Source organism: Primulina eburnea, chromosome 4 (assembly GCF_022965805.1).
Source record: "Primulina eburnea isolate SZY01 chromosome 4, ASM2296580v1, whole genome shotgun sequence".
In the NCBI taxonomy this organism is placed as follows: domain Eukaryota; kingdom Viridiplantae; phylum Streptophyta; class Magnoliopsida; order Lamiales; family Gesneriaceae; genus Primulina; species Primulina eburnea.
The window spans coordinates 2,492,655-2,633,201 of NC_133104.1; the positions used below are offsets into that span (position 1 = coordinate 2,492,655).

A 140,547-nucleotide genomic window follows, 5' to 3' on the forward strand; every position below is an offset into this window, starting at 1 on the left:
AAATGGGATGGAACCGAAGAGTGGGAAAGCAAGAGGAAAGGAAGCACAGCCCAAGAATCTTCAAAAAGGAACACCAAAAAATGGAGTCCGGAGACAGCAAAATCTTTCTGTTCTTGCAGAAAACTAGAGAATTTTGCTGGTATATGAAAGCAGCAGTCTCAATGGGTTCAGAAAAAGAGAAGATTTTTAAAAGCTTCTTCTTCCTCTCTGCAGATTTGCTGGTGTTTACTTGTTTGCAATGGTCAAATACTAATGTTGTCCATCCCAAACGCCCTTTAATCCACTGTTCTTTATAACGTGAAACAAGTGGGGCCCCATCTATGATTTAGGCAACGACACTCAATCTACAAATTTTAATTACACCGTGACATCAAAAAACTAATTTTTTTTTTTTTTTACGACGAATTTATTCTTCTAATATTACTCCTTTTTTATTATTAGAATATGAATTTATTATTAAATCTATTAAAAAAAATGATATTTTGAACATGCCGATAATGTGGGGTTCCATGGAGACAAACACTTGTACTACGTTAGCCGGCAATTGCAAGTGACGACACTCTGGTGGGCCCGCAGGCAAATCTTACACGTGGAGTATCTTTTGCGATATAAAACGGCGGATTGTTTGAATTTGTGCGGGATACGACGTCGTATGTTCATTGGATTGCCTGGGACCCACTTCGCGTGGGGCCCAGAAAATCCCAGATTTTACGTACTTTTGAGTTAATTTCGGTGACTTGATGTCTATTCACTTGTGATTACGGACATAAACCTTACAATTAACAGTGGGTTTATGTTATCATATTGCATATAATTATTAGATAATGAAAATGAATTGAAATCAAGAAATGGGTTACTCGAAAATGTTAATTTATATCTTTTAAAACATAAATTGATATCGTTAGATGGACAGAAGAAAACAAATGAGAAACTAGAAAGGGAAAATGTTTAGAGCATATTATTCGAATGGAGAAGATTTTCATCACAAGATTGCATAAATCTGGAAAGATTATCAAATTTAAGAGAGAAACAACTAGTAGGTACAAGAAATAAGGTGGAAATGATGTCCGAGTTAGTGGAATAGGTGAACGCATGATCAATAATCAAGAATTCGATTTATCTGATCAGCTACTTCTCGGACGACCTTGTCACACAATGCTTGTCAAGTGTAGTTTACTTGACTAACATGGCTTGTAAGTTATTGTGTTAGTCTGTTGGTTTATCAAGTACATAATGAAAAATAGTGGTTATGAATTCTCGAGTCATAAAAAATAAGGTGGGCTTCGTCATAAATATTTTGCAATTATATCCAATTTCAACAAATTCTAACCCTAGTAAAAAGAAAAAAAAATTGATTTTATGTGGTTCTTACAACTATTAAGTTCTCATTATCTCTTTGTAAAAAAGTGAGACCTTAAGTTTGTAATCTAGAAATCTACTCAGAAGTCATAAATGCATTGCTTTTTTCATTGAATGATATGGTAAAGCTAGTTTATTATGTATTTATTAGTATTTTGATGTACAACTTACATGCTTGTACAATGTTTTTCTTTTTTCAATTTTTTTGTAGTTTAATAATTTTGTTGTAATTAGCTTAATTTATGTTATAAAATAGGATAATATTATAATTATCAAAGTTATATACAGATTAATTCATATATATATATACATATCATTTTTTTGTAAGCCCAAGTATTATATATAGTAGAAGAGAACAATTATTCAATCTTTTTTATTCGAATGAATTCAATTGGCTCTATTTTTGAAAGTTTAGTTTAACTAATAACCGAAGCTAACGAATAGGGATTTGGATCCTCTACTGTGTTAAAAACACATCACCGAGTGATATGCACTTTTCATACGAGATGATCACATGATTATCTCGTATAATCTGACAACTTTTTAAATTTATCACATATGGTATTATGTCCACAAGATGATCACGTGATCATCTCGTGTAAAAAATACACATCACCAAATGTTGCATTTTCAACACAGTAAAGGATCCAAATCCAACGAATAGTCATCCCTAGCTACAATTGCTATGGGAATATCATAACTTGACCTACACTGAGATAGTTATCAATAAACATCTCAAGTATCTCAGTAATGACTTTAAGAGTAGGTCTATTATGAGACGGTCTTACGAATCTTTATTTGTGAGACAGATCAATCCTACCGATATTCACAATAAAAGTAATACTCTTAGCATAAAAAGTAATATTTTTTTCATGGATGACCCAAATAAGAGTTCCGTATCACAAAATACGATCAATAAGACCGTCTCACACAAGTTTTTGCCTGACTTTAAATAACAATAAGCACTATTTGGCATTTAGGATGTGATGATAAAAAATATATAATATATAGATGATAAATTCATATATAAGGATAATATAATGATTCTTCTAATCCGTATATAAGAACGACATAATAAATAAGAATGTGTAATCAGTTAATGTCTTATTTTTCGCAGCAAATGATGCTTTAACATGTTTGCGGAGCTACGAGTATGTCGGATGAAAGAGTTTATCCAAAACCATCAAGGCATGTTAAACAAAGACAAATCTCTAAAAACAACCCGGTGCACTTCAAAAAACGACTAGTTTATCAGCAACATGTTTCATAGTGACTTCAACTAGACTAACATATGGTCATAATCCAAATACACACGTCCATAGAGGAGTGATTCAATTTGGTATGATGAATTAGCAGAAAACTGTACAAACCTATTCTCTAACATTGTCCCGAATCATGTAACAAACCGTTTTTGGAACGAAAAACTGAAACAACGTTTGATACTTCTTCGGGTCACAAGACTGGCAGCGAATGCAACTGATTAACAGTGTTTTACTGAAGATGCTGCTTCTAAATTTTTTTTAAGGTGGCAAGTATGATTAAAACTTTATTTATTTTAATGTCCACTCTTAGATGCGCCATGGGAGTAGTGCCAAAGGTAAGATCACATTAACCAGGTATTAGACAATAAAACCAGATAACATATCATAAATGAGAGGGACAAGTAAAGCTCATACTTGGTACTCAACAGCAATGTGAGCAGGAATGGCATGAAAGACATGACAAACAAAAGCAACGTTTACTGGATGATGCCTTCACGGAGATTGGATATGCCATTTCAGAACCTGCCAAACTGCATTGAGAAACAAATAATTCAGCATGCCTATAAATAAGCAACAACATAAATGTAAGAACTGAAGTTGCATGTTTATGTAGCAAAATGCCCCAAGATATTTAGTGAAGCATACATGTAAGAAGAACCAAGACCTGGATGTTTTTGTTTTACATTTCCAACAGCAGCAGCACAACCAAGTGCTATCAAGACAGTGACATTTACCGCTAGGCCAAGAAGGGCAGTTATAGCAGCAGCTTGGCCATGATGAACACTTACAACAGCAGCTTGACAAGATTGGAAACTTGCAGTGACAAATTGGGCAAGAGGGACGCTTGCAAATTCGGCTCGGCCAGCACAATCTCCGGTGGAAAGTTGGCCAGCACGACTTCCAGTAGCAGTCTGGCCATTTACAACGGCATTTTGGGCACCTACAGCAGTAGCTTATGCAGTTTAAACAACTATTGGAGCATCTTGGACAGCCAAACGAACTACAAGAGCAACACGACCACCATTTGCAAATTAAATCTGACAATTTACGGCTACAGCTATAGGCCATTTACAGGACCAGAAGAGCCATCTACAATGGGAACAATGACACAAGGAACATGCAGACTTCTTCATTCTGTAAAACACAAAAGGGTATGATCTCGCAATCATAGAGAAATCTCGTATAAATTTTTTGTGTAATATTAGATATCTTAAACTTAATAATCCAGTGATATATATTTGTCTTTTGGAATTTCTTTGGCCTCTGTAAGATGCGGATTAAATTCTAATAAATGGGTTCATGTAACTTAACTTTATATTTAACTTTCCAAATCATGTAAATATAAGCTGGAATAGCTCAGTTGGTTAGAGCGTGTGGCTGTTAACCACAAGGTCGGAGGTTCAAGCCCTCCTTCTAGCGTATTTTTTCCATTCTTTTTTTATCCACACTAAAATCTCATCAATACTTTTAGCAAACAAATAATATAATTTTTTATATATAAATATTATGTTCACACAAATATTAGTATTTATTAATATAAAATACTTTATAACTTCGAGTTATTAATCTAATTTGAGGTAACAAAATAAAAAAAATATCATATCCTATGCATATTCAGCAAAGGTTTTCAAAAACCGATTTTTGTATTAATATTTACTTCTTTAATATCATGTTTTTTACTTACGAAAATATAAATTTCAAAAATAGAAAAAAATATTTTATAATAAAATAAGCAAAAACTATAAATCATTAATATATGAAAACTAATTTTTATTATTGCTGTTATTATATGGTTCAAAAGAAAATCAATATCATCTACATTTTTAGTAAAATAGTGAAATATTCTCTGCTGAACAATTTGCATATGACACAATTTAGGGCAAATAACACTTATGAGAAAACAACAAAAATCACATAATTCCTATAAATATCACATGATTTTTATGAAATAAATTGTATAACGGTTTTTTTTTTTTTTAAAATTTAAATGTAAAAATCCTGCGAATGAGAGAAACGAATCCTGCGAATGAGATAAACATGTTTGATTCGTTAAAACATAGAGTTGTAAACAATATGTTTCATTTTAAGCAAAAACTTGTGTGAGACGGTCTCACAGGTCGTATTTGTGAGATGAATCTCTTATTTGGGTTATCCATGAAAAAGTATTAATTTTATGCTAAGAGTATTACTTTTTATTGTGAATATGGGTAGGGTTGACTCGTCTCACGGATTAATATCCGTGAGACGGTCTCACATGAGACCCACTCTTCATTTTATATAATTCGATATATCGTTTATCAGTCATTAATCCGTGAGACGGTCTCACAAACACTCACTCTTCATTTTATATAATTCGATATATCATTTACCAATCGTATCTATTTTTGTTATTATTGTCGAGATAATATTTACCTATTGAACATATCATAATCGTATATTGATGATCATGGTGATTTATTAGAGTTATGAACCATATCAAAATAATTATATTATGGAAGGACTGAGTTGAAATAAACAAAATGAGGCAAAAATTTGTGTGAGACGGTCTCACGGGTCGTATTTGTGAGACGGATCTCTTATTTGGGTCATCCATAAAAAAATATTACTTTTTATGCTAAGAGTATTACTTTTTATTGTGAATATGGATAGTGTTGACCATCTCACGGATTATGACCCGTGAGGCTGTCTCACACAAAACTCACTGCCAAAATGAAGGGGACTTGTCGCAATTCTCGGGGAGAAAAGAACTGAGAAAAGCTCAGACGCTACGATGGAAGGAGAGACCAGTAAGACGAGGCTTCTCCGATCAGAAACGTCCGTTATCGAGGAATGGAACGGCACTGCTTCGACAAAGTTAGTGAAAACCGCCACCATCACGATTTCTGGAAACTCCGTTCAAAAATCTGCTCTCCGATTCAATCATGTTTCTCGTAGAATTCTCGACGCATTTGTTCCCGAGGTTCAGATTTCTCTATTTTCTCGATTTTTTTTTTCAGTTGGTACCAGAAATGTTGTGCGGGTGAGTTACGTTGGGTATAGGAATGGTTAGTGAATTAAATTACATTGCACGTCGAATCTCGTGACTTGAGTGCTATTGTGTGAGAATCAATTTCTAAACGAGTGATTTGATCGTGGTTCAGTAGCATTTATTTGCAGCCGTGCCTTTTTGCTGCTTGTTGGATGATCCATATCTGTCTGTCATACGGTCGTGCAATTTCTACATCATGGTTATATAGATGAACGATTAACGTGTTACGAAAATAAGCTTTTTTGAGTTATAAGTAGTTTTTCAGGTCATAGTTTGGTTACAATTAGTTCTGTGTGTTAGTGGTTACATTTGAGGAATAAGATGAAGGCCAAATAATTATAACTTCTCTGTTTTCCAAGCTCTCCTCCTTTTGTTCTGCATAACTTCCCCGCTTAAACCCCTTTAGTCTTCTCAATTACTGTGGTTTAGCACTTATACTCCTATTAATGTGTTAAACTTTTTTTTGATCTATTTTTTTTCCTGTTCCTTTGGGATCAAAACCTACTAATTCAACCTGGAATTGTCTTTTTCGGAGACAAAATGTTTTCTTTATGTGTTTTATATTGAAAAAATTGGATCTTTATCCAAGCAAATGTCAAAGAAGCTAATGCCAAGAACCATCTGAGTTTAAACTATATCATCCTTTCTTATCATGCCTGATTTCTTAAGAAAAAGAATTTGTTGGTTTAAAATCTTGTCAATGCAGGGATTCCCAAGCAGTGTGACTCCTGATTATGCCCCCTTTCAATTATGGGACTCTTTGCAGGTTGGAAATTAACTGACTTCCTTCTTTTCCAAGTTTGGTGACTTACCTTTCAAACTGCCAAGAGTTATTTATGGTTTGTTATTTTTTAGGGCCTTTCAACTTATATGAGAACAATGCTATCTACCCAGGTGAGATATGCAATGGATTGAGGTTAAGACTTAAAACTTATGTCGTGCCTTAACCCATTGGTTGCGCTTATCAACATTTGTTAATTACTTCAAGTGGTTTTAGGCTCTCTTAAGTGCTATTGGGGTTGGCGAGAAATCTGCTACTGTGATAGGGGCCACATTTCAGGTTTTTGGAAAGTTACGAATTTTATGTGGTAATGTATAAGTTCTTTTATTTTAATTAATGTATAATGTTCTCGGTTTTGAGTTTCAGTGGTTTCTGAGGGATTTGACTGGAATGCTTGGAGGTATCTTGTTTACATTTTATCAGGTATTTAATTGCTTTTTATTATATACTATACTACTTAAAGTTCTTGGATGTTGAAATGCATAAGCAGTTGATGGTCTGGTAAAAGTACAGCAGCTAAAATCTCGTAATCCCTTTCTCTAGGGGGCAAATCTGGATAGCAATGCTAAAATGTGGCGTCTTGTTGCGGATCTTATGAATGATCTTGGTAATAGTATCATCTGAATTTTATTTGGATTGCATGTTAATTTTTTGTAAATCTACTAGATTATTTTTTTGTTCTAGCCTCTAGGAATTATTTGCAAATTTTCATTGAATTGATTTTGACTGGTATTCTTTTCCTTCCAATTTTAAGGAGTAAAATATATTATGTTGTTCAGTTTTAAAATTTGAGTTGGAAACTCACCCTATCGCCGACATTGTACCTCAGCCTTGCACATGGAGAGAGTGTGACTTTTAACGTTATCATTGTCAACATTTTAATGCTTGAACATGAACTTTGTTGCAGGGATGTTAATGGACCTTGTTTCGCCTTTGTTCCCATCAGCAATTTTGTTTATTGTATGCTTAGGGAGCATATCGCGATCTTTTAGTAAGTTTGGAACTGGCACATGTATTGTTTTAGTTCATGACTATGCACGACAATTTTGTTTATATCACCTTAACACGGAAATTGTGCATTTGGAGTTATTTTTCTGTCTTTCTGTCATGGAAGTTTGATTTTACTCTACAAACAAAAACTCAAGTAAAGTTGTTTTCCTTTCTCTTTTTGTGTCATCCTGCTACTTAGCTGGCGTTGCCAGTGGTGCCACTAGAGCTGCTTTAACACAACATTTTGCACTTCAGAACAATGCAGCGGATATATCTGCAAAGGTACCATGCATTTTGATAAAGAAACGAATTCTCTGGACATCAATCTTAAGTGCAGCCATCCATGTGACTGTTTGCTTTATGTGATAGGAAGGAAGCCAAGAGACTGTTGCAACTATGATTGGAATGGCTTTAGGAATGCTCCTTGCTCATATTACTATGGGGCACTCACTTGCCATTTGGTTTTGTTTTCTCTCTCTCACCATCTTTCATATGTATGGTTAGTTTCCGTTGACAGTTTTCGTGCTCAGTTCTATCAAGCATCATTCCAGCTGCTTTCTCGTGGCTTAATTTAAAAACCTCATTTGCATTTATTCACTCATATATGTTATGTCGTTTTTTGTGTGGTTTACAGCAAACTATAAGGCTGTTCGCTGCCTCTCACTTTCTACTATAAATTGTGAAAGAAGCTCTATTCTTTTGTCACATTTCATGGAGACCGGTCAAGGTCAGATATTGAATCTTTGGAACTGATTTTTGGAAACACAATGTGTCTTTATCTTGCTTCTCTTGAAGTGCTCGTGAAATTCTCTAGATTTATGCGTGCACATTATGATTTATTTAGACTGTTATTACTCGTTCATTTTCAGAAAAAAAAATCTGTAATTTACTGCCGAAATGAATGAATTATATTGAACTAATAAACTTGTGTTTGCAAGGAAATTCATTCCTGCCTTCTCTGTTATAATAATTGATAATTTTTAGCTTTTGTCTCCAAAATGTTATGTGATGGATCCAAGTATTGAAATTTGTTACCGCGTTTATTTTTGTGCATTCAGTCACATTGACGTTAGATTTCTCTGTGCTGGATGCAAGTTCTTTCTCCCAAACAGGTCTCAGTGACGGAGCATGTTTTACCACTGTGGATGACCTCGTGGACAGAAAAAAGTAGGACTGAATATTTGCACCCACGGGTACGGTTAGGTGTTCGGCCATCATCACTTAACAGCAATGAAGTGTGAGTGCCAAAATCTCCTCTGGAAATGCATTTATGTTGTCTATTTAAATAAATTTATTTCCGTTGCAAACAGGGTGGAGCTCTCTCATTTGGCTGGCTCTTACTATAGTAAAGGTTAAAACTTCATATGGACCTTCCTTGGCATTGATGTTAAAACCAAGAATCTCGGCTTCTTAGCTATTTTTCTATGTGCAGGAAAGTATATACTACTTCAGAGAAATGATAAAATTAGTGTCATTATGCACAGAGATTCGATAGCAGCAGATGTCTTACAGGCTTTCATACATGCTCTTGTCTTGGTAAAACTTCTCGGCGAAAGTGGATCTGGGCATTTGGAAAGTCAATCGTGGATGTGTAAAAACTATGAAACCTTGATTGTGAAGGTATCTTTTAACTAAATTTATGGGGTGTTATCTCTCTGCAAATGGCCGGTACAAAGGGAAAAAAAGAATAAATGCCCCATTTGCTGATCAGGTTTCCGCTGGTTTATGCATATTTCAAAAGGCAAATAACATAAGATTTCTGTTTCTTCTTACCTAAATAATTTCCACCTCAAAGTAATTGTGTATCTAAAATGCTTCAGTAATTGATGTTTATCAATGGCTAAAAGCATGGAAATGTGTTGCTGCAGAGAGATTGAATTAGTTGTTAAATGACATATTTTAGCGCAAAGACCGAATATCCTACTGTTTTTGCATTACTTCAGCATACAGATATACCTTTTACACCACATTTATAAAAAAGATGTGTGCATTATCTCGAGTTATTTATGGTTAGCTTTAAACTTCATTCTGGCAGCTTCAATCATCTGGATGGAGAACAGAACGTCTTCTATCGCCCTCGGTTGTATGGAAGGCGAATTGGTTTTTCAGTTCTTCGGATGAAAAACTTGACTAGGTGATTTCAAGCATTGCCCGTAGAAGCTCGGTTCTCGTTTCTGATTTCTAATCACCAAACATGATTTTTTCCAGACGAAGAATGAAGATATGTTAAAGTAACACTCATAGCTACAAGCACTTCAGATGTATTACTATGTTTGCTAAATGGATACTCCTTACACATTCTTGGACGTGCTTCCTTATCATCATCCTTTTTATGTTTCAACGACAATTTAGCTGTAACACCGAGACTGGAAATGGTGCTAGGTTTGTTTTAAAAAAAGGAAAAGAAAATAAATTGTGTTCGGTTTAATTTTATTGTTTAGGGAAAATTTGTAGATGTAAAAATAATTTAAGAAAATAAGTTTGCTCGAAATATCTAATATCCTTAGTAGATACACTTAATTACACTTGCATACGATTGCTGGACGAAACTGCAACGATATCATGCTTGATTTAACCAAAAAATAGATATGGGTACTGAAATTGACCAAAAAACAGAGTACCTAAGCTGCCATAGATTTTCTTTCTTGTAATGAAACACAGTGTGCATCCAAACACTCAACATTTGGTCCCACATATGAAGCGCAATTTCAAAAGATTAAGACAATAATTACAGCCCATTCTCCACCAGAGTTTGAGTTCTTCGTTCATTGGTCAGACCAATGAGAATATCTAAACTTCCAAATTTCCGTTCTTTTCTAAGTCTTGTAAAAAGTTTCCGAGTAGTCTCTGACCTAGAACCATGTTCGGTATCTGTAACAAAACATTAGAAGCTTAAAGAAAGTAGAAACTTGTTTGACAGGGTACGAGAGAAGAAGTTCAAAGTCAAAAATAAGTGTCACTAACCTTGTTACCAAAGTATATTTTGGAGTTATTAGCAATTGCTTGGATGAATTTGAGTTCCAAAAACTGAGGAGTCAGCATCAACTTGTTTACTTCTGCTTCTCTCATCGTCCTTCAAGGTCCAACATAGCATTAAAAAGGTTCTTTTCGTTATTTTTAGTTAGAAAGATAACACTTGATTAAAAAAGGTCAACAAGAAAGTTTTGGTTCAAATATAATAGAAGTTGACACATGCAATGTCATTACTTAAGACCATGCACATTCTCAGGAAATTCCATTTTCCAGAAGTTTCAGAATACAAAATGGTAAGCGAGACTTTTTACCGGTAAAAGTTGGCATCGGCCAAGCTCTTTTCACGAGCTAAATATATTGCATTAGAAATTTCCTCTTGTCTCCTTATGCTATCTTTCTCCATCAACTTCTGTTCCATCTGAATCTTACTAACATGTGCATGTTTTTCAGCTTCGCTTACGGCAATTTTTTTCTGTGTCTCTGCTTCCTTCTCAGATACTCTCTGTTTCTCCATCGCAATCAAGACCTATTATTGCATATACGTTAGAACCAACTACAAGGTAAGGTTACTTGAGCTCCAATGTCCTACGGTTTAATCAAACAATGATTTTCTCGACATATGAGGGATAGGCTCCTGAACACTACTTGGTGCAATTTTATTTTGATGAAAAATAAAACAGAGAGTGTTCAAATTATTAAAAGACCAAAACATAGAGTGGATTAGGATGACCTTTCACATGAATCAATTGTTTCTGAACTTTGCACTTCATGAATATAAATCACCTAAAAATCTAAAAGATGCCCACCTTCCAACCATTGTTGGAGTTTTCATTTTCAACTAGAAATTAAAAGTTAATATTCAACCAAAATAAAAACCACAGATGGAAAAAATGGATAATAAACATGCATAAATACATACCTTGGTGCGCTCCTCTTCCATCTGTACGAAATTCCGCCTTATACTATCTGGAATGGTAGGTTTCGTGACCCGCACACTAATAATTTCAATACCAGGTGCATATCTTGTGCAGTCAGCCTGAAGAGCATCTTTCATTTTTTCATCGATCTGAAAAATTGAAACGATAGACAACTTAACCCCGCAAATTTAAGGTCTCAATAGCGCATTTTGACATTATCTAGTTAAATATAATTAGAAGGGAGAGACGAAGAAAATCATGAGTTTCTTTACTTTTATTTCTTCTGCACACCTTTGAATTACAAATGCGCGCTATTTTTTTTTTTTTTTTTTTGATAGGAAACTATTATATTAATATTAATAATTCAAGAATTACAGAGAAAGGTGGACCAGTGATCCACAATCAACGCCTGTAATCTAAAAAGAAAAAGTGAAACTCCTAGTACGCATTAACAAGAAATAAAACACCAATCCCTAACAAGATCTGAAAAAAATAAGTGCTTAAACGCCGGTATAGTCAGAGTCCATCTTGCCACGCGGATTCTAATTGTTTCCCATAGGTTAAGTGGCAGTTCTTCTTCATCATTGAATAATCTGTTGTTGCGTTCGAGCCAAACGGACCAATATAAGCAGTGAATAATAATGCACCAGAATTGTCGAAGATTCTTTCCTATAAGGTAGCCATGTTCCGTAAGGAACATGTCTCTTGAGTTGAGAGGAAATGTCCATTGAAATCCCAGATGTTGCGCGCTATTTACTTGAGCTCCTTCTACTAATTCTTCTGACATCTTTACATAAAATTTGTATTTCCACCCACCATAACAATTTTATCCAATAATACCCATCCACTAACTATGGCATCAATTTCATAACCCTCCCATTGAATGCGCATTTGACAACAAATCCGTCTCATTAGAACCTTAATATGAAAAGTCCATGTGGGCAAAGAATCTTAAAGAAGGAAAAAGTATACAAGAATTCTTGTTTAGTAATCACATTTGCCTCATTAAGATATATTCAACCTGTCAGGTCTTTAACATGCTACTGTATAGGCCATACAGAGAGAAATGAGCTAAGTACCAAATGCAGCTAGTTCAAGGAATGATCAAGCAAAATACCCTTCAAACATACATTCATAGGTATAACTAGGGTATGCGTTAAGGGAACATCAGAGTGAAAATCACCTAAAAATGCCTAATAATATGTGAAAAATAACCATCGACAAGTTCGCCTTATCAATCAATTTTTTTGGAAGGTAGTTCACCTGATCAAACATGTCGATGTAAACTTGCTGAAGGGAATGGCCACTGCAAAACTGATTGATCTCGTGATGGATCTTGTCATATATCCATGTGTTGTCGTATTGGACACCATAGTTGAGCAATGTTTCATACACATAGTCCTTATGAAGACGATTAACAACCTGAAGGGATTCTGAGTAATATTTATGTGTTCAAATCATAAGTGAGAGTTTTTAAAATAAGCAAGAAAATAGGATCACCTCTATCTTCTCAAAGTTAATCATCACGCCTCCTTTCGTTCCACAAGGAATATCCCTAACCTGCTCAGTATAATGAATATTTTATATCGAGAATCTACAGAACTTTAGAATCTCAGAAACTTTTGCCCATCAAAACACACACAAAGGAGATAGAGGGAGCAGCAAAGTTACCAAATCTGTCTGTAAGGTTACTTGAATAGGCTCAAAGTGAGTTATAATTGGCATTTTGAAATGAAAACCTTCATTCAAGAGATGCAAATTAGAAACAAGAAAGTAGAACGGAAAAAGCTTTTGTTTTGTGAGAGAACTGCATGCTAGCTAACATGAATGCATCACTTGGTGGTGGATGAAACCGCTACCTGGATTCGTAATGGTATTTTGAAGGGCACCTCCAATCCAATAAACCCCAACATGACCTTCTGGAACTTGATGCAAAATAGAGAGACTTTGCATTATTGTTGATTGTGATGGAACTATAATCTGCAAACAATTTGATGTCATATCATGTGTTTGGAAGCTCACGCTTAAATTATCAGCCTCATTTCTACAACTTTGAATCAGTAATCAGAAACCATCATAAGAAAATAATTTTTTACTCTTCTTTCACATACAATACACTTCATACTTGAATACCTGAGTTGAACTCTAAACTTACATATTGGAATAAGGGACGCTTCTCCACACTCTACAGTGGCACACAATGGTATCCACAATAGAATCTCAAAGCTACCGCCTACCAGTTTTTCTCATGACTAAAACAAGAATCATAGTGCAATACATCTTAAAGGGAACCCAACAGCCAACCCCCCGCTTTTAGTTTCATCATTTAAGGAAATGAAATATTAATATCACAATGAAGTTTCAATCCACTTAGCTGCTGCCAAACAGATTGACATTAACCTGGTCCTCAACCTTAAACCCTGTGCTAATTCCTAGCTACTCCACCAGAATAAAACTACTCAAATTTCGACAGCAGGGGTGGTTTAAGAAACCAGGTACATCAAACACCTTCTTCAAAACTGTTTTACATCCAAACAACTATCACATGCTTTTAACAACCAGATAATGTTGCCCATACCAGACACTGCTTCAGGTGATCCGATATAACAAATTTCCTGATATTGTATTAGCCGCTTTAGTAAGAAGCGGAAATTTACAATAAAAAAATTCAATTATCAATTATGGAATTTTTTATCTGAAAACAACGAGATAACCTAACAAAAGGCACCTTATATTCCTTTTAAGGAAAAAAAAAAAAGCAGTAATGAAATAACGTAAGCTAAGTAAGTTTGGTACCAGGCTGGAGATGCCGATGAAGGCCAGTAGAACAGTAATTATGGCGGTGAAATCTCCGCCTCCACCTGCACGTGCCGGAGGTCTCGGCGGTTGCTGTGAGTCCATTTTGGGAAAGGTAAAATAGGAAATGGTGTGCACGAAGGAACGGATGGGATTCCTGTAGGTGTTTAGATATCCTGTCCACGAGTCATTAATTTCTTGGAACAAAAGCAAGCATAATTTCCCATTGCCACTTTTGGCAAATACCTAATGTATATTAAAATTTTAATCCTTTTTATAAAATATACAATTGTACTGAAATACATTAATCTCAATTAAGCTTTTGTTTTATAATCTATACTTACCATAATTAAAGTTGATGAACGTAAGCAACTAATTTTTGTCAATATTGATATCTGGATCTAACTCAATTTCAAATGTTAGCTCAAATTAAAAAGATGATTGTTCAAGTCCATAAATGCAATACTCATGAACTCTATCTAATCGATACCCTTCAAGCTCAGAAATGAACAACTGGAGTGTGAAGATATTAACGGGTTGAGTAGTCCAACACATGACGATGAGTCTGAGCTCTGAAAGTTTGTTAAGACTAAGATTTGGACTTAACTCAATAAAAAAAAAACTAGCTCAAGGGTGAGGATTGTTCAAGTCCATATATACAACTCTCGGAAACTCTATCCAATCGATGTGAAACATCTTAACAATTTTGGTGTAGTAATATGTTTTTTAAAAAACAAAACAAATACTCATCTTTTTATAATATTTTATTTAATAAATTTGTAGCAAATCTATAATCAGGCTCAAACTTGAGCATAATTTAAACAAGTCATTGCTTTAGGTTCCATGTGACTTGGCGCAAAAAAAAAGAGGCATTAATATGTGTATATATTTTTTATTATTTAGCCTTTAGAACCCAAAATAAATCAAATTAAGCTCACTAAAACCTTGTTATAAATAATCTCTTATTCGCAAATTTCAACTGTCTTTTTCAAATTTCAATACTCAGAACTCTCCCTAGTTTGCACTTTGCCGTAGCCGATTTCGAAATATCAATGTTTGATTCAACATTCAAGTATAACTCTTCAACGGTCATCAAAATTTGAAGTTCGACACATTCTGCATGCATGGCTTGCACTGATATTTTAACAGATTTTTTTATCCAGTTTTTTGCTTATGAAAATTCTGTTGGATAAATGAATAATGAAGAGTGAGGAGTTGTAAAAGAAAGTGAGATGTCTTAATGTGACTTGTCCCACATTGAGAAATCACACGCGCGCTCGTCTCGTCTCGGGTCGGGTCGGCATGGTGCACGCACTCGGACAGAGCTAGGTGCGCCATATCCCACACGGATGCGCGCCTGTCGCTGGAACTGTTGCATGTTGGACATAAAAGGGCGTGCGGCTGCGCAGCTTCTCGTGCGGGCGCGCAGCGCATGCGACAGAATGCTGCGCGCGGCAGCGCTGATTCTGGAACAATGCGCGCAGCGCATGCAGACAGAATGCTGCGCGCGGCTGTGCGCGCAGCGCTGATTCTGGAACAATGCGCGTCCCTTGGTTCCAGATTTAAGTTGTTGTTTTTGTTCGTGAATCAAGACATCCAACATATCCAAAGTAATATCCACCTAACAAATTCTAGAATATTCTGGAGTGTTTTTTAATATTCTTACCATATAAATTGTTCGAATTGTTTTTGGGATTTTCCTATGGATGGATAGATGGATATCTTCGGAAAAATTAATATTATATTCTCGTATTAATTAATCATTAAAAACACTCGAATACATCTGGATATGGTTGTTTTTCAAAAACTTAGTTTGACCAAGATTATATTTTTTAAAATTTCCAAATTTCTACAGAGAAAAAATTTGGATGACTAGAAAACTTTGTTACGCTGTGCGCTGCGGAAAGGGTGAACTTAGAAAAACACAAACACACTTACTTCAGTAGCATTTGGAAATTTATTAGAGACAATTGTGCATTCATCAAGGCCCTATTAAATTATTAGTACGAGTATCTATCTATGTATATTTATAATAAAACGAGCCGTGTTTTGTGAGACAGATCTCTTATTTGGGTCATCCATGAAAAAATATTACTTTTTATGCTAAGAATATTAATTTTTATTGTGAATATCGGTGAGGTTGACCCGTCTCACAGATAAAGATTTGTGAGACCGTTTCACATGAGACTTACTCTTATATAAATTGAATAAAATAAAAATTTAATTATATTAAAAAAAATTCCTGAAATATATATAAATTACTAATCAAATATAATGTTTGCATTTTTTAATCATTTTTTGTTTTCATAAAAGGAGGAGTGTGAGTCTCATGTGAGACGGGTCAACCCTACCCATATTTACAATAAAATGTAATACTCTTAGCATAAAAAATAATACTTATTCATGGATGACCCAAATAAGATATTCGTCTCACAAATACGACCCGTGAGACCGTCTCACACAAGTTTTTGTCCAAGAAAGATATCATGGAGATGAATGTTCTTGGATAAAGACTTGGTCTATTTTTGAGATGGAGTATAATTACTCTAACAATATCACACTTAATAATATAAATAATAATAATAAATATACAAATCTGAAGATCTCATTAAATAATAAACAAATAATTTAAGACTTGGTCTATTTAATCTTCCCCAAGTCTTGCTTCCCCCTTTCCTCAATTTCTGAGGAATGCGATTAAACCCTCGTGCCAATGATATCATCTTGTCTTTCCTTAACATTTTCACATCAAGCCATAAAGGAAGAAAGTTGAAAAAAAGAATGGTAATAGCATAGAGGTCATAGTGCTTCGAGGCAGCTGTAGCGTTTTTCTAGCACTGCTGTCGAATCCGGAGCCACCTGGAGGCACTGTTAAGCCTGGAAACGTACCCGGGTTGGTGCCGTTGATAGTTGTAGGCGTTCCTCCGCCGCCGCCGGTGCTGCACAGGAATAGAGTAGAATCAAGATATATTGAATATCCAAAATGTCTGATTTAGTAAGCCTACTTTGTTAAAGAATAATAGAACCTACTTTGCACAAGAATAATACAAGTTGATATACTTTTAAAATATGGCATGTCATGAACAATGCCTAATAATCTGAGATGCAGAACATGTAGAATGGTGACAAATAAAGGGAAATATTAATCAATAAAGATCACATGTCTATTGATGTGTTTTATTTAGGTGTAGATCTGGAACCAAATGTATTTAAAACTCTCTTAAAATGGCAAATCGATCTTCCATTGCATACCTATAATGTCACGAACCAAACCTCAGAACCAGTGAGAAGTTTTCAAAATATTGGTACACAAGATTTTAACTTTCGGCATTGCCCATACAGTGGGCTAAACATCTATAGAGACGAGGACTCGGCTGGGATCAACGGTCTTGGACCACCATTGATATTCCAATGGTTGTGTTGCTCAGATCTTTACATTGGAATGAAGAATGACTTGTCCCAGTTTCACTGCATACTTTCCTTCTATTCCCATTCAACAACATTTCTTGATATAATGAAAAGAATATAACGACATACAACACTGCTATGTATAAAGAAAAGAACACCAAACCTTGGACTAGATTGATACACACATCCAGTAACAGCATCTGCAAATTATCAACAAAGCACAAACAATAGGACAAAAGTTGAGATTTTCTATGGTTTCAATGGCTAAAAAAGAAAGGACACTTTTGTGAGTGTATTGAGGCTTACTAGGGGCATTTGCAGTAACCGTGGCTGTGCCTGAAAAATCACAGCTCCCAGGAGTTTGGCCCTTCCTCTGGTAATAACTGTTAACAGCATAATTGCAGTGGTCCTTGACTGTGTTTGGGTTAAAACAAGCCCCATTTTGATGTATTCCTGAACAATCAGCTCCACTTCCACAAGCGTAATCTATATTTTTCTGGAGAATTGTATCATTCAACCCACTGTTGCAAACGCAATAAGCTGCATCTGTGAATCAAAAAGCTCACATTTTATCGGAAAATGCCAGGAAACTGTAGTAAAGGCCCAAGAAAATACATAAAGATTACATCTCTACAAACCCTTCAAGAAAGGCAAAAATGTATCAGTACAGATGACTAATAAATACACTACAAAAAAGCAAGATTCATACCTGAATGAATAGCCATGGCAAACAGAATCAATAAATACACTACAAAAACAGCCATTATTTTCAAGATCTTCAAGAATTTGAGAGAAAATCCGGTGAACAGAAAACTGTGCACTCAAGATGGACAACCTGCATTGGGACAGTATTATTATATGTTGGTTAATTAACATTGACAGTATGAGCTAATATTAAATAAAAATATATTTATTTATTTTATGTGTAATAAAAATCCAAAAGCTTTACGTGTACTCTCGACTTCATTGTCCTATGCATGTGTATGTGTGTTTCTCGAGCTTATTTTTATTCCCAACGGTCATAAACTCGTCGGCTTGATCAAATCATAACCCAGCTTGGTTAAGATGAAAGGGTTTAACTCTTCCATCTTGTTTAATTTGGATATACATAGTTATTTTTAATTGCTCTCTTCTTTAACTTCAACTATATGTTATTTTAGTGTTTCAAGACATCTTGCACCAAAAACATAACTAAAATACTGTATAATTTTTTTTTTTGGTTGATCGAAGACAGAAGAAAATTTAAAATTTGGGCCAGTGATCGTCTTCACCGCCGGTCACTGTTAATGCTACACGATACATGTATTGTTTATTTACTTATTGCGACATGAGACTTGATGCGAATGAGTCCATGATCGGCTCTGTGTGAATTTGAGATGGATGATTTTAAATGTTGTACCTTGTCTTGTATTTATCAATATTTAAGTTTGTTAAACATATCATAGAATTAGCTTTCTAAGAATTTTTGCAATATTTTTGTAAGTGAAACTGCCCACTGAATTATTGTATCAAAGAAGAGAGGCCCCCATCTAGGCAAGACTTTGCTCTTTGCAAAATTAATATCTGGTGTGGTTCAATGTATATTCAATGACCCACCAAATCCTGTCGTGAATATTAAATTTCGTCTTCAAGATTACATTTGGACTTTTACACAAAATATAAAATTTTCATTATTTTAGGGAAAAAATTAAGTAGGTGTTTATGTACTATTTGTTGAAAATTTGAATCAAATTAGAGTTTGAATAAAAATTATATTTCATGAATACGAGAGTGTTATTTAACTCTCTGCATTCTTGAGTTAGTTGTGGCTCATTATTGTAAAAGTGTCTTTTGATTTTAATTTCCACATTCTTGAGTTAATCGAAGACTTTTGGCTTTTCTTATTTTTGAGTTAATGGAAGATATTCAACTAATCTTCCATGACTATTGGTGTGCATTTTGGGGCTTATAAATATTGTATTCATTTCATCATTTCAGAGACATGTAAATGATTTTTACAAGCACTCAAGATCTATTTCAACCATTCTCGTGCATTTCATATTGTTAATTTACCATTTGGTCTCCGTTAAATTTCGGTGATAAAGTGAAGGTACGTTTTCAGTTCGCCGTAGTAGTGTCTCGTGCTAATTAAGTCACTGTCGGTTGTTTTGTTGTATCTTAGGAAACAGACGTCCAAGAAGATCCTCGAAGCACATACAAGAGGTGACGTGTCACGCCCCGAGCCCTGACCCGCGCCTGCGTGACTGCACAATGGGCCTCTATAGCAACTACTTCGTATTCGTCCTCACTTTACGAAAATTATTAACCCAAGTTGCTATAGAAGTCCATTGTAAGCTATTATAAACTCATTTTAAATCTTTGATTTTTTGATGTGGGACAAGGGTATCACAATCACCCCTCCTTCAGAACGCGACGTCCTCGTCGCGGCCTGACCACTCGATCCACCAGCACCGAGAATCTAGAGGTGGCTCCTACAGGTTCAAGAGGTGGCTCCCGTCATGTAGCACTTTACCCCGCAGGTTCAAGAGGTGGCTCCCATGCAAGTAGCACTTTGCCCCGCATAGCACTTATTTCTCGGTGTTCCATGCCGGTGACCGGCTCTGATACCATTCTGTCACGCCCCGAGTCCTAGCCCGCGCCTGCGTGACTGCACAATGGGCCTCTATAGCAACTACTTCGTATTCGTCCTCACTTTATGAAAATGATTAACCCAAGTTGCTATAGAAGCCCATTGTAAGCTATTATAAACTCATTTTAAATCTTTGATTTTTTTATGTGGGACAAGGGTATCACATGACGAATCTGTTTTAAAGACATTGTACTTCGTACATGTCTCGGTTTGGTTTACTTTAATCTTTGTTCTACTGTGTTTTTTTCACCATTTAGTTCACTGGTTTTTTACAAAAGTTTACTGTACTTTACCGTTCGATATAGTATACAACACTATTATGTCAATAATATATAAAAAGAACATTTGATAAACTGTTCTTTTAGTGGAGTTCGAGTTGGTATAATCACAGTCAATTTGAACTTAAAAAAGACCCTATTTGACTTAAAAACACGTGATATCTAACTCGTGATCATGCCTATTCTGACAACAGAATATGTCATTTTTTAAAAGTAAAACTGCAATAATATTTATGTTTATTTGTCTCTAGAATTTGGGTCTATATTGTCAAATTTCATTCTTGTTCCGCTATCTTTGTTATTTTTTACTTTAGTCTTTTTTCTACGTGACATTGTTGTGGCACCTACAAGACCCCAACATAACATTGATGTTTGAACATCTAACACATTTTTTTTGGTAGAAAATGATTAAATTGACAAAAAAATGAAAAAATACATAACTAAAATTGAAATTGAACGACATGAATAATCAAAATATCAAAAAAAAAATGCGTATCCGACTAAAATATCAGTTTGCCTTTTTTAAATTCAAGTTTGAACAAACCCGTGGAAAAGCCACAAGGATAATGGAATCTGGTGGCCTGATACAGACTGTGACGCACCAGCATTAAAAAATGGCTTCAAGGCTGTTGAAAACTGAATAAAGAACACAGTTAGTCTAAAGTACCATTCTTTTTCCCATGAGTATGTTTTTAAGTGTTATTGTACATTTCCTTTTCTTCTTCTTGGGAAACTTATTATCGATATAATGACGGAGAGCAATCAACAAAAGAAATCAAGAATTTAAAGGAAGAAGACATCATCGATTCTAAGTTGATCCGGACGCTAGTGCCTTGAAATACTAATACTAGGTTATAGGATGAAACTCACTGCACGTTTCGGTTAGCCCGACAGCCCTGCTTACCAGACAGTAAGAAACTCCAACTAGAAGATGAACGGCGGGAACAAAACTGCAAAAGAGGAAAAAATTTTGAACGGAGACCGTTAGGAAAATCTCTTAGCCAAGCACAACTTGGAAAATAATGTAGGGATTGAGAATCTCTTAATTTTAAGTATCATTTCTATAATTCATTGTTAAGTTGATTTGTGATTCAAACATTGCCCAACAACATTCTACTTATGATGACTTTCAATCACCAATCAATAGCTTACAGCTAGTTTTTCCCATGTTACCTTTTGGAGCTCAAGTCCATTAAGACTATTTAAGAGGTAAAGACCTGAAATTTTGCAACGGAAAGATCTTTATATGTCATGGGAAATTTCAGCTCATTTTGACACAACGTTTTCGAGTTTCATGCAATCATAATCTTGAAATTTTGAATAATGATCATTTTCTCCCTCATTATTGACAATTTATCATCATTTTTATGACTAATTTAAACCACAATAAATTAATCATTAAACTACTTATATTAAGAGCAAAATAATGATAATTAATATGAGGTTAATGGTCATGAATATGTGTCATTAAGATGAGGTTAATGACCATGAATATGTGTTTTAAATATAAGGTTAATGGTCATTAAGAGGATGTTAATGACCATGAATAATGACATTTAAGATGAAATAAATGACACTGAATAGGGTGATCATTTACCTTATCCTTGGAGGTCTATAAATAGGAGCTTTGGTTTAGTGTAAAATGGCACCAAAATCCTCACAAATCACTCATAAGTCTCAACCACTTCAAGCAAAGAGAAGAGGCTACATTCGGCCATTGTATTGCTGTCAAAGTGCTGCCCGTGTTTGACCCAAGTTTTACCCAAGTATCGGTTAAATTCGAATCGTACATTTGAACCAAGAGTAAGTGAGATTTTGCTATGTATTTCTTTGTAACTTAAACTTTGTATAAGTGTTTCATGACATGCGTCTATGTGTGTCAAATCATTTTCGGAAAATGCTATTATATATTTTATAAAATCTCGATCGATGTAAGATATGTTCTTCTATTTCCGATGTTCTTTGATTATGCTGAGTTCATTAAAAAATTCCGATAAGTGTTGTTTGATACATCTGATTCTGTGGTGCACTTTTATGATTCGAGTGAGATATGGAACAAAGATTGTAAATTAATATGGCCCCCATCAGTGTGTATAAAACTGTGTTGTGACCTCCATCAGTGGGTATAAAACCGTGTTCTGTGTGGCCCTCATCAGTGGGTATAAAACTGTGTTCTGGCCTTACCTCTTAGAGGATTAACATATGTGGGACAATTTGACCATGGAAAACGAGATGAATAACAGTGTTTTCGTTTGTTCTGATTCGTTCTGTTCTGAATTTCCTGATAATCTCTGTTTCGCATTTCGATTCCGATTCTGATATGATATGAGATACTACGTTTTGAAAATCAGTTTGCAATATGGGTTTTAAATTATATTTATATGTATTTGTGGTAATCGATCGGCCCCATTTGCTGAGTGTTTCCCAAAACACTCACCTCTTACATTTCTCCCTAGATAAAAATGAATATCAAATAGACGAGGATGAATAAGACATGCTTTGGAGTTGGTGATGAAGTTTCGAGATATGAAGATTTCTCGCTTATATTCTTCCTAAGTTTCAATTCAAGTTGTACAACCTTTCCACACATTTTATTTTGTTTTGGAATTTATCACTGTAAGACAAGATTATTTTGAGTTAATTATGAAATAAACTGGTTTTGGTTTATACTGAACTACGAGGCTTGTTGTTTGACGATTATGTGATTGTTGAATAACGCTGGTGTCGACTAACCCCAGTCTCGGGGCGTGACATTAAAGTGGTATCAGAGCCGCCAAGTTCATAATCCGGCTGGGGATTTCGATAGACAAAAGTTGGCAAAGTCAAATTTTGGCAAAAAATCGCGCCCTCCTATCCAAATCATTCTGATACTTCACACTCATCTCCGTTTGTTTAAATCATGAAATTCAAGATGTCGCCATAAGTTGGATGGTTTATTATTCCGTATAGAATCTCGAAACTCACTCTTGACACTGCTTTCAATATATGCAAAACTATCACTTCTTTTTAGGGAAAAATCCAACGTAAGATTTTGTTCGACCCATTTATTTTACTTGTCCGATGTTAATTTTTCTATTACTTTGATTCTAATCATTTCCATTCAATATGGCTACCCTCGTGCTTGTGCTCAAGCCGCTATTCGCATGAGTCAACTAACCATCGACAACCAAACTCGTGAGATTGTTACCCTAAAGGCTCAACTAGCTAGGGAGAAGCAAGAGAAACAAGAGCTCATAGAAACCAAAACACTACTTCTGGCTGATGTACATCACCTCACCCAGAAAGCAAGCTCACCCTTAACCCGCATAGTTCATCTCATGTGATACGACTAGTCGCCCTTAAATGCGAGTTGATGGAGAGACTGAGAAAGCACTTGCTGACTGTGTTCGTCACTAGCATGAAGGTAAAGACCTGAAATTTTGCAACGGAAAGACCTTTATATGTCATTGGAAATTTCAGCTCATTTTGGCACAACGTTTTCGAGTTCCATGCAATCATAATCTTGAAAATTTGAGTAATCATTTCTCCCATCATTATTGACAATTTATCATCATTTAATGACTAATTTAAACCACAATAAATTAATCATTAAACTACCTATATTAAGAGCAAAATAATGATAATTAATATGAGGTTAATGGTCATGAATATGTGTCATTAAGAGGAGGTTAATGACCATGAATATGTGTTTTAAATATACGGTTAATGGTCATTAAGAGTATGTTATTGACCATGAATAATGATATTTAAATGACATTGAATAGGGTGATCATTTATCTTATCCTTGGAGACCTATAAATAAGAGCTTGGTTTAGTGTAAAATGGCACCAAAATCCTCACAAATCACTCATAAATCTCAACCACTTCAAGCAAAGAGAAGAGGCTACATTCGACCATTGTATTGCTGTCAAAGTGCTGTCCGTGTTCGAACCAAGTTTTACCCAAGTATCGGTTAAGTTCGAATCGTACATTTGAACCAAGGGTAAGTGGGCTTTTGCTATGTATTTCTTTGTAACTTAAACTTTGTATAAGTGTTTCATGACATGTGTCTATGTGTGTCAAATCATTTTCGGAAAATGCTATTATATATTTTATAAAATCTCGATCGATGTACGATAAGTTCTTCTATTTCCGATGTTATTTGATTATGCTGAGTTCATTCAAAAATCCGATAAGTGTTGTTTGATACATCTGATTCTGTGATGAAATTTTACGATTCGAGTGGGATATGGAATGACGATTGTAAATTATATATGGCCCCCATCAGTGGGTATAAAACTGTGTTCTAGCCTCCATCAGTGTGTATAAAATTGTGTTCTATCTGGCTCCCATTAGTGAGTATAAAACTGTGTTTTGGCCTCACCCCTTAGAGGACTAACATATGAGAGACAATTTGATCATGGAAAACGAGATGAATAACAGTGTTTTCGTTTGTTCTGATTCGTTCTGTTCTGAATTTCCTGATAATCTCTGTTTCGCATTTCGATTCTGATTCTGATCTGATATGAGATACTACGTTTTGAAAATCAGTTTGCAATATGGGTTTTAAATTATATTTATAGGTATTTGTGGTAATCGGTCGGCCCCCACTTGCTGAGTGTTTCCCAGAACACTTACCCCTTACATTTCTCTCCAGATAAGAATGAAGATCAAGTAGACGATGATGAATAAGACATGCTTTGGAGTTGTGATGAAGTTTCGAGATATGAAGATTTCTCGCTTATGTTCTTCCTAAATTCTGATTCAAGTTGTACAGCGCTTCTGCAGTGAATATGATAATGCGGTTTAAATTCAATTTATTTTTTTTAGGAAATAAATTGTGTTTAAATAATGCCATGAAAAATGATTTTTTTAAAAAATAAATTGATTAGAAATTAAAGTAGAAATTCAAAAACCAAGAATTCTATTTTTATTAAATTTGTAAAAATAGTACTTGAGCCCAGTTCGGAATTCAGATACCGGCCCATCCATGCATCATTTCATGGCAGTCTCTTAACTGTGATCGCTCGACACACTGTAAAAACCCTAATTTAAACCTCGAAATCCCAAATTAAAACAAGTTCAAATCAACCAATCGACCTCACTCCAATGCAATCAAACGAAATCCTATCTGAGATTGAATTTTATTGTTGAAATCTTTTGTGGGGGTGGGGGATGGGGCAAATCACTAATGGCAGATCTAAGAAGGAAGTAAAGAAAGAAGAAGAGGTAGAGGTAGAGGTAGAGGAAGAGGAAGAAGAAGAGGAAGAGGGAGACGAAGGGGACGAGGAACAGGAAGAACAAGATGGGCTCTCCGTACATTCTCCTTGCAAAATTTCTAGCTCCGCACTTCGCAAGGTGACTGATATTTTCATTATCCGCGCGTAAAATCTAAAAATTTCAGTTCGTTATTGTGATCTATTTATTTTCAGGAGAATACAGAGGTAGAATTGGAGCTGAGATTATTAGAAGCTCTGGAAATCTATCCTCCCGCTAAACTTCGAGGTGTGTTTTAATTTCTTCTTTATTTTTTTTCGTTGCTTAAATTTTGCATTCTGTGTTACATATCTGTAAATTTTGATTCGATCGTGGATGATTGCTCTTCTATTTGTTCAGGCGATTGAGAACTTCTAGATGAAATGGCTGCTTGTCGTGAAATTTATTTTAGTTTAAATAGTGTTTCCCATTTGGGGTGAAATAATTTTCTGAAAGAGCTAAAACCCCGAAGTGTTTTTTTTATATCTGTAGGCTGTAGCTAGCTACGACCCCGTGTAATGAGCTAAAAATTTATATGTTGTGAAATTTACAGGTAAAAATCTCTGGACAACAATTTTTTTTGTCATCCACGGTAAGCACATATAGGTGAAATTATATGGAAAACTTTAGGGTTCAAAGTTGAAAACAATATTTGAAATTTTTAAGATGCTATAAACAAGGCAAAAAACCATTTATGTTTTTATTATGTTCAAAATACCGTTTTTGAATAGGGCACTTTCAGCATTATTTTATATATGACCGCTCAAAGGACGCGTTCACCACAGAAATTGTCGGCATGGGGGTTAAACTGCATTGAGGTTTTTTTTGCTTTTTAATTTTTTGAAGGATGGCTTTATCTACAAATTTAACAGCACTAGAGTATTTACATTGAGGGTTTTTAGCTTATTAATTTTTTGAAGGAAGGCTTTATCTACAAATTTAACAGTATTGGAGTATTTAGCTCATTATTTTTTCGTAGGGGGTTTCAGTTTCAAATTGGAAATAGAGGAAGTTTTAGCATATTGATGTTTCTTTCAAGGGGAGTTTTAGCAGATTTTAGAGAAGCACATTGGTTGTTTTTTCAAGTTACCCTATTTTTATCATCTCTTACAAGCTGGAATTAACCATTAGTGGTGTGCCATCTTGGTTTGCCAAAGATACTACATAGTTTAAACCTCCTAAATTAAATACATTTTGTAATTTGGTTGTTTATTCATATTGAATAAATTATTCGAATGTTATAATGAGAATAGTTTATACTTAGCGAATTTGGCCAATTTCCCCTCTTTGAGTTGGAAAAAAATCTTAGCATAAAAGCTGTGTAGATTTTGGAAGTAGATATTTTATTTAATAGTAGTTTCTGATGAAATATTTATTGTGTATAACAGGTGTGCATAGGCACTTCGTACTTTACGGTCTAACAGAGTATATGCGCCGAAGGTTATGTTATGCCATCTTGGCTTTCCTTTTGCTCTTACCTTGATCATCATGTTGAAGCTTTGATCTTACGACTTGCAGTTTCAATCGACCCTTTACTGCAGAAGATGTACTTAAGTTGCTTGATCGCTTTTACAACTTGGAAATGGTGGTATGTTCCTTCCTCCTCATCCTCTCTTCAACTATTTATGTACACAAAAAAAAGGATATACCGAAATAATTAAGTGCTGTTTTCAAAAAAATTTCTATAAAACTTTTCTGGGTTTTACTCGATGCTCAAACATGATAAAGCAGATGAGACACAAGAATGCAAATGAGTATGGAGTGCAAGAAGTTGAGATTGAAGAATTAGATTTATCTTTACCCAAATAGGATATCAGAATTATATATTTGCATCCTAGTAGCTTTAGAGCTAGTGGTGGGCAATCAGATCGGGTTACTCAAACTCGATCTGGTGCATTTTTCAGGTAAATCGAGTAATTCGTCGGGTTTGGGTAGAAAATGTCTACCCGAGAACCTGAATTATTTTTTTCTAATTTTTTTAATATCGATTTGTTTTTGAATGACACAGAAAGAGTGAATGTCTACTTTTTTTTTTATCGTAACTCGTAAGTAACCTTGCAACCCCATTGAACATAGATGACAAATGTCTCATGCCTCCTCCCTACAGACTATAACCGAATTGAAGCACTGGTCAAATAAACAAAACCTACAAAGCTAAATGCAGTTTAAATAGTGATTCAAATTAAGCAGGGCCGGAGAAATGTATATCTGTTTCTAATTAGTCTGTTCGATGTCTCGATTTACTTTTTTTTTCTGGAATAAATATTTGTTAATTATTACCACTTATTCTAAATAGTTTCAACTATGGATTTTTCTTGTTTAATTTGGTGTAGTCTAATTATTTTAATAAGCCTATTTTTTCTTGATAAGTTTTTCTATAGCCACAAAATAAGAAAAGCTAAGTTTTTTAAAAAAAATGAATACCTGAAACCAACACTGTTGGATACCCGACTAGTCGCGTAGTTACCAGAGTCGAGTCGAGTCGGGTAGTAAAAACAATCGGGTACCCGATCCGAACTACCCGAAACCTGAGCCCACCCCTATTTACAGCTACAGCTTTTTTTTTTCTTTTTTTTTTTGTATTATACAGCATGTAGATCATATAGTCGAGGGTGCTGTTTTACTCTAACCTCATGTCTGCTGAGCAATTGCATTTGTGAATAGGTAATAGATTTCAAATTGGTACACAATGTTAAACCACAGTTCATCCTTAAAGAAGTTCAGCATCAAGAATATAAATCATGGAAGTAAACACAAAATGTATGATTGTGTATATTTTTCCTTGACAGGGATAGTAACATCTTGAGTTATCAGAAATCACCATTCTTTTCCTTTAGTACTTTGGATGATTTATTATCGTTACATCTGGTTTCCTTATTGTCGCATTCAGAAACCAGATGATGAAGACACCGAGTTTCTGACTCAGGAAGAAGAGTTCCGCTTGCCGCAAAGTTATTTCGTAAAGGAAGAATCATGAATCTGATAAATTCGATTAACATCTTTTTTGTTGGGCTGTTGTTAATATATCATGCATTCGCTGTATGTGATCGGCATTTTAGTATGCACTAGCATTGTATTATCATCTGATGTTCAATGGTTACATTCGTGAAGTCTCACCAAAATTCACTATTTTTAGCTTCCACATTTGGGTCTTAATTCGGAAATTGGTTTTACGAAGTGAAGCAGAAAACATGTACATCAAAGTACGAATGCATGCACACTTCAAATGGAAGCTGAAGAGGCACATATATACGGGAGAGTCTATGCTCCTCCCGGAGCTTTACTCCCCCGTCTCATAAATTGACATGTATCTTTTTTTATATATTCTTCTTCTTCATTCCTCTCTCATTTTCTTTTTTCGTTTTTCCCCTGCTTAATCTTGATTTGTCATTTTTTTAAGACTCATTTCATTATTATTTATTTTATTAATATTTCATACTAGTAACCATAATATCCCTGATAATGATCTCAAAAAAAAATACATCATAATAAACTTTAAAAATTTCAATGAATTTACATTTACTAGAAAAAAAATTCTAACTCATCAAAAATTTTATGAGTTATAACTATCCACAAATAATGGTCATCGTTTCTTTCAAATTTTATAATTTGTTTATTAAAATTCAGAATTTTAGAATCAGATATTTTAAAATTAATATTGATAATATATTTGTATTCATTAATACTACACGAAATTACAAATTTATTTAATTTCAATTCTATTTAATTTTTCTGAGCGAAATTTATGTAAGTTTTCTTTTGTGTTTATATATGTTTTACTTTCATTTTTAAAATAAAATTTAATTTATTTAAAACATTCTTATTTGGAACAAAAACTAATTTTTGAGTATCAAAAAAATACTTAATTATGTGGGATCCAAAACTAGTCTAACTTCATCCAAAAAAAAAATTATCACTCCTAAATTATTCTTATTATTTTTAAACTTATCCTCTTATTTTAAAGGAGTAAAAATTAATATTGATTTTTAAAATTATTTAAAAAAATTCATAATTTTATTTTATTTCTTTAAATTATACCTTCTTAATAATAATTGTTTTCAATTTAGTTTAGATAATTAAAAATAAAAATATATGAAGAATTTCTTGGAATATTTAAATTCTAGCATTTAGATTTTGAAAATTTTAATTAATATATATAGTAATGTTAATGGTCAAAGAATGATAAAAAAAAATATGATTAGAAGTAAGAGTGAATAATAAAATTAGATTCTTAAAAAAACAAAATTATAAAAAGAGGAGAAAATGAGAAAAAACAAAAAGGTTAGGTGAAATAGATAAATAAGAAAAGAAAGAAAAAGAATATAGAATTACAACAGAAAGAAAATATAAAAAATAAAGAAAAATATAATAAAATAAGACACGTGTTCATTGTTAATGGAAGATGGAGTAAAGCTCCAGGAGGAACATAGACTCTCCCCATATATGCATACCATCCTACCCACGAGCGTAGAATGCGAGGACAATTTAAACTGAGCTAATTTTAAGTTTAACTACCGTGAAGGATTTCTATCCATGGGTTCATTAAATTGGCAAAAACTTGTGAGTCTTACAGGTCGTATTTTGTGAGACAGATCTCTTATCTGGATCATCCATGAAAAAGAATTAATTTTTATGCTAAGAATATTACTTTTTATTGTGAATATCGGTAAGGTTGATTCGTTTCACAGATAAAGATTCGAGAGACCATCTCACAAGAGACCTACTTCATTAAATTATAATTAATCTTGCATTTTAGCATAACTACATGCACAAGCCCTATAATGCAAGCCAAATAAGATCAAACCCTGGTTTAAGTGTATCTATTTTATTATTATATTATAAATATTTGCATCGTAATGCTAACTAAATCTTCAAACCAAATTTTTCGAAAATATAATTTTCCCAAATTACCTTATGTTTAAAAGAAAACAAGATATACAAAATTGAGATCCAAACATTAAGTTTGATTAGAAAACTTATTCTAGCATAATTTTATTTTCCAAAGATTTATTAAACATAAAATCATATTTTATATTCAAATTTAATCTACACAAATCGTGTGACATGAATTACAGGTAAAATTATACGTCAAGAGACATGAAAATTTGATGAATGCACAGCACAACGTTGCCAAAAAGCTTTCTAATTTAGTCTGGTTTAACTTAGAATATCATCTTTAAAACCACATAAAAAAATTCCTCCTTTTTAAAGGGAAAAACACTACATACAAACATTAAGCAATGTTCCCTTCTCTACTCTTTTAACAGGAGATACATACCAAGCCAATTGTAATAATATATATTTTCATAAACCAAAGGTCCTAAGGTATGAGAACAAATGAATAGCAACTGAAGAATTTACTATACTTTTGAGTTGTGGCCTTCACATAATCTCTCTCACTCTGTGACTTGCAGTTGCACCCACCAAATAGTCCAAAAACAGCAGAATTTTAGGAAAAATATAATTCAATTACAAAAATCAGTCAAATGATTATGAAAACCAAAAAGATCAAATGGTTCAAAGAATTGATACTCTTCACTTTTGGAAGTGGAAAATAAAATCTTCTTTTTCTTGAACAGGCTACTTCTTAGCGGACGTTCATCTAATCTACAATGTCCAAAATTTCTGAAGCCATCTTCTTAAAGACATAATTCGTGTAGGAAATAATGAGGTTGAATTTGTTACGAAAACTCTTGAGATTGAAATGCATAGAAAACTTATACACAGAACGATTGATCGGCCCTATATCCAACATGTGAAAGATTTACCAGATTTAAAAATACTGGACTGCCTTGCGGATGATGAGAACTGAGAACTTTTGAGACTTGGATCATTTTCTCAGAAATGGTTTCTGGCATACTAGTAACCTTTGGTCACTGCCGTTTTGAAGATCAATCACCCGAGCTTCCCAACTGAGTTGGGTAACAAGAATACGTGCACTCTCTATAGGACCAATCTTATCAGAAATAATAACCCATCCCTGCCAACAAGACCAGTCATGAATATCAAATTTGAGAGCAGAGACTATCTATAGAGCACCGATGGGCATTTCAAAAAACGATCATGAGCTTTAATCAAGAATACGATATGATCATGAAAACCAAGTTTAAAAGCCAGTGTCTTGGACAGTACCTCAGGCCGGAGAATACGGTCCATCTCGAAAATTAAATCAACCACACTGCACCTTTCTGAAGCAAGGTGGGAAAAGAGTCCATTGGCGTGAAGCATGTCATATGTTCTGGGGTAGGTAGGGAAAGGTTCACACCTGTATCGTAAGATATGTAACTGAACGCTCGATGAATATGATTGCAGAAAACAGAAAGTAGCTATACTTCAAGCAGAAAGAAAATTTAGGGGGAAGACAGGAAGCTCAATTGAAGTAATAATTTCCATTATAGACTTAGCATCTGACTTTAAGAGATTGAAAAACAAAGAAGAACATCACACTGAAATATAATTGGGTTAAGAATAGTTCCTGAGTGTAGTGACATTCAAACTGTCGCTTAGAGAATATTTTTCCTTAAAAGGAAGGAGCTTCTCAATTTGGGTTTATTGAAGTTATGGAGAATACACTGTGTATTTTACCAATTGTGAAGGGATTCGACATACCAAGTACCAAAATTCCCACCCCACCACGACTTCAAAAATCAACCTTGCTGAGCATTTACCAAATAGAGAAGAAGATGATGTTCTATAAAACTTCATTCGATAATAGGACATACAATTCCATGTTAAGACACATGATGTCAAAAGAAAATGCAAGACAGAAACATGAAATAAAGTTCAATAGGAATCCAATTATTTAATTTGTATTTCCAAAATAAAAAGCAGTGAAGGCAATTTCAGAACTAACATCATACCAGTTATGGAAGACACCGGTAAAACCTTGATCAAAAATCAAAGGAAGTGTATTAGGTTCGCCTATGGGCACAACATTCATCACCCACGCAGACTTCCTGGCTTCCACTAGGGCAGCATTGAAGCCTCCATAATGAGCACTCATGTCCATCACGTTCCTAACCATATTGTAAGGAGGCATTGGATCTTCATCACCAGGCCTCTTTGGATGGTCAGAGAAAATCAAGGGGGAAAGCAATGACCAATAATTTCTTAAGGTAGATCTCCAGAACTCCAAATTCTCAGAGAAATCTTCAGGAATAATTCCTATAAGCAGATAGAATGATAAACTGATTGTTTGAAAGAATAGGGTGATGAACTGAAACGAAACTAATATAGTCATGCACCCCATATGGAATTCAAATACTACCACTTACTGTGAACTTCAAGTTCAGCAGAGCTCAGAGATCCAGAAAATCTCTTCTTAATTGGGATCCAATGCTTGCTGGTAGTACCACTTATACACTGCGCAAGTGGTCTGTAATATGATTGGTCATCATCTCCATTACAAAGAGGAATGCTGTCCTGCTTCCTAAAATTAAGAACCAAAAGCATAAGAAGAGGAAATTTTGATAGAATGAGAGCAGGTGGAAAGATCAAGAAGAAGAAATGGATCTCACCTAGAAGTGTAGCATTGAGTATCTGAAGTTTTCTGCCAGATGAAAGTCTCCTCTTGCTCTGCCAAAAGATTCCAACAAAGTTTCTGGGTGAATTCTTCCAAAGGAGTTATATAACTTCCTTTCTTTGAGCCAACAGCACTTCCTTGATGCCTGCTTGTGGGCGATGTTAAAACAAAGTAACCTCCAGGTTTGAGTACTCTGTCAACTTCAATCAGAAACATCCCATCTACCAGACAAAACTCGTCATAAGTGGAAGAAGTCAAACAAAAAAATTAATTTTTTGAAACCATCTCTATAACTAAAGTATCACACCAACCGCTTTTACTCATAACTTGACCCCACAACCACCCCCCACAACCAACAAAAGAGGGAAAAACTACAGTAAAATAATATTAATAAGCGATTGCAATGCATAAATAAGATAACCAAGACCTTTGATTTTGGGGACTATTTGCCATGAACTTAGTTCAGGAAGCAAAAATTTAACTTTTTTAGTTTACTATATAGAACATGTATAGCTACAACAGAAAAAGATAAAGATTATTGCAAAATTTAGTCGTTAAAAAGACTAGATTTTATCTACACAAAAAGAATATCAAACATAAGCCCGCGATTTAGTAAGGTACGTTCAGACAAAGTAAACTGACTCCTATTTATTCGAAAAGGCTCGACAAAATCTTCATTATAGCATTCACTAAAGAGATGCTATGTAATTCAGATAACGTTAATCATCGACTTGTTATGAGATCATGAAACATCTGTTGATACCTCCCTAGAGACCAACATAACTAGTGAATGCATGTAACATGTAAATTTACCTTTTTGTATCCATGAGCCTATTAAATAAACTGATTATAGCAATCAGATTGAACTTGTATTAATGATTTATCAAGTTTAATCAGCATACATCTTTGCTATTAACTTTTATAAGAAAATATTTAAAATGTGGCTTGAAACAGCCCTCCATCAAAATTCAAAACTAAACCCCCAGTATTGTAACATAAATGATAATATCTTGATATTTTGGTTCACCCACAGAACTTTTTTTAAACAATCCTCACTTAAGTTGAGATTTACATTCTTTTAGAGTGTTAAATAGCTGAGAAAAGAATATTAAAAATAACCCAGATGGCAATCCTTAGCAAAAGTATAACTGAATAATGCATGATATAAAGAGGAATGATAGCATCAGTATACCAAACTATAAAAATACCTTTGTCATCCCAGATAATTCCACACTGAGTACAGTGGACCATGTCATATGACAAGGATGGAAATGGTAGTTGTTTTGAGATAAAGCTGCTGATGATTGCTGGGAGACCTCTCTCAAGAGCTAGCTGAACTTGGCTACCAGATGATTCATATGCTGCGATGCAAACAGCCATTAACTTAAGTGAGAGTAAATGAGCGTCCAAGCTACCAAACCCACAGCCAACATCTAGTACATTGTGCACCTGGAATTCAGTAGGACAAAGATGAATAACTGCAAATACTTCGTATGTAAAAGATGAATATATGCCAATTCTGCAAAGAACAACAAACTATAAACTAAATATACTTTCTGGTACAGTTCTAATAAAAAATACCTACATTTACGAAGAAAAAACCTGGTATAGTTTGATAACAAAATGGAAGCGAAAATAAAGCAATGCACAGTACAGTAAACTTACACCAGCTTCATGAAATTCACTATCACTCCCCAATCCTATCATCTCAGCAATCATGTGAGAATAATCTTTGACACCATCGACAATCACCTCATCATCAGAGTGAAAAGAAATCTGATTCTCTTCCAGCAACATCAGCCTATAGAAGTTTCAAAGGTAAATCATACTGAAATAAATTAAAACATTAGAGTTTACATCATAAGAGGTATTAACAAATGCCATATATTAATGCTCACTAAATAATCCAACATAACTTGAGAGTTGAATCCCGCATTTTCAGTTAAGATTAAACTACCTTTTTGTCATGCTTCCAGATGAGAGGAATTGGTCCTTCGTCAGCTTCACATTCCCGCTCCATATAACATCCCTACCACTTGGCCAAGTCAAGGGAATCTTATAATCCTTCGGGGGGCGAACCAGACACTGTTGTTGATCGCGAGATATTTCACAGTGACGGTCAAACTCCTCCCCACCGTTAAAACCAGCTAGTAAATTAGCAGAGACATTGTAGCAAGGCACATAATTCTCTTTATCCTTGCCACAAAAATCAACATCCTTTACATGGTTAGGTCCTAGATATTTTAATTCCAAATAGTCGCTCAATGCTTGTTCTTTCACTCTTCTATAATTCAAATAAATTTCTCGTCTCACAGAGGCAGTCACCGAGTCAAAAGTAGTAGAGGAAGAAGAAGATCCCAATAGTGCAATCAAAACAAAGACACCAACTACCGTCAAAAGCAACCAGTTGATAGGCGGTCTAGAGCCTAAAATCAAAGATAGTTTGCTGTACCAAGAGCTTCTCATGTCAAATTTCTGCAATCCTCTTCAAACTACACACGCAAAAGACAAGATCTGTAACAGCTATTGCTCCAACATCAATCTATCAGACTCCGAAAACCGTAGCCAATTGTCAGATAAAGTTTCTGTTGTGTATGACATGGTCCAGACTCCAAACTATCTCAGCTGGCACCAGACTAAATCCGCACCAAAGCATCCGCTGAACCACGCAACAAACCGTCTCCAAATCAAATCCCAGGTCAGGGCAACCAAATTAAGATCCCAAATAGCTGCCTTTCAAGCCAATACTAACACGTAGAAGCCGCCACACTGCATCATATATCCTCCACAATACTCTCCAACAACAAAGCCGAATCCAAATTATCAAAGCAAACTCCTTTCCTAAAATAAATCAATCGGCAAATGAAACAAACACGTCCACCAGATCAAATCAAACCTGCAAAACATCCGCGAGATGTAAGGAAAATCAACAGTAATACTCCAAAAAAATGCAAATCTCACGTACAAAAAAATAACTCAGAAGTCAGATCTCAAACTCAGATCAGATCCAAGACACATTACAACACCACACCCAGCAATATCACCAAACAGAAAAAATGTCATAATTAGGGCTTTTGCTTACCAGCAGTTGAAGTGTGTTGAGCGTAGATGGTTAAGCGGAGCTTGGATTCGCCATTGACGTTGAGAGGTAAAAAGGCTCAGCTTCTCGAAGCGTGGATTCTCTATAATTGGGAAGAAAACATATAATATATATATATATATATATATATATATATATATATATATATATTTATATTGCTTGGAATTATTTAGAGATGCGTGAATTGGATCCAATTGCGTTGGCTCGCACTTTGAGAAAAGAGAAAATCTTGTCTCTTTTATTTTTAAAGCTGGAATACTCTGTCGCCCTACAGTTATTATATTTAGTTTAATTAATCAAATATATCAAAATTATATATTCAATAATAAATATTATTTTATATAAAATAATACAAAATTCTAAAATCATAAGAAGGTCAAATTTCGAACTTTATGCACTTAAGCGAGTCTAGTATAGTCCGAGAATAAGGATGAAAAATATTTTAGTTTTTTATTATATCAAATAATTAATATATTAAATAATACATAAACATACAAATGTGAAGAATAAATCCATAAATTTTCAAGTTATAGATCCAATTATGAAAAATAAACGAAATTTAAAAATAAACCATGCAAGCCCTTATTCATGTACCGCAAACTATGATGCACTTGTAATTCGAAAATAATCATAAATTCTATTGGAAATTTTCTAAAAAAATTATAAACTGATGATAGTAGGATCGATACTAGTTATGTCAAAAAAGGTCATGCCGCCTCGTCCTGTCCAACCATTACGGTATGGGCCAGGGCGCTCTCCTATATTGACGGGTTGGAAAAACATCAATCTAATCCGTAACATATGTGGGTTAAGCGGACCAACCTGTCAAAATTTTAAAATATACGTAAATTATTATAGAAAATATAAATTTTTCGAAATTCAACCATAATGAATGCATAAATCATTATATATAACCAGCGTCTTTTTGTATATGTTGTGTGCTTGTACAGTTTTTTTTATTAATTTGATCTATCATAATTATAAAAATTAGTGACTAACCATACTCATTTTGAAATAATTACATATTAAAAGTTGATTTGATTATATTTACAAGATAGAGACATACCGTGATCGTGAAATTTAATTATAGAATGACCTGTAATTTCAAAATAATGAATTAAAAAACAGAGAACACAAAATATATTAAATGTAACATTTTGTTAAATAGATGCCCTATTCACTTAGCTATAGACATTTTGCATTAAAAATTTAAAATTTTATTAATATATTGATGTAAAGACAATTTAAAAATATTTAAAAAGTCTTAACAAAAGTATTCACTCCATCTCTTTATTGTATAATCATGTATCGTTCTATTTTTTCCTTTAAATTATTGTATGTCACCACCTTGGCACGTCGTTTTCCTGCGTCATAGCCTGCAAAGACAAGCAAAAGTTATATAGTATTATATTTATAATCTTCTTATACATTAATCTTTCTATATATTTTATACAAACTATTTTTTAAAGCAGTTTATTTATTTATTTTTAACTATGTCGTTTAATTTATTTCAGTTTTTTTATTAGAATAAAAAGCCCTAATTTTTTTTTTTATCTTCTATTAGAATTCTTGATTTTTCCCCAAGTCAAGTACAAAAACTGATCCAACAAAATCCATATCACCTGGAAATGGGCATTTATTCCCTCTCACGTTTTGATATTTGTAGTCCATATTATTAAAAATATTTTATGTTATTAAAATTGCTTTGCAGAATAAATTTTGCAATTTATCATAGTTGATAATATCTCAGATCAATTGTGTTTTAAATAACTAAATTACGTGGATTTTTTCAACGATGAATTAATAACCTCCACTTAGGTTGCAGATCAATTGAAGTATGCAAGAAAGAAAGAAAGAAAGAAAGGTACTTTTTGACGCAGAGAAGCTCGTATAAAACTTTGGCAAGAGCAACACCAAGTGGGAATTGGATAATTTCAAAATAGAACATTCCCATTTGTAGAGAGTGAAACCGTTGGATTCAAGAACAAGTTCTTGTTCTCCAATGGAAGGATCCCATCGATGGAAATCAAATAGCATACTGGAAGATTGTTGAGTACAGATGCAGCCCCGATGTCATTGTAAATACCAACAAAGAAGTAAGCAGTTACCTGGATAGTCTTCGGAAAATCTTGGAGTTTTGAGCATTTTAAGTTCCTCTTCAGTCCATTCACAGCTCGTTCCAACATGCAGATATGACCTTAATCTATATCTCAATCAATACAGACTTTTTGGTAACTTTTCATCCCATTCTTCTTTTTTTCAGATGGAAAATTTGGTAGTCTGCAAAGTTCGTCACAAGATAAGGCTTGAGAACGATCCAGAGGAGGAGGATGAAACTGAATCTTAGTTATACTTGTTCTCTTCTGTCCTGTTCTTTTTTCTTCTTTTTTATTGTACTCCGGATAGAAATTATATTTCTATTTGTCATAGTCACAATCAAAATGGTTATATGATCGTTTATTTTACCACTTAGTAGAAATGAAATGTAACGTCCCAGATTCGACGACTGTCCTCACTATATCAAGACGGGTTTTTCTAGCGTGTTTATGTCATCACTCACATGTACCTTAGAAAACTTCCCAGGAAGTCACCCATCCCAAAATTGCCCCAAGTCAAGCGCACTTAACTTTAGAGTTCTTATATGATGAGCTACCGAAAAGAAGATGCACCTTCGTGATATGAGTAGTACCAATCAAATCTTTTAAGCCCTCTTCAACTGTATAGTCCATTACATTGAACAGTTTCGGAATCCCTCTCCTTCCGGTGTAAGAACGGTTCATTCATGTTCCCTCCACCTAGAAGCCTGCCAAGAGCCGCTCATTGTCCGTGCCACCTCATGACACTAGCGATCACCCCCGCCCTCTTCGACCTCGGGCCTCACATGAAAAAAATAAATTCGATGATAAAATTCTTAAAAATATTACCGTGTGGAACTGAAATCACTTTCTTGATCATCATCATCATCAGTTTTCTTCATAACAGACCTAAAATCACCCTACTCAAGGAGGAAAAAAGGGAAATCAGCGTGAAAAATCAACAGAATAAATAACAAGAACCGAGACAGAGGTGATACCAATCAATAAATTCAAGATTCAAACACGGGCCTTGACCGAGAATGTTGGACACCAATTTATCGCACCAGCTTCAAAGGTGATCTTACTAAAAACGTGCTAGAAAATGCACAAGTCCATCTAAACCGCTTATCCCGAGTCGTATCAAATGCAGTTTATTCATTATTTACAAACACCTCAGGTTGAGAAGGGAGATATAGAGCACCATACACAACTCTGCGTCTAGGTCTAAGTACAGTATGAAATTTGAATGATATCGCACTGACACCTTGAAGACCAACTTGTAAAATAAATCTAAAAGATTATATGAATATCTTTAAAAATCTGTGACATTCTACGAAAGTCAATAGAAATTATCTTCTTACGAGAAATAAAAAATCTCTACAACTTATTACCTTTTAGTATTTAGGGAATTACTTTTTTATGAGTATGAATCGAAATTTTAAATTTTCTTTAGCCTTTATAAATACCCAATACTGAAAGCAAGTATTTTCATCATTCTGAAAAGTGACTTCACACAAGAAAAGTTATCCAACATGATATATTTACAGCCAGAGGGATTTATGCATGGGCTGTACTGGGCTGCAGCCCAGCCCACTTTTTTTTTAGCGACGGTTTCTGATTTGCGACGGGTTTAGTAAAACCGTCGCCGATGTGGATCGGCGACGGTTTTAATTAAAACAGTCGCTATTAGCGACTGTTTTTTGAAAAACCGTTGCTAATAGCGACGGTTGTTTCAAAAACCGTCGTACATCAATGTCTTAGTCCAATGAAGTCCCGTCCATTTACAAGGATGAGACCAAATTCATCCCATATCCTCTGATCCGCCCCACCTCAATTCTACAAAATTTTTCTCCCTAGTCTCAAGCCCTTTAGCGACAAAATAGAATTGCGGACTCCCGAAGAAATCGAATTGCTCATCGACAAGGCAACAATCCAGGTAAGAATCGGCTATACATTTTTTATTTTGTTTTTTATAGCTTCTCTGTGCATGATTTGTGGTTTCTTGATTGTTTGTTGTTGAGTTGTTGATTGAATATTACTTGTTTATTTGTTTAATAATTATTTTATTCTTGTTTAGGATTATAACTTGAACTTTTTCAAAATGGAACATTAATCTTGTTTTGACATTACCTCTGTTTACTGCCACTACTGAGCGGGCTTTTTCAGCAATGAAGCATGTGAAGACGACCTTTCGCAATTAAATGGAGGATGACTTTCTTGCCGATTGTTTGACACTCTATATTCAACGAGATTTACCTAAACATATTGATGTAAATTCTATTATTGATGAATTTTATGTTTTAAAATCTCGTAGAGCACAACTTCGTTGAACAATATAATGTAAATTTTTTTAATAATATATAACTTATCATATTGAGTTCAAGCCCCCTCCAACTTCTATTCCTGGATCCGTCCCTGTTTACAGCATCCTCAACATTAGTCTTAGTGAAAGTAAAATCTAGCGCATTAGCACACCATACTAAGTTCATGGTCTTACAACCAGATTGCTGTAAAGGCGAAACCAAATCATATGAGTGACCAACTGAATCGGACAAGGGTCACGATCTAATCTCTCGTCCGAGCCAATCCAAAGCAGGATATGCAAAATACAGCACCGAGAATGCCGGGAGTGCAAAGAATATCGTGATCACCAGGTATAACATTAGCATGGCGGCACTAGTAGGTAGTGCAAATAGGATTATCACAAGTAAGATAACCAATGGAAGCTTAGTTGTGATGTGGATGAAAAAGTCCAGGGATTTGTGAAAGGATATCTGGGGCCTCACGGGTGGTAGGCTATCGTTGTTGCGGTTGCTGTTGCTGCTAGAACTTGAACGACCAAGTCGATGCATCCTCCTATGGGCAAAGCTCGAAGAGTAGTTCCCAATTATTGACGTGCACCTTGGAGACCAAACTTGTTGACGGTCTCTGCTGATGGAGGAAGGAGACTTTACCCTGTCACCATTTCTGCTCTCAACCATCCAGAGAAGAAAGAAATTCTTGCTAGGAAATTTTAGACTACTCTTGTAAACCAAACGAAATGTCAACAAATTGCACCAAGGACAAGAAACGAATAGCGGAATCTGGATCTGTTGAGTGGAAAATTTCAGAGCAGCCCATCGAAGACCAAGGACACAATTCTTGCAGATTGTGTGGCCACACCACAAAACGTAGGGTACATTCTCGACAATGTTGAAAGATTCCCAGCATATGGGGCATTCCAGTCCTTCGTCAGTGCTCATCGTAGAAGCCGTCTCATCATCAGAAAAATCATGACAAGCTCTAACTAACTCAGCGCTGTTTCTCTTGGGTCCAAACCCTGTGATGGAACGTGATAAAGATCTCCACATAATGGCTTTTCAAGGAAACCTTCACGTTGTTCTGCTGTTTGAGCTATCGTGGACCAGACTCATCCAGATGATAACTTCCAAGCGACATAATCAGGAACCCGGAAGCTGATTTGTTGAAGTTCATGCATTAATCCGTAGAGGCCTTGTCTCCGAAACAAGATACAACACAAAAGTGCAGGAATAACTAATTTTTTAGCACATTGGCATTCAAAACCTTTGCAGCTCACAAATTAGTCACACCTTTAGCGGTGTAAACGTGACTTGAGCTACTTGATTCATGGACGGGCAGTATTTCTCTCGATGAGTTCAACATTCTATCAACAATTTCGCAAATTTCCCATACAGAATCATTCCAACTCACACTGCGAAGGATTGGAATAAATCTCAGAAACTATAAATGAAATCAACGGGATAGATAACTTAATCTAAAAGGGCATATCTGAACAGCAATCGGTTACATATGCCCGTGAAGAAAGTAGTATTTTAAATTCATCTATTGTTCCAAAAAGAAATTCAGATTTCTTTAGTTAGCACATGATATCACAATGCTTAGTGGCAGAGGCAACGAATCAGATGGTGGTCATCCTCCTTAGTATAAAACACATCAAATCCTTGTAATTTTCCTTACACCACCCACCGAACACCCAAACATTTGAGAATTTTGTCTCAAAGATGAATTTACAAATTTCAGATTTACAACGACCGCTAAACAATGTTAAGTTCCAAACTTTACAGCCAAACCAAACCAATTACAAATATACCCCAATTTCACAACCCTATAGCAAGATCACGAGCCAAATCAACAAATTCCATAATCCAACCATAATTATACATATAAAAAATAAAATTTTAAAAAGTCTGATTGACTGATTGGTGATTATTAAAATGCATGGCCATGATTAACGTCTTCATTCGGCCACAAAATACCAGAAAGCACAAACCTTTACGCAACAATCGATAAAAACAAACATATAACAACAAAATGCATCCACCAATACATCATGCAACCACAACCAAATCACCCAGAAAAAAAAAAGGAAGAAAAAAAACTCTGCGTTCAAACTTACTTAAAAATGGAACTTGCATGAAACGTGAAATTTTCGAGAAACTTACCAGAAACTTACCAGAATGGTGGCAGAAATTTGACGTCTCTCTCTCTCTCTCTCTCTCTCTCTCTCTCTCTCTCTCTCTCTCTCTCTCTCTCTCTCTCTCTCTCTCTCTCTCTCTCTCTCTCTCTCTCTCTCTCTCTCTCTCTCTCTCTCTCTCTCTCTCTCTCTCTCTCTCATTTGGAGAAATTACAAAGAATTGGGAGAATGCTGGAAAATACATTCTATTTTACCTCTTGACGACGTCGTTTAGCAGTTGCAGGGAGAGTTAACGGTGCGGTGCTTGATGACGTATTCCGTTACTTCCCCGTTAGAGATAACGGTAGAACATGGGAGTTGGGAGTAGCCGATACTTCTATTACCATATTCAACCCCCCAATTGTAATAAATTTATCTCCCAATTCGAAAAGAATAAACGTTATTTTGAATGATAATTACGTTATTTTAATCAAACATGTAGAAGATATTAAATTGGTCATGCTATTTACAGTTTTAAAAAAATTAATTATATTTCACCTCGTATTTTTTTCCTATTATTTGACAAAAACTACCCCAAATATTACTTTATAAACTAGTATCAATGGATTATTGCAACTTTAAAAGTACACCTAAAACCTAACACAAATTTTTTGCAAAATAGTCTCATGAATCAATTTTGTAATACAAATCTTTTATTTGGGTCACACATAAAAAATATTATTTTTTATATAAAAATTATTACTTATTATTGTAATATGAACATGATTGACTTGTCTTATAAATCAAAACATGTGAGAGCAAATAAATATTAATTAAAAACCTAAAGTTTTAAAAGAACGCTAGCTTTTAACTTCAAAAGTTAAAGACACTAATGATATCATTGATCATGCACAAAAAATTATTCATGTGATCGGGTAAAAATAGGTGCAAGATGCATGGACAATTTGACTGGGTCGGATTATGCAAATGATGAGAGATGAGAGTACAGCGAGATGCGTCCAAACCAGATATTTTTTTCCTGAGAAAAAGCAGATGTTTACTTGTAAACACGAAGATAACCACGTGAATGAGCGCTGAAGGGATATCCGATGTGGCCACTTCGATGCTAAAGTCAGCAGTTGAATAAAGAAAATTAATATAGCAAGGAGAAATGCTGCATTAATGGTGTCTTTTTCGGGAGAGTAAATGGTGGGGGTAGAATATATATGAGACAATGAATGAATAAATGTTTAAACAAACCAAATATTTATAGGAAAAAAAGTTAATGATGATCTTGTTTTCAGTTCACATTTACTAATTATGGCAAGATGGTTGCGCATACCCTGCTTTCTGACACCAACTTCTCTAACATGTCAAACTGTCACTTTCGCCTTGTCAAATCCATGAGATTCTGACACTAATGATTACCAAGATAAAGTATCACATACTTGTGCATTCGAGTGATGTGCTATTATCGAGGTAACCCGGATAGAGAACTATCACTCGAGAACTCTTCTAGAAGCCTGGCTTCTGGTCACTTGCCCAACTATTATCAAACCGGCCCAAAGCTTGTCAGGACCTAACCCATGACCCAGGATCATCAAGTACCTCCGACCCGAGCCTCCTGGGGGTATCAATTATAATCATATGTTTGGATGATGGATGGTAAAACTAATGGAGTTTATTCATTTTAACATAACACCCAATAATATTTTTATTAAGCAAATGTATATGAGAGCTTTAGAGAGAATGACATATTTGGGAAGTTTAATTTTCAGGATAATGGTTCAATATGAGAAACTATATTTTATAACAATCACATATGTTCATATTTAGCAATTACAGAAATGAAAAATTATAAATTTAGTCTTATAATTTGGTCTATTTTTTGTTATAGCTAGTCATATAATTTGTCAATATTTGGTTTTCATCCATTAACTTATATTTTTTTTCGCTTTAGCCATTTTTTATCCTAAACCAATAAATTTATAAAATATTATTTATTTGAAACTGATACTCTCATATATGACTTATACAGCGAGAATAAACAAATAGTATACACATTTAAATCTATTTAAGTAAAAATAATTTTGAAACGTCGAGCGTTGTTACACTTTATTTTTATCATTTGTTTTTGTTTATATTTATTTTGATATGTGTAACGTAAATTTATGCTTCATAAATGAGCTATGTAAAAAAAATCATGTCAGATAAACAATATTCGAATGAGTTAGTTTGACCAAAAAATACAAAAAAAAAATTAAATGAATAAAAACCAAACATTCACAAATTATGAGACTAAAATCCAGAAAACAAAATTTACAAATTTTCCAATACAAAAATTTTGGCCAAATATCCTCCTTTTTAAAGCATGTATTCATATAAAATAACTCCAATGACAGTTCTTACACAATATGTTATAATATAATTTTTTACAGCTTTGAAAGCCCAAAAACTATAGAAAAAGAACACCCCACTCATCTTTAGGTTTCGAATTAAGTTAAAAGGGTTAAACACGTGGAGACAACTACGCAACATGCACCGAAACATGGGCAACACATTATTAATACATGCACAAAGGGAGGGCTTATTTCTTAATGAAATCTCCGGCCAGCTTCATGAACCCCGAAGCGCCGCCTTCCTCGCCGCCGCCGCTAGAGGGCTTGTTCAAGAAATCTCCAGCCAAATTCATGAAGTCCGCAGATCCTCCGGTTTCTCCTTTGCCAGAAGGCTTGTTCAAGAAACCTTCCGCTTTCTTGATGTGGCTCCCCGCGTCGCTCTCCGTATAGTGCTTCACAGGTTCAGTGGTGACAGTAGTGGATGCGGCGACTGTAGTGGTCTTCTCTTCTCCGGAACCAGCGACGGTGGTAGTGGTTGTAGCCGTGGTGGTGCAGTGTGAAGTGCCGTACTGGCGGAGGTAATCCTCAGCCTGGTCAACGTACTTCCCAACCCCTTTGGTCTCATCCAGCTTCCCGTAATCCGATGCACCTCCAAGTAGATCTGCGGCGGCGGCGGCGACCTTTCCCTTGTCGTACTTCTCAGGTTCATTGCCTAACTGGGCTTGCGCCGCCTCCGCTACCAGCTTGGCGCTGTTGAAGAGGTCGAAGTTGGATGGTTTCTGGTGCTGATCGGGGTCGCTGGGCTTGGATTCATCGGATTTCGCTAAGCTGGAGAAGAAATCCATGGCGTGAATGTAAGAGTGAATGTGAAGAAAGTAGAAATCTTTGTGGGGAAGAGTTGGAAGGAGTGGGAGTGGATAAATAGGGATACATCGGATACTTTTTCAGTGTTGAAGATCCGCGGTCGGTAGGTTTTGTTTTAATATTAGTTTTTAGATAGATTATAACGGGAAATTTGTGTTCGGTCTCCGGTCGTCGTTTTTTTTTGTGTTCAGTTCCTAAGTATTTTTTTAATACCATATTTACACATGAAGTGTACCACATTTCCACATGAAATGTACAATATTTTGTATAACATAGTACCACAATTTTGTGGGTAAGAGTGAAGCCAAAGAAATGTTTTGATTAGAGATTTTTCACCTACTTCCCCTAGATTATACTTTTTTTATATTTAATATAATGTCAAAAATTTGTGTAAGACTGTCTCAGGGTCATATTTGTGAGACGGATCTCTTATTTGAGGCATCCATGAAAAAGTACTATTTTTTATGCTAATAGATTTACTTTTTATTGTGAATATAGGTAGAGTTGATCCGTCTCACAGATTAGGATCTGTGATACGATTTTACATGAAACCCACTCTAATATAATATATCATTATGTTGTTAAAAACTTGTGTGAGATTGTTTAAGAATCATATTTTGTGATACAAATATTTTATTTGAGTCATCTATGAAAAAATATTATTTTTTATGTTAAGAGTATTATTTTTTGTCGTGATAGAGTGACTCGTCTCACAGATAAAAATTCGTGAATATCTCAAAAAATAGTCTACTCCATCAACGTTTAAGTTTTCCATTCCCTCACTCTACTTTAAAAATAACAATTTAAAACTATAAAATACAGTTGTCATCCCTCACGTGTGCATTTATTAATCATAAACATGGTGCATTAGGCACGGAATTTAATTTTTTAGTTTACATATTACTCACTCGGTCTCAAATATATAAATTTGTTTATTTTTTTAACGCAAATAAAAATTCTACAAGCAAATTAGGTATATTAACAAAATAGAAGGAGAAGTACTAGTTAGCGTAGATAGTTGACTATACATTCAAAATAAACTGTAGGAACGAGTATTTGTCGATTTACCTTATCAAAAGTAATAGTTAGTGGTAATTGTGCAATTAAAATCTTTTAAACCATATAACATCTCAAGCACCACGGTTTTAATCGTTCTGTCAAAAAAAGACAATTATTACATATAACACAGACGAAAAATGTAGTTTATGTATTTGGGATGAGACTACTTTTTGAAATATAAATAATTAAATATAGAATAGTACTAAATAATCAATGGAGTGCATGTGGATGGATGGAAGGTGGGAAGCGTTGATATATCTTGTGAGCTATTATGGTTATTATCTTAAATGCCAAACGCCCTTAGATCTTTTAGTTCAAACTTTAAACAGTGAGGCTGCGTTTGGTTGGAAGGATAGGATAAACTAATGATTAGTACGTAAATGATAAAGAAAATGATTTTGGTAGGATTGTAATATATGGTGTAAAATAATATTATGTTTGGTAAGATTTTTAAGTGTAGGATAATTTTGAATTTTTGGATGAAAAGACGAAATTGCCCTTCCCCTTAGCGACGGCGGCGGCCGGTCGGAAATGGTGGCAGTTTCCGGAAAATTAGCGACGGATTTTAAAAACCGTCGCTATTAGCGACGGTTTCTGAGAAACCGTCGCCGATCTGGTTTTGAATTATTTTAGTTACTAAAAAATTTGACATTTAGCGACCGTTTGAAAACAAACCGTCGCTATTTGCGACGGTTTTTTACAAACCGTCGCTAAACAGCTGTCGGCCGGCGGTCCATCGCCTGTCGGCCGGTGCTCGGCCGCGGTTGGCGGTCCGTCGGCGGTCGACCGGTGGTCGGCCGACGGCGGTTGTGGGGGGCGGCAGTCGGTGGCGGGAAGTGGTGGTAAGTTTGATTTTAGGCGGGAAGTGGTGGTGAGTTTGAATTTAGGAGAAGGGTAAAATTGGAAAAATATGAGGTATTAAGAGTGGGATAAATAATCCTAGGGGGTGAGGAGGTATTATTTTAACCTACCTAATATAACATAATCATTCATAGGAGGGATTGACTTGGTTAAATAATCACCCCAACCAAACGCCGGATAGAGTAGGATAAAATTATCTATCCTACCCAATCACCCCAACCAAACGTTGCCTGAGTATTTTTTATTGCTGTCGGCAAGAAAATACGAGATATAATACTTAGGCACGAATATCCGAATTATATATAATATAATATTGGTGGCATAATGAGAAAGTATGCTATTAATTATTTATTGACAAATGGATACATTAATTATTTTTAAATATGTAATTTGATATTTTACTTATTGTAAATAGTTTAATTGGTAAATAATTTAATTAAAAATTCCATTTTATCATTTGTAATGCCCGAGATTTTAGTTTGATACTTTAGAGTTATCATGTATTATGAATAAGAGAATGAAAGAACAGACATGGAGAAACGACGTTGCAATTCGAGTTTTGGTGGCAAAGAGACACCACACCCGCACCAGAAACATGACCGCAACCGTGGTGTGGGGACAGTGAGGGTAGTGCACCTGCGGTACAAGAGCCAACGGACCCGCGGTCGTTTCTTCTGAATTGGTGGAAGTGATCCAGTATGCTCAGCGCACCCGCGGTGCAGAGCGAGCGCACCCGCGGTGCGACGTGTTGAACAAAGAATAAGCCATTTGCCCTCACCATGCAAGATATATTTATGAATTGTCTTCATTCCTTCATTTCAGCAGGAAAGCACCGAGAGAACTTCAGAAATTCCTTCAAACTTCAAGATGTATTAACAATTTGGTTGTGCAACATCTAACCATTCGATTTTGAATCCGAGCATAGATTCTTTCTCCTTGCATCATAGGCTTCTAAAGGATGTAAGTTTTGTTATGTTCTTGTTTGATTTGGCAATATGATGTTGGGGAAATCAGATTTTGAGCTATATGATGTGTTCTTGATATGTTGAAATAAGTAGAATTTAAACAGGATCGAAGTAATGATACCGTATGCGCTTATTGTGTTTTCCAGCATGTGTTGAATTGAGAATATGCAGATTTTGAGATTTTGATGTATAGATTGTGAGGATTATGAGTTATTGTTATTGATTACTGATGTTTGAGATGACCGGTATTGCGAGATTACGCCGTTATGTCGTGGAAATGTAACGAGATTGAATATTGATCCGTATGTGTATTGATTTGAGTTAGAGATTGATAGAATGCATCTCGAATATGTCATTTCAGATTTGTCTTGACAAGTTTCGACATCGACAAAGACTGAACAACGAAATGTATAATTCAATGTTGATTCGGGAAGAATAACTCGAATCAGATTCGAGTTGAGTTTCCCAAAACCACATACTTGTTATGTTTGTATTCTATATTGATTTATATACTTGTACTGAGATAAGAGAGTCATTGACAGATATGCCAAGTTTCTAGACGTTCGGTGGTATCGAGGCATAGGAGAAGACTGACTCCGATTGTAGATATTCGATACAGACAGGGCCGAAGTCTAGGAATAAGACGTACCGCCACCCCGATTGGGAGAATAGGTGGGAGACTTGTTACGTCTTATTCACACCGGGATCTCTAGACTTAGATATAAGTCGAGTCAAAGAATAAGAGTCGAAGAGTTTTATCTGTCTTCACTAATGTGTTATGATTACTGATTCATGTATACATGTTTATACTGGGATTTTTTCTCACTGGAGTATCCGGCTGTTGTTGTGCCTGTATGTGTGCATGACAACAGGTGGGACAGGATCAGAGTCGAGACAAATATGAGAGATCGAGATAGCGTGGAGATTACGGGTTGAGGAGAAGAACTAGTGGTTTATTACTAGACATGTCCTGAAATTCTAAACACTAGTAGAATACTTGTAATTGAACAAGTGAATGATATTTTAAATTAAATAATATGATATCATTTTGTATGGTGTTTTGTGTATGATTTATATACAATTGTTTTTTATATTAAAAGCAAAATTTTGACTCACATTTTCTAGCAAATATCCAATTAATCCAAAGACAATTGAGTTAGAGTCTGGGTCCCCACATCATTAAAATTCAGTTAGATTCAAAATTATTTAATTTTTAAAAAATACTATATTTATAATAAATGAGTATCATATATTAACCTATAACTATCGATTGTCGCAAATATTTCTCAAAATGTTACAACTCAATAACATATAATACAAACACAAAAAAATAATAATATATTAATAAAAAAATATGATTAATTAAATAGTGGTCTATTTTAAAACGGTCTCACGGATGTTTATTCGTGAGATATTCTGTTAATATTTACAAAAAAATTAATTTTGACTTTAAAAGTAAAATTTTTTTATCGATAACCTAAATAGATGGCTCGTCTCACAAAATTGATCCATGAAACCGTTTCACAAGAGTTTTTATGTTAAATAAATAAATAAATATATGTCACTAAAGCTATGAAGCACTGTGTTCGAACTGTTTTAACAAGTCTAATCATTATTTTATTGATACTGGTTGTTAAGGATTCTGAAAAATATTCGATATGAAGATTGTAGATCATGAAAAGATAACTTTTCGGGACGAAAACTGTTCGCATGTGGTGGCCAGATAATTGATACGACGGCGCGTGAAAAATCTCATATATTGTCTTGATTCACGTGATTCCGAGGACTGAAAGTTTTTACATTTGATTTATATTTTTTGATAAGTTCCATGGTTTTAAGACTTGGACTTTAATTTAAATATAAATGAAGATATATTAATTTTATTATCTCTTTGTTAATATATCAAAATATTTTAGTCGTATATTTTATTTTTATTTATTGATCAATTGTGATTTTATTAATAATATAATCATAATACTAGAATATAGATAGAGAAAAAAAATCATATATTTATAAATATATTAAATATATTACAATTTGAGTATGAATTGATATATATTTGTAATTAAATTGGCAAAAACTTGTGTGAGATGGTTTTATGGGTCGTATTTGTGAGACAGATTTACTATTTGGGTAATCAATGAAAAATTATTAATTTTTATGCTAAGAGTATTACTTTTTAGAGTGAGTCTCATGTGAGACCGTCTCACGGGTCAGAATCCGTGAGACGGGTCAACCCTACCTATATTTACAATAAAAAGTAATACTCTTAGTATAAAAAGTAATACTTTTTCATGGGTGACCCAAATAAGAGATCCGTCTCACAAATATGACCCGTGAGACCGTCTCACACAAGTTTTTGCCTACTTTTTATTGTGAATATCGGTAGAGTTGACCCGTCTCACAGATTAAGATTCGTGAGACGGTCTCACATGAGACCAACTCTTAATAATTTTATCATTTTAAACAAATATTATGAAAATATTTATTATAATATAATTTTTAAATGAATATAAATTTATAAATGAATATAACAGCAGTATTGGATTTAAAAACAATTTAGTTTTAAGAATAAAGGTAATTCTTTATTTGAATCAATTTGTTAATTTATCAATTGTTCGTATGTCAAAATGTTTTTTAATCCTTACTAATTTATCGGCCGTAAATTTTGGAATTTTTTTTATTTTATAACATCAATCATTTGGCCAACACATTTAATCTCATTCTAAGAATTGTTATTATAAAAAAAAATAAAGTTTAAACCCATATGCAAGAATATATTCTTTGTATTAAAACTAAATATAAAAGTAAAATATTTGTTGGGATATTAAGTTTGAAATAAAACGAGCATGTTTTAGAATCTGATCTTATGAGAGAAATAAACTCATATTTTTTTACAAAATAAAAAATCATAAATATATTAATAAAAGTACTCTTATCCAAACGTCCCAAATATCGTTTAGTTATGCTACCACTCATAACACGTTAGTTTTTTTTTTTTATATATAATTTGAGAAGTCAAACTCCACTATTTTTAAATGCAACAAAAATTTTAACAACTTGTTTCTATAAATATGTAAATCCAATGTAGTTTATCTGACGCTTTAGTTTTAAATTTGAGACGAGGATTCGAGTTCGAGACGTAATTATAATAATCTCTCCAACGGTCGAGAAATTGGAACCAGCTGAGAAAATGATTGAGGTAATTATTGTCCAAGAGAAAGGAGGTCGGATTGTCGGTAGGTCAAGATGAAGGGATGGACATGGGGATTTAATGATTGAGTTTAAGGAGTTTGTAATTTCGGGAAAGTTGAGCTCACAGTATGGATCGTTATGATCAGTAATAATTAGACATATCTAGTAACATTGTGAGACATCCTTGAGTTTGCTATTGTTTTCTGTCCCGGTTCAGGTGGTTGCCCTAATTCTCATCGTGGCATTTTTATGCACCTCGTCAAGAAAAGATCTAGGGAGATGTTTTAAATAGAATGTGCAAATTCTCTGAAGATAGAAATTTTGCAACCTCCCCTCACTAAATTTCGATCGAGGTTCTAACTTCTAATACAACAATAGAATCTCCTCTCCTCAAAAAATTACTGGAACAGACCAAATTAAACCAAGAAAAGTAAGCTTTCTTGGAATAAAACATAGCAGTTCTTGTATTTACATTTGTAAATTAGGTGAAGTAACTGGTTGTGCTAGATCAGACAAACATGCAAACCTTCATTATATTATTGCATGCATCTGAATGATACCATTCAACGAACAAATTTTAAAAAGATTTTGACCTGTATTTACTGAGATTAATGTTGGTAGTGATTCACGTAGAATTGCTATTTTCTCATTCATGTGAATTTTTTGGTATTCAATATCATGTGAATCTGAAATCACTCGGATGTATATTAAAATACTAACCGAATTAACGGTAGAACCGAATATATTTTGAAATTCGATTTTAATTTTAAAAAATATCAATTTGATTTCTATTTTTTATTTTGAAAAATCAGCTACAATAAAATTACAATATATAGTACTATATATGAAATTTCAAACATCTAAAAATCTATCGATGATGATCATTATAATCTCCAACAACATTAGAATAATATAATAACAAGCATAAGATAATCATGATAAATTCATATATGTTAACCAAAAACGAAGAATTCTCAAGCTATTTGTTCAATTTTTTTGTAAACCTGCGAGATCAAAAAAAATTAACGAAAGAAGACGATAAATGTGAGTTGAGTATAAAAAAAATACCTTCGGAAAAATGAAAGAAAATGAGAAATCAAGGGAGAAAAGATATAGTTGGAAAATGAAAGAAAGAAGAGGAAGATGGTTAAAAACAAAAATTGTAAGGAAATACATGCATTAAAGGGTGCAGGCTTTAAGAAAAGTTATAATCAGTAAAAAAAAAAAAGACAGAGAAGTAAATTTATTACATTTAATTAAAAAACCCATAATTCGTGAACATATTTAGTTATAATATATGATTAAAAAAGAGCTATAATAATAATAATAATAATAATAATAATAATAAAGAAATAATATGAGCTAGACATGATAACTAGGGTGCAAATGAGTCTAAGTCATGAGTAGTTTGAGTAGCTGGATCAAAACTCAGAATTGAGTTTGAGCAGCTCAAATATTTAATCGAGTACTCGAGTCGAGTGCAAGTTTTTTGTGTGTTTAATCGAGTCGCTCGTGAATTACTCGATTATATATATATATATATATATATGTATATATATATATATATGAGTAATTTAATATGTTATCGAATCCAGCTCGAATTCAAATATTTTTGGAGTGGACCGGACACCAATCACCCGACAGATCCAAGGGCAAATTTGTCAAAACTCATATAAAACGACAAAATTCCCCGAAATAATGGCCAAATCTATCATTCCATATTCCACCCACCCATACATTTTCCGCCCCGAGAAAAATTTCCGTCTAATCATTAGTTCTCATCTCTGAAGATCTTCCTTTCTGTGGATTTCGTTGCGCTGCTGCCACACAAATTCAAATTCATTCCCAGGTATGATGATTTTGAATTATTTTTCAAGATTTTTATTCATCTACGGGAAATCTTGTTATGTTTTTTGATTTTTGGGGTAGGGTTTTCGAATTTTCTATTATTTTATTGAATGGTTCTGTGAATGATGCTAGAGGTTTCAGAGCTGTTGAATTTTGTTGTAATGTTGATGATCTAGCTTTCATTGGGTGATATCGTCCGAGCATGGCATGTAAAGATTGGATTTTGATTGACACTTTGATGTTCTTGTGGTGGATTGAAAGAATAGGTGCAGGTTATCTGATAGTTTTGATGTTATAGGGGCTTGTGCTTTATTTTTTTATTATTCTATTTGGTTTTTTGTTTTGATTTTGCTGTGCGAGCCATTGTGGAAATTGAGGTTTCTGTTTGTTTTTGGCAATAGATATCGTGAAGGGGTTTAATTTAATGTTTGCTGGTGAGCGATGAAGGTGAAGCTTGGGACTTAAACTATGTATCGAGCTGGGGCTGTGACTACTAACAGAGGTGGCATGCCAACGGATAATGTCGATTCTGTGGTGACACTAGATCAAGTTCCACGCTGGAGTGATTCAGAGTATCGATACTCATATGAGAACGAAGATCCTGCTTTTTCTAATTCCTTTTTTCCAGACCCTTTGACATCTGCCTCCGAGGGAGAGAATGGTGGAAATGGGATGGTATCTAGGTTTCCTGTGGATCACGAAATCAACTCAAAGATATATCTCTGGAGGGGGAACCCTTGGAATCTCGAGGTGGATGCTGTAGTTAATTCAGCCAACGAGGTGAGTGGTTTATTCTTTATGACAGTAACTCTTTAGATCTGTCATTGGAACTTCATGGTGATGGCTCTTTCAGATGCTGATCCAAAACTTCTGTTTTTGAATATCTGATCCGTCCATTCTTGTTCGTCTAACTTTGGAAAGATGTTTATTTAATGTTTGCTCCACGTATATACATCTGTTTTAGTAATTATATTACCGGACTTGTAGTTATAGGATTGTCTCGTGATCTCATTTTTAGTCCTGTAGAATAACTGGTAGTGAATATGCTACCACTTGCCCTTTCCAAAAACATGACCCAATCTGTAACTGGAAAGTATCTTAATATGTGAAAACTTTCCTGCTTAATCCATAGGTATCTTGTGTTATTTTGGGTAAAAAGTTGTTGTGCTTCTTCTTCCAGATTTTTTTTAAAAACTGTTTCAAGCAAAACATATAAATTTGTGATCAATCACTGCTTACCCATATGTAATCCCTATCAAATCTTAAAAGTTGCGATATCCATTATATTTAGTGGATGTGGTACAGACATACAAGTTGTCTTCAGGATTACCTAAGTTGATTCCTTCTTATCTGTTTAAGTAGGTGTTTGAGACTTGAGACTTTTACACCTATGAAATTGTTTGTTTCTTTCTCAATTCCATTTCAGTTGGGTTTCCTCCCACCAACTACATGTTTTATGAATGTTATACAGAACCTAGATGAAGCACACAGCAGTCCTGGTTTGCATGCTGCTGCTGGACCCGGTCTCGCAGAAGAATGCGCTGGATTAGTAAGATATGCTGAATTATCTATAATTGCGCACTACATTTTGTGTTTTTGGTATCATAGAGAATTTTCCTCGACTAGATTACTTCTTCAAGCACACCTATGTTCCTGCACTAAATACAGGTGTTGGATGTTAGCATGAAATTAAATCCAAAACTTTTTGTTTTTTGGTCTAAGTTCTTGACATGGACATGTACAGGGGCCAACCATGTACCCTAATACTAGGAGGCCCAAAAGGTTTTGCATAACTTTGACAACTGTAAATTTTTAGACATGTCTAATCACTAGCAAGGTTATATTTTATGTTCTTGGAGGACCGCCCTTGCTTTCTTTATAGAATTTACTATTACCAATTTTTGTCTGGTGAGGATCATGGCAGTTTTGGAAATGCCATTGGGGTTTTGTCTTCTGAAATGGGCACATCTGGTAAAACTCAAGTTTCAGGTGATGCAAGACTTGGAAAATTTTATTATGTACAAATAAATATCCATAGTAATTATTTTTACCTTTGCAGGGAGGCTGCCGAACAGGGATGGCAAAAGTTACTAATGCATATGATCTTCCAGCAAGGTGATTATGTTGGAATATTTTTCTTAAATGCTATACCTTTGGTTAAGATTGAAATTAATCTTTTACAGTTTTCATTGAAAACGCTGTATACACTGCACTTGTACTTTGTGGCGATTGAACCTTCTGAATATGAAAGAAAATATTCCCAAGCATAGTGGTGATTCAAGATGGCATTTACTTTAAGTAATGAAGAAATTGGCTGTGCATCTCTATCAAAATATCATTGAGTGATTTTTTAGCAGTAGACATCTCCTTTTATTCTGGTGTATGGCTCACTGTATGCATAATTCAATAGGACGTTGGCCATACTTGAATCATTAGTTTATTATGTGTATAAAGTATAAACGCATACGATGGGGGAAGGAGTCCTTTTATATGTTATACTTCTCAGGCGCTCCTTTAGATTTCATCTTTAAAATTAATCGCCAACTTCTCACTCAATAGTGTAGTTGCACGTGATATGCAGGAGGGTGATACACACTGTTGGTCCCAAGTATGCTGTAAAATATCATACAGCTGCGGAAAATGCCTTGAGTCATTGCTACCGCTCGTGTCTTGAACTTCTCATTGATAATGGGCTTCAGAGGTATTTCAATCTCCAGACATTGCAATTAGTAATTTTGATTCCTTTTCTCACATAGTTAACTGGTAGTTCAATCTCAATACATTGCAATTTGTTATTCTTGATTTCTTATCTCATTTAGTCAACTGTAAATTTCCTGGATTAAGCTCTTTTATATTGTGAATATAGCATTGCAATGGGATGTATTTATACGGAGGCCAAAAGTTATCCTCGAGAACCAGCAGCTCATGTGGCTATACGTAAGTATCTTTTCTTTTCTTCCCAATATTTCATCACTTCAATTGAAATCTCTTTTCTAGGTGTGTTTTCTTCCTTGCTATTTTTGTTACGCTTACATATGTCCGGAGGTTCAATTTATGTTTGTTAGCATGCTTGTGACATGCTGTTTCCTTTTTATATGTCTTGCTATGGACTAATTTTTGTTCACTTTGACTAGGAACTGTGAGACGATTTATTGAGAAACAGAAGGATAAAATCCATGCAGTTGTATTTTGTACTACAACAGCATCCGATACAGAGATCTATAAGAGGTTAATAGATGGAACTCTCACTTTTTCAGCTATAGGGATATGTTATTTTTAGCTGATGCAAACGTTGTTTTTAGTTCAAGATTTCTTAATGCTTTGAATTTGGAATCCATTTGTTACTTCATATTGTAGATTGCTTCCGCTTTACTTTCCACGAGATAGACATGAGGAGGAAATCGCTATTTCAAAGCTTCCGGCAGATGTTGGAGATGAAAATGGTGAAACAATCATAGATGAACGCAAAATCAGAATCAAACCTTTACCAAAGTTGAGGAAGAGTGGTCCAGGTTCTGCGCAAATCTCAACTGATCTTCCAGTCAGTGATATTGGGTTGGCTAGAGAGTAAGTAACTTCTTCCGCTCCCTTTATTGTCTCATTAGTGTGCTCATGCAAAACAAAGCATGCTTGAGTTTTTAAAGCCATTTGTAGTTTGCTTAAAATGTTTTTTTAAAAAAACTATTTCTGGTCCTGTCTCAGCTTATTCATATTGCATTGAATTAAATGGAAACTTTCTTATTTCCTGCTTTTTTATTTTAAAGACACCCAGATGTCTTCGAAGTATAGAGTACTTTAGGTATTTATTATTGTGAGGCTTGTGAGCACATTATCATCATTCTTGTTTTGTAAAATCACTTTTTTTGGTCATTTCCCTGCTTGTTGATATTATCACAGACGTGTTGCAAGGATGCTATCTATCTAGCTTATGATCTTTGCAATAAGTTTCCCGAGATTCTATGATTTTAGGATCCTGCGTGACTGCATGTACATTAATTACATTATGTCTATTCCGTATTTGATTTGTATCTTTTATGCATCTTATGGAGAACTTTAACTATTGTATTCCAATTCTTCAGGAGCTAATTTTTATTCCTGCGGTTAATAGGCTTGGCTTTTGCTTTTTGATTCATGGATTATGCTAAAAGCTATTGTGAAAACAGGGACTCGTCATACTTGGATTCATATTTAGACCCTGCCTTTATGTCCTTAATAAAAGATCCAGATCAGAGACGCAGAGAACAGTGGCAAAAGACAGCACAGGCACGAAGTGGTTGGAATTTTGCCAAAATGCTTGGGTATGGTGATCTTGGGGGTCCTCCTTTGTCTGCAGCTGAAGAATATTCGCTTCATTCTAGATATCTGGCAAAAGCCAATTCACTTAATCTTTCTGAAATTGCCGAAATGAAAATTGTGTAAGTGATTGTAAACTTGACTTATGAGGTGTTGATATGCATATGTAATGTTTTCTTTGGCCTCCTTATCAGAGGCTGTCAGAGAGTTTCTGCATGCGGATTTTGAGTCTCGCATTTTTTCATTGTCTACCAGAGCAAATTATTTTAAAATTTAGGGAATATGCTAAAGTAGATGTATCATGTGCCTCTGTTCAATTTAGATTCTGCCTGTTTTTGGTTGTCAATACAGGCACCAGCTTGTGATGGATGCACATTACTTAACTGGACTTGCTTATTATGGGCTGATAGACAAACTCTGACTTCACTCTATCAACATCGTGACTTAATATGCCACTTTCAACTTTATTTCAGTTACCGAGGCGGCGTTGATTGCGACGGCCATCCAGTGATGGTGGTTGTTGGAGCACATTTTCTACTTAGATGTCTTGATCTAGAGCGGTTCGTGCTGTATGTAGTAAAGGTGAACAAGTATCAACTGTTTTTAGTTAGTTTTGTCATAACTTTGATGTATTATGTGCTCATGAAGTGTAATGTCTCAAAGCCTTGTTCCTATATTTCATTGAATTTATTGGCTCTATACTTATCACTTTTGCAGTTTTATAACGTATGCTGAATTTGCATTTTTAGGAGTTTGAGCCCTTGATACAGAAGCCTTACACCATAGTTTATTTCCACTCCGCGGCTTCCTTGCAGACGTGGGTACTTTCTCAACATATTTTGTTCTTGCCATAAGTTCATTGTAGCCTATTCCGAGTTGTTATTTCTTTAATTTAAAATCTATACGTTACTTTGATTCATTTATGCAATTTGAGAAACAACTCTAATTTGTTTTTTCAAATGGGAAAGGGGTTAATTTAGGCAGGATCTTACCTGCAACCTCTCTCATTTTGGAGAAGTGTTTGGTCAGTGGTCACTTAATAGGCAGAACAACTCTAACGTTAATGGAACCATTTCCCCAATTTTGATGGCCACTAAAAAAGTACTGTACATATGCTCCATCAAGGTTGGAACCACCGTGCCTAAAATCTTCTTGTTACGACTTTGCTTCAAACTTTTGTATCCCTTGGAATATACTAACTTGTCTATTGAGGTTGTTAGGAATTTGCAGAAATCTGTGGGTTACTAAACAAGTTTTCATCCAAATCCAATGTTATCGATTCTGGCTTCACTTCATGTTTTTCTGATTTGAGTTGCAGCCAACCGGATCTTGGATGGATGAAGAGATTAGAGCAAATACTTGGTCGGAAACACCAGCGTAATCTTCATGTATGTGGGATTAGTTTTATTTTTGTTTCTCTGCCAATTATAAAATTTATGTTAGGGGAACAAACATCATCTCTTATATCCTATGTAGGTTGTCTAGTAACCAAAACACGTAGTATTTGTGTTATCGTACGGTATGGGAAGATGTAAATTGCACTTTTACCATTACCTATAACAATCCTTTACTTCGTCATGCTGATATGACACACTTGTGAACTAATGTCTGCTTCTATCAATAGGCAATATACATCCTTCATCCAACCTTTGGGCTGAAAGCAGCTATATTTGGTTTGGAGTTAATGGTAGATAACGTGGTAGGGCCTGAATCAATCATTTTTCACTCTTTTACCTGTTCACATCTCATTGCAAATGTAGTGTACTCCTTTTGAAGCTCATGAAACTGTAATCTACTCTTTAGGTGTGGAAGAAGGTGGTCTACGTTGATCGTCTTCTGCAGCTATTCAGATACGTTCCACGTGAACAATTAACCATACCAGATTTCGTATTTCAGTGAGTTTAATGCCTTTAAGTAGATACCTTGTCGGGTTTCATTTAAGCAATTTATGTGACGACGAGCCACTACAGTTTTGCTGAGGGCCTGGGGGGCCATATATATGCAAACAGTGTAACACAAGTCAACCTGGCTCGTAATATATAAAATAAAATAAACATTAAAAAATTTACTACTGCTGACATCCGTAGTTCAAAATGTTCGATTAACCCGATCCCCAACTCTTGACTGTAATCTTTTTAACACCTGTCTCATGGATCATCGATTTGTTGCGTCCTGTCTGATGAAAATCATGACTCCTAGCAAGTTTTTACGTGTAAAATCTGATGCAGGCATGATTTGGAAGTAAATGGAGGAAAGGGAGTCATTGTGGATCCAAGAACCAACTATGTTTATCAACGGCCATAGATGCATGTTACATTATATCAGTGACACATAAATTCAGCTCGGGGAAGACGAAAAAAATCTGCAAGATTGTGTTTTTTTCCTTATTTCATTTGTACTTCAGGTTTGTATCATGTTTCAGCATTTTCTGTATCTATTTTAGGTATGCTTTTTTGTATATCGAATAATCTTTGTGCTGTCATTATATAACATCCCTGTTAATCTAATATTGTTTAAAATATTATTTCACGGTTCTGGGCAACAAGGCCCCATGCATTTTGTTTTCTAAATATTTTTTCCATTAATTGTCAGTTTCATAATAATTTACTTAAAAAAATATAAAAAGGGATTCAATTTAGGCAAAAACTTGTGTGAGATGGTCTCACGGGTCGTATTTTGTGAGACGAATATTTTTTTGAATCATCCATGAAAAATTATTATTTTTTATGGTAAGAGTATTATTTTTTATTGTGAAATATTGGTAGGGTTGATCCGTCTCACAGATAAAAATTCGTGAGACCGTCTCACAAGAGATCTACTTTTCAATTTATATAGTTAAAAATAATATTATTGCAATAAATTTTATTGGGTGTGAGTTACAATAATGTAATTTTATGTTTGATATATTAAAAAAGAACACTGTTTTCTTTTAAAAAATTGTATCCAATAATTGTTATTTAATTTTTTTTCAGATAATTTTGATTCGATTTAATTATGTGTGGCGATATAGGATCTTTCTATACAATTAATTAAACTGGACGATGTGTACTAATCAGTTTAAACCTTGATTGACACTAAACTATATTTATATTTATAGTTTTCTTACTTTAATTATATTAATGCAAATATTAATGAGAAAAACTAAAATAAGAGGAAAAACTTCTACTAATAGCTGAAAAAAATTATTTAAGTTTCAAAAATCGTTTTTCCAAAAACCAAAAAATATACATGACAGACATCGCGTATGCTCGATAACTAGTATTTGATAAAGCGTCGAATCATTTGAAAAGTTGTATTACGCGAGCTAGTTCAAATATTTTTCTTACCAAAACTAGTTTTTTTGTATTTGCTATTATTACTTTTTTAATTGATATTATTTTTGGTATGAAGAACCTCAGGACTCTTTCCCAGGTTGGCGATCGTGCTTGCTGGTAAAAGTGTTCAACTTTGGTTAAAACAGAAAATCGATCTACCAAAAATTTCGGTTTTTGCATTTAGGTCCATTTCGGTTTTTTGTATATAAAAATTTGGTTTTTATGATTCGGTTTTTGGTTTTCTGGGGAAAAAGATTGAAATAGCCAAAAAATTAATTTTTTTAAAAAAAAAAATCTTTATTTTGTATTGTATTATACAGTCAAACATGTCGTAAGGTCTATCTATACTAAATAAACAAATATTAGAATTTTGAAATTCCCCACATTTTCATTCTCTTTTTATCTTCATTTGTCTTTTCTACATTTTTCGATCAGGATTGAACCAAATGTGTTATTGCTAAAAAACAAACATTTTACTCTGTCTGTTTGAATTATTTTATTTTATTTTTCTTAAATCTTCTAAAAAAATTAAAATTTTGATTTTTGTAAAGGTTTTGAAGGATTTTTTAAGCTTTAGAAGCATTTCAATATTAATCAGTACTAGGGGTCAGAACTGACGTTTTGCATTTGTGTCGACTCGATCTATATTTGTAATGAAAAATAGCGCTTTTGATATAAAAACAATATTTTTTCATTAGTAAAATCTGATAGGATATCTGTCGCACAAAATTTACCCGTGAAATCATAGTTTCATAGAAGTTTCGTGAATTTTTCATATACAGTATCTTAGTTAATGTTAAATTTAGCTTTCAAATTCAAATTTTTTGTAGGTGGCTTCTACTATTTCCGAGTTTCCATTAAAACATGAAGAATGAAAATATTGAAATTGATTCTAAAACAATTGGATTTGTTATTCAATTTATTTATGTTCTAAAAACTCGCGAAAAAGGCTTGAAGAGAAAGGTTTCAATTTGGGCAAAAGCGTGAAAAATCATCTTGAAAAAGAACAAGTAGTCAGCAATCAAGAAAATGATCAACGGTGACATTTACAGGACAAACAACAACCTTAATCTTGAAATTATCGAAAACATGCCTTCAGTGGCCCCACTCCCCACCCCTGAGGATGTCTCCATAATCAAGAAACCAGGGTCTCTTCTCATTACAATGTTGATGCAATAGTAGGGGTATTGCCTGCCGGAAATCTCTGTCTACGGGGGCGTCTAGTAGTCTTTCCCCACCCGGCTAGGCTTCTATCCTCCAAACCAGATTTAATGTCATTCGGTTGGGGGATCAATGGAGCACAAACCGTGCTTGGAACGGTGGTAGTGACAGTTTCAACCACCACTCGTCGCCTACCTCGAGCACCACCACTGTTTCTGGTCCCATTTCTTCGTGCCAATCCTGAATTCCACTGATGGCCAGTGGCTTTCATTATCCCTCCAAAAGTTTGAAGATCCTCAGTTATTGCGTGCCTTGACAATGATGTTAGACCAGGAAGTATGTCCCGCTGGAAATCCTTTCGCTGCCTTCCTCGCCTCGAATGACCCCTTCGTGATCTAGTTGCTAACATGTTGGTGGTTCCCACGTTTTCCTCTATAGACACTTCGGGTATGAAGGGCTTAGGCATGAAGGCTTCTTTTTTAGTTTCCACTAGCTGCAACACCATTGCTTCAAAATCATCCGTCTCCTTGGAAAACTCTTGCTGCGGGAAGGCAATTCCAGCTCGTGATTCTTTACCGGATAAATGTTCGAGTTCAACTGAACATAATGACATGGCATTTACAAACCAGAGGAGCGACTCAGCCAAGGAATCTTCAGATATATTGACACGAGGACAAGATGATGATATGGCAAGCATTGCATCTGCTGCATTTTGAAGGACTTCATCATAAATGGGCTCAGCATTATTTTCTGATACAGGAAATGATACATCTTCTGGCACGTTTTTTTTGGCCTCTGCATCATCATCCTCGCTCTCAAGGAGAACGGGAGCTTCTAAATCTATCTCCAGAGTTACCTTGACATTTTTATTCTTGGTTTCAAAGGAGGGCACAGGAGGATCTTCACAATCACTAACACAGGAGTTCAAATCGATGAAGCACGTGTTTTTCGTTGGCTTTTCCACAGGCAGTTCCTCATCAGCTATCTGCTCATCTGGCTCACACTCTATATTAATATCAATTATTCTGTTCACCCTTTTGGCGCTGACAATTTTCTTCTCAGCAGCATAATCGACAATAGTAGATGAGGAAACAAGAAATGTTGGCTCCTCTTTTGGATCAACAGTTGCAAAAATGGGAAAACCGAGAATTTTCTGAACATTTCGAGTCTCGCCATTCAAGTTCTTCTCGATAACTCGACAATTATTTGGAGCCAACATATCTGTTGTTGTGATTGGTTGATTGAGATCTCCAACTGTCTCACGGCTATGACACAATTTATTAGAAAAATCCGGAACATAATTCGAGCATCTTTTATGGTCATTAGCTGGCTTAGGTCGAAGCCAAGGCAATGCTGGCAGATGATATTCCGGTTTAATCTTTTCATGAGCCATATTGAGATCTTCCACTATTACTAGCTCATTTGGTGAGGTTGAAACCACCTCATTCAAGTTAATATCTAGTGCAGGCTTTGAATCTTCATGACACGATTTGCGTTTTGCAAAAATTCCAAATCCATGATTAGTCGACGGGTCAGCTACTACTTCATCATCCTTACTATATTTGAGAAAATCAAAGCCAGCCGACGGCAAGAGAGCTTGTGTTTCTTTGGATCCTGAGGCAAACCCATCGTAAAATCCATTTACAACTTTTCCTTCACTTTCTAAACCTGGATACAATCTAGAACTCGAATCAACTCGCCACTTTCCTCCAAAAAAAGCCGCATCTCGAGTCTGAGAAAAGGGCTGAAAACTTCTGTCCACTGCCGCAGCTGAAATGAAAGGGGGTTCAAATGTTGTCGACTTTTGAGTAACGTCTTTTTTTGACTTCGCCAAAGATGAGGTGGAATGTGTCCGTGAACCGGTAAAAGAAGGGGAACTAAATAATGGGTGAGAAAGATCACGACTTTTTTCTAAAAACTCTGCACCATGGCGAGGATTGTCTCTCCAAAGGTCTTGTCTGCTACAAACAGATGGATATAATCCAGAAGGATGATTAACCTGGTTAAGCCTAGGAAACTTGTCTTGTCGCAGTGCTTGACTCATAGAATTGAGGTTGCTTTTATCATATCCTGAAAGATTAAAAAGGCAGTATCTTAATTAATATTAGCATAATTAATATGGCAATAGTTGCATGAAAAATCACGGACAAAGAAGGTTACTGTGACAGAGTTGTTTCATATGATTGATACACTAATTTCAAACGTTACTCACAATTTACTCGGGTAGTCCTGTAGGGAAGTAGCAAGTAAATAAACTTCTCCGATCAGCTTAAATAGATTCACACAATAATGGAGTTTAACTTACATAATTGACAAGGACAATGATTAATCATTTTGAAAAACAAAAAGAAACTTTATCGAACATTTACCTGCTTCATAGAAGGAGGAGAACCGGTCCCTCTCATTAACTTTACATCCAATAGGCGAGTTTAACAAAAATCCATCATGGATTGCTCCTAGATGTCCGGCATTTGATTTAGCAGACTGATTCATCTGTTTAGTGTCTCCATTAGTGGAATGACGACCGTGGAAATCAAAATGTGATGGAGTCGCTAATTCTTCATCCTGAAAGGGTTCATTTAAGTCAGCCAATCCAATCGAGCCCCTAAAACGACAATCGGAAGCTGATGCATTTATTGGAACCTTTACACCAGCTTGATTGTCAAGGATTAACTTCACGCTACTTTTAGGTGAAGTTGAATTGTCCTCGAAGTTTCCCCCTTCTTCAGTATCTACATACTCTTCAGCCGGGCGATGAAGATCAAAGAGCTTCTTTCTCACCTTCAAAGGTCTTGGATCCAAACCTTCACGATCCTTTGAAGAAGACCCGTTCTTGAGTGGAAACAGACTGGGCTGAGTATCATTACCAATAGTACAACTCATACGAGAATTAGCAACTTCGACCCCCAAAATAGTTGTTCTACCGTTAGTAGAATTTGTCGTAGGAAAGCCTCCCACATGCCATTTTCGAGCATCTTCTGATGGCTTTTGAGAACCTAGAAGGCTTGACGATGATGATGGCTCTATTGAAGCTCGTTGATACAATTCTTTCCTTTTCACTTCTTCCATCATGTCTCTTTGAATTCTATATAGTCGGTGGAGTTCATGTACCTGGATGTCAAATAAAAGCCAATTTAGAAAGGATAAAATGTGCCAAATTCACACAAAGAATTAAAGATAAAGGGATATAACATATAACCGTAATCTTGTTACCTGATTTCTAAAAACTGTCTCGTGTTCAAGCATTTTTTGCTTCATCGCATCCTTTTCATACCCTGAATGGTCATCTATTGTAGTCCTCGGAATGAATTCATTGAAATACGGCCCATTTGTTAGTGTATTGTCTCCGTAAAATAAAGGCCAACTACTACTGCTAGAATCCTCATTAAGGTCTCTCATGGAGTAATATCCTGGCAAGAAGCTTTTGCACTGTACTTTTGTTCCCATTCCTGCAATAAAACATTGTTTTCATTTCCACCTTGTATATGAAACCAGAAATAATGGCCGTTCATGTTCTAATTCATTGTCACTATCAACTGCTTAAAATGTAATTCACATATGAAACCAGAAATAAATGCCTTACAATTATTCTAAACAAGTAAAGCGGGATTGAAGCACTTGATGTACTAAGAACAAGACTAATTCGCCAGTGAAGATAAACAGAGCAAAATTTAAAATGGAGTGGAAAGGCAACTGGCTATCCAGCTATGAACTTTCAAACTTGATGAAATGACAGAGAATGATCAACATTCTTCAATTAATTAACTTCAATAAAAGCGGCTTTGCATGCTACAGTATCACAAACATGAAGCCAAGGATGTTAACCAAGAAAGAGAGTCTGTTTTCCCAATTAAGAGTTTTTTATTAAATGCATGAAGAAAAATTTCTTTACTTGAAGGCGACACCTCAAATATGACATTAACCAGAAAATCAAATACTCGGTAATCTATTTTCCCAGAAATTGAATCCCACCATACAAAAGGAGGAACTCTTTTCAGTCTCAGTTGGTTGACAATATATATAATTAGAACAACCAGAACAATGAAATCAAAACAAACACGAGCTTCCTATTTGGGCTTGTGACCTGCACCAAGATGGTGTTCAATCATCAACGGCTCATCAAGTTTTTGTAAATTGTGAGAAAAAACAAGTAAGCTGGGGAAAAAAATGAAACAAAAAGAAAATTATGTGGAGGGGAAGCCGCTAAGCTTATAGGTTGTAAACACAAATTGAGACAATCATGTGCTGTTTTTCAATTCGCAAAATAAAGTGAACAATGCGTACAATATCGACAGACATTCGATATTTGCATCGTCGTTGCCGTGATTATTAGTTCAGACGTGATAAAGGTCAATCAATGCAACTTAAGCCACATTGTATCAGGAATGAATTTATAGTGTGGAGAGTACAAATTCAGAATTTGTGTTCCTGAAATTCATTAAAGTTTGCATTGAATTAGTTGATTATACATGCAATATAAACAGATTGTGAAATAGTACAGGACAATCATAGAAGTATTACATTAAATATCTCACATAATTCAAACTCCAACTCAATCTATCAGGTTTTTTTTTTTTTGAGAGAAGATATGTTTGTGTCATGCAAGCATGAAACTTTGAGCATAGATGGCTACTTGCTTTAGGGAGATAAATATAAATCAAATGCAAGGGGGGGCGTCATGAATTTTAGGGAATCAAGACCATGCTATGAGTTCTCCCAAGAATACAAAAAGAATTTTACTTTCCTCGCTATTTGATCACTGACTCGTATATGGATAAAATAATGAAGATGCTAAAACTTTTTCTAGATTTAGCAATAAATACAAGAATCTTTGCATATATAAGCAAAGGGGTGCAATGCTGGGACAAGGTAGGCAAATGGGAAGCACCTAGCACGTACAAACTCAATTTTTCATTGGTTCAAGTAGCCTAGAAGAAATAATGGGATCTAAATGTGATCCTCTCACTTTAATGGATAGATAAGCTTAAACAGGCAAAGTAAGTTGTTTGTAAGCAAATGCCAATCATATGAACATATGTCCAGGATGCCTAAAATGAAGTCTAGGGTTCATGAGAATCATATTACAAAACATAAATGACTGCTTTAATCGACGTTACATTTATGAGATACTGGCTATAAAAATCCATGGACATTGGGTCACATCAATCTAATGGTTCTATGAGGTGAAGAAATACCTTTTAAAGAAAATCTCGCATAAAAAAATTGTGATTCTCCCAGGACAAATGTGGAGCAATATCTCACTGTTGGAGAAATCCCAATCAAAAAATTGATATTTCGCAAATTTGGCCAATCAAATATTGCCCAACAACTAAATAACAGTGTATCAAGCCTTAGAATTATACATGTGTATGAGGTCATTCTCCCACTAGGAGAACAGAATTATGCAGCACAAAAATCATACACGTGCTTAGCAATGCACGTCACGATGTAGCCTTCTTTGATGAAGTAAATTCAATTTGTACTTGGAAAAACCATGAAAATTGGAGCAATATACGAAACACAGCTGCATTTATGTCTTCACACACTTCACCAGAAATCAGGATAACCAACTAAGATTAATAAAGGGAAAATATTTGGAAGCCAAAATTGCACTGTCTATATTAACACATACAAACCAGATCCTAAACAAATAATCACACGTCAATACCAAGTACCACAAGAAGTATTCAACTCAACTTCGATGAACACCTCAAATACTTGAGCATCAATCCCTTGAAGTAACTCCACAAAATCCAATCATTCTCGCCAATGAAACCAATAATACATCATAACTCAGAATGAAATAAATATTCACTTCCTTTAAGCCATAGTCAGAACAAAGTAAATCTCTGCAAAAACACAGAAATTAAAACCAAAAAAGGGATAAATAATTACCTCAGACCCACATCCTGTACCTCCTCTCCTCAAGAACCCTTCATAAGAATCGAATCATCCAACAGTGTTTCCCATAATATAAGAACTCAAGATCATGCCCAATTCAGAGGCTTTTCCACTATATACACAACTCTAAAGAAGGCCAAACAGAAAGACGAAGAAAAAATATAGAAAAGCATGGAACAAAAGTATGCTGATATCTGTCAAATGGAACATTGAAGTGACTGGTTCGGTAACTCCATTGAGGAACCCCAGATCCTCATCAAACTTAACAAAAATATTTTAGATTTCGATCTGCTGGGCCACTGTCTCTCTCCTCTCTATTGAGGGGAACACAGAAAACAAGAAACTTTAGAGAGAGAGACAGAAAAAATACATACAAAAAAGGATTCTTGCAACTGTATATATTTACTACTATACAATCAAAATCCCCATATTATATATTTTTTATTATTCTAAAGAGAGAACTGGAGAGATCCCAGATAAGAAATATTCACACTAACAAACGACCTTCTGTGACATGAAATTTGTCAACATCCGTCTCTTTACATTCTCCGTGATTTTCCCCCACTCCTTTCTCAGACATAAAAGCTATGCAAGATTTCTTAATTGGTTTCGGTTAAATCAATTTCTGGGTTTTTTGGAAATGAAAAGAAGATGGGAATTTTTATTCTGTCCACCTTTTTAGCTTTTAGGTAAAGATTTAATTAATGAAAATTTAATATCATATGTTAAAAACTGCCCACCTGTATGAATCTATTTTATACCTGATAATATATAATGTCTCCACTATTTGAGATAAATGATAGACATTAATTAATTATATATTTTTGTCCATCGGATTATTTTTTACAAAGGATTACAATTATAAATAATTATGTTATTCATAAATATTGACTTGTTATATGTATATCATACATATTTCATCATCTCATCGTACAAACTAAAAATCGTCTCGTGTACGATGATTAGGAGATTGACAATTATTGATAAATTAGGTCTCTTATTAGCCGGTCTCAAAAACCGGCTCGTATCTACAATAAAAAATGATATTTGTATTAGAATCAAACACTTACCACTAGGTTAAAAGTTGCAACTGTTAGTCAAAACACAATTTTATTTCTTTATACTTGTAGCAACATAAAATGCACTAACTTGAGTGTTAATGGATGCGTGTATATCTGTTGGTGATGTTTCACGTCTCTTAGATATCAATCTTATCTTTTTTCTATTGTCATGTCCTTAGTAGAGATAGTATTACTCGTTAGGATCTGACGTTACTCTTTTATAGTCTACATAGCCAATCAGATTAAGCGACACAACGTGAGCAGGTTGATGCATGAGAACTTCCCAAAAGGTCACTCATTTCAACATTATTTTCACTTATGCACGCTTAACTTAACTTCACATAAAAAAATAATATTTTTTTTATAGGTCGGGTGGGGTCGGGTCGGGTCGGGTCGTATATCAGTCTGATAAAATTGAGTGCTGGAACAGTCTTATATAAATTTTTGCTTAAATTATAATAAGTTTGATTTGATGAATTAAATTGAAGATAAAATGATAAATTATAGTATTGTCTTTTGCAACAATTATTTAATATAAATAAAAGAAAAGATGTAAAGGGAAAAATTTTAATTTTTGTTTAATGATTTGATTGAGGTTAGATAAATAATTAATAATTAATTGTTGTGAGATTAATTAAAACACAAAATTGTAACCAAACATTTGACTGAATCGACATGGTGTATTCACAAGAAACATGGTTTTCAAAGAGGTGTTGCTACCTAATAGAGAATGATGAAGTGTAAGTAAGTCAATTCTCTTTATTGTAAATATTTTAAAAATACATTATGTACAAATATCTTTCACATATCGTTAAATACATGATATATGTTTCAATGTTAGAATTTGGGAGATGGTAATAAATTCAATTTATCTCTATCCATGTTTACTATCCATGCTTTTATCTCTATCCATGTTTATCTATTTCTCATCCTCTATCTTATCATGTCTCCCAAATAAAATTTTTTTACAATTTCTATATTTATTGAATCCATTTTAAAAAGTACTTGGTTCGTGTCTAAAGTAAGTATATTGTATTCCGATTTCTGAATACATACAGCTGTATTTTTTATTTTTACAATAACCATGTATCTTTTTTTGTCTCTCAATAGCGAATCGGACATCTTACATTGGTTATTTGTCTACATTGGAAGTTGTATGAATCATTTGAATTGATTGCTCGCAATTATCGACTTACTTTATTTTTCTTCTAGAAATGATAACAGTTGCCCATCTGTTGATTTAATGTTTCAAACTGGTGAAAACGCGTCCAACCATAAGGTAAGTGTGTACTTATCTTTCGTTGACTTTTATATATTGCACTTTATGTCCACTGAGAAATATATGTTTTGCAACATGGGCGGCAGTGAAGAAGGACCAGATTCTTGCCAAACAAGACTTGCCATGGGAATGAAGTTGACATTATGCACTTCTCGGTAGGCAATGCAATACCTGGAAGACTCTATGACAGCAATCCATTGGACAAAATAGAAAGAAATGGGGGTGATAGGTGATGTGGATGTATGAAATATTATCATGGTGATATTTACTTTGTGAGTTGAATAAAGTAACATTCTTTACATTTGTAGCCCACCTGAAGGACATATTATCCTTCTACAGTTAAAATTGTGGTTTCTTAATTCCAATTTTTTCACAAATTTTTTAGGCTATTCTAAACTGTAACTCTATTGGTGGAATGATTAACAATTAGCTTGGAAACCATATTTTGTTGGTTTGGGAGCAAAGACAATGTTTGTGCACAAATGGAGATCATTTTCCTTAGGTCATCACTACAGCTCAACAAATTGATTTATTTATTCACATCAGGTTTGCATATTGTCAAGCAATCTCATTATTACATTCTCCTTTATGTACTAATTCTTTCATTTTTTTTCTTTCTTTATCAATCCATATTAACTTACACAGTAACACATAAATATTCTTTTGGATTTTTACATGGAATTTTTTGTCCATTCATTGGTGAAGCTGAAAGAGATCAACTTCAGATTTTATTATGAGTTCTTTCGTTATAAATCCTCATTATTTATTCTGATCCCTATGGAATAGTGACCATAATTTTATCTCTATCCATGTTTAACAATTTTTCATCCTCTATCTTATCGTGTCTACCAGATAACCATTTTTGGCATGTATATTAGAATTTCTATATCTATTGAATCAATTTTAAAAAGTACTTGGTCAGTGTCTAATGGGTAAATATATTATTTAATATTTTTAAAAATAGCAATTTTTTATACCTCGCTTTAATAGATTGCTCTATTTCTTTTGTACATTTAGGTTGTATACTTGGGTATGATTCGATAAAATTAATATTTTTTTTATTAATACGCTATAACATAGATTGTTTAACTTATACATACATTGTATAAGGATGAATACAATTTTAATTGTTTTTGTTCAATTCATTGGCTGAATTTAGGAGACAAATTTGATGTTTTCATATTCAATAAATTTTAGTTCAACTATATTGAGATATTTTTTGGAAAATCATTTGACAAATTGTTTACTTCTTTTACGTTGAAATTTATCATTATTTCACATGAGATGATATTGCGACTTCTAAATAAATTTTATTTTTTTATATCAAAACATATATCATGTAAAGTAACAGATTGAGTTTGGCAGATTTATTTAAACGTTGAAATCCATTGCCTTCCAAAATGTTTCGGTGTCATGATGTTTTAATTTCATGAATATTTAATATATTAGCTCAATATATTCATGACACACGCAACGCCTGTGCCTCGGTGGCTAGTAATAATAATAACTCGTAGATACATTAAAATAACCATTACTTTGAAGAGTTGCACATTATAATGCTGACAGGATTAGTCCCTCTTTCCATATAAAATAACCATTACAAAATAATTTTATTTTACAAAGTTCCCATTTTCTCTTCTATGGCTTAACATATTATTTATTTTTTATATCACAAAACTCTCGTAAATCAATTTTGTGAGATGGGTCTTTTATTCTATCTAATTCATGAAAAAATATTAATTTGAATATCAAATTATTACTTTTCATTCTAGATATGGAACATGACGATTTCATGAATATATTTATAATAATTATCGGGAGTTGATTTTTCGAAATTATCACACCGTAATAATATTAAATCTTTCTACTTTAGGTGTGTTAATTAATTAATAATTAATCCCGGTGGCTAAATGACATTAAACGAACCATATGGGTCCCACCGACGATCGAGGATATACACACAAATATATATAAGGTCTTGTTCTTAGGGTTTAAATAATTACATTTAACCCCTGGGTTTCTCATAATTGCAAAAAAGGGAATCCGTTCTTGTGTTCAAATCTGATTGGTTGAGGATCTGTTCCTAGAAGCATATATCTCTACTAAATATCTAGCACCAAGTTTTTTAATATTCTTTCTATGAATCTTTATTAAAAAAATTCTAAACAAATAAATAAATATTGAAAATATAATAATTTTTATTGAAAATTTGAAAAGATAAAAATTATTTGATTAGATTAAATAACATCACAAAAATATTTTAAAATATTTTATAATGAAGTTATTGTTGCTTACAAAAATATCATGAAAATAAAAATAAGCATTTTGGGAAATATAAATTTATATAATGAAATTAAGATGGCCTTTTAATAATAATAATAATAATAATAATAATAATAATAATAATAATAATAATAATAATAATAATAATAATATTAGTAGCTAGTTTAAAAATGGGTGCTTCGGGTAATTAAATTTTGTACGTTCATTGAAAGACAAAATAATATTTGCAATATTCAATATGCTCTCTAAAAGACAATAATAATCTTTTGAAAATAATAAAGTTCTAATATGTATATTTCGACAAATAAAATTGGATATATTCTATAAAAGAACAAAATAATGTTCTAGGACCATCTTAGTGGCATTTGGTGATTGCCTATCGTCCGTTTTGAAAAGGGCAAAAACTTGTGTGAGACGGTCTCACGGGTCGTATTTTGTGAGACGGATCTTTATTTGGATAATCCATGCAAAAGTATTACTTTTTATGCTAAGAGTATTACTTTTTATTGTGGATATGGGTAGGGTTGACCCGTCTCACAGATTGTGATCCGTGAGACGGTCTCACATGAGACCTACTATTTGAAAAGTTATGTCTATGAGCGTTATTGAAAAAATCAGTCGCTTAATTTAATTTATAGATTTTTTTAAAAAAAAAAGATTGTTCTGCATATTTTTCAATTAATTTATATCGAATAAAGATGATGAATATATCATTAATTTTGATTTTGAATCCAATATAAAAGAATTATTAGAGAAAGGTAGAGATTAACACATAATAATATAGTAAGGCTCATTTCGTAGGACCGAATTTACATGCTTAATGCAATCGATTTTGTGTTTTCAACGATAATAAAGAAAAATTACATTTTTAGTTATGTTTTTTTTTTTTTGTAATTTTGGTCATCTATTTTGTTAGATTTATTCTTATTCCGTCATTTTAATTTTAATTTTTTAGAATTCTAATAGTTTTTTCGACATGCCGACGATGTAATGTCTTCGTCTCCAATTTTATTTTTTTCCCAAATAAAAAATGACTCAAATTTTCAAAAATAATATAATAAATAGATAATTATTACTGAAATTTGACAACACATACGACAAAAATAAAAAAATTCAAAATGCAGTTTTATTTGATAATAATAATCTCATACATGTTTATAAAGAAGACATTTTTTGAGGGGGTAAATGGAGTTTAAATATTATTTTTTTGAAAAAAAGTAAAAAATTTACAGCTTACTATTATTATATATGAGATAAGATCTTGTCGGATTTATTTTTTTTCGCATTGAGATTACTATTTTTTAATGTATGTGTGTCGATGTTCTCTAAAATAGTATCATACGACAAAAACAAATTTTTATATTAGTTTAATCTGTGAAAATTATTTGTGTTTTTAAAATAGTTTAATTACAAAAAATTTAAACATTTTTACAGATATTCTTACCGTTACATTGCTCAACCTGAACCCAACCCGAACCCGAGCCAACCAAAAAACTCTCAACCCGATCAACCCGTATAACTCGATTTTGAATTTTTTTAAAAGAAATTAAATAAAATTCAAAAAAAAAATATTTTAATTTAAACACATAATAACAAAAGTTCTCTCATATATATGATTTAAATTTGAAAGTCTAATCGTAAAAAAATAAAGTATATTTACTAAATCAAATAAACAATTATTTAAAAAATAAAAAATGTTCAAAATAAATATTAAATTATGAAAATTTATGATATAAATATATTTTTTCAGACATAAAATATATAAAAAAATATAGACAATATTTATTAATTATATATTTAAAAAAATTAAATTTTCGGGTCATCTCGACCCGATCATTTTTTCCGGATCAGCTATGAGGTCTAACCCGATCGAAACCCCAAATACAAATTTTATTTTTTTGAATTGAACCGTGTCGGGTTGGTGATCTCGTGTTAGATTTTGACACTCCTAAATCCTAATTCATGTCAATATTACATATATTAAAGGGAAAGTGAAATATACATATATTTTTTTAAAAAAAATTACCAAATTTAATGCTGGAACAAAGCATCAATTATTAGATCAAAATAAAGATGGCATAAATTTTTATATTAAATTTGTACTTTTTTGGTGAAAAATGGTACGATAAAGAGTTTTCCTTATCCTTCAAATTCCGAACAACTCGCCTGGTCAATTTTCGCTATAATAACCCTACAATACCTACTGATTCTGTACTTGTCAAAATTTCAAATTATTAATTTATTGTTTTCCCATAATCTTCGTTTAAATATATTCAAACCAAAAATCATTCCAATTGAAATTCTTGGAATCTTGTCGATACCCATGTTTTAGAAAATTCAAAATATGTATTTTCATTTTTAATCAATTAATTCAATTTTTTATATATATTTTTTTTTAAAATGAACAAAGGATCAATATATTTGTATATTTTATAGACTATCTAGTGGACATAATTGACATGACCTAACCTATTGATGGCAACTAACCCTATATATATATATATATATATATATATATATATATATATATATATATATATATATATAAAAGAGGGGATAAAATGGTATAATTTGGTATATCGAGAAGAGAGATTGATAAATAATCCTCTTTATCTCATGTTTGTTATTTTTTTAGAAATTACATGATAATATCATGTGTTCGTGATAAATAATTTTATACAAAGATAAAATATCACTTTTATGATATGTGATAATTTTAATTTAATGATAAAAAATACCACAAAATGACTTAATTGTCCTCAATATATAAAAATCATAAACCATATCAAATATTTTTATTTATTTTTATATATTATTAAAATAATGATATTTCGAACTCGAGATAATTATATACGTTAATGTATATTTTAATGTATACGCCGGGGACAACATGATTAACTGTCTTTATTGGAAGAATGATAGAAAATTAATAGAGTTATTGTCCAGTTTAAAATATCCAAGTTGTAAAATTAATCTAAACAATAACTTGATTCAATAATTAGCGTGTAAGTCGAAATCCCATGTTCGATTCCTTACAAATTGATCAACCATTTTCCAATATAGTCATACACTGTTGTTTTCTTGATTTATTGGTGGATTCACGTTGAATGAACAAGATGTATGCTATCCTTTGCAGCTTTATTCAGACAGCATGGTATAACAAGGGAAAGTTCAATTGTGAGAAAGTTAATGTTAGTCTACTCTTGGGATCGTTCGAACTTATCTGTGGGGCACTGATTTAGATGGTCCAAATTTGTGATTTTAAAAAAAATAGTGGATCTCATATACTTGTGGTTAAATCTGAACCATAGATCTGTACATGATGGCACTGTCCCCACATGTAGGGTCAAATATTCCCTACTCTTGAGACTATTTTATCGGAAGAATAACATTTTTAACCTCCGTTGATTGAGAATTAAAAAAAGCACATAACTTTCTATATAAAAGTAAATTATTTTTTCAAAACCCAGTGTTTTTTAAAATCAGATTTATGGATAAATATGTCTGGCTTTGAATGATTTTTAGATATTCTTTTTACAGAAACGACGAATACAATTTTTCTCAATTTTGTGTTGTATGATTCACATAATGCTAGCATTCTATAAATAATTAGACTTAAGCACCGGATTTTTCACTTGTAGTCTCGAACATTTTGGTTTTGTTCTTGCTGCTTATGTGAGTAAATGCTTTTATCCGTTCACCACATAATATGTGTGCTGACTGAATAAAGTACTATCACTCATTTAACTATGATGTATGGATGAATGGTCGTGATACATCACTCAACATATGGTTAATGTGCTGAGTGGACGGAGACACTACCTTTATGAGTATATAACAACCACAAATTTTTGCACATTAAGTTCATTTTTATAATATATATATATATATATATATATATATATATATATATATATATATATATATATATTTTTTTTTTTTTTGGTCTTTACAAGAATCGTAAATAAGTAAATAAATATATACATAACAAATTTCATGAATATATATATTTATATTACTTGTGACCTTAGACCACCGTGGTGGTTCCCACCATTGTTCATCAATAATCAATAAAATGAAAAGTGTGTGGATCTTTCCTACCCAACTTTGGGAACAAATTAAAATCCAATCTCAAGATTTTGTATTTTTAACTATCCCAAGAAACCCATTTACACTAATCAAAATGTGATCTGATGGTAAATTAAACCTATTGAAAAAAGACAAAAATTTGTGTGAGACGGTCTCTCGGGTCTTATTTGTGAGACGAATCTCTTATTTGGTTTATCCATGAAAAAATATTACCTTTTATGTCAAGAGTATTACTTTGTATTGTGAATATCAGTAACGTTGACATGTCTCATATATTAAGATCCGTGAGACGGTCTCACATAAAACTCACTCTTAAAAAAATTTGAATCATATAAATATAAAAGTTTGAAATTCAAAGTGGAGTGGAAAATAAAGATAAAAAGCATATATTAAAAAAAATGAAGGACTAATACATACATGTGCTTTTTGCCTTAAACTTGAAGTGGCCAAAAATTCTAAAAACACTCACGGATCAGAATCTGTGAGACGGGTCAATTCTACCCATATTTACAATAAAAAATAATACTCTTAGCATAAAAAGTAATACTTTTTCATGGATGATCCAAATAAGAGATCCGTCTCACAAATACGACCCGTGAGACCGTCTCACATAAGTTTTTGCAAAAAAAAAAATATTCATTGATTAAGACTTTTCTAGATTTATTTTGGATCGTCTCCTATGCTGACATATTGTTTGTTTAGCTAGTCACTGAAAATTTTCTTCCCAATTTCTCTTTTTCCCTACTGGTTTTCTTTACTTATCAATTTTATTTCATCCTTTATCAAATAAAATTAGATACTTTTTAATAAAATGGGGGAGACATGGAAGAAACTTCAATATTTTCACAAAATCAATATACTGTTGGATTATATACTGTTAATGTGCTTTCCATGTGTGAATGAAAATTGGAGAAATGATGTGTTTGTCTCACATAAAGAAATCAAGGTGCCATATAAGATATTATACTGTCTTACACTTTATAAAAGTGTAAGAATGATTGATAAATAGACTATCTCTCGCGTACGTCAGCATAAGATATGCAAATCACGGGCCTGATTTGAATTGGAAAAAGCTTGATTTGTGTGTAAGCATCCGAACACGACCTGTGTGCGTCGAATATCAGACCGATCAACGTTGTATCACAGGAAACAATCGTCTAATTAAATCCTCTATATTTATACTAAAACTAAATATCATATCACAAATTATATTGTAGTTTTTAAAAATCATGGATTAAGCTATAAATTGAAATTTTTTCACCATAATTTGAAAGTTTTACTCACCATATTTGTTCCATATAGTCTTATTTAGGACAATATTTTTTAAAAAAACAACATTACATTTTTTAACTTGGTACATATGACCTCAGTCACAATTTTTTTAAATAAAATTTGGAGAAATCGTCACTTAAAGATTTTCTTAATATATAAGCCCGGTTAACATGAAAGCCCGATATTTGGCCCGATATTATTTCCAAATACATGGATATATATAATTATATTATAATAAAAGAGGATAAATTTATATGGACACTTGTAGGTTTATTTTTCTAACTTAAATTAATAATTATATATAGAACGATATTGGTCCTATCCATGTGACATATTACACATGGTCCAATTTTAATTTACAAGTTAGTAAGACAAATTCCCATTTATCTTATCATTGATTATTATTATTTTTTTAATAAAAATAAATTTAGAATAACAAACTTTCTTGCATCTGGAAGAAATTTTGCAATGTTGATTTTGACATATTGGATTTTGACGAGGATGACACAAGATCTGTTTGTCTTTCCAATCTAGCACAATGCGACATATTGGTGACTCTTGTACCTAACGAGAGATATGATAAATGAATTATATATAATTAGAGCGACAAGAAAAAAAAAATATAGATAAAAAAAGACGACATGATAAGTTATATTGTATTTGATGCTGATTTTAAAATTACGGATTAATATTGTTTATTTTTTTATAATAATCAAAATATCTTCGATTCTATTTTCTTTCTCTGTATCTCTTTTAAAATCAAACAATAATACATATATATTTCCTTTTCAAAATAAAACCAAGTATTACTTAATATTTTGCCATTTATATTTCTTCATATCTATTTTTCACAAAATCCTTCTTCATTTTTTCTGATATTTCTTGTAAATAATGACATACATTGGTGTGGGGACCCGGACGCTAATCAATTTCTTAATCATTGTTGGGATTTAATTATCAGTTCTGATAAACAGGGTCTAAAAATTTTTCTTTTAAAATATAAGTACGGAAGGTAATGTCATCTAAATAATATACATATCTGTATAAAAGTACAATAATGTACAACAGTCATTCATAATCTAAGGTTCAACTACTAAAGTTCTAGTAATAAAACCTATCTATATCCAAGTTCGGAATCACCACGCTAAACTCATCTTCTCGCATCATCTTCTGACCCCGATCTTGTCCCACCTGTTGTCATGCACACATACAAAACAAGACAACAGCCGGATAACTCCGGTGAGAATAAATCTCAGTATAAAACATGGTAAACATGCATATACATAAAGTAAATCACGAAATATTCTATCATGAATAAACTTAAAACAATAGATTTCATAATCTATGAAATCAACTCAAAATAAGCATGCAACACAAATCAGTTAAACATGCTACTCAAATCAAATCATAAAAACATGCTATCATAACGGAAAGCAATAACAATGGGTTTCATAGTCTATGAAACCACATCCATAAACACATGCATTTCTAGTCAAATCATGTCTAGACTCGACTCAACTATAACTCTAGGGATCTCGGTGTGAATAAGACGTCACTGTCTGTCACCTACCCTCCCAATCGGGGTGACGTGCATCTTATTCCTAGACTTCGGTCATATCTGTATCGAATAATCTACAATAGGAGGGTGTCTGCTCCTATGTTACGATACACCGAACATCTAGAAGTCTGACTATCTGTCAAACTTTCCTATCTCAAATGCAATGTATAACAATCCTGTAAACAAAGCATGTTCATTTCATAAGATTTGAATATAAAATCTATAAACAAATCATAATCATATCAGAAGATAAACAATAATCAAGTATGTGATTTAGTTGAGAAACTCAAATGAGATCTGATTTGAGTTATATCTTCTCAGATATCACATGAATTATACATTTGTCGTCCCGGTCTGACGAAGACGATGACCTGTATTCAAATCTGTCCATCTCGAATCTGAAATGACAATATCGAATACATTGTATCAGTGAATAACTCAATATACAATATGTTCTGATCAACTCAATTCAGTATACAATCTGATCAATGTCTGAACAAGATATAATCTGAGTCATATCCATAATATCACAATCTAATCGAAATCATATCTGAATATGATCAATATCAATCTACTGATGTTTCGACGGCATAACAATACAATCTGAATAACCCCGTCAATCTGAACATCACAAATATAATACTGGAACTCATAATCTGTGTCAATACAATTCATAATCTGAATACTAACACAATTCTGATATAGAATCTCAGTCAATATCTTTCAAAAATCATAACAATTACAGAAACAGTATGTTCTTTAATCTGACTTCAATTCTATAATGTCTACGGTAGCAGAAACACCATATCTGAGTCATATTCAATTCTGACAATATCATAATTTCAAATCTTGTCTAAACGTAACAAAACTTACGTCCAGTTGTAGCCTGCGTTGATAGGAACACAGTACTGAAGTCGGATTTATAATCGAACGGGCGGATTCTTCGCAAATTGAATTCTAAGATCACAATTTAAAACTCTCCCCCAAACCTTCGATTTTCTTCTCAATTCTGAAGGTTATTCGCTTGCTTATATATATATATATATACACGTTGCATTTTCAAAAGACAAGTGGCTTATTTTTGTGTTGCATGCCACGCGCATATGCGCGCACAAAGCCGCGCATATGCGCCGGTAGTTCTGCCCGGCATCTTCCGCACTTCTACCACTCGCGCATATGCGCCATCTATATCGCGCATATGCGCCGATCACTCTGCCCTACCCGCGCATGTGCGCCATTTCCGTCGCGCATATGCGCCAATGCTACTGGATGTTCCGCGCATGTGCGCGCATTCAAGTCGCGCACATGGTTCTGCTTCCTCGCGCATGTGCGTCGGTACGTGTCGCGCATGTGCGCGGGGACTCTTCTTGGCACAATATGTCAATTCTTTTCTCGACTCTCCCGGTCTAATCTGTTCCGTCTATAACCGTCTCGATTAATCTATAAATCATTTCAGATTAATCTCGGATTACGATAATAAAATCTACAATTGGAAAAATACATTTTGAGTGATAAATAATATAATGCCATAAAATATATGGTATTTGATATGATTGTAATAATATTGATTTTATGTATTTTTAAAATGCCCCAAATATCCCTAATATCAATCTTCTCTTTTCTCATATTTTTTTCTTCGAAATTAAATTATCATTCTAGAGTAAAACTTAATCTCATAAATTGGATACGTTTTACAAATATATATCTTACATTCCAAATAAAACAAATTATTATTATTTTGACAAAAAAATATTCAATTATATTATAAAATCCAATCATTATAAATTTAATTATCTTTATTTTTGCTAAATAATATTATTAATAAAATATTTTACGATGTTTCTTATATTTAAAAAATTTGAACACAAAAACATTTCCAACTCTTAGAATTTAACAAAAAAAACCCAACAAAAGTAATCTTGAACAATAAATCTCAACTTTCTTTCTCTCCTTTTATTTCACAAATAATTTTGTTCTTATTATTATTTATTTTAAATGATATATCAGTACTTAAAATGATTTTGTTTGTTATAAATCTTAATTATTATAGTAAATATTATTAAATTATTTGTATAAATTTAATTCTTATTTGTTATTATTTAAAGGTTAAAACATGAATCGTGCTCTATTATCTTGAGTTGTATAAAGAATCACGACTCAAGGGTTGAATCGGAATTCCGGTAAAGTAAATAGGGGGACCCAGGTGGGGCCCATTTCCTCCCCGTTCCGTACATGACTTCCAACATTGCGGCGTATAGAATATCTACTGTTTCCTTTTCAAATCCCGAGGTCGATTCACATCCACAAATCTTGGGTTTCCGAAATTACCTAAATCTCCTTACTCTCTACTTGAATCCCCGGAAATGCCACCACACGAAGTCACCTGACAAATTTGCCCTACGAGGTCAAAATTGTAAAGTGATATGCAGAATGTCTCATGTTTTCGGTATTTCCAGAATCAGACCGAACTGACTAGTTCGACCGAAGATGGATCACATGTCCGGTCTGAACAACTCTAAAAAATTATTTTATCGGTCAACTCAGTCAAAATTGGTAAAGACTAGTCGGATCGATTCACATTTTTTAAAATTTATTTTTTATTATTATATATATATATAATTATTTTATATTATTTTATATAATATAATAGTATTTTAGTCCGATCAGTCGAAATGACTAGTTCGACCGAAGATTGATCACAAGTCCGGTCTGAACAACTCTAAAAAATTATTTTATCGGTTAACCCAGTCAAAATTGGTAAAGACTAGTCGGACCGATTCACATTTTTAAATTTTTTATTATATATATATATATATATAATTATTTTATATTATTTTATATAATATAATAGTATTTTAGTCCGATCGGTTGAACTACTATTTTAAGGTAAATCAATTTGATCACCAGTCTAATTATGAAAATATTTGGGTTATCGATTTAAAAATATTTTTTAATGCCAAAAAATAATAAATATATACATAATTGACAAATTTTACGAATAAAAATTTGTGATATCTTCTTATAAAATATCTATTATTTCTCAAATATAGTAACATGCATACTTTAGACTTTTCCCCCTTCGGAAATCATTTATGGCGTGTAATCGTTTGAAAGCGAAGTGATGTGATACCATGGAACAAATAAAATAAATGCACGATAGACAAATAAGTGGATAAGGTAAATAGATAATGGATGAATTCAAAATACTGTATGCCATTCATCATATTAAATAAAACATTTAAATTATTTTATAAGAGATATATGGCTTTTAATTTATCAGGTTATTCACTTAGGCATAGTTTGGTGTGTTTGATAACTAAGTGATTAATAATTTATCACTCTTCAACCTATGTTTGGTTCACTTTTTAAAAGCCCACAAAAATTAAATGGGCCCGTGATATTGGTGGTCCATCATGGACAAGACATCCCACCAAAGGTTAGTGATATCTCCATGATAAAAGAATAAATAATATGAAATGACATTATTAGCCCCCAAATTTTCCATCGGCAACAACCCATAATTTGGCTTTCTTGTTTGGTATCTATTTGTTTAAATATTTTAAATCATTTCAGTTAATTTTAAATGTTTATTAAATATATACATATATACAAATATATAGATACATATATATACACACAAAAATACACACACACGCATATATACTTCACTTTGGTTTTATTTTTTTTTAATATGCGATGGTTTTAATTTGGCTTTCTTGTTTGGTCTCTCTTTGTTTAAATATTTTAAATCATTTCCGTTAATTTTAAATATTTATTAAATACATACATATATACAAATATATAGATACATATATATACACACACACGCATATACATGTGTGTGTGTCAGTGTGTATTATATATTACATAGCATAATTTAAGAATTGAGACATGCAATTACAAGATCTTGATAAGAATGAAATATAAGTTTTTATAGTAGGGTTAATTTTATCATTACTATACAATATATAAATTTAATCACTCATGTTAAAATCATACCAAACATTCAACATATTATCTTATCATTATATTAATCCTTGATTTATCCTTATACTATATATCCCTTAGTCATCCTATCTTATGTACCAAAATATACCTTAATGTTATCATTAAAAATAGGGTTAATTATATTGAGTATATATCTTTTGAGACGGTCTCAGGAATCTTTATCTGTGTGACGGGTCAACTCTACCGATATTCACAATAAAAAGTAATACTCTTAGCATAAAAAGTAATACTTTTCATGGATGACCCAAATAAGATATCCGTCTCACAAAATACGACCCGTGACACCTTCTCACACAAGTTTTGTCCATTAGAGTATGTATCTTGTGAAACGGTCTCACGAATCTTGATCTGTGAGACGAGTCAATCATACAGATATTCGTAATAAAAAGTAATAATCTTATAATAAAAAGTAATAATTTTTATGGATGATCCAAATAAGAGATCTGTATCACAAAATACGACCCGTGAGACCATTTCATATAAGTTTTGTCAGAATAAATGTAGTTGGATTTTTTTTATATAACTATAACAAATTTTAGGAAAAGTAAATGTAATTGTCCCTGACAAATAAATTTCAGTTGAAAATGATAGTCAATAATGACGGTGATGAAATTTGTACTCCAAAATTGAAATTTTATTCAACAAATTCCGTTGAAGTTGTGTTTGATCAATGTATTCGAAATCATAATTTGTTTGGATGAGTAAAATTCAGTTGAATTTTCGAAATCCACTAAATACGAAATTAAATTTTTTAATAATATCTGAGGTGGATTTAAAATAATTAATTACAAGGGATTATTTGTAACTACAAATAAATTTGAGTTAAAAACCCATTTACATATATGAACACTTCTTTTTCATTAATGAAATTAATTTTTTTTTTTTTGATTATGTAATGTCAAATAATTTGTAGCAAAATTATAATGTTTTGAGATCTTTGCCATATATAATAAATATTCGTGTATTATGTTACACACACAACGATTGTGCATCAACTTCTAGTATAGGGATGTAATCGAGTCGAGCCGAGCCGAACTCTTGAATGTTTGAGCTTGGTTCGTTTATAATCGAGCCGATCTCGAGCTTTATTTAACGAATATATGCATGGCTCACGAGCTTATTCAAACTTTTATCGAGCCTAAACAAGCTTAATAAATATGAATTATACATTTAAATTTTCATTAAATTAATTAAAAAGTAAATTATATATTTAAAGAAAAATATATTATTCTTATTAAAATCTGCAAATTTATTATAATAAATAAATTTAATAGATTTTTCTATATATTTCACAAATAATATGCATAATAATCAATAAACCAAATATCAAAACTATTTTTTTTCATCTAAAAGATTACTCATGAACTTACCAACGAACATGTTCACGAGCTAACGAGCCGAATACTGTAAAGTTTAGGTTTGGTTTGTTTATCTTAACGAACCTCACTAAACGAGCTCAAACGAGCTTTTATCGAATCGAGTTTCGAATAGTTCACAAACGGTTTGGTTCGTTATATCCCTCGAAAAATAAAATTGGATTGTGAAACTCACGGACTGGATCCATTTGGATGGGGTCAACATTAAAATGGGCCTTAAAAATGATGTGTACAATTCGGCCCAAATTAAGCTTGCTTTTGCATAAGATTATCGGGCGGATGTTTAAGTAGAGAGAAAAGGGTAAACTAACTGGGCTTGTAAAGGAGAAGCCCACTGTTTCTGGATCCACCCTCACCTTTTGCCTAGTTAGGTTTGTAAATTTTCCATTGTGTTTTTGTTTATAGCAGTTGAAAATTTATTGAGTTTCATGTGAGACCGTCTCATGGATCTTAATCTGTGAGACGGATCAACCCTAACGATATTCATAATAAAAAGTAATATTTTTAGCATAAAAACTAATACTTTTTCATGGATGACCCAAATAATATATCCGTCTCACAAATACGACCCGTGAAACCGTTTCACACAAGTTTTTGCCTTGAAAATTTTAATGTACAAGCATCATGGAATCTAGTCAGTGTAATGGGGATTTAGCATTAGGAATGCAATTAATTCATGCTTTAATCTAAATTTATTTGATTGTCGCTATAACACGAAACTCGTGTGAGAGTGTGAGACGGACTCACTCAATTTTGTGGGATAAACATTTTACTTAGGTCACCCATATTTTTTATGTCAAAAATAATTTTTTTTAAAATTATAAATATGAGCATAGTTAACCAGTTTCACGAATAAAGATCTATGAGACCGTCTCATAAGAGATCAATTAATCTTATAAATACTTCACCATGTTCATGTAAAATAGTAAGTCTTGTTTTCTTTGAAAATGTAAAATTTAGGATCCAAGTTATTTTTTTTTTGTTTTATGCTATTAATATTCTAAGGAAATGAATCATGCCAACCAAATCTATATGTTTTCAATTTATATCCATTAAAATATGTATTTATCTAAATTATATTTCAGTATTTTATCTCTTCATGATATTCTTTTATTATTGGGTTTTTTTTTTTTTTTTTGTGAAAAAACATCCATGTTTAAAAATATGAGAAAGAAAAAATCCAACACAAGTCATGTATATAATATGGGCAAACAAATTCTAAATAAAACTTCCTCAATTCGAATCATTCATTTCACAGAGGCAGAAAAATGAATCTGCAGATCCTTATTTATCATATTCTTTGATTAACAATATTTTTTTCAAATTTACGAGAGAAAAGGAGAAAAGTGAAATATAAATTAGCAATCAAATGAGACTGCTCACGTGTTGGTTAAACATTTTTGTTTTTATATTAGTCTTTTTGTTTGGTTGAAAACTTCAATATTTATCAGTGATTTCTCGAGTACGTGCTCCGCTATTTCTACTTCTGAATGAATTGCTGTTTTGTATTTTTTTTTATTTTTTTTATAAAAAGCGACTAGCCTCCAAGACTTGCATTAACACTTTATTTCTTTATTATGTCTCATTTGAATTTTGTCTTGAATATTTTGCAAAAATAGCGGAACACAATCACTTATTTTTTAAATAAAATTTCCAAAACTATGTGCTCTAAATCAAATTTCACATCCTTCTACACAATTATTTAAATATGAGTGGAGCCGAATCCGATACCACATTCCCACAACAAGCTGAGAATTCCAATTCATTACAGGGAATCGTGTGCAGGGCTGTCTCCTATGTTATGCTACTTTTTGCGTCGCATAGAACATATGTCCTCGTTTTTCCACAGCTAATAAGGTTTTTGTTAATGGGTTTTCTTTAGGCTCATAAAGCACAACCCACTTTTCTACATTGGGTACCAAGGGCTTCAACCAAATTTCAAGAGCTTTGTGAGAACAGAGAGAGAAGAAAAAGAATGGAGAAGGCATTGGTCAAAGTGGGAAGTATTAAAGCTGGAAGCTTTTGGCTTTCAAAGAAAGCTAAAGAAGAGTTTAACAACATTTCTCAAGATCTCAGTGTATGCACTCTATTTGCTTTTAGTAATGTATCCGATCACTTGGTATTCTGAATGGAAATTGTGTTGTTGATTTATTTGTTCTTTGATAAATGTATTCTTGGTGGGTTTTTTTTTGTTTATTACCAGTTAGGGATGAACGATGCTGTTTCCTGTGGCATCGTGTAGGATTTAAAGACGGGGACAAACATTTTGTTGGTTTAATTGGTTACATTTGTGTGTGCGATAATTAATATGCTTGAGTTGAAATGATTAGTGATTCACCTTTATGTAAGGTGAAAATGGGTTAAATTTTTCCCTTTATTTGCTCTAGGTGTGTGTCCTTTTCTTTTCTTTCACCCCTTTCTTTTTTCTGGTCATGCGTGTTTAAAATGTGAAAACAGATGTGGAAAATAAAACAAAAGAAACAGGGGATAGCTTTGATTCTAAATGGAAAAAAATTGGCTGAATGATTTTGAGAATTGAGACTTGAGAGAGAGACCCTCACTTTATGAACATTTCATTATATTTGTCAATGAATTTAGTTAGCACAGCTTGGATATCAATTTCGTTTGCATTTCTGGTTTAGGCTTAGAAGATGGCGTGCGTGAAAATTTTTGTCCCGCTTGTTATTATAATACACTTTCCATCTGGTTTACACAAACTTTTTGACTGGCAAACTGGCATATTATTGCAGACAGTTTCAAATGTTGTTGAGGAGAAAGCAAAATGGATATTTAACAAGCTCAAAGGTCAGTGTACTGTATTATAAGCCATGCTGCTTTTGATTCTAAACCAGGTTTCACAAACTTGGTATATTCGTCCACTCCTGGTTTTCAGTAATGATACAGAGCTAATGAGGCCTGAGGGGATCCCAGATCTAAATGATAAAATATTTCAAACTTATTTACCATTTTACGTGTAACTCCAGTTATTTGTAGAGCTATGGCATCTATGTCATGTCCCACGTGGGTTTCACAAACAATCGTCGAGTGTCAAATAATTTCAGGACTCTTTTTCATGAAGGCAGTTTTTGGTTTGGGCTCCTCTCTGGGGCTTATGACTTGAGAAACTATTTATATTCAGGACATGCACTTTTAGTCCTCTCTCAATTGTATATATAGGTCACATTATTAACACCAACCACAATGGGAATCTTTCCACAGTTTATCCCTTATGCTACTCAGCTACTCCCATTATCAATCAGAGCACTGACAACATTAGCTTTAGAAAAGTGACTAGATACAAAAACTAGTGTGTCAATTAAAGGAGCCTCTTAAGTTTAGAGTCTTTAGACCCCTCTATAACTGTTTTTGCAGGCAATATGGTTGTGCATCACATTCTGTGTACACAAACATTGTTATGTACTGAGCCGCTGCAAGAATATGTACAGTTTCAAAGCAGGAGGTGATAGCATTATACGTGTATAACACAGAGTTTTTACAAATCGTGGGATATGAGCTTGATTCTTAGTATCCACTTGTTGTTCTTAAATTCGCTAGGTGCTAGGCGGACGTTAGACCAACTCCTAGGCCTCTTTGGTGGGGACTAGGCGCCGCTAGGTGAATTCCATGGTATCAACATAATAAGATGAAGTTTGGTGTGATAGGGCAAGCCAATATTTCTTGGCGGATTTTGGATTGGGGTCTTTTCATTTTTTTCAAATTCGAAATTAAAAGTCAAATAAAAATTTCAAAAAAAGAAGGCAAAAGAAAACCAAAAAACATAAAAGTAATTTTTTGGGTGCCTATGGCCGCTTAGCACTTTTTCGGTGCGGTATTAGTTTGAATCATTTCACTGTTGTCATGCAATTCTAAATTGATTAAACCCCTTTCCTCCATGAAGGTTAGCGTCTAATGCCGCCTAGGCTGAAGTTTAGAAACTCGTTGCAAGAGTTTTTAAAAGTTCAATTTTTGAATGGATTTGTTTCATCACTCTTAATTTCACTTTGGGACTCCTGTTTCTTATGCTAATATATATTATCGACTATCACTGAAAAATATGGAAAGTTGCGCATAAAAATTGGAAAAAATGCTCAACATATCCTTTCTATCATGCTGATGTTTTTCAGGGACGCCGCCAAGAACTTTGCCTGATCTTCTGCGAGAATTCAATTTGCCATCGGGCCTTTTCCCTCAAAACATTACATGCTATGAATTTGACGAGCCAAAATCAAGGCTAACTGTTCATTTACCGTTTCCTTGTGAAATAAACTTCAAGGACTCCTCTGTGGTAAGATACTCCCCACGTGTCAAATGCATTCTCCTAAAGGGTAAGCTCATCAGTGTAGAAGGCATGAAGACGAAGATCCTAGTATGGGTCAAGGTGACAAGTGTGGCCATTGAAGGCAACAAAGGGGAAAAAGTTTGCTTCACTGCTGGTGTCAAGAAATCGAGGCATAAGGATGCGTATTCCGTGCCTCAAGAAGGTATTAAAGTAGAAGAATTTTGAGTGATTCTGAGATAAAAACGACAATATTCTGCCAGATTATGTTTTTGAATTTGTATTGGTAGCTTACTGTTATTGATTTGCTAGCAAAGAATATGATTTGGAACATAATTGTAAGTTGCAAAAAGGAAAATGGTGTGTTTTCAGATTGAAGAATTGTCTTTCTTGAGAAATATTTTCGTTGGAGGGATTATCCCCATGTTAGCTCATGAATTACATCACCAAAAGATGAAGTTTGAGTGATGAAAAATACCAACAATGGCCGAGTCAAGAAAGTAATGGAAATAGACGAAACTAAAAGCCGAAATCAGAATCAACAAAACAGATTCACATTGAAGGCTTTTGTGGTTTAGGCCTCGACAATTACATATTGATCTCTTGGTATCTTATAAATTTATCACTAGTCGGTGGTGACATTTCACTTGTTGATCATGAAAACCTAGGGATGTAATCGAGTCGAGCCGAACTCTTGAATGTTTGAGCTTGGTTCGTTTATAATCGAGCCGAGCTCGAGCTTTATTTAACGAATATATGCATGACTTACGAGCTTATTCAAGTCTTTATCGAGTCTAAACAAGTTTAATAAATATGAATTATATATTTAAATTTTAATTAAATTAGTTAAAAAAATAAATTATATATTTAAAGAAAATATATTATTCTTATTAAAATTTGAAAATTTATTATAATAAATAAATTTAATAGATTTTTCTATATATTTCATAAATAATATGCAAAATCAATAGATAAAATATCAAAACTATTATTTTTTCATCTAAAAGATTACTCATGAACTTATCAACAAACATGTTTACGAGCTAACGAGCCGAATACTGTAAAGCTTGAGTTTGGTTTTTTTATCTTAACGATCCTCATTAAACGAGCTCAAACAAGCTTTTATCGAATCGAGCTTCGAATAGCTCATAAACAGTTTGGTTCGTTTAGATCCATGTGAAAACCTATAAGAAAAGGATAAGAAACCGACATAATTACAAAAGCCTCTTTTTTTCACCAGATGGTTCCTTGTAGTCGTTTGAAAAACTACGGATTTTGTGGGTTTTTTTTTAAAAAAAAAATTTGAAGTAGTTGTTTAACATTGCTGTAATGGAATATGATAAAGATAAGGAAACTAAAATCATAAAAACCGAAAATGAGTAAAAACAAAATGAACTATAATTAACAAAAATTGTAAATCTTTTTTTATATTGTTTTTGATGAATTGTTGTGAGTGCTTTCTTCTAATTCTTGCTGCTGGTTTTTGTTCAACTTCTCCGAGCAGTTTCAGTCACCTTCTACGATAATCAATCATGAATCATGGATCAACACCTTCGATCATGCAAACTAACTTGACTTTTTTACGGGCTTGTGAAATGAGGTTCTCACATTTTCTTACATTTAACGGACTTCTATTACTAGCGTGCTTTGCATAATTTGGGCCCAGTACTGTGTTACGAGATATATAGTCATAAATATTTATAAATTAATTTATCAAAATTATGTAATCAAACAATCAACTTGAATATATCTTTTCTATTATTTTGTAAATGGAAAAATTATAATTTTATTGATATATTTTATATTTTAGTCCCACAACTTGTTAATCTTTATTTTTCATTCAATAATTTAATTTTTTGATTTGATTTTTTTTTACCAAAAATAACTAACACCAGCGAATATTGTTCATTTGGCATGAATGCTTTACTACGTAGCTCATATAGGGAAAATAAACATATATTACACACTTCTAAATAAATTTAAACAAAAACAAAAGAGAAAATAAAGCAAAACGACATCCAATATTTCAAAATCGAGGAAAAAATTCTTTTTTTAGATAAATTTTAATTTGTATAATATATGTTTTATTTTTGCTACAAGAGTCATGTAGGAGAGTATTGATTCCAAATAAGTAATATTTTATAGATGAGTGGTTTCATACAAAAAAAAAAAATTAAATCAAAAGAAAATTCAAGTTATTGGATGAAAATAAAAAATTAACAAGTTTTATGACTAAAATTCAGAATATATATCAATTTTCATGATTAAAATTGTAGTTTTTTTAAAATGGTAAGAAGAAAATAGATGACTAAAAATTTAATTTGTTTTCAAAATACAGTGCTACTCCATCGCATAATGTGACCAACTTAACGGAAACGACGTCGTTTAAAGCACCCACGTCCACACCCACTAATGCACCTGAAATCCTCGGGCGAACCGTTTTAGGAAATATTTCTCCATAGAAGAGTGAGCTTGATTCAGAAATTGATAAGCTAATGGCGATTTCATGTGATATTAGGGTTTCTGCAGCTCTGAATTCTTGCAAGTCAAGTTCTCTGCGCGCTTCCAGGCATTACCCCCCTACCAAGGTTTGTTTTTAAGCTTTCCACCATCTTAAATATCACGCATTTCGATAAATATCTTTTCATCGAAGAAATTCTAGTTATCTCTGGCTAGGGGATAATAATGTTCTAAATGTAGTTTAGGGCTTTGTCTGGGGACTCGATGAGGGCAATAATTTGCCGAGAAACGTAGTTTTGTTCTTGTGTTCGCATTATTATTATACATTTGTTGAACGAGGTTGTGAGGCTTAATTGTAATCTTCGTTCTTGTGAAGAATTTGCTTTGGTACCGCTGGGGTTTAGTTATTAGTTGTGTTGGAGGATTTTTACCCGAAATCGAGCTAATTTCCTTTTTGTCTCATTTTTTTCTTCGCTGTTTGACGATATCCAAGCTTGAATCTGGGCTTCTGGATGCATATTTAGCTGTCTATGACCATTGGCTAATTGTTGTTGATGTTTGGGAACTATGCTTGTATTGGAATTTTCGTAGATGGTAATCAGCATTCAGATCTAGTTTAATACTAAATCAACAACATGTCGTGTATCAATACATATTTGAATCATAACAACATAAAATACACCTTTTATATAGAAGATATTATATCTGCACGGTGGGTTGTGGTGTGAAAATAAGGGATTTTTATTCTGCTGCTGAATGTTTTGCACTGAAAATGAGGTTGAATACTTGTATCATTATGGAAGTTGTCTTTCCATTTTGTGTTGGACGCAGACTTATTCTTTTTGAAGCGATATTCTGAATTTGAAGTGTGCGGTCTAATCTGGTTGCTGAGCATTGTGTTACATCGTTATCTGTATATTGAGCACATTTATCGTAAACGTACGTATTTGTGATATTGTAGGTCGATTGCGGCATGTTCTTACATTCCACATCCAATGTTTCTCCCTTAGCACTTGATGTCCATAGCCTTCGTTGTCATTCTAAACATCCGCTTGGAATTCTCCCAGAATACAAGATTTCCCAAAATCCCATCAGCGAGGAGTTGGAGAGCTTCCTCCTCAATGCTATTAATCTCAACTTCTTTGAGCGTATAAACTTGGCATGGAAGATTATATTTCCATCAACTACATCAAGAAAGAACTCAAATGCCAATATTGCTAAGCAACGCCTCAAGATGATTCTTTTCTCCGATAGATGTGACGTTAGTGAAGTGGCAAAACAGAAGATCGTGAGCAATGTTGTAACTGCACTATCTGATTTCGTCGAGATAGAATCACAGGACAAAGTTCAGCTCAGTGTGTCAACAGATCCAGATCATGGTACCATTTATTCAGTCACAGTGCCGGTTCGAAGGGTGAGATCGGAGTATCAAATGGATGATGAAACTGGAATGATAACTAATATTGAATACAAAGACACTGGAGAGAGCTCTGGTTCTGTTGATGTCAAATTTGATTTCTATATCCCGACTGACAAATTCCAAGATTTTAATGTGTAAAATTAGGTGATACCCTGATCTTCACTTGTCTGACACGAAGCTTCTTTTATCTAACAGGCATTTCAAATTCAAAAATGCTGGTAGCCCAATAGTTTCATCCCTGCCGGATTATCCACTTCTCCGGGTGATCCCCTCTCTGCATGTGTTGTAATAAAAAAAATTCAATCATTGAACATAATATCTCGATTCGAAGGCAAACTTGCACACAATTTTATTTTATTCTAATAATTTGTTACGTACATTATTAAGGAAAAAATCATGTACATTTATGATCTAGTTTTAATAATTTTATTTTCTTGAAGTTTTTAAAAACGTCTAATCTCTAATTAATTCTATAATTTCAAATATTTTAAATTAATATCAATAATAAATTACACAAAAATATGCATCCTCGTTTAACAGTATTTATATGTGGGAAATGCCATTTTTCCCGCATGCGGGTCCACCGTTACAATCCTGCACGAGTTCGCACCCTAAAAAACCTGCCGAATAAATAAAGTCGAACCAGGCGGCTTAAATAGATAAACTAAAATATCCCCTCGGAACACAGCGTCGTTTTGACGCGAGAGCCTAAAAAAGATCTCATTCGTCGATCCATGCACCCCAGAAATCAACGGCTCTGAATCCTCTCCCCTTCCAAAAAAGCCCTAATTTCTCAATCCCCTGCATTCCCAATCCTTATATAGTAACACCCCAGCTCTTTCGCCATAGGCCCGGCTCTCTGCTTTATCTCACCAACTCCTCTCTCTAAATTTCTACTAGCTCCTCCGATCGAACTTAGCCGCCGAGGATGTCGGACGAGGAGCATCATTTCGAGTCCAAGGCCGACGCCGGCGCATCGAAGACATATCCTCAGCAGGCTGGAACAATCCGTAAGAACGGTTACATAGTCATCAAGGGCCGCCCTTGCAAGGTTCCATTTTTTCTCTCTTTCATTCATTTTATGCATCTAAGCGTGCGAGTATTATATATTTTTTTTATGAATTTCACGTGTATAATCCTGCTGTGTGTTCATGCTTGTCATTTTTTTTTTATCTGAGTAATTGTGTTGTCGTCTACTGATGGCGATAATTATTTTGTTTGTTGGTCGATTGTCATGTTTGGGCTTTATGTTGTTTATTAATGTTGGTTTTCAATTTTCTGATTTATTTCCAACAACAAGTTTGGGCGAAGTTCTAATTTTGTTGGTGTTGTCGTTTGCATTACTGGGTTTGTGGCTTGTAGATCTGATTCGTGCGATCTTATGATTAGGCTGTGAGTTTTGCATCCTCACAGGATTGACATAAGAATTTAGAGAAGTGGGGATGTCGAAGATTGCATTTTTGGTAAAATCGCAAGTGAAGTTTGACTTTTTATTCCTCCTTCAAGGAGTGAGCCCATCTGCCCCTCGCCTGCGAGAGGGTTTTGGGGAAAGAAAATGTTCAATTTAGAAAATTGAGAGGCTATTTGTTGCGAGTACTCGCCCTAGAAAGGAGAGGTATGTACGATTTAGGACATGGAGTATAAAAATATTTGCTGTCCTATTTAACAAACCAAATAATACACTTGCTTGTACGGAATAACTTGGATTGAGATTGTGGTTAAGGTTACATATGATCTTGTTACGATTGCTCTTGCCACTTCTAATGTCTTTGCATTTGGTAATTATGTAGGAGACCTATTGAGTTCTTACTGTATGCTTATTTGTTGCAGGTTGTGGAAGTTTCAACCTCCAAAACTGGGAAGCACGGGCATGCAAAGTGTCACTTTGTTGCCATTGACATCTTTACTTCCAAGAAGCTTGAAGATATTGTTCCATCCTCCCATAACTGCGACGTAATCTTATCCTCTTTGCTATAATGCTTTTAATGCATTGCTGTTATTTGTTCTGGAGAAAGTATTGAAAATGATTTTTACTTAATTACAGGTTCCACATGTCAACCGTACTGACTACCAGCTTATTGATATCTCTGAGGATGGATTTGTACGTGATCACTTTTCTATTTTTTATATCACTTAATTTTTATAACACAGTGTGTAATAGCCTGATAAATTAATGGTGTAGGTGAGCTTGCTCACCGAGAATGGTAACACTAAGGATGACCTTAGGCTTCCAACTGATGATAGTCTCCTTCCCCAGGTTAGATTTATTTCATGTTGTTGTTAGAAATCTCCTTTTATCATTCATCATTTATTTGATACCTAATTCTTTAGTCGGGAGTCGTGACCATGGTTTTTTGCATTGCACTGACCTTCGATGGGATGGGTGATGAGTTAAATAAATTTTAACTTTGTTTTAAAATTTTCTAATATTACAAGCTTCACCTCCAAAATCCATTCAATTTTCACTTAACCCCCTTGTGATCCCTCCTTTACCAAATTTGTATATGTCCTTAGCTGTGATAAAACTATGTCTCCTGAATATTTTTGAACTATAGCTGTGCAGGTAAAAATATCTTTGTTAATCCCTTGTTAAGATTATCTGTTTATACTGATACACAGATTAAAGATGGGTTTGCTGAGGGGAAGGATCTTGTAGTGAGTGTTATGTCTGCCATGGGAGAGGAGCAGATCTGTGCCCTCAAGGACATCGGTCCCAAGTAGCTTGTTCGCTTGCCGGGATTGCTCCATGGTTTTTTAATCTACAATGAAATAGACGTTATATTACAGATTAGTAAATGATGGGAGGACTATCTCGCCATCATGTTTGGAATTATCAAGACTGAATAGATGGTGGTTTGTGCTCTCGACTATTAAGTTACTACCTTTTCGTACTCGGTTCGTCTTGTGACACTGCTTATCTTTTTATTTTATCTCTTGTTTTTTTCCCGGAGCTGTTTGAATTTCTTCTTGTTTATTATAATGTGGGGAGAATGAATTGGATTTGGCAGCAAATTTATTAGTTTTATTGCATTGCTCGTTAATTATTGCCGTGGTGTTACATTTGTGGTTCCTGTCATATTTTATTAACATATCGATGACATTCCCTGTGTTTCATTAAGTCAAGGTATTTGAGTCGTGGGAAAAGTACAGAGGAAATAAAAATAATGGACCCATGGTTTATTTTCTTTTAAAAGTAGCTCGTCTCAGATCATGTATAGAGTAGAAATATATAAGAGAGCTATTTTTTTCCAAAAAAAGAATGCATCAGGTAGGGTTTTTTTTAAAAAAAAATCCAAAATTTTATATGTTTTTCAATGGAATAATCGATTTGGATTGATTTTGCACTTGGTATTTTGAATAATGTATGTAACTATGAATTTATTTTTGGATTTTTTTCAAAAAAATTCTATAAATAAATCTTTTAATGTGTGAAGAAAATCATAATTGAGTAGAAAAATATTTTTATAAAGTTTGTAGTATAGTAAATTTTAAGAGTTTGAGATTTTTATTTTTTATCGTAAATTTTTATTTTTAACAACTTCAAGGACTTAGCCGTCTCTAAATACCAAAAATTGGCAGGGTTATAATCGTCCGTTCAATTAACAATATATATATATATTGATTTAATTATATTTTGACATTTATTGCGTATGTTTGTAATCAATTGTCAAAGCAGCCCCTGTCTATCTGTTGGGGTTTGAATTTAAAGAAGTAGACATGCCCAACCAGTATCGACTCCAAAAATATACACCCATTTGTTTTTTGTTTTTTTAAAGAGGAATAAAAAATAACAATACATTCCTTTTCAATATGCAAACAATGCCTTCCAATTCTTGAATATCATAATGGCAAAAACTAACGGAAGACTAAACTACAATTTGATTAATGAAATTAAAATGAAAATATCATACCATAATATTATTTTTGGTCTATACTATAAATATTTTTGATAAATGGTAACATAGACACCATACAAAAATCTAGCCAACACCAAGAAATGGAAAACTTCATATTAGTTCAATAAAGTTCTATCAAATTCCTTCAAAGCTAAGTTACAATTTGAAATTTGCTAAAAAGCTGAAAAGATTAGGTTGCACTTGAATTGAAATTTTTTATTTCGAGAGAAAGATTTGACAATGAATTTTAAATAACACATATTTTCGGTGTATTTCAAAAGCAACCATAGTTATTGTTGAAATTAGAATAAAATTAAGTTTCACCTCATTTTTGTCTATCCAACCTAATCAGTGAATTTGAAATCAATTATCTCGAGTTCATCGATCCAAGAACAATCACCTTAGGTCATGTTCAAATAAAAAATTTGGATTTATCGGAAGATTTTAAATAAAATTAAAAGATTTGAAATAGCTGTATTTCAAATGAATAGGTTGGAAATCAAATTAAAAATTGGATAAAAAAATGGCAAAAACTTGTGTTAGACGGTCTCATAGATCGTATTTTGTGTGACAAATATCTTATTTGGGTTATCCATGAAAAATTATTACTTTTTATGCTAAAAATATTACTTTTTATTGTGAATATCGGTTTGGTTGACCCGTCTCACAGATAAAATTCGTAAAACCGTCTCACAAGAGACCTACTCAAAAAAATATACTCGAAGAATACAAAAAAATTTCAAATCCGCTCAAAATCCTGAGTTTAACATTATGTTGATTCACATCTTAAGATGAAAGAAATATATGTAATAATATTGTGATTATAAATAATATTTTCTATCATTACATAAATAAGTGTATTATATTTATATCTAGTATATATAATATATATTATAGATAATAATAGTAGGGGCTAAAGTGTGATATGGGATATGTACAGGTCCTTGGATGCAATAATACAGATATTTAGGAAGACCGTAAAAATGGAAACTTGACAAATAAACAGAGGCGACGACTTTTTATCAAAGAACTCAAACGAAACACGAACTGCTTTTCTCTGTGTTCCTGCAAACTTTTTTTCTTGCACGATTGGAACACTAAAGTCAAAGTCAAACTGAATCAGGAATATGGAGGAGCGAAATCCGGCGCCGCCGTCATCCTCCAATATTCGGACCACATCTACGCGACCGATGATTTCCTTGCCCTCCACGAGGTCGATCGAGAATCTCTTTACTGGCGGGCTGGGGGTGAGCCCGGGCCCGATGACTTTGGTCTCCAGTTTCTTTGCTGAAAATGATCCTGACACCGACTGCCGCTCGTTTTCTCAGCTTCTCTCTGGTGCGGTGTCATCTCCTGCCGAGGTTCCTGATGTCAGGCAGGGCTTTTCTGTTAATCCGCAGCAGGCTGCGGAAGAGTCCAGTCGGGAATCTGGAGGTGGGAGTGGTGAATTCAGGTTTCAGCAGAGTCGGCCGGCAGGTTTGGCGGTCTCTCCTATGCCAGGAATATTTACGATACCTCCGGGTTTGAGCCCCGCGAGCTTGCTCGATTCACCGGGCTTCTCTTCGTATGCGCAGGTACTTCTTTAGGATTTTTTTTGGTACAACGTTATTTAATTTAATATGATATGCGTTTCCTGTGCTTGGCATGAATGTGATTAGAGTTTCGATATAAAAAAAGCTCTTTTTAATGGGTTATGTTATGGATTAGGGTGGACAGAAAATGGGTAATTCAAAGATTATTGTAGCAAATGATTGAATTTGCGAAGGAAAAAAAAATGAAATAATATACATGGAATGGAGATTTGGAGATTGGTCTTCTTGATGGTTTCCTTGTCGCTAAAGACTTGGTTTGACTTTTCTTAAGAGCTACAGAAAAATACTGTAAATGCGGAAGCATATTGAGCCGTGGGGTATTTGTTTGTAAAATATAGGGAAATATCTCGTGGACAAAGTTTCAAGATCGATATATTTTTTTAATCATCATTCGAAATTCTTATTGAATTACAAAAGTTTTGTGTGGAACATTTCAGAACATGCTTCATTTCGAAGCTGCGTCGTTGTTGTGACATTGGTGAGCCTTTTGGCACTAGAATATTTCGGAATTAAGGTTTATAAGTGGAGGGAGGGCTGCAGGGTGAAATTTGGATGCAATCTGTTGAGGGCGGTGCCTGTTAGGATTCTGTTCAAAGACTTTTTGTATCTTATTAGATACTTGTGACCGGTTGCTTCTCTTGAATGCTTTGTCACTCTGTCATCTATTGGTCGATGATTCTTTATCTCCATCGATGTGTAAATTGAACGTTTCTTGATGAATTACTGCCTAGGAGTGAGTTATACTTTGGTGCAGATATTGGAATTTGGGGGAGGGCGAAATGGGAGAAGGGGTGAGTGACTTGTGATTACTGAATTGAGCCTGAAACTTGTAGTTCAAGTTCAACCCCTCCTCGTAGGTATTTGTTACATAGGACAGTAAAAATTGAATTGTTTCTGGGATGATTTTTTATTAGTTTGTCTGTAGTAGGTAGAGCTGGTACTTGTGTTGATTTTTTGAGGATGTTATTAAATTGTTTTGCGTGGTCACATTTAGGGACTATTTGGATCATCGCATCAACAAATCCTGGCTCAGATTCCAGTTCAATCCCAGATGCACATCCAGCACCCATACCCATCTTTGTCCGCTGCTCCGGCTTCGTCACTTCTGCATTTGCAGCCGCCACTTTTGCAGCAGCAGATACCTCCTATTTCAGATCCTAACAATATAAAAGAGTCGTCTGATGTTTCTCAGTCTGATCAGAAACCTCAGCCTTTAAACATCACAGTGGATAAACCTTCAGATGATGGGTACAACTGGCGGAAATATGGACAAAAACAGGTTAAGGGTAGTGAATATCCTCGGAGCTATTATAAATGTACACATACAAATTGTCCAGTTAAGAAGAAAGTCGAACGATCCTTTGATGGCCAAATAACCGAAATTATATACAAAGGCCAACACAACCATTCCCCGCCCAGTAAGCGTGCCAGAGATACTGGAAACCCAAGTTCTGAAACAGGATTCGAGGTTCAAATCGGAAATAGTAGGCCTAGGCATGAAGATGAAGTTATTCCAGAAAATACATCTGCATCAAGTGATAGTGATGAAACGGGCGACGCTGAAAATAGGTTAGATGGAAGAAATGAAGATGAACCCGAATTCAAAAGAAGGTATACTGTTTTCCACAGGATTATAATCTTATACTCGATTGTTTTGCATATCCCCTGATAAGGATTGTCTGATTACGCTCGTGCAGGAATGTTGAGGTCCAGACATCAGAGCAAGCATCAAACCATCGCACGGTGACAGAGCCTAGAATCGTAGTGCAAACAACTAGCGAAGTTGATCTTTTAGATGATGGTTATAGGTGGCGAAAATATGGCCAGAAGGTTGTTAAAGGGAACCCTTATCCAAGGTGAAATATTTTTTCGTTCTTTACTTTTCATTTAAAAAACTCTAAATTCTTGTAAATGGATCGAGCTCAAGCTTGATGGAGCCCAACACAAAGAAACTTGTGCTTGGATCCACAAATTATTCTTAAATCCATGAACTGGCTCGCAAGCTCTTGAACTACTCTAATTGAGTTCGAGCTTGTCCAGTAAACTTTAGCTTAAAGAATCTTAATTTCGATTGAGCTTTTTAGTGTAACCTATTCAACTATTAGGACCCATTGAACCATATTTGAAATGTGTAAATATTAGGCCACCTTTTACTATGATTTCATCCACTTATACTGTGTTTGCAACAACTTGACATTGTTTGCTCATTTTTGCAGAAGTTACTACAAATGCACTAGTCCCGGATGCAATGTCCGTAAGCATGTTGAAAGAGCTGCAAGCGATCCAAAAGCTGTCATAACAACTTATGAAGGAAAGCACACTCACGATGTACCAGCCGCCAAAGCAAGCAGCCATAGCACCGCCTCCGCCTCTCATTTCAGATCACAGAATGTTTTGACCAATGGAGCAGCATCAAACAGGATTGAATTCGGGAGCAATGAACAACAGCCTGTAGCACGTCTGCAATTTAAAGAAGAACAGATAACGTAGCTTTATTGAAAAATAATTCAAAAATTGATTGAGGAACATGAAAAAGGTGATGCAGCGGTTGAATAGAATACTTTCTTGGAGGTCTGTTGTGCAATTTTTGCTGGGGTTTTTGTTCGGTATCGAGCATACAGAAGATACAGAAACTTAGTAATACAAATGGATTACACCACAGGATACAAAAGCATGAGTTGGATACGGTTTCTCGTATATCTATTGAATAGGAAACATTGGTGTTTGTGCTCTTGTATGTGCATTCTTTGTGTAAATTACAAATATTTTGTTGTGATATTGTTGCATTTGAAAAATAATAATGGATTTCTAAACACCCCTTTGGTTGTAAAGCCAGTTAATCTTCCCTTTTATTCTGTCTCGGAGATGAACAATTGAGCCTGAATCGCGCATGTCGCGAAAATGGCATGGGTGATCTAGAAGCAAATGTTGCACTACGCATGGTTGTCATCTAAATAGCCTTCCTATATGCATAATTGAAAGAAAACCAGGGTGACTTTGGAGCTCGATCCCATGGCATATGATGACACTGTGGAATTGGGAGCAATCAAAGCTCTTAAATCATATGATTATGCATCATAAGGTTGTGAACATTATCAAATAGACGCACTCGGGACCGTTGAATTGTGATTAGAAGAGAAATATCACAACTATGTTTATTTTCACCAAATGATGTTAGTCATATTAGACAGATCGGGTCCATCCGAATAGTTCTGATCACATCAAAAGGTTGTGATCCTACCAATAAAAACCATCATTCTGCCCGAGCATTCAAGTACTTGCATGTGTTTATATGCATGTTTCTCCCTTTTTCTCTCTTCATAAAGTGAGTTGGAAATTGATATCATTCAGAATATTTTGTAATCTGCAGTGCTACTATCACGATAAAAAAAATCGTATTTTCGGACCTATCAAAGTTTAATATGGAAGGCCAAAAAATACAAGGACTTTCTCTGCTAATATATGTGCCCAATACGCTCAAGCCCGTGTGTCAAGTGACATACAAAGTATACATCGTAAAATTAGCTTGAGGTTGAGATTCTGTCTCACAACTTATGGAAATACTTTAAGAAACAGTGACTCGAAAGATCACAAATTGAAGAATCTCGAGGCAATCAAGTTGTCGAAAATACGACTATAAGAAGTCAAGATTTGCTGAAACTCAACTCCTTTGATTTGGCTCAACATATTCTAGATGATTAATCTGCTTACAATTAGCAACAATATCTAGTTTCCCTTCAGCTTATTCATTTACAGAGAGCAGCTGCAAATGTTGGCATCTGTCCAAGATTTACAAAATCGATCTTGTTTAGTCTAACGCAACACAAAACTTTCTCAGGCAATTCCTCGCTGGTTTGTGCCTGCAGCCATCAATCTTGTTGATGAGAACAAATACGCAACTCAAGTCTTTAAATCTTATGGAAATATCATATTTTGACTATTGTACCACGCAGGCAACAAAACAAGATAGCTGACAGTTATTACTACCCTATAATTTCCTTCCAATAATTGCTCCAACTTGCACTTTATGATAAACAAACACGTGAAGTGGACACTTTCATTAGTATAAAACAATGTTCTGCAATAGGTAAGAGATCCTTGGAAGATATATACTCAACGAATCACCTGAATTGTCAGTCCAAGATCAAATATCCCATTTTTTAATCTTTCTCTAAATGCTTGAAGTCCTTTCCTACATATATAGCCGAACCGATGTACATCAAGGTCTATCTCAAAGTAATTAGCTCCCTGCAAAAATAGGAGTCAACATGATGTGACACTCGAAGCTAAAAACAAGAATCGTTATGATGTTACAATTCAAGCTAAAAGTTCAATAATATAATCACTTGAATCTTTGTTTGATCGCTTACTCTCAGGTTCGAAACGATGATCTATACTGTTAAAAAAATACCTTGTAGAAAGAATGTTGGGGACGTGAAAGCACCGGCTTATCCTTGTATGCCTGCACAAGCTTCCTTTCTGTAGAACTCAAGCCAAGTTCCTCAGGATTTACTGGATTGACCATTATCTTTAGTCTTTCTCTGTAAGGGACTACAGATTCCTTTGGAAACCCCGTCACCACTTCCATTTCATTTTTAACAAGTCTCTGTATAAATTTACCAAGTTAACACAGTCAGCAAAAGTTTTGCAACTGTCATAGATCATTCTTGCGCTATCATTTCCAAAAAACATTTTAACGAAGGCATAAAACTTGGACAAACCTGAGTGTTTAGAGCGACTGTCAAATAAAATAAGGTGACACGTAAATTTTTGGGTAGGAGTTGATCTTTAGTACCTTTATACTTTCCACAAATATAGGAGAAGTTTCTTTCTCAAAATTCTCCAACAATTTGAAATATATCACGAGGTTTGTCCCTTCCCCATCACTATCTCCAAACATGGCAGCAGGATAAGCAGGAAGCTGCCACAAGAAAACATCAAGTTACATGCATTTTCTTGGATTGAAAGTTGAAGAGATAATTATTTACCTGGATGTTGACGACGAGTATTGAAGGTATTTCACATTCTGATCCAACAAAGGGTAGTTCAATGTGCTGCGCAATGTGATGCATCTTCCGAGGGGAGGCAAACAAGTCCATGCCAATAGGTATATATGGGCTATGATTGGGAGCAGGATACTTCTTTTTATCTCTGCAGTCAAGAAAGCATACTCTAGTTACTAAGCCATTGAAAGAAAGCTAAAAACCATGATGCCATGGATGTTAATTGAAAACATACCTGCAATAATTCTCCCCACGTAGCTTAAAGGCAGAAGGTGGAACGGGGCACCAGCAGCCTTGATTCGGCTTCTCCTCCAGTGAGACTGGAATTAGGAAACCTGCTCTAGGATGATATAAACACCTTTTGGAGGAACCTGTAATTATACTCGTATAACTTTAATTCGGTCATCTAATTTGTCATTTAAATATACTGAATAACAATCATGCTATAGTTATTGTACAGTTACAGAGTTCTATCTGACCATCTCCATCACTAAACTTCCTCTTTACAGCAGTCACTATAAAAGTTGCCTTCTTTCCGATTGATGCTGATCCTGAAAATGCTGGAGTCTGATTTGAGTCCAACACGTTCTCTGAAGAATGAAACTGAGTTAATGAATGGTCCAGCTTTCTTTCTTCATGTTTATCTAAGAAATGCTCGAAATCCACTTTCATCCTCTTGGTGCAAGCTTCTTCAGCTTTTGCCAGGCATGAATTATCAACAGTTTGTTTCTTGTTAACATCGTATTCTACGTATTCTTCACTACTAGAAAGAACTTCTGTTTTACAGCAATCTTTCTTTTGTTGATTGCATCCGTAGTCAGTGAAGCATGAGTTGCTTTCATTTTGAGTCACGGGGCTATTTGATATCCTCATGGTCGCACTGTCTAATAATGTGAAACCATCTGCCATCAAAGGAAAAAAGATTACCAAATATGAACTAGCTTGGTGGCAAACTGTAAGAGAAATATAAATTTATTCAGAACAACCTCCATCAACGCTAACAAAATCATCATCAGTATCAGAATCAAGGGCACTTTGAGAGTCGAACCATTCTTCCTCTTGCCGCTTTTCTGCTAAAAGAAATCAATAAATATTCTGTCAGCTAACGAGATCTATGACTCTTTTCATCAAGTAGAAAGAACTTATAACCAAATTTTTCGACAACAATCACAATATAACTCATGCATTCATTCCTTGCAATCTCTTTTTTGTGCCTCACATTTCATAACTCAAATCTTGTATTAAGACACCGGAAATCATATAAATGAAAGCTTCAAGTGAATGCTAAATGCTCATCATATGCTAGTGTTCATTCAAGGTTAAAGTCTAAATCCAGAAAATCTCAGATATAGGATTGAGTTCAGGTACCATTTTCGCCAACTTCTTTATGGTTCCTTTGCCACTGATCAGGCAGATGGAAAGTGCAATTCGGCACCTGAGATCTCCGGAATCTCGTCATTTCCCGGTCATCAGTGTCATTCATAACAAAATCTCGGAAAGTAAAGACATCACTGCAAACTTCCCCATCCATATCGTGGCCTATCGAAACTGATGGGGCGACCTTTCTGCGGCGAAACTTGCATGACCTGTACAAGTACTTTGCCTTGGATTTCAGCTGTTTATGTGGCTTTGATGCACAGCCACCCATGACCGTGACTAAATTTCACAAAGCCAAGTAAGAAGGAATGCTTCCCTCATATCAGATACCAAGTTCAAGAATTCGGCTAAACCAAGAATTCCAGGCAACCCTGTAAGCAGACATGTAAGTAATATTTTCCATTGATGTAGGATGCCATACGAGAATCAAATACAATCTCTATAACTTTGTTTTTTTATCATCGTAACTCAAAAGAATGAGAAAATACTATTCAAACAGAAACGTTTACATAGCATCAAAACAGGACAAGAACTGATGTTTACAAGCCTGAATTGATCAAGTTCAACAAGAACCGATTATTTCAAACTTGAATTACCTTAAATATATCAAAGATGAAACATAATAAACTCAAGAAAACCGATCCTGCTTCAAAAGAAGTACAAAAGTGATCACTTCATTAACCTTGATGCATCAAATATAATATCTGCAGAAGAGCCCATAAAAGTTCTATTTGGTGTGTGTGTGTGTGTGTGTGTGTGTGGGGGGGGGGGGGGGGGGGGGGTTGGGGTCCTTTCTTATTAGAAAATTTTCTCAATAGGAAGAATAAGTTAATGAAAAAAAAATTGACCAACCCATAGGAATTACTTCCCAAGGAAATCTTGGTAATTAAAGTTTACCAAAAAAGTAAAAATATAAAATATTTAACATGTTTTGTAACTTGGCCCTTCTCCACCTGAATAATTTTTAGGAACAGGTGATATAGCATTTTCAAGAATTATACGTCAAACCTATGAATAAATAATAGCATAAATGTCAAGGAATGGAACTCCAATATTCTTCTTAATTAAAAGGGAAAGAAAGAAAGGAATTCCAACGATTAAGTTATGTAATGTGCTGTACTAATTTAATTACTAATATTGGGTCAAATAATTGTCCTTGTATTGCAATCATTGTACGATTTAAAATATTTAAGTTGCATCATTACCATCAACTATAATTTTTGATAAAGTGACAAACACTAGATCCTACAATTGGTACTAAAGACAATATCACGTCTGCCATTTTAATTGATCATGATTTGCTAGACAAAGTTATTGTAAGAAATCAGTTTGTTGTGAAAATGTAAGGTAGCAAGGACCTTCAAGATGCGTAATCAACCAATAATCTATGTTATTACACAAAATAAATAATTTTCTATTCCTAAATAGCAATTAATTTAGAGAAATTTTTTATTTATTATGATCATATGAAGACATTAAGTAGCTGACCACTAACTATTTGTCCCACTAGCATTTAATTTCTACCTACCTATCAATTAAAGAAAATTTGATTGAAATTAGGCCTCAAGTCTCTCATTTAATAATAATAATAATAATAATAATTTATAATAACAATAATAATAACCAGAGTATTCCCATGACTCTGTTACCATATGAAGGCTTGGAAATACAATTGATTATAGTATGTGACATTGTTAGATCTATCGAGCTTGTTCTTAAAGGCATATAACCTCAAGACATGCATCTACACAATGTTTCCAGCCGATATACCATATTCAAAGAAACTAAGCTAAGAAAATGATGTATTTAAATTTTAGAATAATAATGAATATAAGGTTTATTTATGAAATTTTTACAAAAATAAAAATAATTTACAAAGATATGCCAAAAAAATTAAACAACAAAGGATTTTACCGAGGTCCATCTCAGAAACATAAATTCATAAAAAATCAATAACAATAATAATAATAACAATAATAATAATAATAAGGCAACAGTTCAAGAAGAAATTTAATTAAGATTTTATGTATTCTAATGGAATTAATTAATATATGATGGTAAAAAGTAAGCTTAATCTTCGATTGTAAAAGATTTTAAAGGGTACACGATATAGTTATAGGCTTATAGCTTAACCTAATCTTTAAGACAACTCAGCACTTCAATTTGTTTAACATAAATTTAGGACAACTCATAAATTGCAAAAGAATTTCAAGAATTATGTGATGAAATATGGAGACGTCTAAAATCCCCACAACAAAACAAAGTGACAGAAAAAAAGAAAAAAATAATAAATTTTTTTTTGACATGACGATAAGTATAAATTTAGGTGTAAACAAGTCGATGAAACAGTAAGCATTATAAAAACGAATATTTAATTAACATAAGGCAACAAAAACTTGTGTTAGACGGTCTCACGAGTCGTATTTTGTGAGACATATCTCTTATTTGGGTCATCCATGAAAAATATTACTTTTTATGTTAAGAGTATTACTTTTTATTGTGAATATCGGTAGGGTTGACCTGTTTTAAAGATAAATATTTGTGAAACCGTCTCACAAGAGAACTACTCCTAACATAAAATGATACCTAGTATAGTTTTATTGCAATAAAACTATCTTGAATCTATTATCTTGAGCATATATGGTGTAGTGTTTTTTATAAGGAAATTGGGGTCTATAAAACTTATATTTTCATATAGAAATTGAATTGAAAAATATCTAAATAATTAAAAATGAGAAGCTGGAAGCATTTATTTTGGTTAATATCATTATTATGCTTTTATTACTAAATGTAATTTGTGGTGTGTTGATAATTTATCTCACTTAATTTATTAGACTAATAATCAAATAATTAATCATAAAATTATGTTTTAAACCGAGTCAAAATGATTATTAATATATCTTAAAATTTTAACCAAACATTAGATAAGTATGTGGTTATTTATCTATCCTTATTTAAACACATCAACCAAACACACCCTAAGATTATTTACTACACATTGTTGGGTGAAATAATTGTCTCTATTTGGTTGAATGATCGAACTATGGTGGTTGAGCTGTTGTGCGATTTAAAAGATTTGAGTTGCACCATTACCACCAGCTATAACTTTTGGTTCAACGACAATCGCTTGGTCCTATAATTGGTATCAGCGCCAAGGTCAATTTTTTTTTATATAAGAAAATAACATTCTCAAATGTATTCGAGAAGATAATTTTCTATGTATATATATATAAAAAAAAAGCGGACTAAGTTTATTTTACAAATTTTCTTGCTAGTTAAGGGGTATCATCTTTCTTCTATTTGTCGACATAACGTGTTTTATTGGTCAATGATATTCTCAAGCACGACGACTATAAACTATTCCACGGGAAAAGAACCACGAATCACAAATATAATTGAAGCATTTTAATTTTGGAAGTATATTTTCATATATTATAAAGTGTGTGTGTGTGTATATATATATATATATATATATATATATATCTTTATTTGTTGTACATCAACATCAACTAGCTAAATATTCCCCACAAACTTTGTGGATGCCACCAAAAATATTCAAAATAAGTAGTCGTATGAATTCCTCAATTTGAGACCACATCCAATTAAATAATATGTTTTGCATTTGTTTTTTGGCCTAATCGTGATATTGTCGTGGAGGTTGTATACACACCCAATTTTGGCGTTTATGTTCCGTATCAAGAACAAGAAGATAATTTTTTTTTTTTTATTTTAAAAAAAGGGGACATTGTGGTACCAAATCAATAATTAAGTTTGAGTAGGTCTTCTGTGAGACGGTCTCACGAATCTTTATCTATGAAACGAGTCAACCCTACCGATATTCACAATAAAAAGTAATAGTATTAGCATAAAAAATAATAATTTTTCATGGATGACCTAAATAAGATATATGTCTCACAAAATACGACCACTGAGACCGTCTCACGCAAGTTTTTGCCTATACATTTTACTTTATGTTGGAGGAACCTTTTAATCTCTGTTTCATATTTACAATAATAACTAATATTTTTGACATAAAAAATAATATTTTTTATGGTAATCCAAATAGAAGATCCGTCTCACAAATCTAGGAGATGCGTCTCACAAAATTGATTTGCGAGACATTCTCAATTTTTTTTTAAAATTATTATGTATCAAAGTAGTGAAAAGGAAAACCATGTCTTACAGTTAACCTAAAAATTTTAGAAATCTTTTCGAAATATATATTTGATTTTGGTCCATTATAATCGGGGCTATAATGGAATAGTGTAGGATTCGTGAGAAAATGGATTTGAGCAGATTTGGATTTTCAATCCACAGCTCACGTTCCTCCACCTGTTTGGCCCTCAAAATTAAATTGGCCTGATTTGGATCCTTTATCTGATTTGAGAGGAATATATGAAATTCAATCTTCTTTTTCATCCTTCCAAATCCTTCAAGTTCTTATACTTCAACTTCGATTCATATTTTTTCTAGGACTGAACGTTTACCGATTTATTAAAAAATATAACTTAGGATAACGGTACAACTCAAATTTTTTGAACGGTACAGACGTACAGCAGCTCAAACACCATATTTCGATTATTCTAATAAATATAGACAAATATTTTATTCCAACATTTTTTCTTCACATGTATACGTGCATCTTGCTGCTCTTGCTTCTTCGAACCGACGCACAACTTGCTCCTCCTCTTTTTATCAATCTCACCTGGGTTGACGAATACTGTTTGGTTTGTTACTTCTTATCCTTAACATTCTTGTGCTTAGATCTTGAAATTAAGTTTTTATCTTTAATAATTTTGTGGTGTGTATTTTTGCATTAGTCCGATAAGGGTGGTATACCATACCGTACCGTACCGAAAATCATATACCGTACCGAAAATTTCGGTACATATAATTAGCATACTGATTATACCGAAATTGTACAGTATACCGAGATTTCGTTACGGTATCGGTATATACCATTTGATACCGAAAAAAATCTTATATTTTAAATTTTTTTATAAATATATTGTTTTAAAATATTATATATTTTAAAAATTTTGTATATTTTTTCGGTATTTCGGTATTCCGGTATATACCAAAATTTTTAAATTGTATACCGTTACCGTACCGAAAAAATTCGGCATTGTTACCGTACCGTACCGAAATCTTCGGTATACCAAAAATTCGATAAATTCGGTATTTTTTCGGTACGGTAATCTCGGTATACCGAACAATTCTATATTTTTTCATACCCTTAACTCTTAAGTTTGATGGTGAAGACAAACTAATGTGGGCTATGGTTGGCTTTAGCCCAGTGTAGCTCCTGGGCTTTAATTTTTAATATATACTTAGCCCATTCTTTCTTTGGGCTTGTGAGTACACATATATATAGTAGTGGTTGTGTGCTTAATTCATATATATAAAGCTGATTGAAACAATTTTCTTTGAATATATGAATCTTGCACTCAAGAGTCAAGATTCATATGGAAGCACAAATCATGGTATTCATTCCCCAACACCAGAAAATAAAGGCAAAAAAAGGGAACTTATTCAAGAATGCAGCCAGAGGCGATCCCGCAGACGCTCTTCTCCGACACCAAACATCTCATCAACTCTTTCACCATCTCTGTAGAAATTAAAGGTGGGCGTGTACCGAATATGCTGAGTAGTTTCAGGGCACTCATCTATGTCAGCATACACAAAAGAAACCTTTGGAAATTTGCCGCTCAGTTCGCAAAATGTAGGCAGAATCTGACTGCACACTCCACACCTAAAAAACAGCAAACCCGAGTTACCAAGACGAATGAGTTTCTTCCATCTCAACATTTCAACAAACACCTGATGCGCATGTGTACCCGCTGTTCTATACTTCAATTCTAAAACACACGAAGACGTCGAAATAAATAAACAAAAGAGCGGTATCGACAAACCATGATGCACCGTAGTTGATTACTGCCTGAAAAATAGAATTTCCGACATAGAATTTAGCAACAAATTATAGCCAAAAATATATAATTGCCTGATTTATTGCTTACAGGGAGTTTTGAAGTTCTGACTTCGCGAAGGATTTCCTTGAGATTATCATCGCTAGTGGCACTAACAAGGTCACCTTGATAATTTTTCTTCGATTTCAAAGCTGAGTAGCTATCTTCTGCGCCTTCGTTTCCCTTTTCTTCTTCGCCATTTCCACCCAACTCAGCTCCTTTCTTCATATTTGGCCGATAAAATTTATTGATGACGTGAGTGCGTTAATTTTAGTATCCCTGTTTTTATTTGTAATTAATATGTTCTTCGAATTTACCTTTTATAAATATATATTTTTAAATAAATATTTTAATTATTTGACTTAATAAATAAATTTAAATAATAATTTTAAATATTTATTATTAATTATCGTCAATAAAAAAAAACAAATAACTTGAGTAAATTGCCCCCCTACTTCTAATTTTTAATTTTTGATCATTTATAAAATCCAATTTAAATTCAACAACAGCAATTGTTCTTGGAGTAAGTCTCATGTGAGACCGTCTCACGGATCTTAATCTGTGAGATGAGTCAACCCTACCGATATTCACAATAAAAATTATTACTCTTAGGGTATGTTTGGTATGTGTGATAAGCAAAAGATAGATTGTTAGACTCATATTTGTCTCATTTTTTTATTGGTCCAATTAATCAAGAAGGTCATGATAAAAAAAACCTATTTGGGTGAAAAGACATCACATTGTTTTGGGAGGATTGAGAATCCAATTATATATCCCTAACTTAAGTTTTGTCATCAATCCAATTATTTATCCTATCCTACACACCAAACATAACCTTAGCATAAAAAGTAGTATTTTTTCATAGATAACCCAAATAAGATATTCGTCTTACAAATACGACCCGTGAGACCGTGTCACACAAATTTTTACTTTGTTCTTGATTTGAATTGATAGTAGAAAAGAAGTGGAAAAGATAAACTAGGTGATGTAGAATGAATATCTCACACGTGAAAACTACAATCTAATATAAAAATGATATAAAAAGAAATATCAAAGATTCTCGAGAAAACGAGACCCAAAATTGAATACATAATCTCAAATCGTTACGGAGTAAACTAGTTCAAACTTTTAATTCACCTATTTCAGCACTGATAACTACTACCATATTCGTTGTTGGTCCTCTCCGAAAGATAGGTTCTTACGCGTTACTCATCCATCTGTCTCTGGAAACACCACTCCCGATTTACATGATATATAGATAGAAAGTGATGAATATATCATAGGTAGACAGTGTTAATTAATTTTAGTAAGAAGGAGAGCAATGGTAATGGAGCTGATACTATTATCTAGTTTGAGCATCTGTTGATCAACCAAATTGGCATAATGATGGAACAAATTGTCCAACATCAATGTCTCTCCAAAATGATTCACAAGCATTGATTCTTGAATGGATCTCACTGTTTTCGCCACCGCTGCTCCGTAGCTCGAACAATCTCCACAATCCTTGTCTGTTTCATACATTTCCACATTCTCCAGTTTGAATGACCCCTCTTTTCTTACTTCCTCTTCAAGTTCTTCCATCGATGGCGCGTAGAAGTGAACCTCATACGACTCCAGTTTTTCCTCCGAAACTTCACCCTGTCAAAAATCTGCAGTTTGAGTTTATATGTAAACCGATTTATAAATGAAAGCCGATGTATATAAATACCTGCGCAACTAGGATAGCCAAAGATTGGTAGAGAATTTCCCAAAAGATATCGTGGACATGGTTACGACCAACCCTCCCCAACAAAATGAGCACCATTTGTCCTCCATGTACGAGTTCTCGGAACCTTGACTTGAGAAACAATGAAAAATCTTGTTGGAATTGTTTGTGATACGCTTGTTGTACTTGTGGTGGGCTCTTGTCTGATATGTATATGCTCTTTTTGTTTATAGACATACCATGCTCATCATAAATACCTGAAGGAACCTGCAATTAATCAAATGAACGAAATTATAAATAAAAAAATGGAGTGCAAAACTAATTATTATGTAGCTAGTTAGGGGGAAGTAGCTAGCAGACCCTGGATAACCAATGCAAACTGTTCGAAGAATAGATGAAGTGCAAGCAACTATCCGGAAACAGCCTGCCATAAAACGAGCCCGGATAGGCAGCTACGTAAATACAACTAGGCGTCTTGAGCTCCCGATACCATTCGGGTAAGGCCTGGAAAATAGTGTTGAAATCATTGGTAGGAAGATCGTTGAGATACACCCTGAATTCGGGTACTTCTCTACCGGTGGCAGTTGCTGTGGTCTCCACAGATTCCACGATATCTTTGATGTTTAAGAGAGTGTTAGGCCCCGAAGAACACCCGAGATCGGCTATGCCTATGCTCTTGGGCCAGCTTGTTGCCACCAGCACTTTCTCTATGGCCTCTACCATTATGTGTTTTACCTTATCAGAGGCCTTTTTCTGCACGCATATATGTGTAACATCAGAATTTGTATATGACATGCAAGATGAGTAATCACAATTAGAAAGAAACCTGGAGTGAAGAATTCTTGGAATAGCTATTCTCTCCAAGCCCTCCATTCATGTGGAAAACATTCCCTAGATCCATGAGTTGGAGCAAAGTTAGCATCCAATGCCCCAACATGCAGCTAGTTTTCTTGGTTTATGCCACATTTTAAAGACACTAGCGTGCACGTATGTTATCAAATTAGATATTCATGAATTGATACCACAAAGTAAAAGCGTGCTGTTGACCAATTGAAAGTGGGGGGGACTCCCCCTATTGTAGGAAAACATATGGGCAATTTTTATTTTTTATTTTTATTAAATTAGAATCCACGTGAATTATATTTAGAATTTTTTATTATTTTTATGATGTAAGAATCCAATAATTTATCAATGCATATAGTTAATTCTCCGGATTAACCCAATATCTTATAAAGTACGCCAGCTAGGTAAATATATACTAAGAAAATCTTATGAGAAACTCGTCTGAAAAAATATTGATAAAAAAAATGGAATTCTTGATTATTGATCAAATATTCACTCACTTTACCGAATTATACAGCCTTACTAAAGCTATGTTTGATTAATTTTGGCAAGTGGAAGTGCAGCTTTGCTTTAATCATGACCAGCTAATAAAATTATTATTTCTTTTTGGTCAACTTTGGGCACTATCATATAAAAACTTTTTTAAATAACGCGATTATTTTCCCAACTTAGCTAGGATTCATTTCCTTTTCAGTATTTTGGAAGAATGAGGGCCTCTCTTTTTCGTCCACTTCCAAAATCACCACCCCGTTCGAATACTGTACTGACTTTGACAAGTGTCGGCCAAGGGGCACTAACTTCTTTACTTTTATCACATGAACCAATGACGATTTTGGAAAAAAATAAATTAGATTTTGACTGGGTACATTGTCTTTTCTTTCTTAGGTACAGAAATTTTGCGGAGTGAGTTTATGGAATATGAAACTAAAGTAGAGTTCATTTTGTGTCCTTCATCCAACCGTGTTCACGGTGGACGAGTCTACGTTACATCGTGAAATTTACTTTCGATTTTCGTTTTATATACGGGAAATTGGATTTCAGTTCTCAGTAATCATTTTTTTTTGTGTTCAATCCCTGAGTACTTTTTCAGTACCACATTTCCACATAAAGTGTACCACATTTCCACATGACATAATACCACAATTTTACGGATAGGGAGTGAACCCAAAAAAATATTTTGATTGGAGATTTTTCACCAACTTCCCCTATATAAGCAATCGACAGATCATCTTATTTGAAAATAAAAAATGTGGAGTCCGTTCATATTTTTATTTTACAGTGAAATGACATCAAGAGTAGCATGAACTCACCCTCCAAAGTGTATCATGGCAAGGGTCGGGAGCAAGACATTTTCTCTCGAGGCAAAATTCTTTTTTAAAAAAATTTAAACAATAAAATTTTAAAACAGAGATAATGATTTAAAAAATAATCACAAAATAATACTAGTATATTTATTATGTTTTGATATATATTTACAAGAAAATTGGTCCTAAAAAGAATTTTACTTAGATATATTAAAAATAAAAAGCTATTAATTCAAAAAATAAATCACTTTGAGAATTAGAAGAAACTAGAAGACAAAATTTTACAATCATGACTTACTAGATAAAATCATATTTTATTTTTTATTACTTTATTTTATTTTGTAAATATACTTTTTTGGAGGTGGCTTCAAGTCTTCAACCTAGCCATCCACCCCCCAAACGACCTGACGGACGCTTGTACCATGAATTTTGGAATATGCAACAACTAAAGAGTAGGAGGGAGCACAAATTTAAAAGCTGGTTTCAAATCCCCGGCTTGAGCTATAGTCTTGTGAATACTAAATGGAAAGTAACGCAATCAAGAATGACAGCAGAAAGGCCTTCAGGGATGGATACTGGATACATCTCGCGGCTCACACGAATATGGTAGGTAATATGGCCTAAGTCATGTGCTGAAGATTCATTGCTTGGACATCGATCAACAAACATGTAATTCACATGTGTATATATCTACTAACCTTTTTGAATGAACTAGTGATGCAATTTTTCTTGTATTCGCTTCCCTTGGATGTTTCGATCGATCGACGGACATACTCTACGGATACCGCACCAGGGACATAGTCTCCACGCATTTATGCACGATAACATACTGTCATGAAACACAATCCTGCTAATGAATCAACTATCAAGAAATAACTTTGTTGAAGTACACCATAACTTGGTTCAAGTACACTACAACATGATATAAAATCAGTAACTTTCAGTGATGATTGATTAATCACAAGGGTCTCTTTCTCAGCTCTAGGCAACATAAACAACACGAGGAACTTTCCCGTCATCAAATGGCAAGCAAACATACTCCCGCGAGAACTCTTGCGCAATCTCAAACGCCAATTCACCGTGCAACGCCTTGCAATACATGAACAAGACGACATTCGAAGCCGCGGCATAGAGCATCCATAGAGTCATAATACCCGCCTGAACTATACATATAAAGATGAGAAACGCCCTGTCAATCCACCCCGCACTATTCGGCACCAACCTAAAACACGAAAAGATATAAGGGACCAACATCAAACACGAAAAGGACATGAGCCCAAGACCCAAACCAAACAATACGATCATGGAAATTCCAACTTTCTTCATTCCCTTCATTAAATGAGAGCTCCTCTTCAATGGCGCAAACCCCCACTGTGATTCAACCACCGCAATCACATTCACCAGATGCCATTCAGCTAAAACGTAAACTACCAACCCAATAAGCAACACCGCGATCAATGTAGCACTAAGCATAACAAACAAGCCATCGTAGTCGATTTCAAACCCTAATAACAGGAGCCCATTAAACGACAACCACGCAATAAACCCAACGCCTAAGCAAACCACCCCCACAAAAAGGGCAGCTATACTAACAGTGACAAGAAGGGGGAGAAAAGAAAACAAAATTGACTTCATCGAGGAAACAAATTTCACAGGCCTACCGTAGAATCCATGAAAGGTGCTGTAGGTGATGGATGCAGAGGCGAAAAGGGAGAATACCAGAACAAAGAGCGCGTAAAGAACGGGGATAAATTTGTCGGCAGGAGGGACTTGTGCGAGAAGAACTCGGTTATAGCTGGACAGAATTGAAGTGGGATGAGAAAGAAAAGGGTAAACAATGATGGAAAAGGATAAGGGGAGGAGGAAGAGAACTGAGAGAGCTAAGAAGTGGCGGGAGTGGGCGTTGATTATGCATTTTGCTTCGGAGATGACTCCGCGGAGGTTTAGACTGTGGGTTGACATGGTCACAGATCGAAGAGAAGATGTCACGAGGGAGACGGAGATATGAAGAAACTAGACGACGGCGACGATGGAGAGTCGAAAGAATTACACTTTGATACTCCAATTTTTGTTAAATTGGAAATTTTGTCCTTCAATTAATAGTTATTTATTTTTAGTACATTCATGAGTAAACTTAATTCCTAAAATAAGATATCTAAAAATTTATAGTAAATTGAAATAAATTACCATATATAATTTTAATTTCTTAAATTTGGATTATTTCGAATAAACTATTGGTGAAGTTCTATCTTAGCTTCTTTCGAACTTCTTGTTTCAGAAGGTGAATCCATCAGATTTGATCAACCATCTTCGAGGCCTACCCCCTACCTTTTTACCTTTAAAGAATTGTTGAGCCCTTATGCAGCGTCCCGAGAAAACTAGGTGGATCCAGGTTTAGATTGAATCACATATTATTTTTTCTTAGGGTAAGCCCCTTCTGGCTTGGGCTGCTTTAATGGTAATCTTTACATTTTCCCTTTCACTCGTAGTGTGGGGAAGAAGTGGGCTCTAGAAGTACTACTAAATTGAGTTGAGGAATCAAACCACCCTTTTTTCTTGGAAAATGGCTCAGTGGGAGGAGCGTCGCAGACACATTCACCACTCAAGGAGCCCCAGCAGTTATATTCACTAAATTGTTTAAAATAATAAGAAAAAATCAAATATAAAAATTAACATTAAAGAAGAAATAAAAAAATAGTACAAACAATTTATCCTGGTATCATTATCCTACAAAAATAACATCAATTTTATACTAATAATTTTCTTAATTCCATTGAACTAATATTATTCAACAAAAGCGTATTAGAATTAACATCATATCTGAAAAATCATATATACATTAATATATATTAATTTAATCGGATATTCTAGTCGAGTATTAGTGAGATTCTTTAACACTCGCCTCCATTTCATACCAGAAAATTTTCATATCCGACTAACCATTTATTTAATCGAGTGAAAAAAATCTGCTCCTTGTTTTTTCTATTCGGATCGGATATCGGATGATCAGTCGAATTTAGAGGAAATTTACAACCATATTGTTCTCAAGGTGAATTCAGTAAATTTTAACAAAATTGTAGACGTCATCAAATTAAATTACGCCGTAGAAACAAGGGCGAACCTCCTGACCCAAATGTAATATAAAGTACAGAAACAGAATCAATTTTTTTAAATTTTATTTTTTGCCTTTCAAATAATTCAATGAAGTTTAGTTTGAGAAATTTCAAAGTCAATAAATTATATTATATTGGATACTAAATTATATTATAACTATAACTTAAATTATAATAATAAGTTTTACGAGTTATAAAAATTAAGAATAAATTAATTATTTCTCATGATATAAATTGATCGGTACTTATATCAATAAAAATAGACAAATAAACATCAATGTTAAGGAATGTAAATGAGCCGAGCCGAGCCGAACAGTATCAGGCTCGGGCTCGGCTCGTTAAACTATTTGCTCGGCTCGGGCTCGTTACGAGCCTTTGGTTTGAAGCTCAGGCTCGGCTCGTTCGGAAGTTATGAAGCTCAGGCTCGGCTCGAGCTCGGCTCGTTAATGGCTCGTTTATCTTGTTTAATGAGGCTGGCTCCGATTCGGCTCGTTAAACAAGCTCGTTAAACGAGCTCGTTTCTGCTCAGAAGACCTCGCGCATATGCGCGCTCTGTCTTGTTTGAAAAACCGTCGCTGATTAATTCAGCGAAGGTTTGTCGCTAAATGTTCAGTATAGTTTAGTTTCCTTTGTTAATCTGCGCGGTTCATCTTATTACTTCAGCATGAACTTATTTTTCTTATTTTTTTACTTCGTCAACATTGATATGCCGAAGTAAAATATAATAAAAAAAATATAGTGAAGCCCGTGTTTTTAAACATCCGAAGTAAAATATATTATTTTACTTCGTTTGTGTTATTACGGAAGTTATTGGTAATGTATTACTTCGTAATTTATTATTGCCGAAGTAAAGCCTGCCGAAGTAAAATCCGATTTTTCTACTAGTATTATAACATTGTAATTTCTGTAAGATATACTTTAGAATTTTGAATAAATGAATATTATATGTATATAAATATAACGAATTACTTGGGCCTATATAATTTTGGACCATATCATATTATAATATGATACTATATAATGTATCACGTACGTGACCTTGTATTTTTGGACCTCACAATGCTAAAGTTTCTTCTATACGGCAACATTAGATATCTAGTTGGTTGCCTTTGATGTCAGATATTCAGTTTATTATATTAAAATATTTTAATTTTTTTATATATTTACTTTAAAGTATAATTAATTTCAAACCATAATATTTTTAAATAATAAGATTATATACGTATAATCATATGTAAAATTAATTAAGAGTGAGAGTGCATACGCTAGATTCATTGCCGTAGCAGCAATAACAGATTGAAACTTTTGAACTTTTGTCTCTACATACGGTAGAATTAATTTCTACGGAGTGAGAGTGCATACGCTAGAATTAATTTATATCATTGCATTAACAGATATTTATATCATTGCATTAACAATCCACCAAATATGAGTTTCTTAAGTAGACTAAATTCATTGCCGTAGCAGCAATATTCAAACACACCTGAGAGGCTCAAACTTTTGAACTTTTGTCTCTAATTGTTTTGCCCACTGTATTTGGAGATGAAACCAAACCAGAATCAGAGCTAGGGTTCGCGACCTATACGATCTCCAAACTCTCGATTCACGGCTCAATCAAAGTCGACCCAGACGGTACAAGGATTTTCAGCCTTAGGCGCTGGCGGAAGAACGGAGAATCGTCGGAAACCGTACGCGGTTTAGAGGTGGACGGGAAAAGGGGTCTCGCTACCTATACACGCTCAAATCTACCGATTTCTGCTTCGATAATGGTCGACCGGACCTGGGCTACGACCGGAGACCCTCGGCGACGACGGGCGGAGGTCGGGAGGCGCGAATTCGGGGGGAATAGGTGAGGTTACGGGAATAGCCGAATAGGGTTTGGGATTTGGAATAGATGAGGATGAGGTTACGGGAATATGCCATTATTGCCATAACATTCACATTTTTAATATAATTTTTAATTTATTATTATTTATCATACATAATTATTTTAATATTATAACTCATTAATTATCTCAAATTCGAGCTCACGATCTACCTAAACGAGCTGAGCTCGAGCCCGAGCTCGTGAACCACTTAAACGAGCCGAGCTCGAGTTCGAGCTCACGAGCCAGCTAAACGAGTCGAGCTCAATTTTGAGCTCACGAACCTATTATCGAACATGTTCACGAGCTAACGAGCCGAACATCATTAATCTCAAGCTCGGCTCAACAAAATTGTCGAGCCCAAAATAAGGCTCGGGCTGGGCTCGATAAGCTTAACGAACGAGCTCGAACGAGCTTCTTAACGAGCCGAGATCCGAAAAGCTCGCGAACAGTTCGGTTAATTTACATCCCTATGACCATGTAATTGTTATTCAGATTAACTTTCAAATAGAGCTCATAATATTTGATATTAAGATAATAAATAAAATCCTTTATTTATTTATTTTTGATAATATATAGTGAATTACATGTAAAATAATTTAAAAAATATTAAACTTATATTATAAAATAATATAAATAGATCAAGAGTGAGTCTAATGTGAGACCGTCTCACGGATCATAATATGTGATATGGGTCAACTCTACCCATATTCACAATAAAAAGTAATATTTTTAGCATAAAAAGTAGTACTTTTTCATGGGTGACAAGTTTTTGACATAGATCAATTAGTTGAGTTGCTTAAAAAATAAAAATAAAATAAAAAGTCCATTCATCCGTGGCATGGTTAGTTTTTAAAACAGATTTACATGGTTGTCGCACCATGGACCTGTTTAAATAAGCCCAAAAGAACATTTCTTGGGCCTTTTGCCTGGAAGGCCCAGTTGTTTTTTTTTTAACATTTTCTTCCCGATAATTTCACCAAATGACAACTCGTTATTATAGGTGAATATGTGACTTTGACTATGATATTTATTACTAGTGAAATTGCGAAAGAAAGATGATAATGTCGTAAATAATGTAAACTATGATCCGATTATCAAATGAGACCCACTCTACTTTTTATTTTGAATATCGATAGAGTTGACACATCTCATAAATAAAAATCTTTAAAATTGTCTTATAAGGTACAGTTTGGTACATATGATATGATAAGTAAGGGATATACAGTATAAGGATAAATCAAGGATAAATATAATGATAAGATAATATGTTGAATGTTTGGTATGATTTTAATAAGAGTGATTAAATTTATATATTGACATGTAATGACAAAATTAACCCTATCACAAAAACTTATATTTCATTGTTATCAAGATCTTGTAATTGCATATCTCAATTCTTAAATTACGATATATATATATATATATATATATATATATATATATATATATATATATATATATATATATATATATATATATATATATATATATGGTCCTAAAGAATAGTTTTCGTTTCTTTTGTCTTATTTAGAAATTATTTAAACAATTTCTTTTTCTTTTTCAAAGGTGATCATCGGTCAAATTTGATTTTTGTCTTTTTCTTTATTTTTTTATAATCTTTTTCATATCGAAGGGACCTAGTAACTATTTGTGTGTGTATATATATGTATCTATATATTTGTATATATGTATGTATTTAATAAATATTTAACATTAACTTAAATGCATTTAAATAAATGAGGGTAATTGAGTAATTTGTAGTATATTTTATCATTAAATTAAAACTATCACACCTCTTACTAAGGATGTTTTATCCTTCTAAAAATGTATTTATCAAGGGCCCATTATATTATCATGGGCTTTTTAAAAACGTACCAAACATGGTATAAGACAGATTATTTATCAATCCCACCATTATTCTGGGTACCAAACAGTGCCTAAGAGACTAATCTATATCTTATTATTTGTATTTTGTTCATCTAAACAAAATAATAAAATTAAAATAAATAAAATTTTAAAATCATCGTTTCAGCCCTTTATAAGCTCGAAGACAACATATGACTGTATGAATCCAAAGACCTTGTCGATGTAGTATGATCGACTGTGAGTTGACTGTTGAACGGAGAGAAAAGATTCTCTACTCTACTTTGCAGCGTACGTAAAATGACATCTCCATCACGTACATGGGGCCCGTGAATAAAATCAGAGGCCCGAGATGCCAACTAACGGACTGGATTGAACACCTCTGAAGTTGATGTGATTAGCAAAAGGAGCTTCTGTTGGATTCTTTTCTTTTTTACTTACGGGTCCCCGTCACCTTTGCCAGAAATATAATCTATTTATCATACATTATCTCTCTAGTTCATTGTATCGGGAAATTTGAGTTCAGTCCTCAGTCGTTATTTTTTTTGTGTTCGGTCTTAGGTACTTTTTTAGTACCATATTTCCACATGAAGTGTACCACATTTTGAATGACATAGTATCACAATTTTGTGGGTAGGGAGTGAAGCCAAAGAAATGTTTTCATTGGAGATTTTTCACCAACTTCCCCTTCATGTATATGATTTGTATTCGAAATTATTGAACACAAACTTATTTTTGAACATTTACATCTAATTTACGAGTCGAACTTGAGTCTAATTATTTATTCATCTTCTCGTTATCCATATGAGTAAATATGGAATTAGGATATAAAAAATGGTTAGTTTTCGAGTTATATTTTGTTAAAAAAAAATGCTAACAACATCAGCGTATAACCGAACTTGTAAAGATAAAGCAGTAATCGAAACAAATGTGATGTTTATGATATGACTATTGTGTAAAAGATAACAAAACCAAACCGAGGCTTGTGGTGTGTACATTTTTCTTAAAACAGATTCGTCTCCTGCGGCATGTAGTACTTCGAGGTTTCATTGGACGTCTGTTTTCCAGGATACAACGGAACGACCAGCAGTGACTTAGCACGAGACACTACTACGGCGAACTGAAAACGTACTTTTACTTTATCACCGAGATTTAATGGACGCCAAATGAAAAGCTAACAATATGAAATGTAAGAGAATACTTGAAAGAGATAAGATTCTCATATATTTGAAATGAGGAAATATTCTCACTATTTATAAGCTCCAAAATGCACATATAGAATCATGCAAGATCGACTCAATTAATTTTTCCATTAACTCAATAATATGAAGAGCCAAAACTCTTCAATTAACTCAAGAATATGAGAGCCAAAAGACAATACCACATTCATTAGACATAATATTTATTCAAACTCTAAATCTAAATTTGATTCAAATTTCCAACATATTTTAATTATTTGTAATAAATTTATTGGAATCACACACATGCGCGCGCACATATATATACACATATATATATATATATATATTATGTATAAATATTTTTATGAGAAGTAATTACTGTGACACAAAAGTTAAAAAAAAATTAAAAATTTATTACGTAGCACTTTTTTTCCCAGTGGGGGGAGTCAGTGGTCTGCAGATGGAAAAAGGCTGGGAGAAATAATACTGCACGGCAAGGCAGAGGACGCCAACACATGCATGCACGTCTCATTTATTATTATCATAATTAATATTATATAGTCAGTAATATTATTATTTAAGAGAACAAATTTAAAAATGAAATATATTAATAATTGATGTAACTTGGGACAGACAAAATGTTGTATATTATATTAATTATATAGTAGGAAATTAGATGAGGAGACAGAAGAGGAATTGGAAGTCGGAAGCAGATTTTTTTATTATTATTGTTATTTCACTTGGAAAGTGTCGATTTTATTCGGCCTTTCTTTTGTTTCCACCTCTCTCTCTTTTCTCAATCACATTCATTATCATTCTGTCACATTCTGCTTGCACAGGTCCTACTTCAGTTTCCACACCTATATATACAATTTTATTATACACACACATATATATATATATATAAACACTAATGAATGTTTCTGTTTGTGTATATATATATATATATATTTTTTAATTAATTTTATTTATATCAAATAAGAATAATATTATAGTTATAAATTAATAAAAATATTATATTATCATATAAATGATAATATAAATTTAAAAATAAAAAAAAAATTAGAGCAAGATATATATATATAAATTTTTGCTTAATTTTGAAATTCGGAAAAAAAAATTAATTTTTACTTCAATATAATTATAAAAAAAGTTAAATTTTCAGATCAACTCAAATTTGTAAATTGGTGGCGGACCTTGTGTCATTGCCACAAAGAGTGAGTCTCATGTGAGACCGTCTCACGGATCATAATCTGTGAGACGGGTCAACCCTACCCATATTCACAATAAAAAGTAATACTCTTAGCATAAAAAGTGATATTTTTTCATAGGTGACCCAAATAAGAGACCCGTCTCACAAATAATACCCGTGAGACCGTCTCACACAAGTTTTTGTCTGCCACAAAAGTGGTTTTTATCTTGTGTTGAAATATATATAATTGAAAAATAGGTATTTTATGAAACAATCTCACATATTTTTATATGTGAGAAGGGTTTATTCAATTTATATTTAGATCAGTGTAAAATAATAATTTTGACATAAAATTCAATATTTTTTCATAAGCCGGATCTAGTTAGATATATATGAGACGTGTCTCACAAAATTAATATGTAAAACAAACTGTTAAGAATAGAACTTGGACTTAACTCAAACTCAAAAACTAGCTTAAGAGGGGAGGATTGTCCAAGCCCATAGATTTTCTATGTTATATCGAGAGATCTACGCCTTAATTGTTATGAGTAGGTCTCTTGTGATATAGTCTCACGAATATTTATCTGTGAGACAGGTCAACTCTATCGATATTCACAATAAAAAGTAATACTCTTATCATAAAAAATAATATTTTTTCATGAATGACTCAAATAAGAGATATGTCTCACAAAATATGATCAGTGAGACTGTCTCACAATATTTTTTTGTTAATTGTCATATTTAGTGACTATAAATGCACGAGGAGTAAATCTCCCGGTAAATACCAAAATTTAATCCTGTCATAAAAAGAGAAACGAGCTTTCTAGAGCATGGGGAAAGGCTCAGGTACAGGAAATATGAAAGGATATATAGGCGGATCATCTATGGACGTAACCTCAGAAACACGCTTTTAAGTATTCAGTCAGACTTTTGTTCTGCGTTTCCCGAAAATGGCCCTAGATTCTGCGCCTCTCTTTGTTCATTCTTAAATTGAGAATGCGACTATTCGTATTTGTAACAATGACACATTCTCAGGTTTCTCTCTCCTTTTTATATGTTACGACCCTTCATTCTCCCACTGCCAAAGGATGGTACTCTCAATACTTCCCCTGTACAAACCTACTCCTTTATTTTTATTAAATTTTAAATGTAGAGTTGGAGTTTTAAATCCTAAATATCGCTGGTTACTTGAAATTTTGATGTTAGATGAGTTATAGAGTGAGTCTCATATAAAACCGTCTCACGGTTCATAATCTGTGAGACGAGTCAATCCTACACATATTCACAATAAAAATTAATACTCTTAGCATAAAAAGTAATACTTTTTCATTGGTGACCCAAATAAGAGATCCGTCTCACAATTACGACCTGAGTGGGGGTTTTAAATCCGAAATATCGTCTGCTATGAAATTTTAAATTTTTAAATTGGGATTTGGTTCAAACTTGTATTTAGACCAGATAGGCAGATACCTCAATTTAAAAGTAAAAGCAAAAGAAAGAAAAATTAAAAGTTTGATATTTAACACAAGTAATCAAATAGAAAAAGAAAAACATAGTCCAATAAAATCAAGATTTTAATATAAAAAATCTAGTTGCTATGAAATAATTGACACGTATTATTTTATATTCTGTAAGAATTTTTGCATCCATCACTTAGTTTAAGTGAATGTACAATTTTTGAGCCATAAAAAACTTAATTATTCATTTATTGTATAATATCAATAATCTTTATGCTAGAAATGTTTCATCCTCATTAAAATGAAAGCCCAAGCTCCATTAATGTCAACTCAATATAGGTAGGTTTGAGTTCCATCACAAGTTCACAACACTTGATTATTAATCTGCACAAAATGTCACATGTGGTTCAGGATATGTGTCCAAATTTTTTTTTATGTATAGAATATATAATTTTATCCAACTGTCACCTGCATGTATGTACAAATTTTTTATCTCACAATCTGACAAATTTCTTGTATTACATGACAATTTTGCTATGATACTATTGTTTATATAACAGTGATGAATACCTTTATTTGTTTAATCAGGACTATGTCTGATTTTTGAAGCCATAAATATTTGATCATGTTAGTAGAAATGCAAACAAATTAGTATCCTGTTTAGCGCATTTTACGTTATCTCATCCTTCTCGTTCATGTTGGATAGATTGTTTTTATCCATCGTGGTTGATAGATGTAGCTGATGTTAATTTAATTAATGCATAATATCTGATTTCCCCTAAAAAAATGTGTCTTTCTTAGGATTAGTTCTTGTCCTTTTGTCATTGGGATGCAGTATTAGTCATTGTGTTCTGTCCTGTCGAGTGAGTCTCATGTGAGACCGTCTCACGGATCTTAATCTGTGAGACGGGTCAATCCTACTCATATTCACAATAAAAAGTAATACTCTTAGCATAAAAAGTAATACTTTTTCTGTAGGACCGAGTGCTTACCGCTTTACCAAAAGCTATAGCTAGTGGTAATGGTGCAACTCAAATCTTTTAAACCGTACAGAAGCACAAGCACCATGGTTCGATCGCTCTACCAAGCAAGGACAATTATTGCACCCAACAATCTCCCTCCTAATAATTGTACTCCTTGCAATCAATGGGAATAAAACCCATGACCTTGGCTCTGATACCAATTGTAGGACCGAGTGCTTACCGCTTTACCAAAAGCTTCTTGCTCCTACATTTTCATAGATAACCCAAATAAGAGACCCGTTTCACAAATATGACCCGTGAGACCGTCTCACACAAGTTTTTGTCCTGTCATTAAGCAAGATAATAACTAGTTGGAGGACCATTAAAATACCTATGGAGCAGGTCGACCTGATTGTTGGAGCCAAAATAATTAAATTTAGAAAAGATGGTAGGAGCAAAATCATATTCTTATTTTATTATTTATATAAAATATGAGGAAAAAAGTTGAAATGGAACTGGATTTAACATAGTTTAAAGGTATAATATTGGCCTAAACAAGTGAATTTTATCTCAGCAGTAAAACATTAGCTTCCTAATATTCTCAGCAAGTTTGGGCAAAGGTGTTGTCTTAGCCGGCGATGTCCTAGAAACAGTGGATGTTGGGGTTGAGGCATTTGAATCCGAGTGCTCAAGATATAACCGGCCTCTGTAGGCAGCAAGATGAGCATAATATGCAGGAGGGACCAAAGAAATAGGCTTGGTGCACCTCACAAACGTGTAGCAAAGATTGTAAACCAGCTTCTGCATCTCATCGGATGTGAACTCATTTTCATCCCACAAAATGTGGTAATGAATGGGCCGACTCGTACCCTTTACACCCCAGTGGCTACAGAGGTAGAAGTCGAATGCTTTTGGATGAGTTATCACTGTATCCACCACGGTTCCAGGATGTATATTTTCATCCGAGAAGTGATTCTCTGTGAAAGGTGGATCGGTTTGATCGTAAGGGAATAGCCTAGTATGGTGCCGTTTCTGCACTACTGCGAAAGTGATTGGAGGGTTATAACTAGGGAATCTTGAACAAGCATTTCGAATGGCTTCTAATTCTTCATGCAAAACTTTTTCGAATTGTGTTTCACTAACCCCATCTCGAAAAAAGATGATTCTTTGTGGAAGTTTTGAGAGTTCTTCGTAAAAATCATCTAATATTTCCCCTACCATTGTGCTAAGGTCTTGAATAATCTCTTGCCGATGTGTTTGGGACCTCATTCTTGAAACATACTTGTTTGCCGAAGGCCAATTGACGCTTCCAACAACAGCAGCAACTGAGGGACTAAAATCGTCTAATGGATGGGGATGTGTCACATCCGCGCCCATAAAGATCACCGGATTGTCTTGCCTGAAGAGCCTTGGGATTTGAGAAGGTAATGTGTTGTAAAGTGCAACAGTGCATCCCCCAACTTTGGCATTTATCTTAAGAGCCAAGTTCGCAAGAAACTGTGAACTTAGCTTGCCAATATTCGAGTATAAACAGCACTGGCTAACAACTCCTATACTTGTTTCAGCAATTCGCTTCAAATCAGCATATCCTTTGTGTTTCCTCTCCATAACACAGATAAGTAGTTGAAGATTGTTGAAGGCAGCTTTATGAATTTTCTTGAGTTTAGATTCCAAAAGCCTTGCATTTCCAAGGACGTGCATTGACTCGAAGATTGGACTCACAACTGTGTTTTTGTGGAGCAAAATGCCCAAATTTTCACATCTTTGAGACAGCTGGTTTATGAATTTTGGAATGCAAGACTTTTGATCTGAGGTGCCACCAAAACTTACAATCGCCCACCGCTCAACTCGAGTACCCTCAAAGACATGGCTATCCAAAAGATTCCACTGTCGATCATGACGTGAAGGAGTCAGGTTTCTTACATGACCACCGTTTCCAAGCCTAAGTTTGGGAGGTTGAAGAATTCTACCGGTCAATCGTGTCATTTCTTTCGAAACTTTGAGTTTAAATTCTTTTTCATGATCGCCACTGGAAAAATAAGAACAAATGGATTAATCACAAGCCAAAATACCATTCATAAAATGGCATATGTTAGTAATTTTACCTAGTTGGGCCGAATGATCCTTCCATAACACCGGTGATGATTTTCTTGCGTTCTCGAGGTTTTTGACAACCCATTTTAAGCACTTTCACGGTCTGATCATCAGAGAGTTTACCAAAAAACTTCTGCCCTTCACAAATCACACAAAGCTCCATGGGAAGATAACATGCTTTCCTCCTACTAATCTGCAAGCAAGGCAAATTTCGATACTGCACATCATAATCATAGTGATCCTTGAAATAGCTAACAATCCGTAGTTTCGTCCCATCTCTATCAAGAAAAGATAGATTTTCAGTAACTTCTTCGGTTAAGCTATAAACTCGGTATCTTTGAACGGTTTCTCTATGGCGAACAAAGACCCTAATGTTCTTCATTGTTTTCTCCACTTCTTTCCTCTCTTCGTTCGTCAAACTTTTGGCCTTGTTTTGAAAGATATCATGCATAAAATTGATGCGCTTTTGCAAATAAGGGATCACACCGATACTTTCATGAAAAGCTGTCACCGAGAAATCAACATTCAGAGCAAGGCCTTGTTGTGTTGGCCTTAAGCTCTGGAAGAATCCCCCAAGTGCAACGGCTCCACCCCCTATTTCTTTTTCCCCAACGATCAAACTCGTGTAAAATGACCTCCCTGCCGCTATACACTTTTCTGTTGGACTCTCCCGCAATGCGACATCCAATGCATGGATATACTCTTGGGGAAGGGGAGTGATATCATCTCCTTTACTCAAATAGCTACTTAAGGATTCACCATCAACCTTTGAGACGAGCTTCATACTAACTCGAAAAATCTTATGTCGCATATTTTCTTGCGGATTCATCGATTCTACACACATTAAAACCGGTTTACCATCAGATATAGGGAGGCTAACATAAAACTCAAGCCTGTCATCTTGGAATTCTACAGGGCTATAGATAGTCCTTCCACCATCATAGACCGGAAGAGCACCAGATAGTCTCGCTGAATTCTCCTCAACGAGTTTTCGCTTGATCATTCTCGAAATTTCCTTTGAGGGATTCGGAGATATTTCAACATCGTAATGAAAAATTTCTTGTGCTGGATCGAATTGGACTAAGAAATGATTAGCAAGGAGGCTAACAACCCTCCCTTCCACCCCGCCGGAATCCGGCCTTCTTGCAACAGCCAATGCTTTTGGCTTGGCGTCCGTAATCTTTCTTCCATTTCTCTTTTCAAAGGGCAGACAAATTTTCTTCTGGATCTCAATTTCAGCTGCAAAACTTCATGGAATTAGCGAAGCAACATAAACATCACTGACGCAATTCTTATCAACAAAAATCTTACAAACTCAGCAGAAAGAATAAACATGACCAATATCCTTAAAAATAATTAAAAAAATGTCGCACTTTTGACTGCAAAAACACTTTTTTTTTTATCCATTATGCACTCTTGGAACATTACTACGCATGATTGCAACACACCCATTTTATTGAAGTCCGGCACACAAAAGAGAATAAACTAAAACAAACAAACAAAATCGATCAACACAAGAAAAAGGGCATTCGACACCATGAAATTACCTTGAGAAACCGAGAACTCTCGAACATGGGAATCAGAAGAAGTGGCGATACGAGGATTATTTTCCTCCGACGAGGATTTCCGAAAGTGGGTTTTTGATTCAAAGCTGTGGTTTTGAAGAAAAGGAGGTGTTATTGTAAGATGAAGAGGTATAGCCGGAGGCAGAGGAAGCAAAGCCGGATAAGTTTGGTACATATTCTGATAACCAAAACCAAAGCCAAAGCCATAACCATAAGCAAGCCTGTTAGAACTCTGCAACAATTGGTGATGATAATGGTAGGCATGAGCACTTCGATTTCCTGAAAAACTCCTTGTGGTGCCATTTGACTCTTCGTCTTCCATAACTAAGCTCGGGAGATGAAACAGCAGCAAGAGTCAGCAAAAGGGACTATTTGCATGAAAGAGAAACGAAACTTATTCAAGCAAAAATTACAGTCAATGCCCCACAGAGAGGGAGAGTTCTTGGCTTTGTAGGTTGATTTTACTCCGGAAAAAACAGCAACAGCTTCTGTTCTTACTTCTTTATGAAGAGCTTTGTTCTATTTGTTCACTCAAATTCTGTGTTTCTTGTTCAATCTATGACTTTGCCTCATGTTACGATTTACATTTGATTCTCAATTTTTTTCTATTTTTTTTGTATGAAATAAGCAGTCTATGTATATATAATAATATTATTATTGTCGGTATAAAATATTGATCTATTTTATTTTATTTTGAAATCTTGACATTTTAAATTTAGGATGAATATTTTAGAAAGCTTGTTGTTGCAAGGGGAAGCTAAGTTTTGGGAGGGGTGAGCAAAACTAGATTCGCCGGGGGGTTTAGATTAAAAAAAGAGTATGTTTTTTTTTTTTTGAGATAGTCTCACAAATTTTTATCTGTGAAATGGATCAATCCTACCAATATTAACAATAAAAAGTAATACTCTTAGCATAAAAAGTAATATATTTTTTTATGGATGACCCAAATAAGAGATATGTCTCATAAAATACGACACATAACCATCTCATACAAGTTTTTGACTGAAAAAAAGAACCAAATCATATTTTATAAATTTTATTTGTACCAATAAATACCTCTAAAAAATAGTAAAATAATAATAAATAAATTTAAGAAACAAATAAAACCAATTACAATAAATTTATCACAATAATTATAATATAATACATCTACAATTCAAAATTTTAAAATATATTATTGAACCGAATCAATTTTTCGATTTGATTAATTTTAAAACCGAACTGAACCAATTCATGATTAATTAAAAATCAATTACCCCTGTATTAGGACTAGGTGAGAGGGAAGTGTTTGGAAAAGAAATATATCTATTGAATTAAGTATAAAGGTATAGCCGACAATGAATGTGGAATTAGAGTATTTTAAATTGTAAAATTTTTTATTGTTCTTCTACTATAATTATTGTTACACTAAACAAATTTTATCAAAATGCATAATGATATATGATATAGTATGAATATTTTCTTATTGATATTATTATTAATACTACCTAAACATATATTTGTCATATGCCATTGTTTTAGTGAACTATAATTAATTGCATAAGGTTTACACAAATATGTTCGCAAAATAGACAAATTATTTAATACTCGGTTTGACTCCAATATAGAGAAAGAATTGAGTAAGTCTCTTGTAAGAACGAGTTTATAATCGTGAGACGAGTTGAAATGATCCACAACTGTCATGTATAGTCATATTTTTATCCTAAAAAATAATGTGAATCGAATTTTTTATGAATAACTTAATAGCCGAGGATATTGTCCCTTTGTCTTCGATTATTCATACATTAATTATATAATGGGAAAGACATTGTTGTCTTGTTTAAAGTTAAGTAATATTACAAATAATCTTGATATTGATTGGACTCTCGATTTATCCATTCACCTAAAATGACAATTCTAAGCAACAATGTTTGCTTTCTAATCAACAAATTATTCCACGGAAATCGTAATGACCGTCGTTATCGTCATAATTGTTGTCGTTTCGAAGTTGATTTTTTGGTAATTGTGGAGTCATTTAATTAGTCATAGAACATTGATATTAGAATGTTTACAAGATTAGTTTGGATTTAGTGGACGCGAGGTAGGCAGATTCTAAATTAATAAATTTAATATATTGTTTTTAAATTTTTTCAAATAATTTACTAGAAACATCGTTTCTCATAATACGTCAAATTTTATTGAATATATCTCTTGTGAAACGGTCTTACGAAATTTTATCTGTAAGACGAGTCACCCTACCGATATTCACAATAAAAAGTGATACTCTTAGCATAAAAAGTAATATTTTTTCATGGATGACCCAAATAAAATATACGTCTAACAAACTACGATCCGTGAGACCGTCTCATACAAGTTTTTGCTAATTTTATTTATCATAATTTTCCACGAGTAAAAATATAAGCCGAATCAAATTTTTTTAAAAAAAAATCTAGGAGTGTGAACATTTTTACAGTGAAAGTGAGATTTTTTTTAAAGAGATACTTTTGTATTTTTCATAAATCATATTATTTTTTAAAAAATATATCATAGTTTTATAGGGGAAATTTCATAACGAAGTCATATGCATTGTGAGTTAAGCCGGTGAAAGTTCTGCAAAGAGCCACAAAATTTACGGTTGCTATTAACTTTAAGATAGTTTTTGACTTGCTTTATTGCTTGAAATCTGGCTTTTTTTTTTAGATTCTTTTTAAACCCTATTCAAATTGCAATTTAACATAAAAATTATAAGAATTATGTGCAATTATTAAAAAGACAAAAATTTGTGTAAGACGGTCTCACGGGTCTTATTTGTGAGACATATTTCTTATTTGGGTCATCCATAAAAAAATATTATTTTTTATGCTAAGAGCATTAATTTTTATTTTGAATATCGGTAGGATTGACCCGTCTCACAGATAAATGTTCGTGATGCTGTCTCAAGAAACATATTCTATTAAAAAAACACTAAGACGATTGTTTTATTTTTATAGAATTTTGAATTATATGGTGTTATATCCAAATCTAAAAATTAATTTGAAAAACTATATACCTTAAAAACTATTCTCATTTTTTAAACATATTACCATATTTTTTTTCTCACATTTTCTAAATATAATCATTATGTTAAATTTGACATTTATTATTCCCAATAATAAATCATGCATTGGTTAAACGCTCGAAAATCATGCATCCGTCCTCCACCTTAATTTAATATATTGTCTTGTCTAGTGAAAATCCAAGATAAGACGGACTAACCTTAAGAATTAACGGGGTAACTTATATATATTATTCAAACAGTTTTGATATACTGCACACCTACCATGCACATCTATGTGAGCACCGATGAGGTGTCACTCACCTATTGGATGTGATGAAATATAGAAAAATTGCGCATCCAATGGGTAAGTGACACTTCATCGATGTTCAATTAGATGTGTACGATAAGTGTGCAGCATATCAAAACTGATTATTCAAAGTATCTAAACTTTATTGTTGGTAAAATTCATATATTCTTCGGCACTATCGTTCTCATATTCGGGGTGCGCCGTTGGATCCATAGATGGGACATGACACACATCATATTCAAGTAAAAAGTGTCAAGTTTTGTTTTTAACCTTTATTATTTCATTTTTAAGCCATTCTTTTTAATTTGGGGAAGCAATTAAAGTCCACAGAATTTTATCTAGTTTAAATAAATTTTTTTAAAGAATTTACTTAAATTAATGAATGTGAAATGAGATTAAAACATTGTTATATTTAGCTATAATTATTTACTGACAATTTCAATAATTTTTCCTTGGAAAATCAATCATTTTTATTGGTGGCAGTGATATTAAAACCAATATATCGACATTCTTGAGGAAACTTATAATTCTCTTTAACTAATATTTTAAACATTTTTTTAGATCTGATCTGAGACGATTGATACACTCGACTCGACTCATATTATGTATGGTTCTATGTATAATATATTACTATGCATGAAATAGATTGGTTATTTTTGGACAAAATCAAGTAAATACATATTCAAATTAGATATAAAATATTTTTCAATATAAAGTTTCTCAACTTTCTACCAACACATTTTTTACATTATGGTTTTTATAATTGATTAATTGAGTGAATTTGGATCATTAAAAGCCCATAATTAATTTTTAAAAGATAGTTGATGTAGCACAAAACCAGGGGCAAAATGAGATCATGGGAAATGGGAATCACTCTACTCCATGTATGTTTGTGTGTGCTACCCCAATCCGTAACACCAAATATTCAAATTTATTCCAGGCCATTAAATAATAACTAGCTATCTTAGCACGCCTGCTTATTTCCTTTTTTTTAATGAATTTAATTTATATATGACGATCATATCATAATTGTAAAAAATATCGAAAAATCAATAAAATAAACTCGGAATTGAACTTACGACTTGTTGCTCATGAGGTAAACTCACTGCATTCACTATCGTATTTAGACTGATAAATTTTAAATCTATGTTTGTTGTTTTAAATAAACAAGAATATAAATTTGAAATTCATCGTGTATATATTTATATAATATTTCGTATTAATTAAGATGAATTTTAAGATCATTAAATAATGATGATATTTGAAATTCATTATATTTCGTGTAACTAAAATATAAATAAGTAAGATGGTTGTCGTTGTTAACCAAGCTAAATCATATTTGTGCACATGAAAACCGGAGAAAGATTGTTGTCAGCCATGAAAACAAAAGGCCTTGTTCATGTCCGAACTAGTCACTCCGCTGCTCTGGTTCACATGTATAGCAAGGCTGGTAATCCAAAACTAGCTCAAGATTCATTTGAAGAGATGAAATTATTCGATGTTCCATAACACAGAAACTAGAGAAATTCTGGCAGGAAAAGAAGTTTCGAAAGTATTGCTTGCTGAAATCATATTCCATGGCTGGTGATAGCCTTCAGCCTTGGAGTGTTGTTCCTCGAACTGCATCCATCAAATTTTCAATATTCATGTGTTATTCTAACTTTAATGATGTGTTATCTTGTCTGTAATTTTGATATTTAACAATACAGATTTTTAAACATGATTTAATAATAAGAATTTATTTATTGTAGCTTATATTAATAAAGTATTTTAAAAAATGATCCTTTTTTTAATTAAAAAATTATATAATATATATAGTTTTTCTTAGTTTAATTAATTAATAATACTTTTATATTTTTCTTCGATATCAATAAAATATTTCAACTTAGATAAACAAGGTCATTTTTTCACAAAAGTGGTAAATACACTGTTGAAAATGGTTATCTTAGGGAAAGAAGCAGATTGGCTACTCATCCTTTTCGATTTTCACATCCAAATCAATCTTGGTGGAACTTACTATGGAAGCTGCGTATCTAGCCCAAAATCCGCATTTTTCTGTGGCGCGCCTATCATGATTTACTGCCTACATCGATTAATTATATTTTCATACTTCTACGAGTCACTGCTTGTATTTTGTCCGGTTGTTCGAATTGTGTTGAAAAACACCCAATTTTGGCGGTGTTTAAAATTGCATTGAGAAGCCTCATTTCTAGATTGTGTTTTATTTCTTTTGGCTACCTTCAAGCAAGAGGATTTTGAATGTTTTGCTACTCTATGTTGGGCAATTTGGCATGAAATTTACAAGATCAACTATGAATTTGCAGGAATGAAATTTAAGATAAATGTGGACTAGGCTTATTCTATGATGGAAAATTTTCGAAAATATAGTTTGGTTGGTTCTTCTGGGAATAATGATGCTCGAATATTTATGAATGAGAAGTGGGTACCACCACTACCAAACTATTTTAGGTTGGATATTGATGCATGCTTTGATATTAGAAACAACAAATTTAGCGTTGAGACGGTGGTGCGTAATACCATGGGAAAAGTTTGTGGTGCGCAAGCTAGTCCTATCAGATGTCTAGGTTCAGTTACTTGTGCGGAGTTGTTGACAATCGGAAGCGGGATGGACTTATGTCTCCGGATTGATCTATCAAATGTTTGTATATTTTCTGACTCATTGAAAGTTGTTAGGATGATCCTTTCCCACGTAGAAGATCTTGGATCCGCTGGGGTTCTTGCCTTGGAAATCCAATTAATGTTAGAGCTTCCAAATTTTCATTTCATCCAACATGTGCGAAGAAAGGCCGTCAAGTGGCTCACATTTTAGCTCGCTAAACTTTGTCTTGTAATAGCTCCATTAGTTGTATTAATGACGGTCTACCCACGTGGCTTGTAAACATTGTATCTCGGGACTTCCCGAATTAATGTTATTATAATTCATTTTAAAAAAAAAGTTCACATTTTCAAAATAATTAAAATAAAACTATTTCATTAAGCATTAGTTTTTTTTAAGAAATAATTCATGACACTTATATGATAATAATACTACAAATAATAATAAATATAATGTGTTGTTGATTATTATCAACAATGATGAATTATTATCTTTATCAATTTTTATACGATAGTTTATGATTATTATTATTTTCATTTGTTATTAAATATTATTGAAAAAACAAAAAAAATTCGCCAAATTTGGTTGCTCAAATGCAAAAAGTTGTGTAAGATAGTCCCACGGGTCTTATTTTGTAAGACATATATCCTATTTGGGTCATCCATAAAAAAATATTACTTTTTATGATAAGAATATTACTTTTTATTGGGAATATCGGTAGGATTGATCCGTCTCACAGATAAAGATTCATGAGAGCGTCTCACGAGAGACCTACTCTTGGCCAAATGCGGTGGATTCAATTTTTTCAAAATTTGAAATGATATTTAGTTTAGTTTTTTTCAAAATCAATCTATAAATATACACTAATTCATGTAAAAAAAACTCAAATTCTATAAAACTTTTAGTTTCAATATGAATTAAATAAAGATTAAATAAATTTGAATATTAAACAAATGCAAGAAATTAAAGCCCAATTGCAATAAAAAAAGTCTAGTAATTCCATGATTATATTATTGTATTAACTCAATTTCATATACTATGTGTTAATGTAAAAATGATCTAAAAAATAAATTTGGGAATTAAAATTAATTTTAAAAATTAACTTTTATTAATATGATTATATGTATTTGTCGTCGAAAACTATTTTTAAAAAAGAGACTAAAAACAAAAACTATTAAATGTAAAAGTACAAAATATATTAAAATTAAACTACCAAAAGCAATGAGCGACAGTGGTGGAAGCTCGGGGTACTCGGCTACCGGAGATGAACATCCACCGCCGGAAGCTGGGGCTGCGGAGAGGGTGAAGAAGAAGGAGAAGGCTCGTGTGAGTCGGACGTCTCTGATTCTCTGGCACACGCACCAAAACGATGCCGCGGCGGTTAGAAAGCTTCTGAATGAGGATCTGTCTCTCGTGCACGCAAGAGACTATGACAATCGAACTCCACTCCATGTGGCGGCTACCCATGGTTGGATTGATATTGCCAAGTGTCTTTTAGAGCACGACGCTGATGTTAACGCCCAAGATCGATGGAAAAATACAGTGAGATTTTTTTTTTATCACATTTACTCATTTACACGCTTGTATGTGTGCGTAACTACCTGTTGATTTTATGGGTTAGCGGAGACGATTATATCTGTTGATTCTTTTTTTTTTTTTACTGTGATTATTTTTTCCGTTGGTTTTGTAATGCCTGTGGAGTTAATGCGCACGTTCTCTCTGCAAGAATTTGAGAAATCAGTCTTTTTTGTTTGGTGCAATTTTATGTTGGGATTGTGTGTATTCAGCTCTTCATCCATGAAATGTGGGTGTAGTTTGCTGAGATTTCCTTTTTCTTTGCTACTGTTTCAGCAAAAAAAGTTTGATTTTGATGATTAAATACAACTTTCGAACACTTATTCTTAAATTGCATTTCAGCTCAACATGGCTAGAAAACTAACTCATTCTGCTAACTTGTAGTAGCCAGCATAGTGGTTGTGTGAGTAAGATTTATGTTTTTTTCTAATCATGAATGGCTGACAAGGCTGTTGAAGCATAAGTTGATTTAAGTTAAAATTGGAGTTTATAGATATATTCGAAAGCACATGTAGCATTCCTGGTCTTTAACATGCTACAATCATGATTTCCTGTCCATAAACAATCCTTCAAATTATAATGGACATTAGCTATTTTTGTGCCACCTAGTGTGTCAGAAAAATCCATCTGGGTCTCAAAGTTCTTATCCAGGTCTTGAATTGCAAGGCAATCATGCAAAATTTGTGTGACGAGTTGTAGCATTAGATTATCTTCAATATTTAATAGCGGAATGCTGTAAAATATGGTTTCAAATTGTACTCACTGCTAGGGTGAAAGCTTCTATTTCCCAGGCATAAGGGACAAAGAATTAGCGCCATATCAAATAATTGGGAATAACTTTTTCAGAACTCATGCATGTTTGATGATGGCGCACATACAGATCTCCGGATGAAAAGTTCATTTATAATATTAATTTTAATTTGAAAATTAGAATATTATAAGTTTTTTAATTACCTATAATTTACATAGTCATAGTTAAAAACCTTGTGTCTAACACACATTTTTTTTCCTTAAGATCCAGATGTTTTATGAGAACACTTCACAAGTTAGGTGTTTGGAATTTTTCTGCATAACTATGAGTTTTAACTTTTGACTGTTAGTTTTACTTAAGTTGAACATTACAATTTATTGACGTATCTGAACAATGTAGATATATGAAGTGAAAATGAAAATTTCTACCGTATAAGTAACTTCTTTCCAGTTTTGCACAAGACATTGTCCCGCTCATTATTTCGTGTGCAATGTTCTGAAGCTTCAAGCAGAAAACGTGTTTTTAAAGTGTGGGGTTGAACCTAATCGTCGTGCACCAGGCCCGCACGATCACATTTAAATGTGCTCATTTACAACTACTATGTATTCGTCATCACTATGTAAAAATGATTAACCAAATTAATATAAGATTACATTGTATTCCATTATATACTATTTTAAACTTATATTTCTAACACGTGGTTTTTGATAATGCATGATATATTAATATTATATATGCATATGTTTTATATATCCCTATAAAATGTATATATATAAACATTAATATCTCCACATGTACATTTAATACATGTATTGACATATTAATTATTATTTAATTTATATAATCAACTCATTGGTTAATTAATTCAAGACCCCTGTAGAAGATTTTATGATAATTTGTGCATATTAATAGTCATCACTATTAGTGCTATCATTCAATTATATACTATTTTAAACTTATTTTTCTAACACGTGGGATAAGGAGTAATGCCATCACTCCTCCTTCAAAATTTGACGTATGTGTCTACCTGGCCTCTCAATTTACCAACACCGATAATCTAAAGGTGGCTCTTACTTGTTCTACCGGTTCAAGAGGTGGGTCTGTAGATGTAGCACTTTACTCGCAAATTCAAGAGTTGACTATCATACACGAGATAATCATCCAGTGTTCTTGCTGGTGATCATATCTGATACTATTCCGTCACAACCTAGACTCAGACCCAAGCAAGCGTGACTGCACAATAAGCTTTTGTAACAACTACTTCGTATTCGTCATCGCTTTACGGAAATGATTAATCTAAGTTGTTATTGGAGTACATTGTATTCCATTATATACCATTTTAAACTTTTTCTAACCAATGTGCGATAAGGGTACTACATTAATTGTGTAGTTCTTTTGAGATGATTTTAATCAAGTGTTTACTTTGTTGATAATATTTGCAGCGGATATTAATTAGTTCCATATTAACTGCTAATTTAGAAACTAAAGTACGCCATTAATTGGATAAATGTTCATTCAACGTATTGTTGTATGGAACTGGTATATGTTAAAATTATGTGATAATATGTGATGTAATTGTTAAGTTCATCTTGGAGACTTCCGTTCTTGCTAATGGAACTATATCTTGCCATCACGTGCGCGAGAATTTAAA

At 33.6% G+C, this 140,547-nt stretch overlaps 19 protein-coding genes, 1 long non-coding RNA gene, 1 other non-coding gene and 1 pseudogene across 31 annotated transcripts in view; 10 read left to right on the forward strand and 12 right to left on the reverse strand.

Moving 5' to 3' along the window:
• Positions 1-262, reverse strand: part of LOC140829685 (uncharacterized) — a 3,260-nt gene extending 2,998 nt beyond the window's left edge. The window contains exon 1 of the mRNA XM_073192991.1: positions 1-262. This exon is cut by the window's left edge and continues 2,998 nt beyond it. The gene's annotated coding sequence lies outside the window, so the exon portion shown is untranslated.
• Positions 263-3,966: 3,704 nt separating this feature from the next.
• Positions 3,967-4,040, forward strand: TRNAN-GUU (transfer RNA asparagine (anticodon GUU)). Its single transcript has one exon. It is a non-coding gene; the product is annotated as a tRNA-Asn (tRNA).
• Positions 4,041-5,331: 1,291 nt separating this feature from the next.
• On the forward strand, positions 5,332-9,720 carry LOC140830584 (protein root UVB sensitive 3). 2 transcript variants are annotated; one of them, XM_073193975.1, is made up of 14 exons: positions 5,332-5,580; positions 6,356-6,415; positions 6,505-6,543; positions 6,647-6,709; positions 6,797-6,853; positions 6,974-7,037; positions 7,338-7,421; positions 7,620-7,702; positions 7,790-7,919; positions 8,055-8,147; positions 8,516-8,657; positions 8,731-8,771; positions 8,853-9,040; positions 9,456-9,720. In XM_073193975.1, exons 1-14 carry the CDS (start codon positions 5,392-5,394, stop codon positions 9,552-9,554), a joined length of 1,332 nt encoding a protein of 443 aa, XP_073050076.1. In that variant the 5' UTR covers positions 5,332-5,391; the 3' UTR covers positions 9,555-9,720. The 2 variants fall into 2 exon arrangements, 1 of the variants encoding a protein (XP_073050076.1); XR_012117649.1 differs by lacking the exon at positions 9,456-9,720 and having other exon boundaries at positions 8,533-8,657; positions 8,853-8,978.
• Positions 9,721-9,929: 209 nt separating this feature from the next.
• Positions 9,930-14,319, reverse strand: LOC140830585 (uncharacterized). The gene is made up of 9 exons (XM_073193976.1): positions 14,107-14,319; positions 13,170-13,290; positions 12,982-13,049; positions 12,811-12,870; positions 12,574-12,732; positions 11,313-11,459; positions 10,705-10,919; positions 10,385-10,493; positions 9,930-10,291 (listed from the first exon to the last, which is right to left on the reverse strand). The coding sequence occupies exons 1-9, from the start codon at positions 14,209-14,211 to the stop codon at positions 10,211-10,213; spliced, it is 1,065 nt and encodes a 354-aa protein (XP_073050077.1). The 5' UTR covers positions 14,212-14,319; the 3' UTR covers positions 9,930-10,210.
• A 2,359-nt stretch (positions 14,320-16,678) lies between these two features.
• On the reverse strand, positions 16,679-103,858 carry LOC140830595 (PLASMODESMATA CALLOSE-BINDING PROTEIN 2-like). 2 transcript variants are annotated; one of them, XM_073193995.1, is made up of 5 exons: positions 103,849-103,858; positions 18,224-18,349; positions 17,821-18,060; positions 17,678-17,714; positions 16,688-17,045 (listed from the first exon to the last, which is right to left on the reverse strand). In XM_073193995.1, exons 2-5 carry the CDS (start codon positions 18,276-18,278, stop codon positions 16,850-16,852), a joined length of 528 nt encoding a protein of 175 aa, XP_073050096.1. In that variant the 5' UTR covers positions 18,279-18,349; positions 103,849-103,858; the 3' UTR covers positions 16,688-16,849. The 2 variants fall into 2 exon arrangements, with proteins under 2 accessions (XP_073050098.1, XP_073050096.1); XM_073193997.1 differs by lacking the exon at positions 103,849-103,858 and having other exon boundaries at positions 16,679-17,045; positions 18,224-18,326.
• On the forward strand, positions 25,376-28,796 carry LOC140830586 (uncharacterized). Of its 3 annotated transcripts, XM_073193978.1 has the most exons (7): positions 25,376-25,629; positions 25,666-25,758; positions 25,833-25,905; positions 26,210-26,248; positions 27,045-27,096; positions 27,175-27,244; positions 28,547-28,796. In XM_073193978.1, exons 1-7 carry the CDS (start codon positions 25,576-25,578, stop codon positions 28,631-28,633), a joined length of 468 nt encoding a protein of 155 aa, XP_073050079.1. In that variant the 5' UTR covers positions 25,376-25,575; the 3' UTR covers positions 28,634-28,796. The 3 variants fall into 3 exon arrangements, with proteins under 3 accessions (XP_073050079.1, XP_073050078.1, XP_073050081.1); XM_073193977.1 differs by having other exon boundaries at positions 25,379-25,758; XM_073193980.1 differs by lacking the exon at positions 26,210-26,248 and having other exon boundaries at positions 25,384-25,758.
• Positions 30,935-36,403, reverse strand: LOC140830587 (probable methyltransferase PMT5). The gene is made up of 9 exons (XM_073193981.1): positions 36,261-36,403; positions 35,136-36,074; positions 34,844-34,979; positions 34,387-34,627; positions 33,174-33,399; positions 32,931-33,085; positions 32,517-32,820; positions 31,789-31,921; positions 30,935-31,636 (listed from the first exon to the last, which is right to left on the reverse strand). Exons 2-9 carry the CDS (start codon positions 35,642-35,644, stop codon positions 31,487-31,489), a joined length of 1,854 nt encoding a protein of 617 aa, XP_073050082.1. The 5' UTR covers positions 35,645-36,074; positions 36,261-36,403; the 3' UTR covers positions 30,935-31,486.
• Positions 40,778-42,852, reverse strand: LOC140829686 (uncharacterized). 2 transcript variants are annotated; one of them, XM_073192992.1, is made up of 2 exons: positions 42,828-42,852; positions 40,778-41,808 (listed from the first exon to the last, which is right to left on the reverse strand). In XM_073192992.1, the coding sequence occupies exon 2, from the start codon at positions 41,701-41,703 to the stop codon at positions 40,912-40,914; it is 792 nt and encodes a 263-aa protein (XP_073049093.1). In that variant the 5' UTR covers positions 41,704-41,808; positions 42,828-42,852; the 3' UTR covers positions 40,778-40,911. The 2 variants fall into 2 exon arrangements, with proteins under 2 accessions (XP_073049093.1, XP_073049094.1); XM_073192993.1 differs by having other exon boundaries at positions 42,824-42,842.
• Positions 45,126-46,033, reverse strand: LOC140830594 (uncharacterized). The gene has a single exon (XM_073193994.1). The coding sequence runs from the start codon at positions 45,949-45,951 to the stop codon at positions 45,355-45,357; it is 597 nt and encodes a 198-aa protein (XP_073050095.1). The 5' UTR covers positions 45,952-46,033; the 3' UTR covers positions 45,126-45,354.
• Positions 53,746-60,726, forward strand: LOC140830588 (uncharacterized). Of its 3 annotated transcripts, none has more exons than XM_073193982.1 (15): positions 53,746-53,899; positions 54,300-54,678; positions 55,370-55,447; positions 55,958-56,013; positions 56,480-56,599; positions 56,765-56,835; positions 57,033-57,126; positions 57,256-57,465; positions 58,062-58,313; positions 58,665-58,773; positions 58,941-59,008; positions 59,510-59,579; positions 59,816-59,890; positions 59,995-60,086; positions 60,420-60,726. In XM_073193982.1, exons 2-15 carry the CDS (start codon positions 54,367-54,369, stop codon positions 60,493-60,495), a joined length of 1,683 nt encoding a protein of 560 aa, XP_073050083.1. In that variant the 5' UTR covers positions 53,746-53,899; positions 54,300-54,366; the 3' UTR covers positions 60,496-60,726. The 3 variants fall into 3 exon arrangements, with proteins under 3 accessions (XP_073050083.1, XP_073050085.1, XP_073050084.1); XM_073193983.1 differs by having other exon boundaries at positions 53,761-53,899; positions 54,346-54,678; XM_073193984.1 differs by lacking the exons at positions 59,816-59,890; positions 59,995-60,086; positions 60,420-60,726 and having other exon boundaries at positions 59,160-59,580.
• Positions 62,450-69,252, reverse strand: LOC140830589 (uncharacterized). Of its 2 annotated transcripts, none has more exons than XM_073193986.1 (4): positions 68,562-69,252; positions 65,880-66,115; positions 65,036-65,777; positions 62,450-64,736 (listed from the first exon to the last, which is right to left on the reverse strand). In XM_073193986.1, exons 2-4 carry the CDS (start codon positions 66,111-66,113, stop codon positions 62,665-62,667), a joined length of 3,048 nt encoding a protein of 1,015 aa, XP_073050087.1. In that variant the 5' UTR covers positions 66,114-66,115; positions 68,562-69,252; the 3' UTR covers positions 62,450-62,664. The 2 variants fall into 2 exon arrangements, with proteins under 2 accessions (XP_073050087.1, XP_073050086.1); XM_073193985.1 differs by lacking the exon at positions 68,562-69,252 and adding an exon at positions 66,751-68,536.
• Positions 70,379-71,348, forward strand: LOC140829687 (uncharacterized). Its single transcript, XR_012117498.1, has 2 exons — positions 70,379-70,907; positions 70,999-71,348. It is a non-coding gene; the product is annotated as an uncharacterized lncRNA (long non-coding RNA).
• On the forward strand, positions 87,164-90,180 carry LOC140830590 (uncharacterized protein At5g01610-like). The gene is made up of 3 exons (XM_073193987.1): positions 87,164-87,570; positions 88,244-88,298; positions 89,618-90,180. The coding sequence occupies exons 1-3, from the start codon at positions 87,469-87,471 to the stop codon at positions 89,995-89,997; spliced, it is 537 nt and encodes a 178-aa protein (XP_073050088.1). The 5' UTR covers positions 87,164-87,468; the 3' UTR covers positions 89,998-90,180.
• Positions 92,154-93,926, forward strand: LOC140829688 (cell division topological specificity factor homolog, chloroplastic-like). The gene is made up of 2 exons (XM_073192994.1): positions 92,154-92,357; positions 93,191-93,926. The coding sequence occupies exons 1-2, from the start codon at positions 92,265-92,267 to the stop codon at positions 93,785-93,787; spliced, it is 690 nt and encodes a 229-aa protein (XP_073049095.1). The 5' UTR covers positions 92,154-92,264; the 3' UTR covers positions 93,788-93,926.
• Positions 94,364-96,690, forward strand: LOC140830591 (eukaryotic translation initiation factor 5A-2). The gene is made up of 5 exons (XM_073193989.1): positions 94,364-94,700; positions 95,480-95,602; positions 95,694-95,750; positions 95,832-95,906; positions 96,269-96,690. Exons 1-5 carry the CDS (start codon positions 94,578-94,580, stop codon positions 96,368-96,370), a joined length of 480 nt encoding a protein of 159 aa, XP_073050090.1. The 5' UTR covers positions 94,364-94,577; the 3' UTR covers positions 96,371-96,690.
• Positions 98,541-101,989, forward strand: LOC140830592 (probable WRKY transcription factor 3). Its single transcript, XM_073193990.1, has 4 exons — positions 98,541-99,119; positions 100,132-100,748; positions 100,835-100,993; positions 101,354-101,989. Exons 1-4 carry the CDS (start codon positions 98,673-98,675, stop codon positions 101,625-101,627), a joined length of 1,497 nt encoding a protein of 498 aa, XP_073050091.1. The 5' UTR covers positions 98,541-98,672; the 3' UTR covers positions 101,628-101,989.
• LOC140830593 (uncharacterized) lies at positions 102,631-106,266 on the reverse strand. 3 transcript variants are annotated; one of them, XM_073193992.1, is made up of 10 exons: positions 106,114-106,266; positions 105,509-105,888; positions 105,127-105,210; positions 104,599-105,042; positions 104,376-104,511; positions 104,126-104,288; positions 103,933-104,058; positions 103,549-103,743; positions 103,263-103,385; positions 102,631-102,997 (listed from the first exon to the last, which is right to left on the reverse strand). In XM_073193992.1, the coding sequence occupies exons 2-10, from the start codon at positions 105,786-105,788 to the stop codon at positions 102,884-102,886; spliced, it is 1,665 nt and encodes a 554-aa protein (XP_073050093.1). In that variant the 5' UTR covers positions 105,789-105,888; positions 106,114-106,266; the 3' UTR covers positions 102,631-102,883. The 3 variants fall into 3 exon arrangements, with proteins under 3 accessions (XP_073050093.1, XP_073050094.1, XP_073050092.1); XM_073193993.1 differs by having other exon boundaries at positions 104,620-105,042; positions 105,127-105,213; XM_073193991.1 differs by having other exon boundaries at positions 105,127-105,213.
• Positions 106,267-110,925: 4,659 nt separating this feature from the next.
• LOC140830597 (thioredoxin-like 3-3) lies at positions 110,926-111,791 on the reverse strand. Its single transcript, XM_073193999.1, has 3 exons — positions 111,535-111,791; positions 111,430-111,455; positions 110,926-111,269 (listed from the first exon to the last, which is right to left on the reverse strand). The coding sequence occupies exons 1-3, from the start codon at positions 111,709-111,711 to the stop codon at positions 111,050-111,052; spliced, it is 423 nt and encodes a 140-aa protein (XP_073050100.1). The 5' UTR covers positions 111,712-111,791; the 3' UTR covers positions 110,926-111,049.
• A 770-nt stretch (positions 111,792-112,561) lies between these two features.
• On the reverse strand, positions 112,562-114,243 carry LOC140830596 (probable methyltransferase TCM_000336). Its single transcript, XM_073193998.1, has 4 exons — positions 114,015-114,243; positions 113,549-113,941; positions 113,192-113,455; positions 112,562-113,121 (listed from the first exon to the last, which is right to left on the reverse strand). Exons 1-4 carry the CDS (start codon positions 114,123-114,125, stop codon positions 112,777-112,779), a joined length of 1,113 nt encoding a protein of 370 aa, XP_073050099.1. The 5' UTR covers positions 114,126-114,243; the 3' UTR covers positions 112,562-112,776.
• A 1,922-nt stretch (positions 114,244-116,165) lies between these two features.
• Positions 116,166-117,397, reverse strand: LOC140830598 (uncharacterized). Its single transcript, XM_073194000.1, has one exon. The coding sequence runs from the start codon at positions 117,295-117,297 to the stop codon at positions 116,317-116,319; it is 981 nt and encodes a 326-aa protein (XP_073050101.1). The 5' UTR covers positions 117,298-117,397; the 3' UTR covers positions 116,166-116,316.
• Positions 117,398-127,447: 10,050 nt separating this feature from the next.
• LOC140830599 (protein argonaute 7-like) lies at positions 127,448-131,191 on the reverse strand. Its single transcript, XM_073194001.1, has 3 exons — positions 130,613-131,191; positions 129,077-130,304; positions 127,448-129,000 (listed from the first exon to the last, which is right to left on the reverse strand). Exons 1-3 carry the CDS (start codon positions 130,950-130,952, stop codon positions 127,542-127,544), a joined length of 3,027 nt encoding a protein of 1,008 aa, XP_073050102.1. The 5' UTR covers positions 130,953-131,191; the 3' UTR covers positions 127,448-127,541.
• Positions 131,192-137,741: 6,550 nt separating this feature from the next.
• Positions 137,742-140,547, forward strand: part of LOC140830600 (serine/threonine-protein kinase VIK-like) — a 7,282-nt pseudogene continuing 4,476 nt past the window's right edge.

What these genes read in the sequence shown, in the direction of transcription:
- LOC140830584 (XM_073193975.1), top strand. Translation starts at nt 5,392, where the DNA reads ATGGAAGGAGAGACCAGTAAGACGAGGCTTCTCCGATCAGAAACGTCC. An exon ending in GAACAATGCTATCTACCCAG is followed by an intron (nt 6,544 to 6,646) that starts GTGAGATATGCA and finishes AAGTGGTTTTAG; the next exon opens with GCTCTCTTAAGTGCTATTGG. An exon ending in CAGCGGATATATCTGCAAAG is followed by an intron (nt 7,703 to 7,789) that starts GTACCATGCATT and finishes TTTATGTGATAG; the next exon opens with GAAGGAAGCCAAGAGACTGT.
- LOC140830585 (XM_073193976.1), bottom strand. Translation starts at nt 14,211, where the DNA reads ATGGACTCACAGCAACCGCCGAGACCTCCGGCACGTGCAGGTGGAGGC. An exon ending in TCATCGGCATCTCCAGCCTG is followed by an intron (nt 13,291 to 14,106) that starts GTACCAAACTTA and finishes AATTGTTTGCAG; the next exon opens with ATTATAGTTCCATCACAATC. An exon ending in TAACCTTACAGACAGATTTG is followed by an intron (nt 12,871 to 12,981) that starts GTAACTTTGCTG and finishes TATACTGAGCAG; the next exon opens with GTTAGGGATATTCCTTGTGG.
- LOC140830595 (XM_073193997.1), bottom strand. Translation starts at nt 18,278, where the DNA reads ATGGCTGTTTTTGTAGTGTATTTATTGATTCTGTTTGCCATGGCTATT. An exon ending in TGCCATGGCTATTCATTCAG is followed by an intron (nt 18,061 to 18,223) that starts GTATGAATCTTG and finishes TTTGATTCACAG; the next exon opens with ATGCAGCTTATTGCGTTTGC. An exon ending in GGTTACTGCAAATGCCCCTA is followed by an intron (nt 17,715 to 17,820) that starts GTAAGCCTCAAT and finishes GATAATTTGCAG; the next exon opens with ATGCTGTTACTGGATGTGTG.
- LOC140830586 (XM_073193977.1), top strand. Translation starts at nt 25,576, where the DNA reads ATGGGGCAAATCACTAATGGCAGATCTAAGAAGGAAGTAAAGAAAGAA. An exon ending in CTAGCTCCGCACTTCGCAAG is followed by an intron (nt 25,759 to 25,832) that starts GTGACTGATATT and finishes ATTTATTTTCAG; the next exon opens with GAGAATACAGAGGTAGAATT. An exon ending in TTTACAACTTGGAAATGGTG is followed by an intron (nt 27,245 to 28,546) that starts GTATGTTCCTTC and finishes TGTCGCATTCAG; the next exon opens with AAACCAGATGATGAAGACAC.
- LOC140830587 (XM_073193981.1), bottom strand. Translation starts at nt 35,644, where the DNA reads ATGAGAAGCTCTTGGTACAGCAAACTATCTTTGATTTTAGGCTCTAGA. An exon ending in AATTATCTGGGATGACAAAG is followed by an intron (nt 33,400 to 34,386) that starts GTATTTTTATAG and finishes TTTGTCTGGTAG; the next exon opens with ATGGGATGTTTCTGATTGAA. An exon ending in ACTCAATGCTACACTTCTAG is followed by an intron (nt 33,086 to 33,173) that starts GTGAGATCCATT and finishes TCTTAATTTTAG; the next exon opens with GAAGCAGGACAGCATTCCTC.
- LOC140829686 (XM_073192992.1), bottom strand. Translation starts at nt 41,703, where the DNA reads ATGTGGAGATCTTTATCACGTTCCATCACAGGGTTTGGACCCAAGAGA.
- LOC140830594 (XM_073193994.1), bottom strand. Translation starts at nt 45,951, where the DNA reads ATGGATTTCTTCTCCAGCTTAGCGAAATCCGATGAATCCAAGCCCAGC.
- LOC140830588 (XM_073193982.1), top strand. Translation starts at nt 54,367, where the DNA reads ATGTATCGAGCTGGGGCTGTGACTACTAACAGAGGTGGCATGCCAACG. An exon ending in GATACAGAGATCTATAAGAG is followed by an intron (nt 57,127 to 57,255) that starts GTTAATAGATGG and finishes TTCATATTGTAG; the next exon opens with ATTGCTTCCGCTTTACTTTC. An exon ending in GATATTGGGTTGGCTAGAGA is followed by an intron (nt 57,466 to 58,061) that starts GTAAGTAACTTC and finishes TTGTGAAAACAG; the next exon opens with GGACTCGTCATACTTGGATT.
- LOC140830589 (XM_073193985.1), bottom strand. Translation starts at nt 66,775, where the DNA reads ATGATTGAACACCATCTTGGTGCAG. An exon ending in AGACAGTTTTTAGAAATCAG is followed by an intron (nt 65,778 to 65,879) that starts GTAACAAGATTA and finishes TTTGACATCCAG; the next exon opens with GTACATGAACTCCACCGACT. An exon ending in CTCCTCCTTCTATGAAGCAG is followed by an intron (nt 64,737 to 65,035) that starts GTAAATGTTCGA and finishes TTAATCTTTCAG; the next exon opens with GATATGATAAAAGCAACCTC.
- LOC140830590 (XM_073193987.1), top strand. Translation starts at nt 87,469, where the DNA reads ATGGAGAAGGCATTGGTCAAAGTGGGAAGTATTAAAGCTGGAAGCTTT. An exon ending in ACATTTCTCAAGATCTCAGT is followed by an intron (nt 87,571 to 88,243) that starts GTATGCACTCTA and finishes ATATTATTGCAG; the next exon opens with ACAGTTTCAAATGTTGTTGA. An exon ending in GATATTTAACAAGCTCAAAG is followed by an intron (nt 88,299 to 89,617) that starts GTCAGTGTACTG and finishes GATGTTTTTCAG; the next exon opens with GGACGCCGCCAAGAACTTTG.
- LOC140829688 (XM_073192994.1), top strand. Translation starts at nt 92,265, where the DNA reads ATGGCGATTTCATGTGATATTAGGGTTTCTGCAGCTCTGAATTCTTGC. An exon ending in GGCATTACCCCCCTACCAAG is followed by an intron (nt 92,358 to 93,190) that starts GTTTGTTTTTAA and finishes GTGATATTGTAG; the next exon opens with GTCGATTGCGGCATGTTCTT.
- LOC140830591 (XM_073193989.1), top strand. Translation starts at nt 94,578, where the DNA reads ATGTCGGACGAGGAGCATCATTTCGAGTCCAAGGCCGACGCCGGCGCA. An exon ending in ATATCTCTGAGGATGGATTT is followed by an intron (nt 95,751 to 95,831) that starts GTACGTGATCAC and finishes TTAATGGTGTAG; the next exon opens with GTGAGCTTGCTCACCGAGAA. An exon ending in ATGATAGTCTCCTTCCCCAG is followed by an intron (nt 95,907 to 96,268) that starts GTTAGATTTATT and finishes ACTGATACACAG; the next exon opens with ATTAAAGATGGGTTTGCTGA.
- LOC140830592 (XM_073193990.1), top strand. Translation starts at nt 98,673, where the DNA reads ATGGAGGAGCGAAATCCGGCGCCGCCGTCATCCTCCAATATTCGGACC. An exon ending in GCTTCTCTTCGTATGCGCAG is followed by an intron (nt 99,120 to 100,131) that starts GTACTTCTTTAG and finishes GGTCACATTTAG; the next exon opens with GGACTATTTGGATCATCGCA. An exon ending in GAACCCGAATTCAAAAGAAG is followed by an intron (nt 100,749 to 100,834) that starts GTATACTGTTTT and finishes ACGCTCGTGCAG; the next exon opens with GAATGTTGAGGTCCAGACAT.
- LOC140830593 (XM_073193991.1), bottom strand. Translation starts at nt 105,788, where the DNA reads ATGGGTGGCTGTGCATCAAAGCCACATAAACAGCTGAAATCCAAGGCA. An exon ending in TATTTGTGGAAAGTATAAAG is followed by an intron (nt 103,744 to 103,932) that starts GTACTAAAGATC and finishes AAATTTATACAG; the next exon opens with AGACTTGTTAAAAATGAAAT. An exon ending in ATCTTGGACTGACAATTCAG is followed by an intron (nt 102,998 to 103,262) that starts GTGATTCGTTGA and finishes TGATGGCTGCAG; the next exon opens with GCACAAACCAGCGAGGAATT.
- LOC140830597 (XM_073193999.1), bottom strand. Translation starts at nt 111,711, where the DNA reads ATGAAGAAAGGAGCTGAGTTGGGTGGAAATGGCGAAGAAGAAAAGGGA. An exon ending in TCAGAACTTCAAAACTCCCT is followed by an intron (nt 111,456 to 111,534) that starts GTAAGCAATAAA and finishes TCTATTTTTCAG; the next exon opens with GCAGTAATCAACTACGGTGC. An exon ending in ATCAACTACGGTGCATCATG is followed by an intron (nt 111,270 to 111,429) that starts GTTTGTCGATAC and finishes GCTGTTTTTTAG; the next exon opens with GTGTGGAGTGTGCAGTCAGA.
- LOC140830596 (XM_073193998.1), bottom strand. Translation starts at nt 114,125, where the DNA reads ATGTTGGGGCATTGGATGCTAACTTTGCTCCAACTCATGGATCTAGGG. An exon ending in GTTTGCATTGGTTATCCAGG is followed by an intron (nt 113,456 to 113,548) that starts GTCTGCTAGCTA and finishes GATTAATTGCAG; the next exon opens with GTTCCTTCAGGTATTTATGA. An exon ending in TGGCTATCCTAGTTGCGCAG is followed by an intron (nt 113,122 to 113,191) that starts GTATTTATATAC and finishes GATTTTTGACAG; the next exon opens with GGTGAAGTTTCGGAGGAAAA.
- LOC140830598 (XM_073194000.1), bottom strand. Translation starts at nt 117,297, where the DNA reads ATGTCAACCCACAGTCTAAACCTCCGCGGAGTCATCTCCGAAGCAAAA.
- LOC140830599 (XM_073194001.1), bottom strand. Translation starts at nt 130,952, where the DNA reads ATGGAAGACGAAGAGTCAAATGGCACCACAAGGAGTTTTTCAGGAAAT. An exon ending in AGAGTTCTCGGTTTCTCAAG is followed by an intron (nt 130,305 to 130,612) that starts GTAATTTCATGG and finishes GAAGTTTTGCAG; the next exon opens with CTGAAATTGAGATCCAGAAG. An exon ending in GGATCATTCGGCCCAACTAG is followed by an intron (nt 129,001 to 129,076) that starts GTAAAATTACTA and finishes TTATTTTTCCAG; the next exon opens with TGGCGATCATGAAAAAGAAT.